The following is a 144,179-nucleotide window of genomic DNA, read 5'->3' on the forward strand; positions in this document are numbered from 1 at the left end:
TTTTGTCCTGCAGAGCATCAGCATCTGCAGTGGGTTTACAGGAGGTCTGCTTTATGTTGTAGCATATGGAATTGTCAGAAGAGTGGGGCAAATGGGGGAAAATGAGGTTTGGCTATAAAGCAGGATTGCTCCTTAAATGAGGAGCATCGGTGATGTATCAGTGAATGTACCAGGCTTTCAGGTAGACAAGATCTGGCGGTAGGCCTGTACATCCTCAATTGCATGTTAAAATTAAGGAGTCTCTGATAGCCTAAACTGCCAGTCTGCCTGCATGTATTCCTGTGAGCACTGGCTTGTGCCACGGGCTCGGGTGATGCTGTTTCTTGTTCAACACAACCATCAGCTTCTTGGAGCATCTGCCTTTTGCTCGCACCATGATTAAATTTTACAGGGAGAACATGTGTTTCTCAAATCTCCCTGCAGCCCTGTAGATATGACTGTGTTTTAAGTTTGACAAGGGGAGGTGAGGGTGTGCATGAAAGTGTGCAGTTCTTAGTTTGTTCTTTTTGGTGCTTTCATATTTCAGAGATCAATAATTTACTTCCTGTCAGGTGAAACCAGAAGATTAGTTGCATTAATTTTTGAATGCTTGCATAGTGTGTATAAATTGATCTTACCTTTCTGAAGTCCTGTTTGCAGCCCTGTCATGCTTTTGTGGCAGGGAAGCTACACTGAGCAGTGCTGGTTGAATGTATGGTTTATAAAGCATTATATGTGAATAAACATTGCTGTTAAAACAGTAGGCAGTGAAAAGGGGGAATCATTAACAAACTGGTGGTTTGGTGGGGCTGGGCACTGTTTTAGTTTAGGCTGCTTACAGGATTGGATTTTTCACCCAGGGTAATGTGGGGGTTTTTGTTGTCGTTTGTTTTCTTCTCAATACACCCTCTGCTCTTGGTTTAGCTCATCGTCTATACATACGGCACAGAGCTTTAGGGTGATTTCTAGTGCTCTCCAAAAGGCTGCTCAGCCCTTACCCAGCTTTGCACAATTGTCAGTACTTCCTGTAAATGACAGGGGTGCAGAAATGCCATGCTAATGTTCTGGTGAGGTATGTTTGCAGCTGAACCTGGTGCAGGTGTTGCTGCTTGTCTTGGGCACATTGGTGCAATGGCACCATGGTGGCTGAGGCACCCTGTGGCTCTGACCTGGCTGGTGCCCAGCGGGTCCCAGCCCCCTCCTGCTCCTGCCACACTGCCCATGTGTGGGAAATGGTCTCAAGTGTCTGCAACTCCTCTCAGCTGGCTGCCTGGCTTTCTACATGCAGGTTTGGGATCACCCAGCAGGCGCCTGGCACTGAGGACTGCTCAGAGTGGAAGGGAGTGATGCCTGCCCAGCATTGTCCTTAGGTGGTGCAGAGGTTCCTCAGACAGGTATTTTGCTCTGCTATCTCTTTGCAAATACTATGCCTGGTAGATATTATAGTACACGTAAAATGCTTACTTACATTATTCTGAAAAAATGCTGGTGATAATCGTCTACCAGCAGGCAGCGGTTCCCTCTGTGTTCAGAGGCATCAATTGCCTGCTGCAGCGCTGCTTTCCTCGACGGCTCAGGAACTGCCCTAGGCCCATGGCAGCACGCTCTGTACTACCATGAATAAATGTAATTCTCTGATCACATCTTTCATTTGTGCATTGATTTTGAACTAATGATGTGTTTGTGTGTGCATACCTAGGGAAAAAAAAAGTATTATGTGCTAGAATTTCTCCTCTGTTTTGGATGTTATAGCTCAGGGCTGTCATGGAGGTACAACATGTAGCACTGCTACTGCGTGGATTTTTATGAAGTCCTTGGAAAGATTTAATTAAAATTGTTTTCTAGATTTCATCTTCTGCAGGAACGGCCTTTTATAGGTTCTACCCATGGGGTATTGTTTATCCATTTTAAGGTATTTAAATGCAGAATATTATTCTGGTGTATTTATTCTGTGGAAATCTAGACTTAAATTTTTTCCCAAGCAGTTTGCTGTTATGTGGAGCAGATGCGTTCCCCATTCTGTGACTGCTATGAGAGATGAGATTGAAGTGAGTTTGACTCTCTTCTGTGTTTTGTCAAAAGCCTGCAGGTAACTTGGCCTCGCTGTGTCTGAACGTCATAAGTATTTCTTTTAGTTCTATTAAAACACTTCCATACATATTGCAGTCATTTATCTTATTCTCTATTTAGCCAAATACATTTTTCTCCTTGAGATTCTCTCCAATTCCGGTCACTGTACTTCTATTTCATTTGTCCATGAAAGCTATTCACTCAATCTTCATTGCTTGCTTGCAGGGTTTGCTCATGAATTGAATTATTGTGATGTTCCCAGGTGTTGCCATGAGGGCACATCCTTTGCACTGCCCTTGCATCAGCACTCAGATCCTCCATGCTTCTCAGTGTGGTAATCACAGCTGAAAATTCAGCCAAACCATGAAGTTACCTGTGCTGGCACTGTAACAAAAACACCCACCACTCTCCTGCACTGGAGATCCCCTTGTCAGACTTGGTCACCCACAGCTCTTTTCCCTATTCATCATCATAGTTTTGCAGCCTCCTCTGCTTCAGGGAGTCTCTCACCACAAACACAATTGACTTTTCTTACAGCAAATTGAGCCACAGAAGATTTCTTACATGGTCAATTCTGTTTACTCATAAGATATGACTGGCCATTTTCCTCAGACCCCAGTCGATGCCTTCTCCCTTTGACTCACTTCTACTGTTCCACCTTGCTCTTATTTATTTATGCAGCCAAATTCCCAGGTCATTCCTCACCATATTCAAAGAGATCAGGTTTGCACCTCTCCTGTGCAGGATGTCTTTAAAGTCAGAAGCATTTTCTTTGAATAAAATGAAATCCTCCTCTCTTTTCAGACCCTTCCCCATCCAGAAGTTCACCCCACTCAGACACTCTTGGTTTGGTCCAACCTGTTCCCATCTCCATCAAACTCTTTCTGCTCTTGCTAAACCCCAGCCCTTGGTGGGCTCTGTCATTCCTGAATTTCCTTTCAGCCTTCTCAGGCAGGTGGGCATGTCGTGGGGGGGACCCAGATGTGGGGCTGTGCCAGCTGCAGCATGGCTTCTTGCTTGGCTCTGCCCATCCTGCTGGGAAGTGACCAGAGCAACTCCTCATAGATATCTAATTCTGAACCTGTGTGATTTTGAGTTGCACTGTACAGAATCATACAATAACTCCTAATGCTTACTGTATAATTTCCCCCTGTTAGTTTACATTTTCTAGTATGGTGCTAGTTCAGTCTTGCTACTAATTTTATGTACTCTTTATCATATTTGTCAGTAAATCTCCAGCAGACACAAAACAGTGGGGTGTGTTTGCAGCAATACAGCTACAAAGTCTTGGCAAAATAGTAGTGTAAAAATCATTTACATTAGAGCTAATAAAGACAGCTGGAATGGACCCCAAAATATGTTCAATAAACCAATAAGAGTGACTGCTGATTATACTCCTACTTTAGTAAAAGTAACTGGTTTTCATTCAATGTTTAGAGTACTGTAATTGTGTAATGTAGTATTTCATCAGCAATTTAAATCCAATATAATGGTCAATGCCTGCCTTTAAATGCTGACAGTTTGCTAACAGTTTCCGGTCTCGTGCATTTTATTTCCTCCATATAAGTGTAGGGTGAATGTCTTACCATGTAGTTTGCTGCAACTCCTGGTAAGTGCTGATTCTTTTATTGTGACCATTATGACTATCACTTTGGGGAATAAAGGCGTGTTGGTTTGTTTGGGTTTTTTTTCACCTTAATTCCTGCATTCAAGGTTTTCCAGAAATATTCTGGAGGAGTAGAGCAATCATACTTAGGGAAAAAATTACACAAATTAAACAATTAATAGAATTATTTGAAAATCTAGATGCCAACGTGCTGCTGTAGATTCCTTCTCCAATTCTCCTTAGCAAGTTCAGCTTCTCTATCCCATGGAAATGATTTATTTAAAATAGAAGTGTCAGACCTGGAGACGGTAGTATCTTACCAAATCTGCATGTCTTCAAAATATATGCTTATTCTCAAAGAGGCATATACTGGCTTTCATAGAAGAGCATGCCTGTTTTTTCCCTTGTTTGATGCATGCCAGCAATTTTTATAAAGAGGATAACTGATAAACATTCTTAATAATAATGACAAATAAATAACATGTTTTTCCCACAATGCTTGAAAATGAAGGATTCTGTGCAGGATTATTATAGGCAAAAATAACAAGCAGAATTTGCCTGTACCCTGTGCCGTACATGAAACAACAAATCAGTCCATACTAAGTTCATTTAGCCATATTTTATATCTTCTAGAACTGGAATTGTGTAGCCTACAAAACAATTTATATTTTATCTGTACCATCTAATTAATTAAATGGCCCCAGAGTACCAGACTCACAAATCTCGTTAATAGCTGAATACTGAAATAAAGGCTGTTCACCCCTACTAGAATAATATTTGCATATCTCCACCTGCGATGGGTAATAAGTACCTGCCACAAATCAGAATTATGAATTTTGTACGCCTAACAAAACCGCAGGGGAAATTATACCTCAGACATTCCATAATAATTGCAGCTAAGCTGTTTAGTGCCATCCACTTATTCTGCCTGAAGTGTTTAAAGCAGCAACAGTTGTAAATGAATTCAGGCACACATTCAAAAGAAAATGTTTTAAAAAGTTTTTTCTGTCTTGCCATATGTAATTATCTTTATAGAAATGTTCAGCTACAAGTTATAACATGCTCACTTTTAAAATTGCAAATTAAAAAGTAAGTTCCTCCAATTAAAGAAGCTTCTATAAGACTGTTTTTTTGAGTTTACCACGATGATACAGGAAGCAGCTTGGGCCATGTTTATCCCATTGGTCTCCCAGAATCGGTGATCTGGTCTATAAACAACCGCAGTGAGGTGCCTGCTTTTGCTGTGCTTTTTCTGCCAATAACACGTGATTCCTGGGGGAGAGCTAACTGTTAAGGCTTGGACAGAAGTATGCTGCAATGTAGATAGTCTTTCATAGACCAGGGAATTGTGGCATCAAAGTAGGTAGCGTGAGTTGCCTCTGGTTTGTTTATTTTCATGACAGAAATGGAAACTGCATATGGAGCAGAGCTGGGAAGGAGAGCAGAGAGATGCTGGTGGAACTAGTTTCTGGATGGGAGTGTAAAGGAGTGATGCTGCCTGTGTTTACACTTCATATAGTGATTTGACTTCCAGAGAGCCCCAAGGCTCTTTGAAAGCATGGGTCCTGCTCAGTCACCTGTGTTAGGACAACTCTAGGAACTGAACCATCCTTTCCTTTAGGTACATAGGGTGGTCAAGGTGCTCCATGAGTGTGGTGTGAACCTAGCTTCTGTGTGAGTGTGTATCTGCTGCTTCTGGCACTATGTGACAGTTCCGTTTATCAACAGAAGCTAAGAAACCAGGGCACGGGCAGTGCTTTTGAAGCCACAACAGCACATGTTGGCATGTTCCACCTCTGTCTCCAGGGGAAGATATGGAGATGTGGGACAGCATCTGTCTCTGTGGCATCCTTGGTCCCAGCCTGACTCTCTGCAGGAGCTGGCAGGGGGACAGGTCTTTGTTACTGTAGACATGAGGCATTAGGCAGCAGACTGGTGACAGTCCTGCTGCCTCTTGTGATGGCAATGCATGGACCGTTATATTAGTTTTTAGAGAAGGCAACAGACCAACAAAAATAACTCCTCCTTCACCCTGGTTCTTACTGGACACTGTGTTTTATGGAGAGCTAGGCTTCCCCTCTCTGCAGCAAAGAACAGAGCCAGAACTGATATCTGAACGGTATTTGTGACCACTGAAATCAGCTCATCATTTTTAAAGCTAGTCTTCTGATTTTGGGGACTTTTCTTTCAGTAATGCACAGCATGGACAAGCCTGGGGACGCATGTTTAGGCTGGGTGCAGCAGTACACTGGAGGGAAGGGGTACACAGGGAACCCCATTTCCGTCGGACGAGAAGGGCAGAGGCAATCCAGAAGAGAGCGTGGGGTGGCAGGGGGACAGATAGGGGCGTCCCTGAGGAAACCGTGCCCTGGCGGGGGGCTGGCAGTTTGGCTAAGCATTCAAATGCACGTTTGTACAGACAACCAAACCCACCTCAGGACTATGTTTAAGCTAATATAGCACCCGCTGCTGTAGCCTTATGGCACAAGAATATAACCTTGCTATAATGCTTGCTGTCCCCCAGAAGAGGAGCAGGAGAAGCTGGGAGAAGATTGCTCCTGGAGAGGCAGTGGTACCCTCTGCTGAGCCCTGCTGCAACACGCAGCCCCCAGGGAAGGAGGCCCTGGGGCACTGTGGTTCCTGTGCCTATAAACGCCCACATCTGTATGCCATGAGGGTAGCAGCCATTTTGCTGGTGTTCTAGTAAAGGATTAAAAAATAATTAGGATTTATATATGTTCAAAAGGAAGGGGCACAGTGCAGCGAGTCACAAGGAGGTGATTAAGTCAGATTTTCTGGCTCTGCCTAGACTGACAGCAGTGAGTCTGAGGGTTTAGGAAAATAGCTGATAGCCTATTACCATGATGAAGTACAGCTTAGAACTACATTTTCTATTTTAGAGGACTAACAGACAAAGTCCCTATGGATTTTTTTTTCATATTACATAAAATGGCTATAGAAGCTGGACCATAATCTCTCACTAACTTACACATTAGCCCAGGGCAATAAAAATGTTTTTATTGGAGCCAGATTTCATGAAAAGTTGTTCAGTTTTATCTCTGAATATTGTGCTATGCTGAAGGCATTTAAGTATCCTGTTGGGACACTCTGTCCTGGAAAGCAGTTACTCTCAAAAGGACAGCGAGGTCATTGGAAAAGCTCCCCTTTCTGCTGGAGTGCCGCAGGATCCTGCCCTTTCCCCTCTGCTCATCTGCTGCTCTTTTGCCTTAGCTGCAAACAGAGGCCAAGCCGCACTTTCAGACTTCAATCCCTGCTTGCCTTTTGACGGATCTGGCACCAGCAGCTGAACATGACTGAAAGGGAGGCCTGGTCCTCCTGCCTGCTTCCTGAGGTCTTTCCAGGTCTTCCTTCCTTGCTCCCCACCAGTGGTGCAGGGTCCTGCATCTCTCCAGCAAGGTTGCAGGTCTGCTCTTCAGATCACACCTCTTACCTGGGCTATTCTGCAGAACAGCGGGCTGTTTCCCTGCTGTGAGTTGCCACTCTTCCTGTCTTGGCTGGAAGCAGTTAAAGCACTTGCCCCAACTCCCATCATCTTATCTTGATTTTTCTCAACATTCTTTTCTCTAATCTTGACAAAGGCAGCACTACTTACCGATACCCATCTAACCATCGGAGCGTTGTGGCAACCACCCCTTCCCTAACAGCTCACACTGGCCAGGCTGCCTCTCTGTATGCGTCCCTCCCTGCTAATTTCCTTGATTTTGCAGATAGTGTAACCCACTTGTCATCAGGCCTCTTCCACTCATCACTTGGTATCAGCCTGCGACTGTCTCTTGGCACTTGCTGTCATTACAGGATGGTTACGTTTTCTGTCAAGTCCTTCGTGCCTTTTCCTATTCCTCTGCTTTCTCTCCTTTCAGTTGGCAGTGGTGCCTCATAAATATCCATAAGCCTGGCTTCTAGCTGTGATTCAGCACTGTGTGTTTGTCTCTCTGGCTTGTACGTTTGGAGGGCTATTGGCAGCTCAGGGGTCCTCTCTGCCTCTTGGGTGGTCCCTGCTCCCTCACAGACGCTCCGTCTCTCACCTGGATTTTGCTGTTTCTCTCAGTTCTTATAGAAGCTCAAATATGTACAAAAGGTGGGAGAGTATCCTCTCTAAAGCCAAAGACTTCAGAGTCTAGACTACACCACTAGTGGCTAATAGCATCAGAAAATGCTCATAGTACTGCTGTGTAAATGCAGCAGTGTGCAGCCTGAGCAGCGGTGTTACTTGGGTTTAGTCCCTTTCCAGCTGTATTTGTATCAACTTGCCTCTGTCTGGAAGGCAGATCAGGAGTTGGCGTTAGTGGTTTCTTTCCATAAACTATTATGCAGAGGATAATCTCTGATTGATGAGGTCATGCCCCACTACCTTACAAAGAAACACATGTGTCTTTCCTAGAATTAAACCTAAGGCCATACTTGGCAATCAGTCAGCAGTTCCTCATTGATTATGACTGACAGGGATATTTATTATGCTTATTTTTCATTTTATTTCCTTCATTTATCTAAATCTACCAAATATTTCTGTTTAATCTTTTAATCTATAAAAAGTACAGATTTCATCTTATACGATGCTTTAGTATGTATGATAAAAAGATGGTTTTCGCTTTACCTTGCACTTTCCATTCATATTGTAATTTTTTCTTCAAGCTTAAGCAGTCCACATTTCATTAAAAAACCCCACACTATTCATATTTCTTTCATCCCTATAAGATGGTAAAAGCAATGTGGCTTTGATGAAATTTGGCAGGTAAGAGGATCTAGTTGAATCATCTCAAACCCCTGGAGTTTTGGGCCTCCAGCTATTATGGTAGAGCAGCTATGAGTATTCAAAAATTGGTCCTTTGTTTGCACTGAATTTCCAAGCCATCTGTAGCACACAAAAGCCAAAGCTCTCTTTATAGTTCAGAATGAATATTTAAAAGTTCAGTTTTAGATTTTATTTGTAGCACTTCAGATCTCTCTATCCCATCTGTCTTGTGTCTCAGAGCAGTTGCATTAAACTGTACTTGGCAAAGTCAGAACTTGGTCTTAGGATTGAAGGTAAACTCTGGTTCCTTTTCATTTTGTACCACAGAGTACGCCCATGCCTGATCAGGAACTGCACAGAAGACTAATAACATATGGTTTTTGTATTTACATGCTGTAAATTATTATTAGGATATTAACAAGCAGCTGCTGATATCAGGTCATCCAGCCTGAACCTTGCTGTATGCTCTTGCAGCGTGGCAGAGCAAAGCAAACATCTGCATGAGTGCTGCTGGCTCTGGGCGGGCGTAACGTGGCAGAGGAGTGCGGTGCCCTGGAGTGGCTGGCAGCACCCATCCCAGCCTGGGCTGCCCCTATGTTGGGAAGCCATCCTCGGACCTGTCAGCTGAGCCTCCCGCGGCTGGGAAGTGACAAGCACCCTTGGGGAAAGGGAAGGTGCGAGGCCGTGTTGCGGTGAGGGGGACTTGTGCCGGCTGGTGTGGAGGAGGCCATAGAGAAGGGGGGTGGAATTGCTCACTTCAGATGCTGTTGGCATATGAATTTATGTTCGTATATATGTGCCTGCCTATTTCTGTTTCATAGAAAATTGAGCAAAAAACAACAGAGCTTCTTTAAATTATAGGAAAGTAACTCCTTGTGATAATTTACCCTGTTAGAGTATCATCATCTGCTTGAATCATGTTCGGTGTTTTGTATCTAAACCTTAGCTGCATCTGTCAACAACATGCAGTTTTGTTGTTTTTTTCTTCTGTGTTCAACCAGATACCTGAAGTCACCTATTCTGAGTCAGCGGCATGAAAAGAGAAGCACCATATCTTCCATAAAAAGGGAGAACCATCTACCTCTCATTAAGGCATTCCTCAGTTCTGTTAAATCATTCACGTTTTGTTTTTGTTCTGTGCCCTGTCCTGAGTTCCAGTGAGATGTCTGTTAAGAGTCTTGAGGTGTAAATAAATCACTGCCCTTAATGGAGCTCTTTAATGTTTTTTTATATATATATGAGTATATATGTTTATACATATATATGTATTTCTGGATATATATGTGTATTGCCATCCCTGTCTGGAAAAAAATGTGCAAAATATGCATGTTAATGCATACTGCTATGAAAAACTTCTCTATCTCAACAAGATCTTAAATATAAAAAACATGTTGCCATTCACTATGTAAAATCTGTCCGAATAGCTGCGTTGTCTTCATATGAAATGAAATTAAATGAATGAAGACTGTGGTATCCTGAACTGAGTTCTCTGGATCAACTGAAAAAATAGAGCTTATAAAATCAACAGTTTATGTCCTTTAGAGTAAATTATATATTGTCATCTTATCAGTTAAACTTAGAAGGGGAAGGATTATTCAGTTTGTTTTACTGTTACTGTTTAACATAATGAAAAATAGTTATTTTCGAATACAAGCAATTTTTCAGTATTTAATAGTAATTTAATGTAGAGTCTCATGGTTATTTAGATAGAACTTTAAAGAAAGTTGTGTGTGAGTCTGATAGGCATGTGCTTTCATCATTTCTCACTCAGTTCTTCCATGAGGCCAGATTCTTGCTTTTCCAAAGATGAAAATTTTATAAAGTTATTTAAAAACTTTCACACTAATCTGTGCAGGTTTATATCACTTCAAAGAACAAATGGAGTAATGAAAAAAGTAACATATTTTTGCTGAAATGAATAAACCATGCAGAATTAACTGTTGCTTCTGGTAGCGCTGCCTCCAACATGGAGCTGTGAACATCACGAGTCATCGCAGAGCGCTTGATGGCTGCATTTACATGAAGAGAAAGGGTGTTTTTATGGTGGTGGGTTGTCTGTTTTCCTAATGAAAGGCAGCCTTACCTTCTGGTTTTGCATTTCCTTACAAGTTCCTGTATGAATTTTTTCAATTAGGCTTTAAAGTAATGAGCTTCTCTTTTCCACAGACCTCTGGCATCTACTGCTAGTGCTCCCTGGAGAATAGATGATCACAAAAGTGAACTGTGTTTCTGGGTGCATATGGCATCCAGCACTGGAGTCCATGTGCTGCCCACGCAGCCATTCCCATGACTTCGAACAAGCAACCCAGAATAAGTAAGTATATGAATTTGATTCCAAATGTTGTTACGGTTATTATTTTATATTTTATTATATATTATATATAATATATTATATATATATATCATATAAAATATATTAAAAGTTCCCCAAATAATAATTATTTGGGGAACTTTTGTCTGTTATCACTTAATGAGAGACTAAATGATAAGTAAAATCATATGATGTGCCTAATGCACTTTTTACTGAGATCAGCTCAGCTCACATGGCTGCAAGAGTGTCCCGTGGATGAGAAGAGCAGGTGCCACACACAGCTACTTTTCAGGACTGGGGAGGGGACTGTGCTAGAGGTGAGGCATTTATTGATGGCAAATTATTTCTTGTCAGTAGGCATCTGTCCTACAAAAGCTCCATCTCACTATACTTCCGTATGGAAATGGGGAGTAAGCTTTGGTCTTAAGATTGATTGTGCAATCTAAGCCACAAAGAATTTAGAGAAAAGGTGAAAAAAGAATAATTTAGCTGTTAGTTTCCCTTTCATTGGGAAATGAGTGGGGTGAAAGAAAGAATTTATAGAGGATGGGAAGGAAAGCTCTTCCAGCTCATAGTCTGAGTTAAGTTTGTTAAAGACAAATTTTGTGGAGTGTTGTTTGCCAACACAGGGTTAGCCACTGTTAACTGAACACCAGGTCAAGTCAGGGAAATAGTCAAAAGAAAGAAAAATATCACTAATTTCCCAGTAATGAAATCTCTAAGTGGAAAACCCAATGGAGCCTCAGATCAGGTTTTATGTAGGAAACATGCTCAAAAACAAAGGCAACAACAAAACAGTGTTTCTCTGGGGACCTCTGTACACTTTAGGCTCCAGCTGCCCTACCTGCCCCATTGGAAAGGCCTGAGCTCCCCAGTGAGCAGCGATGGCTCTGGCAGCATCTGGCAGCCTTTGGTCTGACTAATAATACTTTGAATTCTCTAGGGCTGCCTGCAATCCCAGGAAATATGTAATTTTTTTTTTCATTTATACTTTTATAAAACCTTTGTTCCTTCCACAGAGATGCGTGGCTGATCCATTGTAAATATTTTTCTGTATTGTATTTTTAATCCTTTTGCTTTGTGTGTATAAAAAGCTGCATATTTCCTATGCTTTGCCCATCTTTATCACCAGCAGTGAAGCTCCTTCCACAGCAGTCAGTCAGCGGGGTGGGATGGCCACTTCTGCCCAGCTGCAGCCTGTCTGTTTGTGCAGTGGTCTAGGCCTGTTTACCACCCTCTGCTCCATAGTACATTTAAATATCGAGATGGGTTTGGTTCTCATCCAAGATTTCTAAAAATGGGAACATGGAGTTAGGTACCTAAGTGCATCCAAAAGTACTGAATCCACCGAAGTTTTGACTGGCCTCAAAGAAGCTTACTCACAGTCTAAATTTTGCAAGATGGTTGTTTTTTAGGCATCTCAAACATCGATTTAGGAACCCAGTCTTAGACACCCAGTCTTTCAGATCTGGCCCTGGAGTCCTATAGGTACATGGTGGGACTCCAAGCTGTGGTTTGCCCAAGCAGAAGCATATTGGAATAGGGCTCTTCTCATCCAGATGTATGTGTGCTCCCCTCTCCTGCCTCACACACCAGGAACATGCAGACAATAACAGTGTTTTGCATCGAGTTCATGCTGGCTGATGGCATAATCCAGTTGCCTCAGTGTAAATCAAAAAAGGTTTTGAAAATGTGTAGGTATCAAGTGCTGACAGAACACGCATTTAAAAATATTGCACCTGTAAGATCCTAAGAACATCAAACCTGATTTTTTCAGTTAATCCTGCTTGTTTTGTCCTTTTCAAAAAGTGAGACTTTCAGCTTCTGCATGGCTGGGGTAAGAAAGCAGGCATGTTTCTCCAAGGGCTTTCTGAAATCATTACATGGTGTAATTATTCTTTTAACATAAAGTAGTGTAACCTAGGGACCAGTTTCTTTAAGGCAGCTAATTCTGAAATACTCAGCACATTTTTCGTTGTCAAATATGTTGCATTTAATACCAAGCAGTGCAACCGGTTAGGGCGAAAGGAGAAAGATGGCTATCTGTTACATCCCAAACCCTATGAGGTAGCTGCTTTTCATGCCCAGTCTTCAGCACCACGGTGCTTTGAGGAGAACAGCTGTGGAGAGTGAGGCAGAACGTATTCTGGCCATTTCAGCGGCCTGGGCTTTCTCCTGCAAAAGAGGGGGCATCCCTGCCCCCAGCTCGAGTAACCTGCTCCCGTGCAAGAGGATGGGCAGGAGTACAGGCGCAGCTGGACCACGGGTACAGAGCAAGGTTGAGCTCAAATGCTGTTTTTTTCAGTGTTTTGTCAGGCTGGCATGCATGCACTCTGAGTGTAATTGCACTCCCAGGCCTGGTGTGCTCTGTGCTAAGGGCTGGAAGTGAAAAAGCTAAAACAGCGAGCAAAGGCACAGATGAACCCCCTCACTCCAGGTTATTGATGTATTTTTTTTTTTTTAACCATTGTAATTTGTGAATGGGCAGGGCAGGGCAGAAACATCCTTCTGTGCAGAGCCACGCACAGTCTGAGTGACAGCCTGATTCCCAGCCCGCTTTGGCACTGCCAGCCTGCCTGCTATCCCTGTCCTCTGTTAGAAAGTCTTAAAGGCCATCTCAAAATGAAGAGGACAAGAAATACAGTGACAAAGAGGTACATTTGAAGTCACAGCATTAAGGTGCAAAGTAACTAGAGGATTTTTTGATTTTTATTTTTTACTAAATTTTCCCTTTTATAGCATGACCACTGTTTGGTGCCCTGTAGCTGCAGTTTAAATGAATATTCATGTAAATTTTGAAAATGAACAAATGACAGACCATGTGGGGTTGGTTGTTTGTGGTTGTGATTAACGCTGAAAACAAGAACTTGCACCTCAAACCACATGTGTGATTTTCATAGGCCAGTTAATGAAGTTCCAGAGAAGGAGTATATTCAAATATTTACTTGGGTTTGTAAATCCAAAGAGATTTTAAACCACATAATCACTGAACCACCAGAATTCCGTCAGGCTGCCTGTATGCACTTGTTAGTCCTTAAACTAGTAAGATGTCATTAAAACATTCATTGACACGGCCACCGTCTACTTTAGCTAGACCTTCAACATTACTAATTCAGGTGTTCCTGCATTTGCATGCAGCACCTCAGCTACATGGCTTTAATGCTGTTCTCTGTTTTGTTCTGCTGTCAGGTATTCAGCTCTAGTGTCTTCTTCACTGAAGAATTTCTATATTACAGCTCTGAATACAATCTGTTTTGTATGCTCATGAACTAGCTCTAGGACTTGAAAAAAACCCTGTTTTATATTCTACACTGGTTAATTTTTCATTTCTCTGGCACCTTGGTGAAAAGTAGTCAACACAGTTAACAATATACAGTGTGCAACAATAAATATTTTATTGGATATATAATCTGCACAATTTACAAGTTTGATTTTTCTCTGGGAGTCTGAATAGATCTATAATTTTAAATATTTGGTGAAAACTCATTTTTTTATGGTATATTACTCTATAATCACTATGAAATGTATGATCAGCTTTTTAATGTGAGCTATAGACATTAACTTCACTTTTTTCCTAACATTGCTAAACTCTAATAAAGCTATTTTATGGGGAGGGTAGTCTTGAGCAAGAAATATGGAGGTTTCATCCTGGGAACAGTATATAATTCATACGCTAGTAAATTATAGCGTATTCCTTACACAAGATAACTTTAAGGAGGTTTCTAAAAATTTTTGTGTCTAAATACTTATATATCTAGTTTGTATATCAATTTGATGTACACTTGTTGTGTTTTCTGCTTTATTCTCTTGGAATTAATAGATTTCATTATGTCTAGCTTGTGGTCCCTATCCTTGTCTTAAGCCCATTGTCTTAAAGGAAAAAATTCTGTTCTTTTCTACTCCAGCATTTCCACTCTACACCTACAAGTTTATATTTCTGTTCATGGTTTCATATACAGAAATGTAGGGCTGGAGATTGTTTGCTTTCTTTATATTTTAATAGATTAGGCTTTTACTGTTGCATACACCTAGAAACTGTACTTGATCCAGGAGACAAAAAGATAAATTACTCTGAATGCAGGGTATTGAAATCCTATCACTGTATTGTGATATATTAATTCTTCTTTAATGTATTTATCCTTACTGTGTGCCTGTGAGATAGGGAGGCTAAGTCATACTTATCTCAAAGATGGGGGATTAAGCCACAAAAAAACCCAAAGCAACTTGACTAAGGCTGCACAGGGTGTTTGTAGCAATATAGTGAATGATCGTAGCTCTGAGTAGCGATGTTAAGGGATTGCTCACCCTCTGTTCCAAGGCTTCAGCTCTTGCCTCAGAAGCTATGCTTTCACTTTGCTTACATAAAATTCCATTTGAAATAGATCAACAGTTGTAAATGCAAGTATTGTAGTCCGCAAGCCAACCAAGGGATTTGAAATTCCATGGTACTGGGTATATAATTCCCCATCATTTTCCCCTGATACTTTTGCTTTTTTGGAATTATTGACCAAGTCTCTTGACGGAGCACAGCAACATTAGTGCCTATTTGAATATCAACAAGATTATGAAAAGAAGATGTAGCAGCTGATGATTGTGGATGGGTTTCAAGCACGCAGAGAGAAAAATATTTTCATGTCATCTAAAGGATGAGCAAAAAAGGAGAATATGAACAATGTGTATCAGAGAAAAGTTACCCAGCATAGCTGGCTGCATTTAGGTTGATGAATACTTTCCAGTGAGGAGAAATGGAAACTCAGGTGCTCAAACAGTTTGAAATTAGACTGGTGAATGTGTTCAGAAAACAATTTGTGATTAAAACAGATCTATTCCAATTCTAATGTTTGTTTCTGTGAAAGAAGCTTGTATCTGGTCATGCGTTTGTTCCAAAACTGGTAACCTAAATATTGATGCATGTTTGCAAAATTGTGCTGTAGGTGCACAGATTGGCTCAAGGTTGAGAATTCCCTCAGGTAACAGGAACTCTCTGTTGTTTCTCCCAGATGAAGATAAATGTGTTTACTGTTGACAAAATAGTCTTTATTCTTAAAGTGGAGAACTTTAATACTGCTTCTTTTAAATGTCATCCGCCTTCCCAATATCTTTCTTTTTCCACCTTATCTGCTCTCAAAAACTCAAGATGAAGTAACCTTACTGAACACAAACAGTTCTTGAAGTTTCATTAACCTGCTCTTGCCTCTTTGTGTGCGCTTAGTGACTAGAAGATCTTTACATCCACTTTAAAAGTGATTATTGTTCTGACAGTATCATCCACGAGGCTTGCTGTCTTGCCATTGAACTGAATGGGCTGTGCACAGGACATTATCTTATGTTTTAGCTAGGAACAGTAAGCCACAGATAAAGTAATTCAATCATCTTGCTATGCTAAGTAATACAATTTCTTTGATTTTAGACTTACAGATCTTTGTGTAAAACTCCTTCTGCAATTTCTTCTTCCTTTACTATCACCTTTTTTTGTCTCCTATCGTCCTTTCCCAGCTCTTCCTTTCCCTTGTTTAAAGATATGGCTGTCACTGAGATGCCCCTTGCTTATCATCAGCAAACCCACCTTTCAGAAATACCTACCTTTTTGCCATGTCTGAAGTCAGTAAGAGTTAGCCTTGTCATCCTTTACGAGAGCCCCATCATTGACTATAACCCCATGGTTGACTGCTGTGTTATGCAGAATGAGGCACGCTGCAGGGATGTCAGATGCAGTATTGAGTCTGTGCTTTGACAATTGGAAAAGACACTGAGAATGAGATTTCACAATCCCAGAAGACCTTTGAGTGATCAATGAATTCTGAGTAAGTGAACTAGTAAGTGAACTTCTGCTAGTGTAAGGGCAAAATCAAATTAGATCCATCAGCTGTTTCTGTCCCGGATAGCCACTGTCACCTAGAAATTATACAATAAAAAAGTAACTAAATCTGATGTATGAGACAGGGGATCAATGATGTGTTAGAATAAATGCAATGTAGCAGTAAATCAACCACCTAAAATACAAACCATATTCTAAAAATCTTGCCAATAAAGAGACATTTTCTATTTACAAAATTCATGAAAATTAGGACTCCGCAGACTGGGGAATAAATCTTGTCCAAAGTTCGCTTAGTAAACTAGTAATGTTACGAGTCTGAGCTTTGATACACTAATACGATACAGGTTCATCGTACTCCAAGGCAGCATTCTGATATGAAAACGCTTGTCTCATTATTAATAATTGACAGAACACATGATGTTATTCACTACAGGAGCCTATTAACTGAGCGTCGGCAGCAGGAATACAGTTGCAGGGATTAGCCTGTCCTTAAACATAAAGCAAAAGGCATCAAGTAACCTGTGTAGTTTCCATTCAGCTCTTGGGACAATGTCCACCTGCCAAGATGGGAGCAGATTGCTGTGCTCAGTCTAGACAACACCGTCTCAAAGTCTCTACCAGATGTTGGGGCTTCTCCACTCTCCCAAATTTTGCATTTAAGGGGAAATTGCTGCCGTGAGGATGGAAGTGGAGCCACTGACTATAATTAGCATTTATAAACTTGTGTTAAGTATTGCAGAGAATGCCTACCAAGGACCAAAGCCGCTTGTGCTTGGCCATATGCTGATGTTCACTTAGGTTGCACTTTCTTCCCCCTCTGCCTGATGTGCTGATGACAGGGGTCGTGAAAGAGGCAGCTGAGTAGGATCTGTTGATAACTATGGTTTGAAAAGTTGAAGTCATAATTCATCACTCAGATCTGAATTATCAGCTTCACCCACACCTTAAGTTATTATGTAGAGAGGTAAGAACCAGAAAATTCTTTTTTTTTTTCCTCCTCCCGCAAGAGAAAGAAATTATATTCACAACTTATAGCTCTAAGGTCCTTAATTGGTTCACAATCTGCAATTGTTCTTGGTTCTTCAGGGACAAGAAAGCCTAAAATATTCTGGTTTATCATTAAAATTATCAGATTTATAGAACCAGTGTTTTGTAATCGGTATAGCCTGTTCTCCCAAGTGGCAGGCAATATTGATGACATGTCTGCAAAAGGGGGGTTAGATCACCAAACTGCTGAATAATAGCAAGGGTACTGGTATCGGTGAAACGAAGCATTCTCTGCTAGGAAGAAGCTTGGGAAGGGACGTGATCTTTTCACTTGGCAGGAGGGGAATGTTATTTTCCTCTTTCAGGTTAATCTTATTTATAAACTATTAACTTTATGTCAGTTAACTGGCAAGATGAAATTTTTTTCTAATAATAAAGCGGCAAGAGACTTGTAGACATACTGAGTTACAGTATCTATGGCATCTCATTATGATGTAGCAAATGGTCCCTAGATAGTATAGTATATCCAGACCAAACCTATTCTTCTTCACTTCTGTTCTTAATTAGCGACTAAAAGATAAATAATTTTGCTGTCATTGCAGCACAATAACAATCAGGGCAAGCTAATGCCCAGTGAGCCTTGCCCTAAATCCTGTAGCACTAAATGTTCAAACAAACAAATCTCCCCACCCCCATTCCTTACTTTGATTTATTAGCTTGAGATGAATGATTTGGCTGTCAAAGTCTGTCAGTGCCATGCAATGAAAATAAAATCAGTGGCAGTGCCCCGTGTGTGAAGCTACTCATGGTATCTAGCCTTAGACATTAGCACTGAAGCTCGAATCCTAGCCCGCTCCCCACCCCCATTCATTAGCTTTCTAAATCCTCCTGTCTTTATGGAATCACTGCAGCAAGTTGAAAATGATATATGTAATGAAAAACCCTGTCTGCTGAGTGCAGAGAGGGTGGAGAAAAAGACTGTGCTTAGCAGTCGCTGCTGTGCTGATTCCAGCAACGATTAGCTCAGACTTTGTTAGGGAGGCTCACCAAGAGCAGAATATTAAGGCACAAAAGGGAAACTCATTGTTTCTAAAGATTTGCGTCTGCCTGGCTGGTTTTGTTTCCTCTTTGAGTGTTATGACCAAATGCATTTAGAGACTTCAGTGGGAATGAAATGCAGACGTCTTTGAGGCTTTGTTGTAGTTTGGGGCTATTTTCAGTATTATGCTATAAATTCATCTTTATCTTTTCAGTATAGGTACCTGAAGAGCAAGAAAACATAAAGGTTCTGTTTCAAGTGCAGGCAGAGGCAGGGGGAATGGCACGGTGTCGTACTGTAATACAGTTCAACTTAGTAAATGATGGGTGTGGGAAAATACCAACAGATATATATTTCTGGGGGTTTGTCAACTATGCACACACAATGTGTTGGTTATTTAAAAATGTTTCATGGTCTTCTGCATAACACAAAAGATTTGATTGTTCAGAAGCACTGGATTTCACGATGCTAATCTAAGTCAATGACGGTGTGGGTGTTCAGCATCTCTGATGTCAAGCTATAATTGTACTTGATAAGCCAGGGTAAGGAACTTAGATGTTTAAAAATCTTGTGCATAATAGAGGACTCAAGCACATCTTGCTTCCTAATGAGAAACAAAATCTATCTCATAACTATACAACAGTGCCTATTTTCTTGGTGGGAATGTAAATTTGTTATAGTTCAGACGTAGCATAAACTAGCAGGCCAACAATGCAGCTTGAGGGCTTGAAGCTCTACGGCCATCACTTTGGTTTCAATGAGTATACATACAAGCTGTTGTAGTTTGGGCACAGAGGGTCTTAGGTATTTGCATTCATACATACACCACCACGCTCTACCTTCAGGTGTCTGGACAAAGTTTTGTCTGTTTCTGAAGCTTTTCTGTGTCACTGGACTGTAGAATATATCTTGGAGCCAGCTGCTATTCTTGACTGCTGGACGTAATAGTCAGATTGTGTTGTTAAAGGTGCTTTTTAATTGACTTGGTGTTTGTCCCAAATGCAGCATAGAGTCCAACTGTTATTTGTATCCTGGTATACCTTGAGTTGCCCATGGAGATAAAAGCATGTTTAATGCCCAACGTGCTGGAAATTTCTATTATGAAAAAGTCCTTGCCCTGAAGTGTTTTATATTTTCAGCTAATGTGATGTGAAAAACAAGAAAGGAAAATGGAAAGCATAGAGAAGTGAAATGAGTTGCCCAAGTTCTGGCAGCTGGTTTCCAGCTTGTAATCCAGTCCCTGAGCAATAAATCACACCGCTTACCAAAGGCCAATTTGTGAAGGAATGAGCTCCTACTGGGAAGCAACAGGCTAGTACATGCCTATTGAGCTCACTGCCAGATCTTCCCTGTCTTGGCTCTGTGCTGTGCTTTACCATTCAGTACAATGTCCAAAAAATGTTCATAGCATAGCTCAGAGGTAGCAACAGACTCAAAAAGAGCCACAGATGACCCTTTGTGTGTGTGTTCTGGATGTATGCATACAAACTCCTTGGGATGGCAGAATATTAGAAACAGCTACAACTACATTGGATTAACATCTTTCTCAAAATCCACTTTGAAAAACAGCCTCAGGTATTAACATGATAGATATGTAGTGCTAATCAAAATTACGTATATTTTTAGGATACAAGAACTCTGGGCTAACTGTGCTGAGTCTGGAAGTGCTTGCTTTTTCTCATACTCCAAGATACTCTTTTACTTCTGCAATATTAGCATCAGACTTCCTGAACACATTGGGCTCTCATTAGGGTTTATGGTCAGGTATTACTGAAGAACGATGTCTTCTCCTTTTAAACTGAGCAAATACGGAGATACTTCTACTTTCAAGTTCTGTGTCTCTTAAGCTATTGTGATGCTTAATAGAGATTCCTTTAAAAAGACTCATTCCTGTCAAAGTAATAAATGTAAGTGTAAGAATCCATTATCTATGCTGTTTGCCTTTCCCAATATGATTCCTTCATTGCATATATTAGATATTGACTTTTTTTTTTTTTTGAGTGAAAACATCAAAAATGTCTTTAAGCCAAATGCTCTCAAGTTCTGAATCCTATGTTCTGTGGACCGTAGGATGTGCTGCTCTGTTGTCTTTTACCTTTCTCCCCCTGACAATTTTATTTAAAAATAGCTAGAGAGAAACAGATGACAGCCTAACAAAAAATCCACACTTTACCATGTCCCCTCCTCCAGCCCTGAGCCTCTTGTTCTAGCAAAACTCCTTTGCTTTCCCCTTTGATTCACACAAATCTACCTTCAGAATTTTTCAAACATTGCAGTGCATTAAACACTACAGCAGATGGTGCTTTTCGACGATGCCTTTCTACATGAAGCAACATTTTGTAGTGTATGCTGCATTATCAAAAAATCAAACATGTAATTATGCAAATATGTATGCCTTTATAATAATCAAGTTTTATTGTAAATGGTTGATGCACATCAATTTGATCCTGTAGTGCTGCTTTAAGTGCAGTTTAAGTGGCTTTTCAGTGTACCCAGAGGCAACACAAATGCATCTCTGGAATATTAATAAAATCCTGAATCTTTGAGACACCAACTGGTACAGCATTGCTTATACTGATTGAAACTAAATGCTAATCCTTTCCTTTATTTAAAAAAAAAAAAATCCCCTTTGTTATTTAAAACACTGATATTAGTGCGATGTGAAGGGCCATTTTATTTTAAATTGTATTCTAATGTAGTTGTTAAAATAATGCCTAATCATACTATATTCAGATTCCACAATGTAAATTTGATGAGACAAGAATCCAATCATTTTACAGCCATGAATATAGAAATGTATGTTAATATGTCCAGTTTTTCTAAGTCTGTAGATTTATTAAGGGAATACCTGTTTTCAGGTTTCAGTCCTGAATGCTAGAGCTTCCAAGTAACCAATTCCTGAATGCTTTGCTTGTGAAATTCAATAAGATAAATACTCAGGAAAAAAAAAATCAGCAAGAATTTTGACACCCATAATGAAACGTAAACTTTATTACTGATCTGATCCTGACTTTTATATGTTGGTTAACTTCATTGGTCTAATGACAGCCATCTCTCTGAATGCACACATACACATCCTGCTGCGGTTCGAGTTAGCAGATGGGCTGTGGGTGCAGATAAACCAAGACTGTAAATTATGTTTTGCCTGTTTGTTCCTCCTGTTCCAAAAGGCAGCATACAAAAGGAGGAGATTGCATTGCTTGTGGAGAGAATGCAGTAGCTATGCCATATCCACCTTACCAGTGCCAGTAGGCTGGGTGTTTATTTTTTGGGGGTTGTTACAAACAGAGGCTCTGTTAGCTTGAACTCAGATTGAGAAGGTGAAGAAATGTGTGCGCTTCCATCCCTGCACTGACTGACTTTCCCCCCAAAACTAGTTTCCTGTAAACTTTGTGAAGCTTTAGAAGTTGGGCTTTCACTCTGTAAGATTTTGCTTTCATTTTGGATCCCTTTTTTCAATTTACCTTCCTCACCATCTCTCTGCCCTGCTATTTTTGTTTCATGCTGCTAGTTCCTGTCTGTCTGCCCTTTGTCCTTCCTCTGCTTCCTTTCACTGCTATTTTTTAGCTTCCTTTCTGTGTCTGTGTGTTACCACCCTCCGCTTTTCCCCCTCACAGATTTTGCTGCCTCTGCCAGTCTTCTGCTCCTTAGATTTTTTTCCAAATGTTTCTCTCAGTTTCCCCATTTGGCTCCTTAGTCCCTCCACACGTGTATTTCCTCATTCCCATTCTGCTTTCCATGTTTCCCCTCCAGGTTTTACTCTGTCTGATTTCTGTGTTTATCTTTTTTATTTTCTCCCTGTTTTTCTCAATTCAGATTAGTTAAAAATATTGCAGGAAAAGCTACACTTGTGAAATTTCACCCAGATTGCTCTCGGAGCAGCTGCTGTCCTGGTATTTCCAATACTGAGTCAGACCTGAGCCTAGGGCATAGGAGGTCCTTAAAGGATCAAAACCAAGCTTCAGAATACTACCCAAAATACTGGCATAAATATAAAATATGGCATAAAATACTGTGAATATGAAACCATAGCCGATAGTATCTAAAACCTCTTCGCACAGTTTTGACATGATCTAGTATTTTAAGGGTGGTGTTTGGTTAGGGCTTTTTTTCTTGAAGGAAGGGATTTTGCTCTCCTTATTTAGCATTCATGTGACACTGAAGCAGGGAAGAGACATCATGCACCTTGAGAAGGCACTAGGGCCCCTATAATGTGCAGTACAATTTTGCTTATTTTCTTAACATATAAAACTGCGTAAGTACTTTTGTTTTAAAAGCTATTGCAAGAAAAGTCTGGGTCAATAAGCTGCCTTCTCTGACTGGACAGCAGGTCACTTACAGTAATTGGAGATGCTGAAAAACAACTGAGAGATTTTTCTGAATGGAAAAAAGCTCTCCAGGAACTTCAAATTAACAGAAGCTTTTTCATAAATTTGTAAAAATGAAATATACGAAGAAACAAATTTGTAAAAGTAGATTACTACTGCCTTCAGTTGTTGCAACTTTATTCTCATGTATGCAAACCTGAAAGTAACTACGAATAGCAACAAACCCGAAACTTGCTGACTTTCTGTTTTTATCAGCTGTGAACTTGGTTTATATTTTACACTATGTTTTGTCTCATTATCTTAAATGACATTTATGTTAAAGTTACATGTTTTTTAAAAAGTATGCCTTCTAATCAATAGTTGCCCTTTAGATATAAATCCTGTATATTTATAGTGCTGAACCAAAAAAACTGCCTGAGTTAACTTATTTGATTATTCACGGAAGAAACCATCCAGATTTTTGAAGCTCAATGAGCAAATGGTTTTTATCAGTGCCATAAATCTGTTTGTATATGAGAAATCTATAAGTACTATTTCCTTTTGATTGCATTTAATATTCAGAAACCAAACAATACTCTGCTCTGCTTCTGATTTTTATTTCAGTTGCATGGCATTTCAAGCTTAATTTAAACATAATAATAACTAAATCTACATCCAATGTCTTGATTTGATTGGCAAAGCCACCTAGACAACCACACACTTTAGGAGGATTTTTCTTCAAGTTTCCGTGTCTGGGAACACTTCAGACAAGCTTTGCTTGAGTCTTCTGTGGGGCAAAGCCTTAACTGGAAGATCATAGTTTTAATGTGACTTTGCACTGTTTAAAAAAAGAAACAGCGATCAAACTATAATTTCATAAATGGCAGTTTAAAATATATTACTGAAGATCTGTAGACTCGTAAGAAAAACAAAAGAAATCTGCATAAATATTCTTAATGGGTAAGGTTTGATATATGTATCTTTAAAGAAAAGACTAAGACTCGTGGTCAGTTCATAGAGCATTTCACAAGATGTTTGACTTTCCAGGCTGTATTGGTCACGTAACAGTGAATAAACCATGAAGAAAATAAAGCTCAGTAATTGCCTGGTGTTTTGTTCTGTATGTGTAAACATCTGATTACTGGTGTGGCTAGCAATTTGATAGAAATTCTCATGCAAGCAAAGAAGCTTGGTTCTGGGACAGGTGATTTTATTTCTAGCTTATATCCAATGGTGTATAGGCTGTGTCTGTATCTCATGGTTTACTTTCAAATGTCTTTCCAGACATTTCAGAATCCTCTGTTCTGCCTACGCTGGTAGTCTGTATTAGACTTCAATCACATCTCAGTTACGCATCTTGGAAAGGGTGTGAACAAGGTTTTAATGTGATTAGAGATTGCGGAGCCAAAACCCTTAAAATCCCTAAGAGCCACCATCCCCGCCTTGGCTTGGTGCAAAGTCAGCTCTTAACTTGACAGTGAGGGTATCTGGTACCTCCTCAGCAAACACTCCTCAATACGGCAGCTGCTGAATTCCTCACAAGATCTTCAAATGAACATCCATTCTCATAATCATTTCTTCTGGTGGGCTGAAATGCTTTAGCTCTGACTGCTTATGAATATATTTACTCTTTTGGGGGTAACTTACTCGAATTCAAAGCCTAAGCTTTGTCAGTGCAGGTGTTTTTACGTGAAGATGGCAGGCTTAATGACTGCATTGAAAATAAATCTATTATTATAATACTCTTTAGAGGAAAAAAGGTAAAGGCAGACACTGTTTATGTTTGGGTTTTTTTCTTAATGAATCCTACTAACTCCCACCCTTTGCTATTTCCCTTTTCCTTTGAATTTCTCCACAGAGAAATTTAAGTGTTAAATTTATCAGAGATTAAAATTAAGAGAAATATCAATTTTTTTCCATGAAGAAATTTAACTGCAGGAATACATTGTTTTGTACTGATCAGTTTTATTCTAATTTTTTATACATTGTTTACAGGTGCAGTGTAAAAAGTATTTTGTCATTAAAATGCTCTCTATGAAAACATGAATAAACCATTTTTTCCACAAGCAGCTTTCCAGTAAAGACATCTACCAGTGGAGGCCCAGGTGCCATCCTCTGTTGTGTGTTTGTCCAACTTGCAGCACAAGGTAAAAATCTGGAGCCCTGGTCTAAGTCCCAGTTGAGAAAGCTGTCCTTGCAAGGCAGACCAAGGCTCAGCACGCTCCTCTCTCTGATCCCGGAGGCTGCAGCTTGGCTCCGCCAAGTGTGTGGAGAAGGACTTCTCCTTCTCCTGGGCTTCAGAAATCAGTCAGCACCCCTTCAGGTGGTATGATGAGGACTATCGCACTCTCTGGGTTAGTAAAAAGGCATGAAAGAAAGCTTTTGTGAACAGTTTAACTATGCCATTGGATTTTTCTCCCCTTATTTAATCTTTTGGGTTTTTCCTCCTCTCCTCTTGGGGAGGTAGTAAAGTACTGTATCTTATGATTTATGGGAGCAGTTGCCACCACTACCTCAACTAATAAGAAAATGAGTAAACCAGATTTATAGGAACTGGTTAAATAGTCCTGAAACAACTTCTGCTCCAGGCTGTGTTCAGGAATAAGCGTGCTTGGTTAGTAGGATATTAATCCTGCAATTTCCTCGTAAGAGTGAACTTCTGAGTTCTGTGAAGTCCTGCTGAGAGCCATGGAACTTGCCATGACATTCTGCCCTCATGGAGAAAACTGGAGCATCTGGTTTTCTTTAATTGCGATTAGAGCGATGTTTCTTGAGAATTGTTCAATGAAATAGTTTTTCAAAAGAAAATCATTGAAACCAAACTTCCTCCCACACATATCCCAGAAGACCCAGCTGCCTGGTGGCTGGTGTATTGGCAAACAGTGTAATCCAGACACGGTTACTCCAATCACAGATGGATGGCTCTGCGGTAGGGTTCCTGGCTACTGAGGGATAGGTCTGTCTTGGTTTTGGTGTAAAGCTTCAAAAAGCTGACTCTTCTCGACATATCTCTGAAAGTATTGAAGTATCTTGTGGAACAGGATTCCTGTTTTCAGAATAGTCCTATGTTTTAAGCCGGGATTTTCTTCCGACCCTGAAATTCTGATGAAATTTCTAAATGTATTTGTTGCTATGTTCTTAAAAAGTGTAGGCTGAATTTCAGGGACATTTCCACTGCTACTTTGTTCAAGAAGGATTCATGCTTCTGGGAATTAGTCCTGTAACAATTCTTTGGCAGACTGTCACTTTGCATCTTTGGGTTTTAGCTTTGAATTTGGCAGGAGATTTTTTGTCCTGTTTCCAAGCGAAATGAGACCTGTTTGGCTGAGCCGCTTTTCTTTGCTCCTCTTTTCCAGTGCCTTCCCTGAAATAACTGCCGAGCCACTTGACCAATTTCAATCAAATTTGATGGTAAGAGACATGAAATTTAGGAAGAAAATAGGTGCTTGAATATATCCAAGGGACCCAAATTACTGCTTTTACCAGGGAAAAGTGATCCAAAAGCCACCAGTGAGCCCCTAGACTTTGCACCAGCCTCAGTGGAGGCTGTTACTTGCCCCAGTGGAGTGGTCAGGGAAGGACGCTTTGGGACCTGGCACCTCGAGAACATGGGAGGCACCAGGGGACAATAGCACAGTGAAGTGCTTGTCAGGGGATTTACACTTAGGTACCACTCGAGCAACTTGTTAGCTTGTGCTTGGGTCTTTGCAGTGTGACGGCAGCCATGTAATATACTTTACAAAAGGACCAAAGAACGCACTTACCTTGGGGTGGCTAAGTTAGCCAGAACTGACAATCAAATGTTAAATAATTACATTGTTTTAGCTATTAATTGTAAGTGAATGTTGTTTTTAATTGCACCTTAATAATGCCGTGCCCTTTATAACCAAAATTAATGTTTTCTGTCTCTCTGTTTTTGAAGTACATGTCAGTTTAATTAAACTATTAATGGTAGACAGATTTTTAAGCACTTTATATTCTTCATTAAATTGTATCTGTTCAACAAGCATAAACAGGAAAATAGACTCAGTTAGAAGCAGATTCACGTTCTGCCTGATAAATCATTCATCATCAGATAAGATGATGAGGCATGCTTGTTTTTCAGTAGGCTCACAATGATAAACAAATCCACTTTTATATTATAATATTTATTGAGTTCATAGAAAAATAAACAAGACTGTTCACTTTTTATATTAACAGGTGTGAAACTGTTGCCTGCATTTATGACTGGTCAATGAATGGAAAGCAATATCTTGATGGTCTGAGGGTCAATGTTAGCTCATTTTGTCTGAGGTGCCTGTTAGCAGAATATTTCTCTTGTCTAAGATCTAGTTCTTTCAGGGCCATTCAGCTGCAGCAATGATGAGTATTTCTACTGTTCCTGCTGTGTTACCTAATTGTGTCTGGAAAGAATTAAAATATCTTTTGATTTGGCAGAAAAGATATATTTATAAAGCAAATGTTGAGTAGGTCTCAGTCCTTGTAGGATCCGTTGCAGGAAGGCTGATGAAAACAATTTTTTGAAGATTGTACAAGACAGAATTATGGCAAGGACATTTCTTCTCTGGTGGTAGAGTCTGCAAATTCTAATGGGCTGTTAATGGGCTAACAGGCAGAAATTAGGAAACACTGCATCATGATACATTCCTGTGCATATTATACAGGCAGACAAAGATGTAACTGGTTATAATAGAGACAACAATGTCCTTCCTTTGTGTGGCAGATCAATCAATAGCCAGGCATGTGATCTTGTTCGCTATTATGTTAGTAATGAAACCTTCTTGTGATGTGACAACTGTGGAATAACATTTGGTCACAAAGCTGGTGTTAACAAGCACAACTGGCACTCCGGTAATTAGACTGATTTCTGGTCTACTTTCACAGATTGTCGATAAATGCAGTAAACAACAGGCTGCTTTCTTTCAGAACAAGTTATATGAAGTCGTCATCCATTTGGCGGTATGTACTGTACTTGCCTTCATTTTTTTATCAGACTGTGGCAAGGTGGGGATGTGCATATATTTCTTTATAAAATCATGTTTCACAATAGAAACTTTGCATGCATTTTTTCAATGATCTCCTAATTAACCTCAGCCTTTTTTCTCTTGGGAAGAACGCTAATTTCTCAATTACAGGTAGGCAGTTGGATAGAGATGTTCTTCCTCAAATTTCCAGTGTTCTCCCCTCTGAAAAAGCTGTGTCTGCTGTGGATAGCCATTAATATTGTTTAAGAATAAACTGAAATCCTAAAAGCCATAGATTATCCTTGGTTTTAAAGGGCAAGAATATAGATCATATACAATTGTGGGATAATTTGTTAAACAAAATAACTAAATTCAGCCATAAATGTGCTAGCCAGTTTTTCCATGACCAGTTTAGGAGTTATGTCAAATCTCATTTGCTGTGCTTTGCTCTTCCCATAGACCCACAATAGTGGAAAGCTGAACTGTAGTTTGGACTTTTCACCTGCATGGTAGAGTTAAGGAGCGAGAGAGTTCCTTCCCTACGTCCTGTACCACCTCCAAGCCCATAGCCTAGCTTTGCACATAGGGAAATGTGTGAGTGCTGTGGTTCCGTCTCTTCCTCTTCTAAAGCAGATTGAGTCAGCTGAGATATGTCTAGGGAAACTGCTCAGTTTATTTTGCACTGGCTATATGGCAAAGCTTAAGATGGAGGCACTGTAATGTGGACACTATAAACCAGCATGAGTTTCTATGCTCGTCCTTTCGCAAGGTGTGGTCAGAAACTGGAAATAGTGGGCAAGGGACAGCGAGTCATGGCAGTGTCATGGTGTGTCTGGGCACTGGTGCTACCTGGCACTTTGCTCAGATTTGCTGAAGTCCAGCTCTTTGCTGATCTCAAGGTTCCTTACTGGTACAATTTGACTGGGAAGGGTTTCCTTCTCATGCTGAGCCATGTTTTGACCACTTGCTATAACTAAGTTCACAGTATAAGATCAAGAGAGCAGTGAGTGTCTCTTCATGGCTGTTATTGATGGTCACCAGATCCTAATTCCCTGTGCAATCAATGAAAAGCAGTAGGGAGGAGTGTTTTACAGTAGGTACCTAATTTTATGAAGGATTAAGGCAGGAAGATGCCTCATTAGCAGTCAGTGAACATAAAAACTAAATCCACGCTCATAAACCAGGGAGAGGTTTTGGACAAGTTCACTCAGCCATAGGTATCAAGAAGTCACAGGGTATAAAGAGCAGTGAACACAGAATACTGATCTGAACAGTTGGAAATGAAGATCAGAGGTGGCTGTTGCTGTTCCCTTCAGCGCACCCTCTGTTCTGACAAACCACTGAGAAAGACCAACGAGGCTCTGCAAGGCCTGTAGGTTTGTACTGCTGAAAAGCCTATAGGGTCCTAGGAAAGGAGAACTGTGAAAAGTAAGATAGAAGTATATGGAGGTTTGTCTGATAGGGCAGAACAATGTGTAGGAAGAGATTATCAAGAGGTCCTTGTGTGTACCAAAGCGAGTAGTGAAGGGGCAGGGTAAGAGTCTCTTCTGGCTGAAGATGGTGGTAAAATTTTGAGTGACACCTCATGTCACACAGTCCCAGCTTGTTTGGGAAGGGACTGCAGGAGGGCTTAGGTCTAACCTCCTGCTGAAAGCAGGGTCAGCCATGAAGCCAGACCAGGTTGCTCAAGAGTTTTGTCTGGCCTGCTTTTGTGAACCTCCAAGGATGGAGATGATGCAGCTGCCTTGGGACCCTGCTCCACTGCTGTTCCCCTGCACAGAAATCACACTTAAAGTATAAATGTGTCTTTTCACTGATTTCTTCAGTTCCAACATGATTCTGTTTGGAGCCAATGTTTCTCAGAGCTACACATAGATTTCCATGGCTAAACCTATTGATAAAAGACTCAAATCTGCTGATGATGCAGCACTGAGACTGCATTCACCTGTCAATGGGAGTCCATAAGCAATGAATCTTTTTGCTGCATGATGTCAGAAAGTAAAAGTCTTAGCTGCTGGAAGAGACTGGGTTTAAGCACCACTAGCTGCAGTGGACAACAAGAACAATCATCTCATTTAAAAAAAGAAGGGGATTGGTGTACAGCATGTGTGAAAACATCACATTTTTAGAGAAACAGCCTATGCGCCAGGAAGGTAGCTAAAGAAGCAGACAAGGAGATGTTTTGCCATTCATATAATTTAGGCTCTGCTCTTTTGGAGAGGTTTTACCACACAAATGACTTTGTCAAAGGATGACAGTGTAGAGTGTTTCCAGCTATGTGGCTGGAAAATCTTAGCCATAGCTGCATGGATTTAGACCTTCCTAGTGCACTGTCTGTAGAAAAGGTTTATGTCAGGAAAGAACACAGTGTTCTCCCTTCTTAAGGGTGTATATCACATTCTAAATCAATTTCTTTGGTAAGATTGAATAAATTCTAGTTCACTAGCTTTGATTTTTTTAAAGAAATGGAAGGAATAGAGCACAGCTAGTGACAGGGAAGTTGCCTTGGCATTTTGCGTTTATTTGCCATCAGTTACTTCCATATTAAATTGTTCCATTTACAAGCTAGTATAATTTTTTTTCTAAGTGCCTGCTGCTCTGTCTAGTTGTGGAAAATGAAGCTCAGTTGTTTATGACCTGCACTGTACTTCATCACTAACCTTCAGCAAGTGTACAAGTTCTGGAATGAGAATAAAGCTTCACTGGTGGTGGCACAGCATGAGGCAAAGTATAATGCATATTACTGTTGCACACCTGTGCTGGCTTTCCCTTGCTTATTGTGATAAGTTTGCTTTGTTAGCAGGAAAAATAGGTATAGCTTAAGGAGCCAGTCTTCTCTGATTGGTGTACCTGGTTCTCATTAACATCAATGAGTAAAATAGACATATATTGACAAGAGAGCAGACACTTGAGGAAGCAGGTAAGTGCAGGAACAAGATGACATTTTTACAGTCTCTTTTATGACCATAAACAGTCATATAATTGAACTTTTAGACTCTAAATATAAAGATTGCATAGCGTGTTTGTATTACTTAACAACTGGCAAAAATCTACTGAGCAAGGCCAGGTTTGGTCGTGACCTTCAAGAAAACAGGGTGCCAACTTCTCTCCAACCCATGCTTGGGCTTGTCCTCAGTGAAACACTTCTTAACACCCTTCCCACACTCTTAACAGTTGTCTTTCAGTTTTCATCTTGCCTGTGGAAATGATTAGTTAAAAAGTCATTAAGAAGGAAGCTTTGTCACTATCTAGAGACCTCAAAATTTTTTTGCACCTTTTCAGTCTGGTTTTGAAGGCTGTAGACACATGAAAGAAGGTGAGAGGAGAAGGGTGGTGATGACTGTTTTTCTTCTGGCAACGAACAGAGGTGTTGTGACTCTTTGGGATCTCCAGCAGCCTTTTGTGTTGCAGCCCATACAGTCCACACCTATTGTCAAGGGAGGTGGGCTGTGATGGCTGGGGCAAAGGGCTCAGCTCTCGCTGAAATGGCAAAGGTGGCAAGCATTTCCCCAGTGGGCAGTTTAGGTAAAAAACACTTAGTTCTCTGCATTTCTTCTTTCAGACATGCAATATATCTGTCTTTCCAATTTCTCACTGAGAGTTAGATCCTGAATTTCTAACATGGCTGGATAAAGCAACTAGCCAGAAGAAATAAAAGATGATCCAAGGAGGTTTCTAAACTAGGTTTACTGGGGACCCTCAAGCTCCTTCTGGCTTTTCAGGCTGCAGCAGTAGCCAAGAACATTTATTCTCATTTCCATTTGGCAAAGAATATTAATTTTTTTCCTTCTCTTTTTTTTTTTTTTCTTTTCTTTTTCCTTTCAGATATGGGCTTTATTGCAGTTACTTATTTTCTGTCTTTCCCAAATTCAATTACTGAAAAGCTACTCCTTGGATGCCTTTAGCTAATGCACTGAGTGTACATTTGAAACAGCTAGACACAGATATAACATATCACAGATTTTTGGTCCAGTGGTAAAACTAAACCCAACCCAGCTAAACCTGAATCAGACAGTTTAATAAGTTTTTCACAAAGTTAACAAAAAGTAAAAAAAAGAAAGGTATTTTCATTCTACATCCAAAGCTAAAAGTTTAAATATTTGATTGGGTTTTCTCCTCTTTTTTTTAGTAAGTATTCTTTGAAATCATAACATGTTTTCATTTCATAGTGGTAAAATTAGTTTTAGGGGAAAAAAAAAAAACCAACCCACCTTGGAAACTTATAAAATGCTAAAAAATGTTTCAACACTATAAAATAAAATAATCCCTTCCTCTTTTTCAGCCAAAGATATGTCCTGTACTGAGCCAAATAACAGGAATTGTCTCCATTTCCCTGTAACTTAGTTTGTCAGCAAAGGCAGCTCTGTGGGGTGCGGGCAGTATTGTGGATCCCCGCCTGAAGATGGTGGTCAGTGCCAGACACTGCCATAAGCACCATCAGCAGTCTGCTCTGTCCTACACGTGTTACCGCTGTGCTCCACAGACTCGCCAAACTGATTTCAGTCATTTTCTAGGCTCACCTCAATGTGCGGCATTTGTGTCTATGAAGCACCTGTGATTATGGTCTAGGCAGGGCAAGATTAAAGAAGAGGTACTCATGTCCACAGCTCTTCCAGTGATTTTATCAGACTCTAACCTCTTTATTTTAAAACATATCTGTAAAGAGAACCTTTGGTAAGCATACCTAACACCAGTGGTGTCTGCATAACTATGTAGCCAGCCTGAATCAGAGTGCCAGGGAGGGCTGATGGCCCCACGTGTGTCTGCGGCGGTTGAAGCCAAGGCTGTGCTGATGGGAGGACTGCAAGCTGACAGGCAGGGAGGACCACCACTACCACTGCTGCCCTTCAGGGAGGACTGCTGCTGCTCCATGGTGCTGAGCATGGGGCCACATCCTGACGCTCACCAAAGCCATGGGAGGGGGCCCTCCTCTGCAGCCCGTGTGTGACCAGGACTCTTGCCTAGAGACGTTGCAGCCTATCTTCCTGCTGCCCAGCTGAGTTTCGTGAACTTCTGGGTAAATTCAGTCTAGTTACTTTCTCAGTGTTTCTGCTGGGGAGACGGCTTCCTGACACATTTGAGATCTTTTGTCATTTGGAAACATCGAGCCAATTTAGTTAACATTTTAATTTTTGTTGGGTTTATAATTGTTGTCATGTGTCAAGGGTCAGTTTAGACAGCTTGGTAAGCCGGAAAAGCTAGCAGCAAATCCAATCAAGTGAATATCCCTTTGTTTCAATGGCTTTTCCTCTCCTTGTTTCAAGCCCAGAAGGAGGCCTTAAAGTTGATGAGAAGATAAATTCAATTATACTTAAAGCTGACTTTGGCTCTTAGCTCTCATACTACCTTTCCCCATCTTTGCCATCCATCCTATTGCAATCGTTTAAATTTGCCCCAATAGTAGTTTGCCTATTAGCTTTGCTAATGAATTTACTAGTGCAAAAGACCACTTGCAGGGCTGTCCTAAACATAATGAATGTAATTATTTAGCACAAAACCAGGGCAGCATCTTTTTCTCTCTTGACAAGAATAATTCTTTATTCTCTCATTAGCTATGTGCCTTGGTCTCAGTAAACTAGTTATTGACCTGCTCATTTAAGGAGCTTCACTCTAAATGCTTCTTCCCTTATTTAACTCAGACAAGTTCCTATAATTTCCCCTCACCATGCAGTGCTAGCCAGTAAAATGTAACCATTGTTCATTTGTTGTGAAGAGAGCTGGAAGACAGGAAGCTATTCTTAGATGGATGCTCAGCCTCCTGAGCCCTGCTTGCTTGTCCCTGGTTATAATGGATACAAAACTGTATGGGGCTTAGTAGACATCATGTAAACTCTATAGGAAACCTGAGCCAATGAATCATGGAGACAGACCCCTACTGAGCATTGTGTGTTTGAATAGACTGCAAATAGATAGAAAAGCAGCTTAAGCAAGTGGCTTTCATATGACAAGAATGCATAAATTAGAAATGAATTTAGAGTATCTGTTGTTTGAAGGCAGTTGGATTTTTACTTTCTGTACCATTTCCCTGTTGTAAGAAACCACTAATTACTCAGACTTTGCTGAAGACTGATGCAGGGTTTTTGCATGTGCATAGTTTTAGTTGCTCTTTAAGCATTCTCCACTGGATTGCACTGGCTCAGCCCAGTGATGCCATTCCATACTGCTTCCCCAGCAGCTATACAGCTACCCTGTCCTGTTTGGCAGTGTCTGCTGGGGCATCCTTGGATACTTCCACCTGGAGCATGACACAGAAACCTGGAGAAAGCAGGACTCCAACGGTGTCAGGGCTTCATATGCTCACCTTCCAGCAAGGGCACACAGGTCCCCAGCCCCAGCCAGGACCACAGCACCAGTTGGACTGGGATTATCCCATGGTAGAATTGGCAGCCTCACTTCCCACCCTTGCAGTACTCGGCACCGGGATGCAGTCAGTTGCTCCCTGCTGTCCTTGGGACATTCAGTACACAGGACTCCTGACCATCAGCGAATGGAAGGGAGCATGGCATTTCCGGGCAGCCTTCTCCTGGAGTCAGCCATGGGCTGACCAAAGTGGGCATCCTAAGATGGCAAGGAGCAGCACCTGCTTGGTCTGGATCTGAGCTGTCCTAAGTCAGAGGGCTGTCTGTGGGTTGAAAGGCTCAGCTCCAAGATGACGACCATGCAGTGGAGGCAAGGATGAGGAGAGGGTAAAATCCCAAACCCTAGCCTTTCACCAGCCTCATCCCGGAAGGGACATTTTTGCTTAGGGATTCAGCAGGTGCCTCTGAGAGGGATGCTCTTTTGCTGCATCCATGGTCTGCAGGTGGGGAACAGGCAGCACTGACAAACCACATCTCCTGCTGATCACACTTTATCACCCTCTTTATCACAGCAAGCCAACCACCCAAGAAGCAGCTACCGTCTCCCCGGCTCTCTCGGCAGCACTGTCCCAGATCAAAGGCCAGGAGTGGTAAGTATTTGTCCTCTCCCCCTGCCTTTCCAGCTGAGGTCCAGTGCACTGCCTGCGTTGTTCCTCTGGAACACTGTCTCCTGTTGCAGCCCTGTGTGACCCCTGCGGGGTGCAGCTGGCCAGGGGTGCAGAGGGGACCCTCTGCCAGCAGCAGCGTCAGCATGGCACAGGGCAGTGGAGGATGGTGGTGGAGCGGGCAGAGATAGGGCCGCCTGAGGAAAAGCTGGCAGTTCTGGTGCAAGCTCAGCTGCCGGCTGTGAAAGGGACGTTTCCCTTCGAGGCAGTTCCATGTTGACTAGAACTGCCCTCAAGCCTCCTGCACAGTGAGCTGCTTGCACGGGCAGGGCGATGGTGCTCTCAGGCTTCGGAGACTGTGGTCACGTGCTTGCATTTGCAGGAGAAGGGCTGAAGCTGGCACCTGCTGTGGCCTTAGCAGCAGCAGAAAGCATCTGCTCTGGGGCAGCTGATGTGGAGGTAATGGGTCTGGGAACAAAGCACTGCTGCTTTCAAGGGCTGGCAAATGGGGCTCCGTGCAATGGCTGATGTAGTTTTGTTGCTTGGTTTTTGATTGTTTTTTGCCTCTTTTCAGTGCCTTTTTTGTTAACTTTGCTATTTTCTAAGATGAAATATCCTGTCTATAATTGTTCACAGATTGTGATAATAGACTGCGGGCAGATGGCCCGTAGTCTGTGGTCCAGCAATCATATGAAAGAGACAGACAGCAGCTCTTGGTTGTGTTTATAAATACTGGTGCCGCAGAGTTGCGGTTTCTTGTGGCCCAGTATGGGCCACATCTCCTGCTGTTATGATCTAGGTTTTTCACTGAGTCGTTTATGCCAGAAGCTCACACAAGATCCCTGGATATATATAATCTGTATGGCCACTGATGAGCCTCCAGATGGGCCTTGGGAACAGCATTTCTTTGCCTTTGTCTGGGGAGGCAAAGGGTGTCTGTGTCTTTTTAGGTGGCAAGAAGGTGACACCTGAATGACTCGCCTAAGAACAGAGGAGAGGGGAACAGCCAGGAGTGCTGAGAGACCCTGTTTGGGGGGGGTGAAGCCCTGCAGTAAGGGCAGGCTGGGAAACAAAGGGACCGTGGCTGTGGGCAACCTTTAGGTGAGGTGTCTGGCAGCTCTGCTGATGGTATTGCAGAAGCCTGTGCCGTGCATCTGAATTGCACTATTGCCCCATCTGAAACACAGCTCAGCTTCATGTGAAGCACTTGGCAGGTGCCGCAGTTCCCAGCCCCTGCGGTCTGGGGAGCTGCTCCAGGGTGGCAGTCAGGAGCCTGAACCACCCCATGTACACCTGTCGGCTGGCTGTGGTGTGTCTGGGTTGTGCAAGCAGCAATAAATCTATGGAAATGTGACTTGCGTGGCATAACGTAAAAAAACCATCAGATTTTGATTGAGAAGTGAATATAAATTCCAAACTTTCCCACTGCAGAAAGTCAGTGCTAGGTATTCATATTTAAGAAAGGAAAATAAGGCACTGTATTTTAGCTGCCTGGTTTTCTCAAAATTATTCTTAAAAATCTAATGTTTTTAATAGAAAAGCTTTTAGGGTAAGCATTTGATATAAGGCAGCTTACTTTCAGGGTGTTTTTCCATTTCTTCTAGGTAGATTCAGAAAAATAAATGCTTTTTCTTTAAGCTAGCATTTGTCTGTTTGAATGTAATTGTGCTGCAAAAACTTAGCAATAAACACCTTCACCTTAGGGAAAGCTGGTTAACATTTTCATTGCATTTTTATGTTTGAATAATGATGCTTTAATATATCTTTTTCTTGACTGTAATTCCCACTCTCCTTATAAGAGTAACTTGGCTTGACAGTGCATGAATTCTAAGATAAAAATGAGACAAATTAGGAAGAAGTCTATTGCCGGTGGAGAAAGGGCAGCAGGGCAAGGTGGTATGACTAAAAAGTATTGTTCAGAACAGTCTTCAGCCTGAGATTTAGAAGGTTGTATGCCTTAATTCTATTCAAAACTCTTTAATAACAGGTTCTGTGGAGCCTGTTGGTGTGTGTGACTGCAGGACCAGGTCTCAGTTCCCTAGTCATGACTCACGGAGCTGCCACCGTTGTGTGGCTCTACAGGAGACAGGGAATGTACAAAGGGTGTGCCATGAACCAGAGTGGTCCCTGATGCTTGCCAGGATCTGAAAAAAGTTTTGTTCACATCTTGCTGAGGACATTGAGGGGAGTTCCCACTGCTTCTTAACTTGCTGTACCCTGAAAGGCAGAATTAGTTTTGGATGACAGCATTTTTCTAATGGCCCCAAGTTTCATTTGTAATGGCAACAACTGATACAAAGGTAGCACATATGTAATACAGACCCTTCCCAGTCCCCAGCAGAGTGAGTGTGGTCCTGCGGCATCATGTTTTTCCAGTTGGTTGGTATGTTTCTGTCTCTGATAGCTGCTATTTGCAAATCCTCATTAGTTATTCCATGTGAAACATGAGTAAGGAAAGAAAACAGGGTGATTGCAGTCACTTATTTCTACTTACAGATCTTTCTGTTTCTTAACAGTCACTGGTTTTCCATGAAAAATGGTTTGGCACTGAAATATTAGAGTGTAAATTGCAAAAGGAAGATTAATATGTCTCCCATCTTGGCACATTTTCCCATTATATCATTAGTACTGAGACCTTAAGTTTTGCTTGTTTTTAGAGGTCTGATATAACTCAAAGAAATCTGAGGTTAGTTTGATTTGATGCACAGAGTCATATTGGCTCTTTTCTTCTACTATTAGACTGGTCTTTAGTGCAGGTTTAGTTAGATTTATTTACCTATTTTTTAACAGAATCAGCTGTGTCTCAAGCGATTATTTATAATTTACTTACAACACTCCCACAATTAAGTAATTGCTAAAATGAGGAGCAGGGCAAAACATGATGTGTGTGTGTTAGGAAACAGCACTGAATTACGAGTTCTGCCTGTGCAAGACAGAAACGTGATAAAGGTAAGGGGAAAATGTATTCCCCAAGATTTATATTTGAAAATGTGAACACAAAAGATGAAGGGTCTAGGATCATTTTTACTTTTAGAGGAAATGTCCTTTTGAGGGTTAAGGTGCAAGCTGTTTCTTCATCTCTAGCAGTGGGCTTTGCCTCCCACCCACTAAGAGAAGAAAGTGCCCTGCGACACTGTGTGGACCTTTGGTGAAGTTACCTTTTTGAGTTGCTCTTCAGGAAGCCTTTTCTTGTTCCAGCTTGTGAGACTCTCAGGTAGTCTCGTCAGAGCTGTTATTTCCAGCCTCATTGTCCACTTGTGGTACAGTACCTGAGCTGGGACCCTCCTGTACAGCAGAGAGCACAGGGACACGTGTCCCCCGTCACAGACATCTTACGATTTAGCAGAGCGTGGAAGGGGAGACAAAAAGCCCTGTAATCAAAGGCTTGTGCTGTATGATAACCTTGAATCTGTGATTTATTTTTCTTCTCTGCAGATACATATTTGTATCTAAACCCATCCTTTCAAGCTCTTCTCCTAAGACTGATCATTTCTTGGCATCCGAAGAGAAGGGGGTCACTGGTGTTTGGAGGAGGAGCTGAAGTAGCAGCATTATACAAAGAGTAAACACTTTAAGAGTCAGTAAATGAAAGCAATGTACTTTGCTCCAATACTCATCAAACAGAAAGAAGAATCTGTCTCAGCATGCTATAGGATGATCATTAATTTTTAATAGTGTTAATGTTTATTAGTGACAGATGATTGACTTTAAGTGCCTTATGAATAATAAATAAATGATGTGGATTTTGGGCATCTGCCTTAGATTTGTATGCAAAGCCAGTGGGACTAACCTTCTCAGTTTCAGAGGAGTGTAGCTTCTATTCCTCAACATATGCCACAATGCAGGCTTTAAGACTTCTCAGGTTTTAGCTCCGATAAACCTGAAAGGCCTTTCTGGCCCCTTTTTTAGGGCACATCGGGTGCTTGGAGGCTCAGGGTGAGAGGGGAGCTCACTACAGCTCTTTTGGCTAGGGCAGGACTGCTGGAAGGTGCATTATTCACTTTGAGGCTCCGCTGGATTTCATAACACTTAAACACCTGTGTCCATCAAACAGAACACACAGGATCGCAGCTAGAGCTGCTCTTGACTTTGTAATTTCATTGACTGACAGTTTAATATCTATTTATTTTCACATCTGACTCCAGTAGAGACAGGCTGGCATCCTGAATGTCAGGATATTATGCTGACAACTGTGTTTTTTCATTACTATAGGGGGAAAAAAAAAGGATTCTTCATAAGTAAAGAGCTTCTTTTCAAGCATAGTAACTGTAATAAAGACCAAATTACACTTCATATAAATTTGGTAGTAACCAGTGATAGGTTATGTGTACATATTTATATAGGAACTAGGGCATACAGTTTTCAACTTTCTAGTAATCTGTCTCTTCTATACTGTGAGATGCATGCAATTATATTGTTTAAATAGCTAGAACAATTGCCTTTACCATGGACTCCCATAAGCAGCACTATCTTTGCTTAAATTAAAGGTTTAAAATTGGCCTCTTATTCTGATCCAATTTTATTTGCTTTCTAAACAGAAACAAGAGGCTTATCCCATCTAAATTCTACAATATTGAAACTACTTAAGAGAACGTTTCAAGAAGAGAGAAGAGAAATATGTGTCTTTCAGTGAGGCTGTGCTGATGTTTAAAGAGGGTAAAACTGCTTCCATATTGGGCACCGGCCAAATGGCTGATGACTCTGTAATAATGTTCTCCAGATGTTAGGCAGTTAAACCAGACCAAAATGGCTGTAGCTAACTTACTGTCGTTCAGTGCTTACTTTACAAACAGAAAATTTGTATTTAATTCCACTTTAGTTCAATGGATTGTGATTAATATTGTAATTACCCTGATGCAGAGAACTTTTTAGACCAGGCTCTTCTGGGTTTTCTCAAAGTGTAGCACTATGCATCAGCCTGATTACACGGTGTATCCAACCGGGAACTGCCCTGTAATCACACGCTCTAGTGTTCCCCAAACTACTGCATGTTACGGCAGCGAGAGAGGCACACACTGCACCCAGTAAAACATTTCAAGATACTGAAACAAAATTCCATCTTATCCAGGGGGGAAAAAAAAAAAAAAGAAAAAAAATTATCTTGCTCTCAAAATTTACATCTTTTAATTGGTCATCAGGTGACAGGAAATCACCCAAACTTGTTTGATTTCTCAGCAGTCACAGTGTTAATTACTGTCGTTAATGCAAGGCCTTGCTTATAATTTTTGAAGTATTTCTGTCATGCTTAACATATAAGTGCCTTATCTCAGTTTTAGGGTGCAATCAGAGCATCACAGTGTTGCATGCATGGGGCCAGGGGGCGCATCCCAGTCCCCTTCCAGGCACGCAGATGCTACCGCAGCAGTGCCCCGTACGGTGCTGTGTCTGGCTCCCCTCACCCAGCTCCGGCTTGATCCCTGCACCCATCCTCAACCTGGCTGGCTGCTCCTGAGCTCTCAGTCAGAGGGCTGTGGGCTGCCTTTACAAGGGAAATCCAGGCTCCTTAGGTCACTGGGGAGGCACTTTGGTGCCCACGGTCGGTTTCTGCATTGTACATTCAGAAATAATTGCACAACCTGTCCCTAGGAGAGCCTTGGGTGTCACGTATCCCTTCAGGAACCTGCCTGAGAGTGACAGCACGCCTTGCCTCTCCCCAGTAGGCACCTGGGATTAGCCACCTCACTGCCGTTAGCCACCTAAATACCTTCAAAAACCAGTCCTCTGGTGGATGTTGGGTGATTTGCTATCATCATGCTATACAAATACAGATGCACGGAGACCCATCTGGGTGGTTGAAGGTAAAGAGAAACACGGTGCTTGTACTTTTTTGAGCATATAACCAGCAGGGTGAGATTTTGCGTGCTGAAAGCAAAAAAGAAGTCTGTGCAGCTAATCGTAGGGGCAATATTTTAAGCCCTGGTAAGGGCTTGGTGCTCTGCTTGCGTTTACAGCAGTGTCAAGAGTATAGCAAGGACAAATGGGAATCTTGCATGATCATAATGTTCCTATTTATATACACATAAAATAGAACAGGGTTTTAAAAGCTAATGCAATTTTCTATTATGACGATACCCTTAATAACGATATGGTTTCACTGCAGAGATAGAAACAAATATAATAGAAAATGGGATAATGCCATAAAATAGATGCATTATTTTTGGAATTTGAAGGACACTTGCCAGAAAACATTTACCAACTTATGCAATCCACAGCAAATGAAATACAAGCTTACCTTCTGCTGTTGCCTGGATATAACGTATTTACTGTGCGGTTTTCTTATCACTGTGGATTTCTGACATAATTAGTTGTTTCTGTTGTCAAGTGTGTAATATCTGACCTAGAATTTACCAGAACTCACTAAGCAAATGTTGAAATCTGAAAAGAGAGAATACTTTTTTTAATTCACTGAAAGATGCAAAGCTGATAAATAGCGTGTGTGTTTCCACAGTAGAGCTATGCACCAGCTAGATATGCTATGATTATCTCAAGCATTTTATTGAAGTCTTCTGTTTAGATTTTGCATATACTTTGCTGCTAGCTTGATTGAAAAGAACTGTAATATCCAATTAAAAATTAGGTTTGTCCGCTTTAGATTACTAATGTTAAAAATATTGTGGATGAAATAAGAGCCGACCTGAACCAAAACACATCCTATGAGCGCATTGTAACTAGCAGCTGTTTTTTGAAAATATTACAGATTGTATTTATGAAATTAGCCTTCTTATTACTTAATTTGTCCCTTTATCTCTGCTGCTTTAGTTTTTGCTGAAACAACAGAATACTAAAATTCTTACAAGAGATTGGTTTTATTTTTTTGCTTCCTCCTCCGTTCTTTGTTGATTGTGTGCATGTTTCTTTTAATCATTTAACAGTGTTTTGTCATGTAAATGACCATTCCTTTCTCTTTCATTATGAAAGACCGTAACCAGGAGTGCCGAAGTGGACTGCTGCATGGTGTTTATTATTGTGCGTTACTTTACCATGTCTTCAGTTATCCACGTTCTTGGCACGCTGGCAACCTGGGCTCATTTTCCCTCCTCTTGGAGCTGAAGGATGCCTGAGGAAAGACACCCTTCTCCCACTGAATGATGAAGTAGCTGGGCTATAACGTGCATTAACCAGGGGCAGGCAGGCCCCCAGGGTGGAAAGTGGTGCTGCAGAATAAGAAAAGGGAATTTAAAAAATGAAGGATGGCTTCTGCCTTCGCTGCCGCTGTGCGACTTCTCCTGCTTTCTGCCCAGTTTAAGGGCATCGGAACTTGAACCTCTCCTCCGTCTTACTGAGGACAGAAGTGAGAAGAAATGGGAAATGTTTGTTTTCTCGAGCATGGTTTGTGATGCCCAACACATCTGGAGGTGGGCTTCGACCATTTGGCAGGAGAGGGAGGACCTGGAGGCTGGAGCTGCCTCAGCAGTGTAGGAAAATCAGGAGTGTGGCTCTGCAAGGGGCTGGAGGGGGGTACAGGCTATGTGGCCATGGAGGGGAGGAGTGCTGGGCTGCTGTGTCTGCTGCGGTGGGGGGGCGGAGAGGGAAGCGGGGTGTCCAGAGTGCAATGCTGCACACAGCCCTCAAGGCAGCATCTGGGGCTCTAGCACGCTAACACACGTTGCTGCCCACCTCAGTCCACTGCCCTAAGCAGTGGCCTGTTTGTCCACAGCCATGTCTAAAATGAGCCCTGGCAGATGATTGCAATAGAGGCAGAATTAGTATGCCTACCTTTACTTGAGTCCTGCTGCCTTTACCCCCTAACGCAACGGATCTTTTTTTTCCGCTGATGCTCCCAGTTGTCTTCATTTCACAGATTATCAAGGCAATATACCACAGATGCTCTGCTTATTATAAAAAATGCAGTTAGGTATGCAAAATGTCAGTCTGAATGCTTCCTTTGCCTGTGCGATATAGGTTTAAATCTTGAGCAGGGCATGTGATTTCAGCTTGCCTTGAGCGTAATAAGGAAGTAATTACTCAGCTGTTGAGAAAGGCCCTAATATCATTACAGATAACCTGAATGTCCAGGCAATATCTGTCTATCATTTGAAATGGTTTCAAAATAAATTTTTAAAAAAATAATAATCTCACATTCAAATCACATGGAAATAATAGGAGTTATCATAAAAAAGTGTTATGACATAATTCTAAATGTCAGTTTAGCATATTTTAGCCTATTGGATCTTTAAGCAGAGTTGAATAACATCTTTCATGAAGCAAACGTCTTTTTGGTAAACTGAAAGGGACAATAATATTTAAAGGTCAGTTAACATGGAGAGTTGGTTCTAGTTATTATTATTAAAGATCCAGCTGTATTTCCTTTACACAACATTACCCCACAAATCCTCATTAAAACTGCAGGAACAAACCACGTCTTTCCCTCTCTTCCTCCCTCCCTCCCTTCCAGCCATGATCCTGAGATCTTTGATTCTGCCTTCTCTTTTTTATGTGTAACAATTCCTCTAGTGAATAGCACTGGATGATCCTCACCCTGCTTCTGCCACGCTGCATCCGAGAGAGTCATACATTATAGTTGCTGTCAATGCTGCCAACTAGAGAAACCTCTCATTTCTACATTACCTTTCAGCCTCCCACATATGACATGAGCTACCCTGCAAACAGTTGTTTAATAGTTTTGAGCTGATTAGGAAATGGTAGTTGATTTCAATTTTTCGTTTAAAGAAGAAGTTGCATTAGTGTGTTGTACAACTGCTACTGCGTTTAATTGAAAACAGGCAGGCTGTCTGTCTGCCCATCTAACTGCCCACCCATCCATGACCAATTGGTATTAATAGTCTGTGCAATGCAATGATCCACTTACGCACGAGCACCCTCCATCCCCTGAAAACTCGCCTAGGAAGGATGCTTTAGCAGGGGTGTGCCTCCTCTGGGGTCCGAAGGGGGGTTGCCGAGGTGTGTGGCAGGCAAGGTGAGGGGTCTGCGCCCCGTGCTGTTCCCCTCTGCACTGCGTGGTGACAGCTGGGAGGGGCACGGCAGCCCCCTCGGCAGCTAGCTCTTGCCTGGCCCAGTGCTCGAATGGTGCTCTGCTTGGGTAGGTTTGCCCCTTGCCTCTTAGCCACCTACTCACAGATGTTAACACATGAAAACGAATAGCAATTAAAAAGCAGCGAGCCACAATCTGCTTTTGAAGCCTGCAGGAGCCAGTGCGAGCGGTAAGGGAGGTCTGGTGCATGGGATGGAAGAGTTTGCTCTGCATTCATGTCTGTGTCTGGATGCTGCTCTGTGCTGTGCTCACAGCCCTTTCATTACCAAGCCAGCCTTGAACAAAGCCGTGATTAGTTGGTTTTGCTGAGGATCCCTGATGGGAATTTGCTGCCAGGGATTGGCACTGAGGAGGAGGGTGTTGGCATGAGTGGGGTGGGTGGCTGGGGAGTGAGTGGGGCTGCAGGCTGGGGGCTGTGGTGGGAGGGGAACAGGGACTACGTACCCCATCTATCGCTTCTGGGATAGGATCCAGGTCCTATTTGCTCTTACCCTAGGAATGGAGGCGGAAAAGCAATGACCAAAAATAAGGAGATGGGGTGATGCTTTGCTTTCTTCACAGTGCTGGGTGTGGAGAAACCAAAGTGATTTGGGAGCCCTTTCCCTCAACGTGGATATACAGCAGGGCTGGAGCAGGCTGTTACCCTGCTCCCGGGCACCCAGATGCTGAGCAGGGACAGTGTGTACCAGGCACTGTTCCTGATGGGCAATTCGGATGTAACCGCGCAGTTTTAACATACAGAGAGACTGTAGGTGATGTGAACTGTGCTGTGTCTGATGGTGCCAGTGGAGGGGCAGCCTGGGGGCCCTTTTCTTTGGTAGTGGAGATGCAGCCTGTGTGCCCAGGGATGATGAAGGAAAATTTCCTGGTGTTCAGTGTAGTCAGTGCTTCTCTATGCTGAATGAGTCTACTAAATGCAATGTGCAATTGGTAAAATGGCTTCCGTGGACAGACTGCAAAGGCTGACTGGCAGATTTTTTATCCTAAGAAACCTCAAAAAGAAACTCATACTTTCTATTTTCACATAAGCAGAAATGTAATGTTATACAAACAGAATGTTTTTCTGCATGCTGTGGCTATGATGGGACATACCAGTGCCAGTGTCTAGTTTCTTGTTACTGCTAACACGGACACAAGGATTTGGTGGGTAGCGCTCCCACAACCATAGACTCCAGGAAGAGGTTTTGGTCAAAGCAGAATAGCACTTTGCCTGTAAACTGTGTTTGTCCGGAATCAGGCTGGATCCTTGGCTGCAAGTTAATTACCCAAATTAGCTGATGGTGCCTGTCAGGAAAAATGACCCACTTGAAGAAGGGCCATGCAGACCCTAGCATGGTTGCTTCCATGCAGTGTCATCTGGCAGCTGGCCCTGGCTTTGGAAGAGGGAGGAGGACTGGGATCTTCCAGACATCACCTCTGCTTCAGCAGTTGCTTTGGTCCCCAGGGAGCTGCATTCACATCTCAGAGCAGTCTGAAGGATTTGGTCTCCCATGTGTCATAGCTTTTGAGTATTAGATGAGCCTGGACAGAGCTGAGCCACAGACAAGGATCTGGGCCACACAAGGAGGTCAGTGCTCGGGTAGCTAACGCACCATGCTGTCCCTCCAGCCGGCGCTCTGTCTCTCTGCGCTGCTTAGCAGCTGGTTCTCCTGGCCCCAGCACGTGCTGCTGTTAAGGCAGTCAGGTTAACAACAGATCTGCAGGTGAAGGCAGTGCAGGCAGCTGGAAGGTGTGGAGGCCAGCTGTGTTGGAAAGTTGCTTGCCCTTGGTTATTTTTGCAGCCCATGAAGGTTGAGGTTGAAGAGATCCAGAACTGGCACTGATGGGACACTGCAGAAACCTCCCCTTCCCACTGATGTATGAAACCCCAGAGTGCCGAGCCCGGTGAGGCTGCTCTAGTAAATAGCAAAACCACACAGAAGCGTGTTCAGCCTTCTGTTTTTCAGTGCTGTGGGTTTCTTCACAAGCTCTATATCTTTGGTTACACCCTGTCAGAAAATGTGCCTTCCTGTTTGCGTTTTTCAGAGCTGTTTGCAAAGCATCCTAATTTCCTTCCTTTCTTGGTTTAATTTCTGTATGAAATTAAACCATGCGAGATTTTTTATTTCCCTGCTTCTGGTGTCTTTGGCTCCCTCAAAGTGAAAGGTTTTAGAAGTGCCACTTTCCCAGCTCAGTGTTCTTTCCCCTCTTGCGTGGCCCAATGATGACCTCACTGGCCTAAATATAGGCTCACTCCTCCAGGCACAGGAGAGCAGGACCGCACTGCAGCTGTGGAGGTGATGCGACTGTTGCCTTTCCTTTTAGCAGCTCTGTTGGCTTCCATGATGGAAGCTGCATCTTCTGCGATGTTGCTGCAGCCTGGTGCCTAGGCAATGTGGGGCTGCTGCTCACCGAGAGCCCCGGGGCTGCTCAGGGGCCACTTACCTTCAGTCTTCAGCAGTGCCCTTGCCCAGCCTTGTTGCCCTTAGGCAGGGTCTGCAGGAGGCATGGGTTTGGAGCTGGCTGTGATGGATGGATAGGCAGGGAGGGCTGGGCAGAGGGCTGGGACACCTCCACCTGCTGGGGAGGGAGGCTGGCCACTGCAAGGCTCCTCCGGGAGGTGGGGATGGCATCTCGGGGGCCATGGAGAGCTCCTCTCGCTGGGGAAACGCTGAATGCTGAATGATGCTCCACCTGCCCTTTACCCCTCCTAAAGATATTCTGCCCTGTGCCCTCTAGATGTGAGGAAACAAATATGATTAAAGAGTTGAAACGCTTTTATTTGTGAAATATTAACTTTGTGTAATATATATTCAAAAGCAGATACTCATTTAAAGGTTATATTTAATATAGCTCTGCTCCAGTTTTTCTTTTTTATTATTATTTTCTTATACATCTTTCCACTTTCTAAGGCAATGCTCCAGTGACTACTGCAATATAATAGCTGCTTTCTCTCTCAGTACACAATTTGACAGCATTTATTCTTTCCTTCAGTGAACATAATTACTTCACATATGGAACCTGTGATAGCCTACAGGCATCTGAGAGAAACCAGAATCATACAATCTGTCCCCTTTGTGAGCTTAATTTACATTCACAAGTGTCATTTTAATAGTGCTGGCAACATGTAGGATAAAAATTACAGGTCAGCTGTAGCATGTCACAGGGAACTGTGCTTAAGTCAATAACATGGTATTATTACATTCTGGATAATTTTACAAGGTAGATCTCACAGGAGGAATTTGACCCCTATTTCTTTAGTTTTCTGCCTTTTGGTTTCCTCCATAAGGTAATTCATTTAGAAATGGATATTGCAAAGCTGAAAACGCATTGACAAAGAGGTTAGGCTGTAGTAGGCATTTCCAAATCTGAAAGCAACACCTTTCCCTTGCTGTAACTTGGAACAGCACTTACAATTACCATGCATCTGGCATATTTAAAAATTTGCACTGTTAATTCTTGAAATTTTTTTCCTCGTGATCTATGTAATCAAAATACTGAGGGGCATAGCATTCTGCCTTCTAATTTCATAGAGTTGACAGGAATTTCAGCTTTCTGCAACTGATTAGTTTTTAGCCAGCTAAAGTAGTCTCAGGCTGGGCATTTTACAGACATTTTGTGCAAGAAAAATAGTGAGTGTCACAGACATGTTGCGTACAGAGCTATATATAATACCCGATTTAATTTATGTATTTGTAACACCTAAAAATAATAGCTAATTTCTCATCCTGGCCTCTGTAATATAAAGAGAAGTGCAATAAATAATCTAATAAAACAACAGGTGATTGGTTTTAGTAAAAATTTGGTTTTGGGTAGAGTGCTGAATCCAAATATAAAATCAATCTCAGTTACCATTGCTGATTATTTTCTGTTTTTACAAATCCCATAATTTACTGCAGTTTAAGTTTTCAGAGCTTGTTTAGGGAAATACTTAAGGGCTTGTATAGTTTGTCCATAGTACTCTGATATTCAGAAGGTCCATATATGCACAGACAAGGCAACCACATCCCCAGGTGCCTCCCCCTGCACATGCATACCCACACATAGCCATTTTCTGAATCATACATTCATTTACTTCCCCTGAAATTTGCATCCCTCTCTTGCTGTAAGCACTTTTACTCATTTGAGCAGCACAAGGGGAAAAATATCTTTTATCTAATGATTCATTTTCATATCACTGACAGTGTTGGAGTTTGAGCGGGTTTTTTAATTAAAAAAAACCCCAACCCTACAACCAAACAAAAACCATCTTGTTCCTCTGAGGAGGCTAGACAGAACACACTTAAATCTTTAATAACAAGTGTGACAAACTAACAACAAGGAATTGGAATGACCTCCCTGTATTTTCTTGGTGAGCCTTCTGCTGGACTATTCTGTTTTGTACAAGGATCGTGAAAAATTAAAGTAGGGTCAAAAGAATTGAAGGAATGATCTGAGGTCTGGGAAATGTGGGGTTTTTTTTGCAATGAGAACAGGTCAGTTAATGAATATGTCAAATGCTTGGCTACATAAGTACCTAGGTATAGTGAAGATCCCTGCTACCTGAAGACTTGTAACATGTCCAAGGATGTGACAAAAATACATATAAAAATTCAAAATAATTGAGAGTAAAGCCAGAAAAATTAAAACTTAAGTTGCACGTTTTTGAGAGTGGAGGTATTTAGGCACTGGAAAGGATTCCTGCTGAGACTGGTGGATCACCTGTCAAAACTCCATGGCTTTCCAAAGTACGCATCCCACTCAGCCGAGGCTGATGCTGGAGGTCAGTCGGTTCTGTTTCATTGTCCGTGTCTAAGTCCGTTCAGGCCTTAAATCTTCTGAAACCGCACAGCCAACCTCTGAAGCCTTTGGCCAGCCTTCACTTGGGAGAACGTTCATTTGGAGCACTGGGAGGTTTTTCCATGTAAGGAAAGTGTCTGTTAGCCGTGTTTGTCAAGAGTCTGGCACAGGAAAGTGATTGCATTTCAGATACTCTTTACCTTAGTGGGAGACTCTGGTTTTGTTTTCAGCTCTTGGTTGCTGCAAGGGTGTAGGCTGGGAAACAAGAGCTGTGAAAGGCAGGCTGGAGGTACTCATTCCGCCTCTGGAGCTCCCCCACACACCCATCTTAGCATAAAAACTTCTGTCACTGATGTACACAACAGCATGTATGCAAATATTAATATTTTATGTGCCTGATGATCTATTGGCTAAACTGCTTTACCAATGAAATATTTGAAACATAACAGTTCTCAGTCTTTGTTATGATCCTGTATGATCTACAGTTCAGTTGCAGAACTAGTATCATCTGTTCCCCAGGGGATGTGCTGGAGTGTCTTGTCCACCTCTCCTTGGCTTCTGTCTTCCCTCTTGGCTGACGTTAAGTTTATTACTCGATTGATTAATGGTTGCCATATCTGGTTTTCCTATTCTGGAGAGGAAAAAAGGAAAAGAAGAAAAAAAAGTTTTACAGGAGAGACTGCAGACAGGAGTAAGCCAGGTACAAGGCCCTGCCTATGACGGGGTGTTCTCCTTTTGAAAAGGTAAGGGACATGGTCCATTTTTTGGCATGACATCCTCTTACAGGTAACATACAATTATGCTGACAACTTTTGTGGAAAGAGGCTGAATACGGAGTAGGTGAATTATGTTCTTGGGGCGAGGACTTGAGGCTTTCAGCTCTCTCTTTTTGTCAGCTTTTGATATCAGGCTTTCTAGAGGTCCTTTCACTGTCACGGCCTGTTGAGAAGATGTTTATTGGTAGAAAAACTTATTTTAAGAGCGACTAAGAGGGTTTGATCAACCTAGTTTTGAAGAAAGGTTTGGTGATTCATCAGCACTAGTTTTGAAAAGAAGCAGTCTTTACTGGCTGGTTTCAGAGGAGCCACCAGGCAGCTGGAAGGTCACGATGGCTTGTAGTCACACCTGATGACCTGTGGACACAGTTGGGTTTGCTTTAACAAAATGAAATAAGGGAGTACTATGCTGAGATTGCCCCAGGTGGAGTTTTTCCTGTATCAGGGAGTTGTATGGTTGGCTGGGATTGTGGTGCTTGGCTGTGCTTGTCTGGTGGCTCCTGGGGCTACCTCCGTGCCCTGCAGGCAGCACACCGTGCCCATCACGGCCCCTCTCCACCGGTGTGCAGTGTTACGATGGAGGCAAGAGCCCGGATTGGTACAGGCAGTCTGTCATATCGTATTTTCTGGGTGATGGATAAAGAAAAAAATCTACAGATTGCATGTGTGCATTTTAATTTATCACTCAGAGGATGAAGCTGAACAGAGTCTGTGGTTAATACAAATTTTAAAAAGATGATGAAATGTTTTTTTCTCCCAAGCTGACATACAGTCTTATTTCCCTTATTCCTCCTCCTCCTCAAAAAACCCCCACCAAGCTCTTGTCTCTGATTTGTTCATAAATACAATATCAAACACCTCCTCTGTGCCTCTGATGTACGTTTGAGTCCGCGTGCCACTGTGCTGATTCATCTGGAGGATGCCCTGCATGTGAGTGGTTTGGCACAGTATGGTACAGGAGAGGAATCCGATAGTGAGAAAGGCAGAGCCAACGGCATAATTATGAAGGATTTTTTTCCCCCTCATACTACTTCTTGTTATTTATTCTTCTCTCCATGTTTCCCTTGGTTATTTCTTTTCCTGAAATGAAAATAACCTGGCAAGAAAACAATGTTTCCACTCCCATCATTTTTTAGGCAAGGAACACCAGGCATGGTTTTTTTTAACGTGCTAACTGACAGATGATTATTCACCAATATTTTTTGTTGAAGCAAGCAGGCTTGTTAACTGTGGTGACATTTTTAGTGATGCTATGATATCCCCATATCATTGTTGCTTGATTTATCAGTGTCTAAAGGATTATTTTGTTGAAAAACTTACTATGGATCTTGTGTTTAAGGCTGACTTTATATGCATATGAGTGTGTGTGTGTGAATTTGTATGAAAATAAGGGACAGAACTGTTAAGATGCTGCTTCTGTTTTGGGCTTTTGACTCTGCGTTAGAAAATACAAACTGTAGCCTTGAATTTCCGTTCTTTAAAATGGCATACTTTAAAAGAGAAATTTTGTAATTGAGAGCAGCTCAGCCACAGCCATCCTACAGTTTGCATCTATTTACTCCCTCTCTTCTCCAAATTCCTGACTCACCTTCTCTCATCCTTATACTTCTACAGGACTGTTACTTTTGCAACCCTCCACCTCCCCACCCACCCTCCTGCTGCAGACACGTGCCACGCTCTCCCTCCCTGACCCGTTCCCCACCACATGCAATGCACCCCAGCCGGCAGCCTACTAACCGGGCACCCTGTGCCTCTGCATGCACGTTTTCACCCTGTGCTGGGCTTCTGTCTTTTGTGTATGGCTTTCATGGGTCTCTGAAGTGTTAAAGCCAGTGTGGTTGCAGGAGCAGGATGGTAGTGATGCTGGGGAGTCTGTTGGGTCACCCTGGCGCTGAGGGGATGAGGACAAGGGAGGAACCTGTTAGAAATGGGAAATGCTCTGGAGAAAAACATTGCTGAAGGGTCAGGTGTGAGGAGCTCAGGAGCACCGACATGCTCCAATTGACCCTTGTGCAGCAATGTGAGGGGTGGTTGCGGGTGCAACAATGTGCAACTCAGGCAGCCAGGAGACTGAAGCAGTAGATATGGTAATGTGAGTGATGGGTAGCTACTTGGAGATTCAGCAACCACACACAGAGAGTTTGCCAAAAAAAAAAAAAAAAAAAAAAGAAAAAGAAAAAGAAAGTATTCAAAATTGAAAAGACGTGTGACCTTGATTCTTTTTTAAACTCAGTGGAAGTGAATGTGCTTAAATTTCCTGGGAATGACGCTATTGGAAATTCTGTGCAAGTGTAAATGCATGAAAGCCAAAGGAGGTAAAGCTTTCTTTTAATTAGGATGATTTTAGAAAAAAAGCAGCCTGGAAATCAGATGCCAGCCACAGCACCATGACTCCTTTGTTATGGCAGAGGTGGATTTACTAATGGGGTGATGTGTCCCGTCTCCTTTCTCTCCTCCAGCACCCAGAGTGCCCTGCCCAGGTGAAACACCTGAATTCCAGTCTGCACAATCCAGCTCGGGCTCTACAGCCCTCCACACAGGGCATTGCTGGTCCAGCCAGTGTGGTCTGGGTTGTTTTTTTTTACCTTGATTTTAATTTGACAAAGACGTGTGGTGCTACAGCTCACCCATCATCGCCAGCTCTGGGAAATTCAGGTGGTTGCCAGCTCTCTGAATCAGGTCCACAGGGACTGGTTTGTTGTATTAAATCCAGACCACAAGGTTAAAGTTACATAGACAGAAGGGACAAAGCGTCTTGTTCGGGTAGGCCCTCAAAATCAGATCGACTGACAAAAAATTGTTCTGTCTTGAGGAGAGAGGTGGGGGAAGGGGGAGGCAGAGCGCATTTTAGGGCCACTCGGGAGCCCTTTATGTGGGTTGTGGCCATTTAGTCTTCAATAAAACATGAATGCTTGCCATAGCAACCACGGCAACCACCTCTGAGATAGCCATCGCTTTAATAAAGACGGACGTTTGCTGAAGAAAGTCTAACAAACACATGTAGACCTTTTACGGCGCTGTACAAGAAAACAATCTCGCTTGAAGAAGCCGTTGTGTTTTCCCAGGAAGGGTATAAGAGTCAATGCAATACGCTGCCAGCCTGCGCTGCCTCTGCTGCGCGCTTGCTCCTGGAAATTGCTGTTCCTTGAGTGGTGTGAGCCGGGGCGGTGGCAGCGGGTGGGCAGCCAGCATGGCCATGCTTCCTGTGCTGCTGGGGGAGCTCGCTGCCTGCGGCCAGGACAGGATATTTTGAATCCTTTCCCATTAAAGCTTGTCCCAAACTCCCCACATGCACATTGAGTCACTTTTCCTGAAATCTTATGCTTGGCAGACATTTTCTTAAAATGCACCCTTTTGCTTTAATCCCTGCTTAATCTTGCAGAAAGATGCAAACAATTTTGTGATGTCTCTTTGCCTTGGAAAGTCTCAAGGGTGTTCAACAAAATCTTCTGTGGCTTTTTATTCACTTACCCTGAGGGCACGTTGGGGTCCCCCCCCAGTAAGTAGGTTTGGATATGAAACGCTACTAGATCAACCTCCTGGAAAGAGGATGCTCCAGTTTGTAAAATTTGCAACAAAACGTTTGTTGAGGAAGTATTAGATTAGTCACAGATTAATTACAATTGTCAGCTATTATTCATCTGTAATAAGAGTGAATTCTTCATTCAAGATTCATAGCAAAATAACATTATTTTTCAAATAGAAGTAATTTAAATTGAAGTAAGACCTTCTAATACCACCATCTGTACAAGTAAATTACATTCAGAGTAATTAAATATGCATATCTGGGCTGTGTACTGTACTGATGAACCAAGTTTTATGGATGCAATATGCTTATAAATCCCTTGAGTATTAAAGATGAAAAATCCATGGCATTTTACATTCATATAACCATGAATAAGAAAAAAAATAAATCCTGTTGTACAATTTTGGGGAATATATTTTTATTAACTTTTCCTGGCTAATTAATATTTTTGCCAAATAGCAAATATGATCACCATATTTATTAGTCTGACATTTCACAAGGACTTAAAGCTCTGTAAGAAATTTCAGCATTGTGTGCGTCTGAATTTATGATTGTGACACAGTCACTCGTCTTCTGCAGGTTCCCAGGAAGCAGAGCGGTGCAGTGAAACTGAAATCATTATGTTGACTGAATTCGTTACTGCCGGACTCGCCCCGCCATGAAATAGCACTGCTCAGCCAGTCGGGATTCATGGTCACAGCCCTTCATGGGATCATCAGGGTTTATAGTCCATAACAAATACAAATACAGAAAGGAACAATAACAGTGTGATACACCTGACGTATTACCCCACCTTGCGAGACTTTGTCACGAGTGCCAGAATAGTGACTGGCTGCATGTTTTCTGTCGTGCAGACAGTTGGGACAGTCACGTAGGAAAGAGAGGCCATGCCTCAAAACACAGCACTGTTGGTGTGGTCTTTGGTGACTAAAGGCCATCTTTATGCTTGTAACACATTGTTCATGATTTCTGTAAAACATGTGTGTAGGGGAGCTTAGCAGGTTTGCTGGGAGCTGCAGAAATATTTGGTTAAAGAAACACCTGAAGTCAGTTCTGCAGAGCACTTCAGAAGAAGCCTGAAATCCCAGCAGGTCACCCCTTTCAAAGCACCGAACATGGCCGTATAGACAGCACCAAAATGCAAGAGCGAACTCAAGCATAAAGACACACGGTCGGCACAACCTCTGTTTGCAGGCCAGCCGCTCTGTGTTGCACAAGGTGACTGGTCCATAGGTATTTTACACCCATGTAGGATTTATGAAACACAGGGTTTCCCTGCCAAGAGATTTAGTCTACCTACAACACTTTCATGGTTATCTGTTCAGATTAATCACAGGAGGCTGGCAGTGGACGTAGGACAATAGATCAATTCCTTCTGTACCCCAAAGGTAAAATAAGAAATGGTGACCTGAAATGCAGATAAGGAGGAAACAATGAGGGCTTCATTTCTCTGCTCCAAGCCCTGTGCTAACATGTGTGAACCAGCAGATTGTGTCACCCCTTTGAGACCTGCTTATGTGTATTTTAGATCATAGTTTGTGATAGATGGAGGTAGGTGTTCATGTAGCCAAGAGGAAAGCTAGGAAAAATGTGCACCAATTGACGATCCAGAAGGTATTGAAGTTTTTATTTTTATAATTTCTGACCTAGTATAAGGTAGTAGTTTGTGAAAGATCCAGTTGTACCCAGTCTGATCATGCATGTGTATTATGCTGGAGGTAGCCACTTTCTGCATGTGCTTTCTTAATCTCTTCTTCGTGTGTCTCTTCTGTCCCTGAACCCCAGTTCACACCCAGCCTGCAGACCCCAGCATCTCCACAGGCTCTACTGCCAGCAGTTCATTTTCTGGAGCTATCACTGGAAGACTAAACAGTTTTTTCTTAGCAGATTTTCTAGCAGGGTTGAGAGAAAAAAAGCCGGAATTTGGGTGTGGGTGTGCTGGGTGAATCCTTGAGAAATGGGCTTTGGCGGTACGCTGTGTGGGATTGCTCCTAGGAGGGCTGTATATAAAAGGCTTTTATAGTACTCCTGAGCAGGGCTGATTTTGAGGTCAAAGTTTGACCCCCTAATAGACAATGTACACAATAATACTTACTGTTTTCAGGCAGCAGAGTGCAGGCTGGAACTTAAGAGAGCCCTATAGCAACAGCCCTAGGACAGGAAAATATGCAAAAGAAACTCTACATATTCAAAAAGAGAAAACTGAAGCGTGAGTCTCTATCCAGCTTCTGAATGTTTGCGTGTTTGTGACCATTTTTCCATGTTTAAGTCCAGGTTTATGCTAAAACGTTCTCAGATCAACATTATTAATGCAATGTAACACAATTCCCAGTAATTTGGAAATGGATTTTCCTGTGTGTTTGGAAATGCCATGGTAGGACAAGGACATTAAAAATCTTTTCTTCCTGTGTCATGGTGTCTTGTGTTCAGGATGTCTCCAGTTCTCACAGAGGCTGGAGCATTATTTTCCATACCCTTTTCCCCCCATTTAGCTTCTAGGTACTTAGACAAAATTGAGTAAAGAAGCCTTTACCTGAGAACCTTTTTACTGGTTGCTGTGCTTTTAAAGCTTTAAAAGCTTTTGCTGAAAAGGTACCTATTTTCTTATCACTTTTTTTTTTTTTTTTCCTTCTCTTCAGAAAAAGGGCATCATTTGAAGTTCTTTTTTGGCAGCTGTATTTCATCGTGATACATTATGTCAGGGCACATCAGTCACATGAAGATTTTATGGAAAAAAACATACCTTTTTTAGATATCCCTCTCTGCAGCCCCCTTCAAAACATGGTGTTTTTTTCAAGAAACTCTACAACTATCAACAGCGTTATGATACTTGAAACATTATGGGTGTAATGATTTTATCTTAATCAATTATATAAATGCTACTTAAAGAAGGAATATAGAATTTAATGTGGTGAACTTAGTCATTCTAAAAAAAATTGACCATTTTCACCTTTTACTGATGTTTACTTCCCACTGTTGGGCAGGGGCTCCTTTTCTTTGTAACCAAGCTAATCCTGTGCTGTTCCTTATTTTACCATGAGATACATTCTGAATTCAGATGAAAATGAGGTACCTTGATGAAAGTGGGCTTCAGGTGTCGCACACTACGCATTGTACATTTCTATTTGCTCTGATCCTCCAGCACACGTAAGATTTCACCTCTTCACCTTTGAACAAGATTGCACTAACTTTGATCTTTTCAGTTTTGTTCAACTCCAGGGAAGGAGCAGCTGCTTGAAACATGTTATCATTTAGACGTTCAGAGGTTCTTATAAAAAAAAAAGGGGGGGTGGGGGTTGGGGGGGGTGGTAAGAGGAGAAAAAAATTGAAAGCGTGAACTAAAAGCTGCAGATTTTTAACTTGAGCATCAGCTTTTGTAGCTAGTGTGTTATGCTTTAACATCAAAAGCTGCCTCTGTATGTAAAACTGAACAAAATGTAGATTTTAAAAGCACACAGAATTATTAAACACAAATTCCATTTTATGTAAGCATTTTTCCACAGTAGGGACGCAGCTATCATTTCCCAGGTCAAAAGCATAAGCTTTGTGTTCTTGCTTCTTTGCCTGTTATTTGAGCCTCTGTACTTCTGTGGTATTAATTCATGATACTGACAGTTAATCTATTTTTATAACTGTTATTATCTGAGCAAAATAACAAACTAGGTTGTTCATTTTCTTTTCAAGACTAAGAACCTGTAACAGTGGGAGCAAAGTTAAAAGGATGATATTTTCAAGATCTTACATGGTTTAGCAGCATTCTTATACTTATTATCACCATTTACCAATATGGTAGTTTTTTGGTGATTATATTTTGGATATTTTTTTCCTATTACAAGACATATTTTCACCCAAATACCTAATCATTTCGAATCACAGAGTCCTGTTTCAAACTGCCCTTCACCTTGTAAAGAACAATGCGGCTGTAAGGTCCTAGGAAGTTTCATCAAATTTTTATTTTAACCATTGCTGAACGTTCACATTTTTGTCCATTGGTTCCCTTTTTGCCTAGTTTACTGTGTTCTCTGCTGAGACTGCAGTTGTTCAGGGATGCTCATGGTAAGTAGCTTTTTGTGTCCATTCTCTTGCTTTATTTTGAGGTTTGCTTTGCACAACAGTGCAAAGGGGGACAGTTTACCCCCTTCTAGGACGTGCTGCTTGTTGAATTCACTTCCATTAACAAGCTGTTGGAAGCAAGTTAATGCCACATTAATTTACTTTAACATCTGATTCTTCCTGCCTATTCTAAGGGTTGCTTAGACAACAGATCATATCCTAAATGATATCTCATAAAAGGCCTGAAGTCCCCTCCCTCAGAAAAGTGTAATTATGGTTATTAATTCAGAAGAGTAATTTATGTAACACTAAAATATCGGCAACAAAAGAAATACAGTAAAATATGTTGTTGGTACACTATATATGGTTAAAATTATTGACAGAACTAATCTGTACAGAGATCCTTGAGGTTGTTACTTACAGGGACCAAGTAATATATTATTATCCATCAGCTACTTATCCACTCTCCTTTTTCTTCACAGTTTTATAGGTGTCAGTCCTGGAATTGGGGACCTCAAGTTACATTTCATCCTCTACTGTCCCTGAAAATATTTATTTGCACGTTGAAGTTTACTGGAGGTATGTTCTGACAAAGGTACTTGCCTATACACTCCTCAGGATCCTTTGATCTCTTGTAGACCGGAGCTTCATTGAAACTTTGATTTGCTACTTCTCGTAACTCCTTTGGGCTAATTTTTGTAGGTTACTGAAATAAGTTATTTTGAAAAGTACTTGATTTTCTAACCTCACCATCACATACACCTTTTGCAGGTGAGCTCCACTTCTAAGCAACTTCTACAGTGGCCAGCCATCTCACGGTCACCAGTAGACTGGCACCTACTCATCACCTTGAGAGGGCTGTGATGAAGCCCATGCTCTTTGGTTATAAAGGACATTGGCAGCTGTAGCAGAAAACGTCAGGTTCTCTAGCAACCAACAAGAACAGAGTAGAGGCAGTGTAAAATCAAAGTAAGTGGAAATGGCCTAAACCAGAAATAATCCTGAAACAGCTATTACTCACTGTCAACTTCGGGGAGAAAATATGACACGCTGTAAGAGCAGACCCTCTTTGTGTATCCCAGGGAGCTGGTACTGTGGCATGTGGCCAAAAGTTGTCTGTGAGTGAGACACAGGCTACCATTCGCAGACTTTAGTGCCAAGAAAATCCTCTTGTATCTCAAAGTCTACTGGGTGTAGTTCAGGGCTCTATCAGTGTGTATAGGAGCAATCTGTCTGTAGTCTCCTCCAGGATGTTTGCTGCTGGGAAGCACCCCCAGGAATCACTGGCATTCCCAAGGCACTCAAGCAATGAGCACTGGTGACAAACTTGTAGTTTTGTGGGGGTTGAGGTAGATGTCTCCATCCGGATTTAATGACATCATGCTACTCCACTTAAATGCTATTCATCTTTCTGTTTTCCTAATTTTTCCAGGTACAAAGCCAAATTTTCAGTCTGCAAGACAAAGATTACTCATTGCAGCACAGCACAGAATGTTTGAAGTAATACCTTATAATTTAAATTTTTCTGAGTATATACAAAACAGTGTAGTACAGTATATAGGACAGTGTCTATCTTAAAGGAACTATTATCTAGATATATTTTTTTGTGGAGTAGTTGGTAGTTAAAAGCTGTCCTTATTGCACTGAGGAAGTAAAATCCACACTTGTTAGGCTCTTATTTCATCCTCTTTCCTATAGTCTCACCTTTCTGGCCCTGCTAACTTTCATGTCCATAATGAACTCCATTTAGCTTCCCTGCAGTAGGACCTTGTCTTTGTTAATCACTGACCCAGCGGCATGAAGCTGCATAGGAGAGCAGGTTATTTTTTTTTTTTCTGGATTTTCTCTACTTCCTTCAGCAGTTGTAACTTCTAAGAAACTGCAGAACAAACAAGTATAAAAGATCAGGAAGATGGCCTGAAAAAATAATGTTTAAAAGATGTCTCATTGTATGCAGTTTTACACTATCTGCCAACTGCAGACTGATGGCTGAAATCTCAGAAGGAGTTAATGGGATTAGGTCTTTGGCAACTGATTGCTCGATGCTGTCTCCTCATTCAGTGGTGTCAGTCTTTTTTTTTTCCTTTTTCCTCTTTTCAGTAACCATATATATACCTCTTACGGAGATCAGCTGGGACCTTGTGGCAGAAACCTCATTTAAAACAACTGGAAATTATTTCACCTTGGCCCAAGTCACAGTGTAAAAGCCACCTCCTCCTCCTCCAGCCCTGCTGTGAGGCAAAGGCATTTTCTGGGCTGTTACTTTCCTGTGCTGAATGATCTCAAGCCTCTTCCTGTTGCCCCTTCTTTGCTTGGCTCAGCACGTGCGTCTCTCACTCTGCAAACACACCTGCACGCTCGCCTTAGCAGTGTTCCCTTTTCTCAACAGCTGGAGGTACTGGTCCCTTCCCAGCACTGAGACTCACATGTTTTAGTTCATAGACGCCTACAGTAAATTTCTGTGCTCTTGATTGTGGGGATTTTTTCTACGTTATTAAGAAAAAAAGGTTGATCTGTCAGATGTGTAGTACTCGGGTGCTGGTGTATTTCTCAGAACTAATTCCTTTCTGCCTGTGCTTGCAGACCAAGGGCAAATCAGGTGAAAAAGTAGAGTAGTAACATTTCATACTTGCTTTGCTGGGGCAGAAATGACTGCCAGATTTGTGAAGTGAGGGAGAATCAGCCCACCGTGACTCACAGCACAAACACAATGCAGTCGGAAGAGCCCATCTTGTGTGGTGTGTTTCCTTACTAACTGGGAAAGCTGAAATGCTAATAGACCTTGCAATCTGCTTCAGGTCAGGTAAAGGTCATCAGACCATGGGAAACTGTTAGCCCTTTCTGCAGAAGCATTGTGAGATTACCTGGGATCCAGCAGAGACAACCTGTGTGTTTAGTTACATGGAGAGTCTCAGTGAGCTGGTGGAGTGATGGAGAGTGCTGTGGGGATTGCATGGGGATGGGAGATTGGTGTCAGAGGGGTAGTAAGGCACTGGGATACCTTCTAGGGCAGAGTCATCACCCTTTGCTTTTCCTTTGTCACGTTAAACACCCTGGAAATACTCCTGCAAAAGAAAACTGATTCCTTTTTGCTACCGATCGTCTCCCCGATGCATCAGCCTTCCTCAGCGCTGAGCACTAGGTTAGGTTTGAGCACAAGCTGAAAATAACAGGGTGTAAGACAGGGAGGACACAACACTGAGCGCTGTGCAATTTCCAGCTGATGCGGTGAACCCAGTTCATATGTTCAGCAAGGTGGTCTAGATTGCACATAACTTAAAACCACGTCCTGTTAAAATACAGCGGGCTGTTTGTATATATAAATACACGTGCATGCTGAAGTGCTCTGCTGGGTCGAGGCCAGGACGTTCAGCAGTGTGTGGGCTGAGCCCTTCCATATGTCTCCAAAGATAAAATGAAAAGAAAGCGACAGTCAGTCCCGGTTATGTGCAACACAATCCAGCTTTTAAAAGGCTACTTTTGATAATTAGGTATTTTGTGTACTGTGGCAAGATGTGAATTATAAAACCACTAGTAATAATGTAGTTCAGTCAGGGTAGCCTTGAAATTAGACCCCTAGCAGAGAGGTTGCACTGTACGGTGATTGTACAGTACCATTTGTTTCAACACATTCAGCACTTCAGAATGGGATTTTTTTGTTAAACACCAGATGTTCTAGTGACCCGAGTGCTGACTTTAAAAAAAGACACAATAGAATAGTGTGTAAAGGTCAACAGCACAAATTAATCTGTATCATCGTGCTGTCATATTGTACCGTATGCCCCATATGAGCAAGATCTATGGCTAGTGCTTTCCTTACATGCAACTGTATGGAGTGTTTCAGTACAGAGATTTTGAACTTCCCAAACCCTCAAATCCCCCTGAAAGAAATCTGATTCTTGCTCTGATAGTTTAAATTGTAAATGTAACATCCTTACAGAGGGTGAGGGATGTGTGGGAATGTGACTGTAATCTCACAGAACCAGACACACAGAAGCCCAACGTATGTTTGTTAATTCTAAATTCTGCTTTTAAGGACCTACAAAAAATTATGTGGGTAGCCTGGTTGTCTGCCTTTTTCTCTTGACTTAACAACGTTATAGGCCACAAATAAATAATCATTTACAAACATCTGAAGTAATAGTTTACCTGAAATAGATGCTCTCGTCTCTGTGAGCCCCCTGTATCCCTCCTCTTCCCTGCCCTGTGACTTCTAAGCTATTGCTGCAAGATGGCAGGATGTCAATGCCCCCAAAATTGAACCTGTGATTTGTTTTTCTTTGATTTATGGGCTTGTAGTCAATAAACTTTATAAAGGAAAGTATCAGACTGAGCAATCAATCAAAGATAAGCAGATTCTTGTCCTTTAAAAGCATTTCACCCCAGTAAGCAAGGGCCTCATTCATCTTTTACAACCACTCTTGCAGCTTTCAGCTGAGAAAGGACGCACTGCTGACTACAGCCCCTTCTGCTGAAAAGTCCCCTATTCTTGCATCTGAGCTGAGATTTTTAAAATTCATTGCAGCAGTATGCTTGCCTTCCATATTATTTGCTATCTCTGAAAGGGCAGATTGTTTGCATGTTGTTACCCAAGGTAAATCTCCTTGCTGTGTAGAGGAAAAAGCTTACGATTTAAACCGTCAGAGGCACAGACTGTTGTTTTGCAGAAACAGTATTCATTTTCTTTGTTATTTTACAAAACAAAACATAAAAAAGGGTTCCTATTTGTTCTTTTAGTAGTATCTGAATTTCCCTTTGAGTAAGGCAAATGTTATCCTGCATGTTTTGCTTCTCTGAAGCACAGATGGTGTGCATATGCAGATTGGTGATTTTCTAATCAATACAGTGACACTTGGGAATATATGTAAGTATTGTAATAATGCATTAGTCAGGAGTGATGTTGTAACACACTGAGATCATACACATAAATCTAAGACACCATGTCTAGACACCCCAGGGAAGATGGCATGCCATGGGTTAGAGCAAGCATTAAGGAAGTGCAATATTTCAAATATGATGGGAAAATAATGCAATTTGCAGACTTTAATAAAACCATTGGGGAATTAATTTCACTAAGGGTACACTCTCTCCCAAAACATCCATGTTCCTACGTTTGCTTCATGGATAATCAGAAGGAGAGACACTTTACCTGCTATCTCAGGCATAAACACAGTTCAGTATCTACAAATTGTGCTGTATCTTTAATGTGCTGAATATGAAAATAATCCCTTTATAGGTAGTGCTCTAGTAGTATAAAACTGCATTATGCAAACAATGCACAGACAGCATAAAACTTGGAGTTTCAGAATTTGAAGAGCTTATAAATTAATCTCATAAGTGTTGATTTGAGCATGCTCAGGGAGTGTGCTCGGCTGTAACACTTGACCAACCTAACCTTCCCAGTTTTAATTATTAGCATTTTTATGATCAAATATTAAATGAAGATGTGCAATTTATGACTCTTTTGCATGTCTACGTTTCCTTTCTCTGAAAAGATTTTGTTGGGGTTTTTTTTAAGAATCTTTGCTGCCTTTGGCTGCTTTTGGTTATTTTGTTGTCTCTGTATAGCTCTTGGCATATAATTTTAATCAGCCAACCTCCTTTCAAATTTTTGCCAGCTGATAACTACTCACAAGCAAGTAACTTGCAGTACCATGCCAGGAATGTTATGATAAAAATGTCAGTTTAAACCTGGCCAAGGATGACAATCGTAACTATTTTCAAGTGAGAAACTTGTACGGAATACATAACGCAGTAGTATTTTTTGCTTTCTGCCAGTGAAATATGTGCTGGAACTAGAGAGGTTCCTGTAACGATAACCCTCACAGTCAAAATGCCACTTAAAAGTTGGCTGCATTGGTAGCTCCATCAGCCTCATCATCTCTTGTCATCTCAAAGGCTGACAGTAGAAAATCTTTACTACATCTGAACATGTTCAATTAAAATATAATCAAGTAAAATGCTAGTGTAATCAATCCTATTAATTCTGCAGCTATTAGTGAATGAGGGAGGAGCTCAGGTTATGCAAATGGTGACGATGCTTTAATATCCTAACTGAACTCTGTTTCAGAAAGTAAGAGGTGCCTATGTCACCATAGAGTAAACCCAAATATTTCAGTATTTTCTTCTCTCCTCATCACTCTGTTCCTCTTTGCGCTATAAATACACTGGTCCAGAATCCTGTGTTTGGTCAATAACCTAACGTGAAGATACTTCAAAGCCAAAACCTGAAATGTGATGTGTTGAGACCTAAGTCATATTTTAGAATGGACAGGAGCTTCCTGGGAAAAGTGGATTGTCAGAGCTGGGACCATGGCGTGGTAGCAGCGCTGCAAAGCCACAGTTAGACCTATAGATAACCCACCTCCTCCTTCAGAAGGTGGTACAACACCGCTTACGCGTAAGCTCTTCCCACTTCAAATTTGGCTTTCATTTTCTAGGACCTTCTGAAATCTGAATGGGCCTCAGGGCTTGTGTAGGGGTAGAAATATCTCTGCAAAATAATAATTAGGATCAGCTTTCATGAATCTCCATGGAGATTTCCTCCCTTTGAGCATCTTCCAAGGCCTTTGCCACAGTCAGGGCAGAATGTCTCTGTTATTAGACCGATCTTCCTATTGTCCTCTGCCTCCTCCCATCTAGCTGCTGCTACCCAACTATTATTCTTTATTATATATTCATTTGCACATTCCTCATTATAACTGTGGAGTGTCAGTAGCACATTAATGACCATCCTTTAACCTTGTTTTTGCCCTCAGTAAATGTTTTCTAGTCTCTTCCTCTTTCCTTCACTTTCCCTTACTCTGGCACTTGATCTTTGTTGAATTTCTGCTGTGTTTCTACCGGCACTTCATTCATGTTGATTACTGTCATCTTTCATATTACGGTATCCAAAGTCCACCCACTTTAATCAGTAGCACATAAAAATGCAGTGATGTTTTAATTTGGAGATGGTTTTGCTAATATCAGTTCTTGTGAAGGAAATGCATCACAGCCAGGTTCAATAAATATAATGCCCTCTCCATTTGCTAGAATAGGAACTAAGTCCTGGATTCTTCTCTTGTGTGGAAGCTACTGTAGTTTGATTTTAGCGGTTTTTCCCTGTTAGAGGGGTCTTTTCTGTTATCTCTTGGTATGTATGGAGAGCTTCCAGGTAGCAGCTCTGGGTCATATGCATTCTGGTTTATAACTGCTGGCTGCATCCCACCACGTCCACCCTTCAGCAGCATGCTTGCACGCCTCCTCCTCATGGAGAACTGCAGCAGAGGGGAAGGGGTGAGGAAGCTGGGCTTACTTTCTCTTGTAGTTACATATCCATGCCTGTTTTGGATCAAAACATCCTACAGATCCAGTTCTCTTGCAATGGTGGGGTGTAAATGGTGGCACTGTCATTACACCGGGCTCAGCAGACCGTCAGCTTGGGTCCCTGCTTGGGGACGGGGCGTGATGGAGGCGGGAGGCTCTCGGTGCCTCCCTGCTGCAGCACCTCTGCCAGGGGGGACGCAGCCTTCGCTGGACTGTTGGAGACTGTTCATTAAAGCTGGTCATAAAGAATAACTTGTCATCCTGCAGGAATATCAGATGCTAGACAGAGCACTTTAACCTTGCTTGACCTTTCACTGTGCTCTTCAACTAATTAGATGAATGGGAGTTTTATTGGTGTTGCTCGACCTAGATCTTTGACATGACAGTTCTGTGTAGCTGAGCAGCCTAATGCCTTACATTTTGTAAATCAATATAGCTTTATCTACTTTTAAAAACCTAGAAATGTTTTCTTAGGCCTAATATCACATCCTATAAATAGTATTGATTTTGTTTAGCCTGAAAAACTATTTAATTCTGAATTGGCTCACCTTGTTAGTCAAATACAGTTCGTGGGTAAGTCCAGGCGTGATTCTCATGCATCACACTACTTTTGTCCCCTGTGGTATATGCAAACCTGATGTCAATAAGTTGAGAATGGGATCTTCTGCGCATAAACCACATCTAAATTTTCATTTTATGGAGGTTCTTCAGACTCTGGCATTTAACTAACAAACACGAGAAAATAATTATAGCAGATTGCATAGCCTCATGTTACCTCAGATAATGCAGATGTTATGGGCCAGTGATGAGAATGTGCAACATTAAGCAAGCCTTAAATAGTGTTATATGAATTGCACTGGCTAGGCTAAAAAGAAAAAAATAAAAATTGATTTTATGTTTACGGCTTGAATATACACTTTTCCTGGTCATTATTTTCTTTCCATCTTTCCATTGCTGGACGTACAAATACTCTGATTGCCATTTATGATGTTCTGAAATGAAGATTTTAAGACAAGATAACAAAATATTAATATTCAAGGTTAGGATCATTGCTCCATCTGTTGTCTGCTGTGTTTGACACAACTAGTATTATGCTGCATGTACAACTAGAAAGGACCAGCACAGTGATGTTCCTTGCAGACACTTCTAAAGGCAGTTTTGAACATAACTTCTGCAACCTGTTGACATTTCCTTACCATGTTTCAGACTTCTGTACCAGTATTTTCTCAGTTTCCTTCTGAACACATGCATGCTGTAAGTAATCCAATTGTCAAAACCAAGTCCAATGAGACAGTATTTTAAAATATATTTCTCTTTAGCCAACTCTACGATAAGATTCTTATACAAGCCTTTGGGTTGTATGATAAATACCCATTTAATCTGTTTACATATAAGACACAAAATCCTGATTTGATTATCCTCTTGTAGCAAATGTTTGACACTTTAAGGTACCAAACAGATTATCTGAAGAGTGACTCTGTGTAAGCACAGAATTGATTCATATACAAATTCAGGTGTGATAGTGAATTTCACGGCTCATTTTTTATGTTAGCCTTATACAAATGTAACTGAAAAAGTGATTGTTATGTTTGTCTGTTGAACTTCTGGGATGTTAGTTTGCATATTATTATTTACAACTAGCTTTTTAATTTTTACTGTTATTTGTCTTTCTTAGTGAAGGCAACATATCAGATTGCTCAGTTACATTTTATGTGGGAAGAAAATAGGAATTACAGGAAGATCAGTCTGTGAATTTTTCAGGAAACAACACAGAGAAGCCAAACAACTTTAACTCTTAGTTCCAGAAATTAATATATAATATTGGTTTTGCTAAAATGCAGCATCATCTCATGGCTTTAAAAATGACTGTGTGGAAAGCACATAAGCCTATTTTGTATAGAAACTAAAGAGAAAGTATTCATTTCTTCATTTCTTCTTGTCAAGGGGATGCCCATAAGAATTTGTGATAGGCGTCTAAATGCGGAGGTAAGTAATAAGCAGGTATTGACTTCTATTGAGATCAGAATCGAGATTTGTTGACCCAAAGAGGTTACAATTGACTGAAGAGTGAGGCAGTAAATCTTTTATTGAACAAAAAGCAAAAGTCAATATATGTATTATTATAAACATTTTTCTTTTGGAAGAGATAATAAGGGTGGAGTGGTTTAAGACTTTAGATTTATACGGCCATGATAGCATACGACTTCTATTATTTAGTCAAAGGACAGAGAATGCTTGTGTTTTTTTGGTTTTGTTTTTTTTAAATCTATTTATTTTAATACAGCTTCACCAATCATGCCAAAGCAGTAAAGCCTGCATCAACTTTCACATCATAAACCCTTATTCTCATTGTTTTATAACTAAGCTATAAAGATTATTTTCAGATTGAAATTTGGCCTGCAAGCTCTTTGCCTAAGAATAATTTTTTTCCCCAGAAGGGTGAAAGGAATAAAGAAGATCTATTGAACTATTTATTGAATTTTAGAGGAGCACAAAAAAGATGTGTTGTGATTTTTATATAATTCAAGATTTAGATTGTATTCTTTATTGAATATTATTTTCTGCATAAGGCAAGGATTTACTTGATCATAAAGGTGGAGACTGCAAATGTTCTGTCAGTGCTTTCAAACACTTGCTAATATTAATCCACTCCTTGTATTGTAAACAAGTATTTTTACGATTCTTATATTTTACTCCATTCCAGTACACTCTGGCCAGTGCATTATATTTTAGGTTATTGCTTGGAAAAATAAAGAGCATACATTAGAAGACACAAGCTGAAGATATTAAGCTAATTAGTTAGAGACATACATCCCATCATGAGTATGACTGTGAAGGAATAACTGTTGAATTACCATTTTATAAGATTTACCTAGTTTCTTGTCTGCTAGTAGAAACAATCCCTCAGTACCTTCAAAATGCTCTAACAAAAATAATTTGTTGTTTTCCATTGCAGAAACCATCTGCCTCCTGCCTTCCTTCACACGACTCTCTTGCGTTTCTTTAGGATTCAGGAACTTGTACTAATTTAGGAGACTCACTGAATCTCTTTAGCAGCACAGGCTACAATAAATGCATCAGACATGTTCTCTGCTCTTTGCACTGGCTTGCCAGGAAATCTAAAACCAAGCGCCAGCCTGCAGTCCTTACGATGGAGACGCTTGGTGGCCTGGTCTCAGTGCAGGGGAAGGCTGCTCAGAGGTGGGCGGCGGAGGCCGGGCTGTGGCACGTGGCCTGTGACAGGGGGTCCCGCCGTGGTCCCACTGGCAGCATGGTGCTGTTCGGGGCAGGGGTGAAGCTTCCTTCTGCAGGGGCGGAGAGGAATAATCACTGCGCCCAAGACCCGGGTCCGAGCGCCGCTCTGCTCCCTGGCGAGGTGCTCTCAGGTGGTGGCACTTTGATTCAGTTGCCTCCCGCGCTTCCACACTGGTGGCACTGCTTGCAATGGCATTCAAAGCGGTGAATTATTCCGCTGTGGCCTACGGCCAGGACCCTTTCCCTGCCTTGCTTCTCATCATCTCTCCTGCAGCACCAGGGAATGGCATAGGACTAATTTGGAGTTTCTTCTTCATTCTCCTGGTGGGTGATGGACTTTGCCTTTCTTAGAGAAGTTATCTTCCTGACTGCATAACCGCAAAAGCACTATCATTGTGGAAATTATCAACTCTTTTGTCAGGCCTCAGCATCTTGAAGCAAACCTTCGGAACTGTCTCCCACAAGAGCAGTATTTCAAAATTCACTGCAGAAAAAAAGGCTTATTCTGAATTGAAAACTATTTCCTCTATGCATGTCCTGTTCTGGAAACACACAGGAGGGAAGGGCAATTGTCTCACTCCCAGTTTTGCCCCATAGGAAGCATGCATGCACATAAACAATTTTTCACTGGTGAAATTGATGTGAGATGGAGGCCTCAGCTATCCACAAGGCTGGCTGGTGTTTAAGGTCCTTTGACTTTTGTCCTTGAAATAAGAAAGGGTGAAAATGCAGAAAAAACTTCTTACGATCATGAAAAATGTTGTAGCTACTTTTTTCCCTGTCATATAGAGTGATCATTGGTACTTACAGCATCTGGCTGGGGATGCTGGCGTTGGCAGACACTGTAGTGGCCTTCCTTCTAAACATAAATGAGAAGCCCAGCTTGTACTTTTATCCAATATGGACAAGCAGACTAGGACATACTTCCTTATTTCATAGTAAATATACACATTACTGTATTTGAGTTTGGCCAGAGAAGGTTGCTGTGAAGAAGTTTGGCTTAGAGTAAGTATCTTGGCCTCCGACTGTTGTCAACCAAATTAATGGAATCCCCCAATATGTCTGATTCTCCCTATTCCCTTCAAGATAATGTACTTCAAGATTGTCTGCTAAAATATGCGGAGGAATAATTTCTTTTCAAAAGTAAGCATCTCCCTGGAAGCATGCAAAGTTTTCAGAAACCACAGGATCCAACTGTGTTTTGCCCACCTTATTGCAGTTTCTGTCTGTATATTCTGGTGAGTTTAAATTTGTTGCCGTTTCCAAGCTGCTATAAAGGCTGTTGATGAAAATCTTCTATAGTTACGATGTGCCCAAAGATTTATTCAAACCTACTGGAACTTCATTAATTTCTGTTCACAAGACATTTTCCAGCCTTCCTCTCTGGATATGCATGCTGTTTAATGGCACATGAATTAGCATGTCTACTTGTTGGTACCAATGTGGTAACAGTGGCAGTTGCTGGTACAGGTCGTTAGGTGGAAATAAAGGATCTCAACTAAGTTAATAATGAAAAACATCTGGATTTAGTAGGAGCAGGTCTGAGGATATCAAATGAGCCTTTACTGTATCGAGCTTCAGCACTGTCAGGTTCTGGGTTGTGGCTTCTTGGTAGGGGGACACTTTTTAAATCTGGTTTTATGTTTATTTCTTTTTTTTAGAAAATCACCTGCTTTTTGGTGTATGAGCTGTCTAAACAACTTTATGTCTGCTGGTCTCCATTTAAAATGTGCTTGTAGCAAGTGCATTGTAAGCTGGATTTGTGAAGTAAAAGGGAAAAATCTACTTATGATGACATCCTTTTTGTGAAGCTCAGGCAGGGCAGCTCCACTCCTTCTGAATGAGTTATACCTTTTTGAATAATACAGAGTTTAAGCACAGTATTAATAGATAACACAAAAATATGTACTGATCTGCTAAACACTGGGCTGAACGTCCCATCTGAAAATAACAGCTTCTTTCCTGGTTTGAAAATAGTGTTTCCACACTCCTTTTCCCATGAGTACAACATCACCTACTTGGGTCATAATGAACTTTTTTTTATTTACAATGCAAGGCAATAATGGCATCAGGGTAGTGCCATGCAGATACATAACATGGCTTTTAGAAGAAATATGCTAGGACGGTTTATATGGGGTTTATTAGTGATCACAGACAGCCAGGTCATGACTGTTTTGATCACAGTCTGCTCTTCCTGATTTTCCACTGCTCAAAAATTACTATGCTTAAGATAGAGATGTGCTGCTCTCACCACTGTTTGCCAGAGTGGGATTAACAGGATAATTTCAAGCCAGCCAAACTTAAATTGGTAAAGTAACTAACTTTTTTAAAAAGAGATGGGCATAGTCAGTTCTGTGGGTGAAAATCTTTCCAGCACCACAAGCCTTGTAAGCCCAAAGGATGTTTTTATTATAGTCAGTGGGGGATGTTTGAAAGATGAGAAGTTGAAGATCAAAAAAAGTGATTCTAGTTTATTCTTGATCTTGCTGGGGGGGAGGCTGTGCTTTGACATTTTTTTCAGGGAAGCACAGTGCACACCTGTGGTATTATATAAAACATTACATAGTTATGAGACTAACACCCTGGATTTCCTCCCGCTAGCTCTGGCCCACCCACCTCTAATGAAGCAGCAAGTGTGTGGTGACTTTCATTCAGATCTGCCTTTGTGGTTTGGCTTACAAGTGTGCAAATCTATACTTGTTGCCTTTGGCATATACTTTCTGGTGTCGCTCGGTTATTTTGGGGAGAAAGACTAATAATGTTCCATTAAAACAAGTTCACTGGTCAGGCCAGATTGTTGTCTTTTCTTTCCTCCCACACTTGCAGCCTTATTGTATTTAATAGCACAGCTCAGGGCTTTCCTCTCTCTGCTCCTTGTCACTCGGAGGTATTTAGAAGAGGATTTAAAATGGCTATTTTCTGTGCTTCCTCCTTGATCCCTTCTGCCCACCACCCAAGCTTGCCCATTCACTGGAAATAGCAACCTAAGTCCACATTCTACAGCTCTGGTTTATAGTAATTTTGTCTTATGCCTTTGGAGTATAAATAGTTATTCAATTCCGACATTCAAAATTAAAGTGAAGTTGCCAGTGGAAACGAGTGACTCATTATACAATGAGTGAGGACAAATAAAAAGATGCCTGTGTATAATAATCAGAAGATATTGACTTTTGTTGAGGTCAGGATCACAATTTATTAACCCAAGAGGTAAATATTGACTGAAACTTTGGGCAGCTTTTTTTTTCTCCTTTCCTTATAGCCCAGAGAAGGCTGTTGGAGGATTTACTAAATAACTCCATCTGCCTGCACAGCAAGATGGAGACTTTTGCATTTTGCCTGCAGTTTTATGCTCATCTTTTGTTCTGGCTCTCCCGAGGGCAAAACGATTTATAGCGTGTTTTAGAGGAATATTTAAAATCATACTGATTGCTGATTCTTTGTCATTGATTCTGCTCTTGACAAGCCAGAACCCTTCTCCTGAAAAAGGTTCTGCTTCTGAGGGCTTCTTCAGATGATCCCAGCCCCAGCCTGGCTGTCTGCACTTTGTCTCCTGCTCTGGCCATCTCCCTCCCTGACGCCTCAGAGCCCATTTTTGGAGTCTAAAATCACCAGGGTGTCACAGCAGCCCTCAGAAGGATGCCCTTGGGAACGGTGAGTCCTGGTGCTGCTGACATCCTGTTTGCTCTCCAGGATAGGCTTTTCAATGGAATTATTTGCTAGCTGCAGAGCCTCATTTGCCTAAAATGAGCACCCCAAACCCACTATTCAGCTATCCTCCTTGGAAAATCAGGCTTTGCCAGGTTTCCTCCATCTTTGCTCCATCCTTCCAAGGACTTGCAATGTAGTCTTCATCCTCAGATGCTGGTAAATGTGCAGTTGACGCAGGGTGACAAGTTCCTGTAGTGCAACTTCCCTATAGTCTTCTAAGACAGTTTGTGGTAAAAGGCAATGTTTTGGATTCCTGAGGCATTTATGACCTTTTTGTGAGCAGGGCACTTGTCGGCTTTAAATGCAGCCATATATTTTGTTTGTGTTTACCTGTTGGTTTTGTTGTTGCTAGTAATTTCTGGGATGACAGTAACTTGGTTGGTGTTTTGCAGGAGGGACCGTCCCTGCCCCAGGAGCCATACGGCAGCAGGTCTCCGGCAGAGCTGGCTGGCGACCAGGGGGTGCCACCTCACAGCCACCACATCCCTGCCACCACACCTGTGCAAGGCACGTAGCCCAGGACCCTGCTGTCTTCCAGGCCAAAGGAGATGGTGCAGTGAGATTCAGCATGGCTTTCTGCTCTTACAGGCTGATTTCTTGATTTGCTTCTTTTCTGTCCTCACTTTCCTCCCTCTCCTTCCCTTTCCTCAGTCTTGTATTTTGTCTGATCATCTGCTGCTTCTTTCCCAGTGTCCTCATTGCCCACTGGCTTGGTTTTTTGCCTCTGCATCCTCCTTAGGGGAAGGTTTTTTTGTTGTTCAGAGTTTGATTTCTGTGAGGCAGTGCCAGACAGGATTTGGGTTCCATACATTTTTAAATGTTGCAAAGTAACTCCAGTGAGCTTTTAACAGGTGAGGGCTGCTTAGCCAGAGCTGAAGACATACCTTGCAGGCAATTTCTGAACTTGAAAAAAATCCATCTTTGAATAAGGAACTGCAAAGTGTTAGTATCAATAGTTGTTATATATGAGAGCAAAGTCTTAATCAAACTTCTTTACCTGTGGATTTCTAAGAAAGCTTTTGGTGGCCCCCTTTATAACAAACATAAACCTACTGAAAACAAGCTTTTCCTCATTACAGCTGCAGAGCCTTCAGAGCAAATCCACAGATGCCTGAGCATCCACGAAGCCCAGACTGGAAACCCATCAAGCAGTCTGATGTTCTGTGAGGTCTGGGAGGATCTTTCTTGCTGAAGCCCAAATTATGGCTTTGTGCAGCCAAGGAACCTGCGCTGAATGGTGACATAGGCTGATTTAAATGTTTTTTTAATCATTCTGTAGGGTTAGAGACTGAAGTGCAGCTGTGCATCTTGGAGACTCCGAGCCTGTTCTGCACATTTCGAAGTGACTGACTAGTGTCTGGCGTAATGCAGCCTGCGTGACCTGATCCAGAGACACGCATTACCTCTACAGATGAGGCGCATAAAACACTTTTAGGCTCAGACCAAAGTAAAAGGGCCAGAGGAAATGAGTTTAAAAGCCTGAGCACATCTCCCAATGGACATAACAGTCCACATCACAAAATTTATATACATAATTTGAAATAATTGGCAACTTTAGGAAGCAAAGCAAAGAGCAAAGTGGAGCTACTTTAGCCGATTATTTACAACCACCTCTTGTCTCAGATGCTTCTGTAAGGAAAATCTTGCCCGTTTAGTAGCTCAAATCATTAATGCCAAAGCTAAAATACTCTCTTCTCTGCTCTAAATGAGAACCAGATATTCACTGTCTATTTAACAAGCACATTTGCTGAATTTTTAAATTTAAATGATTTGTCTCCCTTTATTTCCCAATGCTCTGGTGAAGACTCTTTCCCTCCCCAGTCTCTGCTACCTCTCAGTTGCCCTCTAAACATTTCATATGAAAGGTCATGGTCTCACAATACTGACTCTTTGCAGAGTTCAGCCGGCTCTCTTTTGCAGGATAAAGCCATTCCCCATCTCCGCAGCAGGGGAGGTCCCCTGGCAGCAAAACAAATGTGGTTAGTTATGTGTGGCATGAACCTCAGCTGCATTGGGAGCTGAGCTTCGGATAACGTGTAATGGTAATGTATCTAGAATTACAAGGCTAACCCATCAGCCCCTCTCAAGAAATTTAACTATGAAATGTTTTGTTTTGTCTTGGGAAAGTCTATTTGGGTCTATCATCTAGTTTCCACCAAGGTCTGGCACTCCGCCTCCCCTGTTCCTTGGTAGGATGAATGGCATGTAAAGAGGTCAAAGAGACCGCCAGTGTCATGCCATAAATCAGTGGTTCAGCTCAGATGAGAGCCCAAAAGGCTCCTGCTCATCTGGTGTAAACTGGCTCACTCTGCTGCAGTCAACAGAGATCTGACAGTAGCAGATTTTCCCCAAGAGCTTCTGAATTCCCACTTTAGATTTATCTAACTGGTATTTCGGATATACCACTTTCTCTGCTGTCAATGGGGGAGATTTTATTAATATCCTCCTAATAAATATTTTTCAACTACAGCTTCATGGGATATCCATGCTTCCCCCCCCGCCCACAAATAATATATTACATATATGTGATTATAAAAATACCATGAGCCAATTTAGTTTAATTTAAATTTAGATTTTGCCCTAAACAAGTACCGATGTGCCCTGTATATTTTTGCTGCCAGATCATGATTTACTAACTCCATTTTGGGGGTTAAAGAGAGCATGACCTTGCCCCATATTAATATTTAAAGATTACCTTGCACATGAAATCAGATGCTGACACAAGTCTCAAAGGGCTAAGAGGTTTTTAATCTTTTGAAGAAGCAGTGCCACACTGAAATATGTATTACTACATTCAAAACAGAGCTTGTAACAAATGTCCCACTAGCAGGCATCAGAGACTGCAAATTTCATTCAGTGCAATGTGGTCCACAAATACCAACTTTTTTCTAGAAGGGAAATTGCAATGCCACAAAGGCCAATGCATGACAGCACAGCACAGTTCAGCAGCCGTACCTCGGACATTGCAGTAAGAAAAGTTTGCCATCCCGTCCTAAATGCAGGAGCCGTTTAGTGCCGTTGTCAAAGCAATATGTAGGTTCTACTCTTTCAAAAAGGTGAAAGTGTACTTACATTTATGTACAAATGCAATTTAGAACAGTTTAGGAACCATGTAATTTTTATTTTTACAACTGCACAAGCCTAAAATATGAAAATCTCCTGATTTTCTTTTAATACACTTAGTTAAAAAGAAAAGCAGGGCTCTTTTAATAGGAAACAGAAATAGCTGATGTTTAACATAAATTACTAATTTAAAAACATTTTTAGAGCACAGTTGTTTTCTTCAAAAAAATAAAAATATCCAGATTAGCCTATCATCATTTTAAATGAATTTATTTCCACTACACCTAAGCTTCAAACAAAAAATATGAGCTGGCAAGCTGTAGAAGAGACTAATTAATTTCTTATCGCATTTTGGATGTACTCAGTTTGTACGAAATTGCCGTAGATGAGGTCTCTGATTACATTAGTTCCTGTGTTTTGATAGCATCATGGAGCTTTTACAGCATTTGCAAACGATGACAGAATGACTCTTCCCAGTTGCCTTTGGGGCAGGGGACAGAGCTGGCAGCCTGCTGCTCCTGGCCTTTTGTGTCATATTTCTGATAGGTAATTGTAGAGGTTCCCCAGCTGACTGGTGCCTCTGGGAGCTTGTTATAACGCCACCAGGAAGCACCAGTGTAATTTGGAGGTAGCCAAGACATTAGATTGTTTTGGAAGAGTTTGGATATTAGAGGATTCCAGCCCAGAAGAATTTGGAGACTGTGAAGGTGCATGTTCATTTCCAAATCATCATCTGAGAGTCACCACTATATTTGCCCATCAGTTTGTATCTAATTGCAGTAGTCATTAAAAGGAAAGAGAGCTAGACCTGTTGTTTGGGATTTACAGAGGCAGTGCTGGAGTATTTGGTGCGAGGAGAGTAAGAGCATCCCTTCTTGGCGATGCAGCTCTGCTTGCCATGGGGTGCTGAAGGCTCCCAGCTGACCATCCTCTTGGTGTTGGCTGTACTGTCAAAGACAGTATCCTCATAACCTATCATCACCTGGCCATTTCACAAGCAGGGTACATCTTCATTGTTCCCTTTAAAACCATTAAGGTCTTCTGATCTTCCTTTTGCCTTAGCACATCTTCTCCAGACTCCTCTTTCTCCCGTCTGTCCCCTCCCCCAGCAAGATAATGAGGATGCCAGAGAAATGCGTGCACCTTCTAATTGAGCTAGGACGTAAAAGGGCAGTAAAAACTGCATGGAGACTTTTGCTTTCGGTGCCTTCCAAACATTCGGTCTTAGTTCAGCACATTTGCCAGTCAGCTAATCTATTTTGCTCTAAATCTGTTTATCTTCTCAGATTTTTACGGACACAACATTTATTAGAAGTTTTTTGGTCACTGTAAACACAATTTGATCTATTTTATCCCAAATGAGTGTTTTTCTCAGCATGACTTACTTAGAACATCATACTGCTAAGTCTCAAAAAAAGATTTTCAGTGAGTCACAAGTGCGTTAGGATGGCATGATGCCCTTCACAGAAATAACAACTACAGATGCATAAAAAAATTAGAGAGAATCTGAGAATCTTAAGTCCTTTGCAAAATCTGCAACACTTTTATTATCAGCATTGCTGATAGTACAAATGGGACTGAACCAACTGATAAGTGTTCTGGTCCAAAGAATTCACTTACTGTTTATGATCCATCCAGTCATATTTTTAACTGTTCTGGCATTCCCATTAAACCTCCCTAAGTATTTTCCTTGCTGGTTCAGTGCTTTCGCCCAGGAAGCTTGTGAGTTCGTGAGGATTTGTACTTGATCATGAATGATTCATGAAATGAGCTTAGAAAACTAAGTTTAACATCTTATTCAACACTGAGGAAAAAAAGAGCATCTTCTGCCATACTTGTAACAACTTGGCTAAAAGGGAAGAGTCTCAATGTCTCATTTTAGACACTGAGATTCAGAGCATCTGTTGCCTTTCCAGCTAAACCTCATATCGACTGAGAAGCAAGAGGAAGCATTTTAATTTACTACCATAGTCAGGCTAAACCCGAAAGTTTTGTTCTTCATTTTGCTAACGCATTTTACCATGTACCTAGCGGCACGCCGTACCCAGGCTATCAGGGAGCAGCTGACAGCTGGGAACTGCCTGTATTGCCATTTCCCACTCACATTTCAGCACGTGTTCTGTTTTCCTCTAAAAGCTATGTCTGAAATTGGTTGGTCTTGTTTTCAGTTGTTTATGGTCGGGTCTGATTCTTTCTTAGGACAACAGAAAGTGTACAACCCGGGGTGTTAGGGACAACAGAAAGTGTACAACCCAGGGTGTTAGGGGCTGGTGCCTCTTCCTCATCCTCCTCTCTCCTGACCTCTCTGTGCACAGCAGACAGAAATGCCCCCTTTTTTACTACCTCATTTCTGATGTATACGTATCGCATTCATAGCCTGGGAACTTACGACGTTGTTTCCCTGCTGTGCATATTCCATACAGATGATGTTTGAGTCTTGGTTTTCACACCAGCGAAATGGGGATAATTGTGTCGCTTTGATGTACTGATAAAAGTGCTTTGTGAGAGCTAAATTTTTCTTTGTGGAACATGCCATAGCATGTTTGGAAGCTCTGTATAGCAAGGGGTAGGAGGAAGACAGAGACATGGATCTGATGCAAAAAAAATCAGGATAAAACAGAGAAGGAGGTCCATGGTTGTTCCCTTGCCGTTCTTTGTCTCCTATACTAGCTCTGCAAGAGGATGAGGATTTTTCCTCTTCCTTTGCTGAATGAAAAGATGACAAGACAGCATATATCTAGGGACACCTGCTGAGAGAATAAAACACAATAAACATGCTCATGCTATGGTGAAAGAGATGTTTTGCTTGCAGAATAGACATTTTGATCCAGAGTTATAAAAAGTTTACACATAGCCTGTAAATTAAAATACATTCAAATGCTTTTATTATTCAACCTCAGGGGTTTTTTGGTTGTGCTTTGGGTTTTTTTAAGCTGGAAAAATTTTGATCTTGTGGTTAAGAGAATTATGACAAAAAGAAATAGAAGTACTTCTAAACAAGGTCTTCTAAAGTGTCCCCCAGGACTACGATTTTAAACTGGTCTTACATTAATTGCAGTTTCTCTGGCTGTTTGCTAGGCCATTGCCATGCTGCGTTAAGGTCTCAATGCTTTTATCTAGCCCTCCCTTATTCTGTGTTTGTTCTTCAGCAAGGATGAGAGAAACCCTTACAGTATGCAAATACATAATGCTTTCTATGCTTCTTTCTTTAGAGACATAAAAGGATTTTTTTTAGAAAAGGCAAGTTGAATATATGGCAATAAAGACATAAATCTTCAGAAGCAGGCAAGCTACACTCCCTCTGCACTTCACAAATGAAGCGTGGTTTTTGCAAAGAAAGAGTTTGTTAGGAGAACCACAGAAAGCAGGATTTCCATAATGATTTGCAAGAAAAAATTCTGTAACACATGGCACCGTATTTCCTTCAGAACTGCAGTCCCCTTGGGACCAAATTCTTTACTACTTAATCACTGCAGTAATTAGAGATGATGTTGGCAAGTGTTCATTGAACGTTGTGTCATTTTACATCTTAAAACATTTTGGCGTTACTTTCCATTTCCTTTATTTGGTGTGTTCTGGTCCATCCCCTGGATGATTAGACACAGCTGGCCTTTTCTTTGGGACCAGGTCAGTTTTGCAATTAAAAGCTGTGTTGGTCTGCACTGATAAAAACAAGGATTAAATAATTCTATTTATGGTTTATACATTAATTTTCCACCAAACATTTTTTTATAATGACTTGTACACAAGTGACATGATGTGAAACAAATCTCTGAGTGAAACAGAGGATTCCAGCCACAAAAAATGGCCTTGTCTTGCAGTGAGCCTCCAAATCCAGAGAACTGTGGTACTGAAGTATGAATAAACATCAGTCTGGATGAAGCAGTGTTCTGTAGATGGAGAATAATATTGCAGCATCAGACCCGTGTGTGGGAGAGGGCCTGGGTTATGAGAAGTGCCTTGGGGAGCGCAGGCGGTGAGTGGGGTCTCAGCCCTGCTGTGCCCAGGGACCCACAAGCAGCATCCTCATAAAGCTGCTCCTTCCCCTCGCCGCTGCTCGGCACAGACCTGCCAGAGTGGTGTCAGATGAGGAAGGGAAAAATGAAAGGGCTCTTCAACCCCCAAATCTGTCATTTGAAACATCTGTTGGTAAAGTGTGTGTGGGGGCGTGTTTTTGTGTTTTTCATAATAACTCTGTAAACAGGGTAGCCTGGTTTCTCCGCATTTGAGGTCTGTGCCTGTAGCTGCTACTTTAGGCAAGTAGGAAATAATCTTCTTACAAGAGATCATAACAGCCGAAAACTACATGAGTACCATTCGATTTCCTAAAATCCAAGTATCATGAACTGTGTTAACTGAGTTATCAAGGCAGCAGTGCGCAATGGAAGATTCCTGCTCTACTCTTGTAGGCTTGGTCTGTCCTTTTACACTCTAGTTCTTAATCTTTCTTTTTCAAAATGTTTGTGTGTGTGCATGTTACTTTTTTAAAGAGCCTTTGATGAGACCCTGGAGCCTTTCAAAGGTTAGATGTGGAGGGTGCAGCAATGGCGTGGCTGTGGTGCACACTTCTCCCTGACCCCATGTGTTTGAACATCCGTCCAGCTGGGCAGGCGTTGTGGTGTCCCTCACTATTTGCTCTGGTCTTGCCCGATGTTCTAATCTCCACTTCAGTCTCATTTCTTACAGGTTGAAACATAAAATCCTTAGAATTTAAAGTTCAAATTAAATGACAATTTGTGTGACTAATGAACTTTTATAAAACAAGGTGGTAGATTATAATGTCTTTCAAAATGCTTTCAGAGGAGAAAAACACACAGTAAAAATTATATGACAAATATAAAAAGGGAAAAGAAAACAAACTTGGTAACATACGCAAGCACTAACAGCTATTATGCTTTTAAATTATCTCTCCACAGCCTACAAATCTTTGCTTTGACTCACGCATGCCATACATCTAGCAAAGAGCGAAATAATATTTTTTTTACCACTCAATTATAACTGATATACTATCGTATCATTTTAAAATGTGCAAAAGCTAAAAGTACACCAAAAAATAATAAACAGGGTGGGCAAGGAACAGCATATAAAATGTGATAGAACTTTCTATGCTACTTTTATGTACATTCCCTTCCCCTCTCATATGTGTCCCTATGGAGAATCCAACTGTTCTATCAAGGGCTAGAGAGCCATTGTATACATATAGTTAGACATGTGTAGATGTAATTATGGTATAGTACACATACTCTGCAAGGCACTGAAGCTTGTACATCTTAATAGCAGTCAGATGTGTTTGAGAGTTTCTACACAAGTGTATATCTAAGGCTACTGACTGTACCATGTGTGGCCAAGAAGAGCCAAAATTACCCAGACTGACACTGCAGGTGGGTAAGATGCAATGATAGCGCTGTGGTGGTACTCATCAGCATGTGTCAAGGCACACAAAAGGAAAAAGGTTTCAACAAATGTATCTGAGAACTGTAAAACACAAATCCCTTTTTATATAGGTAACACGAATTCTGATATTAACCTAGCACTGTGTTCTAGGGACAGACAAGAGGTCCTAATGAAAATTGGTATTGCATAATAGCTGAAAACCGATTAAAGAAAATCACCTCTCCTTCTAATTGTGCTTACAAGCCTTTTTTGCAGTATTGATTGCTTTTCAGAGGTAAGTGATAGTATCTATCCTTTCTGCAATTAATCTATATGCTCAGTTTGCATGGTGTTTTTAGAAGTCCACTGAGGTCCAGAATTAGCAGGATACTGATATCTCTAGAAGAAAGCTAGTTCTGTGAAAGTTTCTGAGAAAAAAATCTAGCCTAAGGGTGATCTCTCTGTTGCTATGATAAAGGCATCTGTTAGTGTATTACTGGCCTGAAATACTACAGTACAGGTTCTGAAATAATTTGAAACTAGAATTCAGATTGAACCTGGCTGATTGCTTCCTTTCTCCAGCAGCAGCACTTAAAATTCCAGAGCTGTGGCTAATCAGCAAATGTGTGTGACAAAACCACTCTTTATGATATTGTTTGCTACCCTAAAATATTTTTTCTTTTTTTCTTTCATTTCAGAGTCTGTCACATATATAAATCTTTCAAGAGACGATGCTAGTTTTGTGCTGAAAGTCATATCTCTCAGTCTCTGTTACATTTATAACATATACTATACTGATACCAAAAAGAAGTATATTTTGAAGGATTTTTTCATAGCCAACTCAAAATGCAGATGCATCATGCCGGATTTCTTTGTAACTGGTCTGATCACTGTCTCCTAGATTCCCATCCAATACATATGTCTAAAACAAACAAACAAGCAAACAAAAGAAGGTGTAGTTTGCACCTTTAAATTTTAAGCAGTACTTCCTTTTCTATTTTTCCAATGCAAGTGCTCCTAAATGGCCACAGGACAGTAGGTATTATGGGATGCACCTTAAACAGAGCACTGAACACAGACTGAGTGGCTGCAAGGCCAGATACCTTGATAGTGTGAACGGCGGCACAAGAACACTAGAAGTTGCCAAATCTAGTGGCAATGGTATAATATAGACAAGCTTCTGTATCTTGCATTCCCTTGGCTTCCATTCCTTTTAATGTTTCTGCATCCATTTACTGGGATAATAACAACAGGACGTGCCTATCCCTGCTGTTCACCTTCTCCAAGATGACCGGCTCTCCCTTTGTTTAAAAAAAGACTTTGGAAAGCATAAGCGTGAATGCTTACAGCTTGGCTCTGCCCTCCATCCCCTGTCGCTGGATAAACAGGCAGGCTTTTGCTCAAGCCCCAGTTGGACACCGTAGGCACAGGCCTTGATGGAGGCTTTATCCCGCAGGATGCTGGTGAGAGCCGATGTCCAGCCGAATTCAGCAGCAGCGCGGGCAGCCCCCGGGACCTGGGGACAGCCCGGTGCTTCCCTCCAGGGAGAAGGGCAGACTCGCACCTTCTTCAGCGCTCTGCCATGGTGTGTGCTGGGGTTTTTGGGCTAGCAATAAGAGCCTCCTTGTAATATTTGAAGGTTGCGTCAAAAATCAGCCGGGAAAGGCAAATGCCACAAACACAGCATGGGGATTCATTTACTTCTGACCTCACTTCAGATTTCTGCTTTTAAGCTCCTGATGCAGTTTGTTACTGGCTGTGGGAAAACAAAACAAGCCGGAATGCATCCTTTTCTCATTGAAATACATGACCTATTTTCTCTCTTGAGGCTCACAGTAACCCTACTTCAGTCTCCAAAAGAAAAGAATTTGGGTTCTGTAACAAAAGGAAAGACAATTATAAACTAGCCTCTGCTTTTGGTCACTTTAAATCCACATGGTATTTTGTGCACTATTCTTTATACTGTCAGACATACAGGAATTCTACTGTGTTGCAAAAAACTTATGTGCTGTAAAAATGAGCTTTACTTTTTAAGTCATGTCACAGTAAATTGCCTTTGAGTGTCTTATAAAAATTGCCATACTTCCTGTGGGAAAAGTGCTAGAGAGGTAAGTTTCCTATACTATTTTTTTAATTTCTATCTATTGTTTCAGAAGAAAGAAAATCTGCAAAACTTTAAATAATGTTTATCTGTAAAAGCAGTAGTTCAGAAATTTTCTCTTTATTTTAAATGTATTTTTCATGAAGTTATACGTTACAATAGTGGCACAATTTCAGATGTGTTTCATATAAACACAGATTAAGGTAAGTGTAACGGGTTGAGTTAAAATTACCAGCCAAAATCCCAGTGCTTTGGATTACTCAGTTTCTGAATAACAGCTTAAGTGAGATATGCTTTTAAGAGTTATATCCTGAAATAAGGGATGCATATGCCTTCAAATCAGGAGGCCAAGCACAACATGGGTGAAAATCAGCAATAATTGTGCAGTGGGTTATGTCTATGTAAGAGTTAGTTATACCCCATGTGTACTGTCACGAGGAGTGCCCCCCTGGCTGAGAGCCTTAGCAGAGAGGTGAAGGGCTCTAGGTGAAGGCAGACTGGGTGTTCTTCTCAGGCTTTCATGGACTTTACCACATCGGTCTCTGTTACCATTATTTCCATTTTGTTCTCTAGAAAAGAAAGCAAGCCTCTTAGTGTGTAGTTCACAGAGACCTTGATCAGTCAGTTGGCATAGGGTCCCTGCCTGTAGTGATGTCTAAGAGAATGAGAAGTAACTATGCAGACCTGTTGTGTGTAGGTAAAAATCAGTCTTTTTTTTTGGTCTTTTTTATTTATTTTTTTGTTTGTTTGTTTGCTTGCATAGAAGCTTTGTGCGATACATTTGAGTCACCAACTAGATAAAGGATATCTTCAGTGCACTTTCGTAAGAAGTATTGTCTAATTACTGCATATTCTGGAATCTCAGCTCCTGTGCCCTTTAGTGGGCTTGCTGACCTCAGCCCATTTTGGCTAGGGACACTTTTATTGCATGTACTATTCACATCGCTTTTTTTTCACCACTGTTCCCTTAACTTTCTTGGGCTTCCTGCACTTGCAAGTCCACTCTAAAATTTAAAAGCAGCAAGGACAGTATCTTTACTGAAGCACTAAGAAGTTATAAAAGCATTGGCTGCAGTTAAACACTAATAATAGCTCTTTCACAGAAACAGTAATTGCCTTCAGATATCCTCTCCCTCCCTAAAATCACTGTTCCTTCACAATCACAGCACAGGAAAGGCTATGAGAAGGCCAGGGACAAGCCTTTACTGCCCATCACTTTCCCTATTTTACTGTCAGTGGCAATTTCATATCACTTTATTCCCATGCCAGCATCATTCCCCCTTCTTTCTTCATCTCTGGGCAGTGGCCAGGTCTTTGGAGTTAATGCAAGTATTGTTGTGCAGAAGTAGTATTCTCTGTCACTGTTCCTTTTACCTTAATAAATAGATACTATCTGCAAGAGAAGAAAGGCAGTATGTGTTTTCTTTTAATTTATTTTGCAGGCACTGTTAAAAGGTAGGGAACTCATTATGTTCCAGCCAGACAAGAAGTTTTATTTACAATTTCTTACCTCAGTGCAGCCATGGCAAATTATATCAGCCCTTCAATCCGTGCATTATCATTACTTACTTACTTTCATACCCTTTCCAGAATTACACTACCACTGACCTGATGAACCCATTTTCTTTTAAAATCACTCCTATTTTATGTTTAGAGATTGCTTGGGAAAACTCAAAGACAGCAGTTAAAAGAGCAAGCAAGTTGGCCGTATATAATCAAAAGGTCAGAGTCTATTTTCAGGTGCTTCTTTGGGGCCACTGCTGAAGAGGGCAGGGAGCCACCTGTGCCCATACGAGTGTCAAAAGTTTGCTCTCATGCACACCGTGTAGGGCAAAGCCAGGGAAAACAGCCATCAACTCCCCTGATGCCTCCTGTTTGATCATGGATGCTGGAGCGGGCCTGAGAAGATGCTCATGCCGGGACACAGCTGATTCACCTCACACCTGCCCAGCGGCAGTGATTCCATAGCTGTGCCATTGCTCTGAGGGAAGGGGACTCTCATCCTTTCACAGACACTGACAGCTAGACTGATAGATGGAGCTCAAGTAGACAGGTGACGGTATGATAGGGATCAACGACTCTTTGAGGCTTACTTATTTTTCTGCAGAGATCAAAACTTTAGGTATGAACTGCCAACACACAGCTGCTTACATTTTAGCCTTCTGTTCAACTATCCCTATCAACTACATCAGTGTGGAGCAGAAGCCATCATCCTGCAGGGACTGCAACCGCAACCCTCAGTTCTGTGTCTGTGGGCTGCATCTATTGCCCTGAGCTCCAGCATCACAGGATCATTTCCCTTTTCTTGAGGCTTCTTTGCCTGCTTGTCTCTACCTGGAAAACAAGCCTCAGCACTGTAAATGCTCAGCCCCCAATTCTCCAGATGAGCAAGGCAGCGTAGGAGGGCTAAAAGCTTTGTCTTGTCCTCAGTTTTCAATAGATTTCCCCTTCCAGCCTGAGCCCCTCTCTGCTTCCCCACATCTGTATCTCCATCATCCCTTTTGTGCTCCTGTTCCCTCTCACATCTCTTCCCTTACTTCTGCTTCTCCACAGTTTCTTGGCCACCCCTTCTGCAGCACCACACGACAGCACCCCAAAGATGGCTCTAATTACCCACTCAGCTGCCTTGTGCACGGGACCAAGAACCGTCACTGCTGGCACAACTTTACAGGTCAGTTTAGCACTCATCCCTATTACCTGGATTAACAGGGTGGCGCTAAAAGCTATCTCATACCTGTCTTTTTCCCCTAGAAGAATGACTAAGAGCTTGATTAGTTAATCTTAATTATCTACACTAACTAAGCATGCTGCCAATAAGGAAATAGGCTGCTATTATACAGCAACTAATATGCTAAATTATTAGAGACTATAACTGAAGAAATGTACTCTTTTATTGAGTACACTCTGAAATGCTGCTGCTCAATTTGCTATCAGTTGTGAATTTGCTCTGAGTTATTTTTACCATTTGAGAATTGCCAGGCTTTATACCATGTTTTGCACAAGAACTCAGCTGCCCTTTCACTGTTGTGTTTGTAGTTCACTTCCAAAGAAGCTGCCTGCTGTTCCCGGGTTTCTCTTTCTCTCTCTCTCTCTCTCTCAGTATCTCCTTTAGCTACGAGAAATGCAAATAACTGATCTAAATTCTGTATTTTTCAGGGAAACTTCCTGCTGGGGCTTGACTCAGGCCAACTGATGTCTTCTCCCTGCCTGGAGAAAACCTTTGTCCTCCAGCCCGATGGCAAGCGCTTAAAAGAAAACCTGCTTGGTCTGCCCCTATTAGCTAGCAGTGCTGAGGGAGAAAATTGCCCTTTCTGTGTGTTCATCACTCATACAGGATTGGGACTTTTTATTTGTATTGCTTTCTTCTTTGTTATAATCCAATGGGACAGGCTGAGCCATCAGTTGCTTCTTATTTCTCTTCCATGTGAAGGTTTCATTTCCCTTGGATTGCCATAAATCCCAAGCAATGGTACTGGGTTTTTTCCTTACAGCAGCCCCCATGTTTACATTGCACCTCCTGGATAGGCAGTCAGAGAAACTATTTTCATGGGCACTGAACTCCTGCTCTGCTTGGGACGATGGTGGAAGGCATCAGCATGAGCTGCCATTTGGCTCCACCTGGGAGATCTTATGTTACTTACTCACTCTGCTGCCCTTCTCACAGCAGGGCCAGCCTTTGGTGCAGATAAGGATGTATTAAGTGACTGGTAGATGTGCAATTGTCCCCAAAAAGGTGTCAGTTCAGTGTTAATGTAGATGAGAGACAGCTGTTCTTATTTACGTCCTTATCCTGGAATAATTTTCATTAGGGTTGCTGATGGTCCTTCTTTGCTGAATGGGACCTCAGCATAATGCTAAAGGGAATATTCCGTTTCATATTCTGTTTCCCAACCCTTTGTCTTTCCTTCACCTACAGTAACTGCCAGCACATTTGTGAGTTTTTCATTTGAATAAAAATTCTCGTTAGATGTGGAAAGAAAATAGAAAAAATCAATAGCTATTAGGATATGTGATACTGCAGGATATGGGATCCTACTAGTAGAAAAAGCAGAGACCATTTATTTATTCACATTCCCGAGTGCCAGCATTTGTTACTTGACCTCACTGCCCACATCCTGCTCTTCCCCCAGGTTTTCAGTGGTTTTTCTGTTGCCAGAAGCCAAGCAGAGGACATTTTGCCCATTGCAGTCTCTGTGTTCTGTGCTGGTTCCTTGTGAAAGTACCTTCAGGTGCTTTCCCAGGGCTCACATTTTTTTGTTCAAGAACGAGTTGAGAAAAAAGAGTTACTGGAGGTTTTAAAACCCATTTTCTTTTTATCTAGTGTTCTGTTAAAGCTTTCCTCCTAAGCAGCTTACAATAATATAAACAACCTGCAGAAAAAAACTCCCCGTCAATCTGCTGCTATAAATTCCTACAGGTCCAGGGGCTTCAGGAGCTGGATATTGCACCAACAGGCCTTGGAGTCACAGATAACTATCAGATAATTCACTCTAAAAAATACTCCCTTATATCCGGGGAGTGGAGAGCAGGAAAGGGAAAGAGAAGAGTGGAGGAGGTGTGCTGAGAGCAGAGGCAGGAGCGGGGTACCAGCGCCTGGGATGCGGATGGAAACCTGTGGTACTCCCAAGCCCTGCAGCCGAGTGAGTGCTCGCCTCTCCCCAGCACCCCCATGGCTGTGTGCTTTACTGAACCCCTCGGCTGCACCTCTCCATCCTGGGTATAAAACACACATCTCCTTCCTTCAGCTTGTGAGGGTGCAGACCACCACCCCTGCCCCTGGGGCTGCTTCAGCAGAGAAAGCAGCCATGTCAGCAGCACGCTGTGCCTCTCCAGCTTTCAGAGGTGCTCGGGAATAACGAGCAAAATCTAATTAAGAAAAGTGAAATACAGTAGGTTAAGTCAGCTGCATCAGAGTGTGAAATGGAGCCATTACAAAACAAAACAAAACGCTATACAGCAGCGTCTCGGGAGCTCCGCAGCCTTACAGCGATGCTGCCAGACTTCGCTGGCACCAGAGGGGGGACGTACCATAAAGGCTTATTAATGTGTTCGACTGTCACTGACCGTGGCAGGGCTCTGCTGCTTGGCACAGGTCTTGCTCGAAACGGGGACAGGAGAGGTGAAGCACGGCACAGGTATGGTGGCAGCACAGTGGCCTGGCCGTGGTGGGAGAGGAGGAACAGGCAAGGGGGCGATGAGGAAGCATTAGTGCAATAGAAAGAGGAGGCAAGGGAAAAAATTCTGGGCAGTGAGGGGGTGAGTGTGAGGGGCAGGTGTGAAGCAAGGCTGAGCCTTTCTCCCCGATGATGAAAAGCTCTGCAGCTATCGGAGCTCGTCTATCATCTGAAGAGCTGATCTTGGCCTCGTGCACAGGTAATGGCTGTAAGAAAGCTGCCCTGCTTGGGTGCCATGCTGAGATCTCTGATGCCACGCGCATCAGAGACACAACTTTTTTAAAGCTGCAACCTCCTGAGATCAACAAATAAAACTTTAAAAAAAGGAAATTGTATTTGTTCTTCATGGTATTACTATTTGTGAAATGGTAGAATTAATTCTACTGTGTGAATTGTACTTTTAAGAAAAACTCAAAAAACCCTGATTTGCTGAAAAAACATCTTTTGAAACACACAGGAATGGTTGCAAGCCCATTAAAATATTTTTAGGGGTTTTACTGTTTGCAGTTCCCTCTCTCTGAAAGTTGGAGAAAGGGCATCTTGACTGTGTGACAGTAAGTCAATTACAAGTGAGGCTAGTTTCAAATATGCTGGAAAGGATATCCACAGTAACAGGATTAGTACAAAAAGAACATGTCGTCTTTGTGTCTAAAACCCTCAGGCTAATTTGTCTTGGTTCCACCCCTCTAAAAACTGTACAAAAACGAATTACTTTTGTCAGGAATACTTAATGATGTTTCACTGTTAAAATGCTCGCAAGAAATATCTAACACCTGCTGGGAAAATTATCTGTAAAGGTTATCACAGTAAGGCTTGGATGTAAAATGGCAAAGGACAGCTCCATCTCTTTGCCCTGCTTCACCCTTGCACCCCAGCTACAGGCAGGAAAACTGGGGGAGCTTCTGCAAAGCCGTCAGGCAGACAGGAGTCTCCATCCTTCCAGCCACTCTCCATTCCCAAGGGAGCCTTGGGATGCGTTTTATTTAAGCTAACAGGTGATCTGAAGGTAGAAAACTGAAGGCAGAGAAAATTAATAATTCACTAAAACTTTGCCGGAGAACAGTCTGACAGAACGCCTGCCATTGTTGCCTGGAAGACAACTTAACAGTGTGGCCAAGAGGCACCTCCTGCTCAGAGCTGCGCAGTGCCCGTGCCGATGGAGCGCCCACCAGGGATCCTGCTGCTGCAGGGTCACGGACACACAGAGGAATTACCTCTGGCTTCAGGATAACACCACATTGGCTGCAGTCCCCTTTACTTCTATTTTCAGCACTATGCCATTCCCCTACCTTATCAAAAACATGGCTAAACACCTCACCCTGTGACCCCTACAAAACCCCACGTATTCAATGCACCAACTTTAGTCTTAGTGGTACCTAGGAGGCTTTCTGGTGCTGCCCCCCCAAGCCCAGACACTGCAGAGTGACTTCAAACTTCACATTCAAGTGATGATTTTTTTGTTACACCGAAGCCTTTTCATTGGAACAGATGCAACACACTTAGATGTTAAAAATTTTTGTTTGATAACTGCAGATAGTTGTAAATGCGGCTGTTCATGTAGGAGGGAGACCTACACATGAGATCAAAGTTGCTCACAGAAGAGTCTTTGCAGAATTGGGTCTATGCCATATCCCACCTCTCCCCAAAGTAGCAAGGAAGAAAGTCTCTTTGTGCTTCTGAGATCAGCATTCATTCTCCAAATTAGTCCAGGTGTTTGTTATTAACATATCCATCTGTAATCTGCTTGCAGGATGGAGAAGCAGCAGCAGACATTATGATCACCTGGCTGCAGTCTTTGGCCTTGATTTCTCTTCTGGTCATGTCAGATCTCTACGAAGCCAGCAGTCCAAAGCTTGGCATATTCTATTCTTAGCACTGGTCTTGTTGACCTGTGCAAGCTCTCCCCCCTGCACCCTGGGTGAGGAACCCCAGAAAGCCGAGGGCACCCTTTGTGATTCCTACTCAGCAGCCTCGCACAGCGGCAGAGTCCCTTCATGTGGCTGATGGTTCTGACACCTCTCTGTGAGTGCTACCGAGGGCTCACAGCTATCCATGCATCTGTGTAGTGCAAACTGGTTAAAATGGGAACATACTAGAACCCAGTTCAGAGAAACTGGGAGTGTAATGAAGGGGTGGGTTTTGTGACAGTAGGGATTTTTCATTGGTAAATGCAGCACATGGTGGGGAGACACACACCAGTCACGGACAGAACTTTATCCTTTGTATCTTCTTGTTTCCTGGTGTTTCTCAGACAGATGAATCTGGCATTGGCTTTTCTGTTATTTGAGTTTCTCTTATTTCTTTACTTCGTCTCATGTAGCCAGTGAACAGCCACATGTGTCTGATTACCAGAGGTTTGATCGCATTCATGGATAAGTGCTACAGCCAATGCTCTCTGTTCCTCCTCTTGAGTATGCATTGATGAAATGGGATAAAATACCTCTTGTGTATCTACCAGAATCAGGCCAAGGTGGTTTTTCCCAACACGATCTCTCTGTCAGTACCATATTTTCCATCTTGATGGCTTTGTGACAAGATTTTTTTCCTATGCAGTGTCTTGATAATGAGTTTTAATGGCTTTACCCAACAGAGGCATTCTGCACCTATAGTACAGAATTTTGGAGGAAGTCTGTCTTTACAAACCCCAAAAGCTGTGAAAGCTGTCCAGGTAATGTTTGATGTGTGCCACGTGTACGCATGTTCTCGTTCATTGTGGTTTTAAATAACTGCTCACGGCTGGTAACAAAAACATAGAAATATCATGGGAGTAAGAAGTGACTATTTCTGTTCCTGAAGCTTTGATAATATGGTGACATCCTTAGTGAAACTACAGAAAGGGTCAACATCCTTTGCTGTCTTTTCCAGTGGCATGTTTTGGAGTATTTCTCTTTTTACTCATATGCCCTCTCTGTTTTCAGGTGAATGCCACTGTAGCTGCTCTCTTATGGACAGCTTTTTTCTGTTTTGTGCTGTGTCATACAGGTACAGATTTCTGACAGCTGCAAAACATAACCTCAGATAATTCACTGAATGCTGGTGGCGTGACGAGCAAAACCGTCGAAAATCCCCACCGTTTCTGAAACTGCATAACAGGAACCTTCTGATGTGGGGTTCATACACGATGGCTTTGCAGGACTATGAGAAAATCCTCACTGCTGTTTTGGTGGTCTTAAGGTAAACAAACCTCTGCTATTACCTTTGTAACAAACAAAATTTGCATCTCTTTTTAAGTTTATGACTTTGACAACATAAATGCATGTAAAACTTCATCAGTGAGATGATATCTTGTCACGTTTTTTTCTTAAGCAGTCATTTCCTTCTGCAGATATCCTTGTCCCTTATGCCACTCTGCCCACTTCTTTTTTGCAATAAGTGAAACTATTGGCTATTGGCTCCAGCTGTTCTGTTGTTTGGGAAGACCTCAACACAGCTGTTAATTATCAGGGGAAATGTTGCCTGATGGGCACAAAAGGACCTGAGGGCTGCTAGCAGCTCCTTGGTCAGAGGGCAGTGCTGCTGTTGGCCCCTAAGGAGAGGCCATGTCCCTGGGTCTACCTTGGAGTATAGCAGCACCAGTCTGCTGCCTTCTCCCAGCTCTGAAACACGAGCTATTCCCAGTCTCAGTAAGTCACTTTTCTGTTTGGTTTTTCCCCGCATGCAGGAGCGGGGTGAGGTAGATCTGTTCATGCGGTGTGGTCGGTGCCCAGCAGCCCGCTGAATGGGCTGGGTACAAAACCTACTGAGAAAGGCAGTTTGTTATGTTTGATCCTCTTTCAGAGAGTTGAGAAGAGAAAGTAAGGTGTAAACACAGCCTTTCTTCTGAGCTGGGGTCACGGTGAGCACTGTTGTGGTAGTTTTTGACCTGGCACGTTGTTTCCCTTTTCTGGATTAATCTCAAAAGTAGAAAAAGAGTAACAAGGCTGGTTATGTTATCAGATATTTTTGTGACTATAGGCGTGTGAGCTGTTGTATGCACACCTCTACCTCCCAAATGACTCTATTGCAAAGGAAGTTTCTAATTTTATTCTCAAGTAACAGATCTTTTACAGCCATTCCCATGTTGTTAATGTTCGTTAGAGAATGATACTAGCTAGATGGGGAGTCAATTACAAAATCCACAGAAGGATTATATATGTGGTCACACGAAGCCAAACAGTTGTCTCTTGGAGTTGGAGAGATGTGTATGTCTCATAGATGTCTCCTGAATTTGTGCCCCAAGGCCATCCCAGAAAGGTGGGGGTGTTAATGGTGGTTCTTGTGCACCACCTGACCTCAAGCACGGACTCTGTTGCTCACCCACAGCTTTCGGGTGGTGTTACTTTTCCTGCTCTTGATCCACATGTGTTTAGACCGACTGACTTGTGGAGGAAGGGCTTGTGTGCGGATGTGGCTGGCCAAGGAGTCAGCCTGTGGCACGCTCTGACAATGCAAGCTACTCTCTCTGAATGTTTTCTGCAAGAGTAACTGAGATAACCAAGCCTTAAAAGCAAACAGAGGGGAAACCCCCCCAACTCTTACACCAAATTTCACAATGCTAGCCAGGGCTATTTCCAACCTCCGGCAGCAATGTTTAGGTGAGCTGGGAGTTCTCTGACAGCAGAAGTCACAGGTGAAAAAACTTCAGGAGAAAAAAAAAAAAAAGAAAAGCATATGCACAGCAGGCCTCTGAAACAGCAGTGCTAGAAGACAATTTTTAAAGGTCAGAATTATTATAGGACGTTAATTAGCAATCAGATAATGCTCAAATTGCCTTAGCAAATTTAGACACTGTGTAAGGCCACACGATGCAGAGGGTGCAGCCACCTGAAAAGAATTTGGACACTTTTAACAGAAAATATGCCTTTCTCAGAACAGAGCTGGAGGAACATAATGAGAAAACAATATGACTTCCCTAAAGTAATTAGGAGGTGGTAGCAAGAGTAAATAAGCTTTTGCAGAACAAAGTATTAGTGAACCAAACAAGAGCAAATAAACCAGGAGTCAGATTTTCTGCAAATGCAGGAAAGAGCAGGCAGATAATCCTGGTTTTAACAGTGGTACCTTAGATGTTAGCAAAAAAGCAAGAGTGTCTGTGCAAAGAGGGGAAGTTACAGAACAGATTGAATATATCTAACAATTTGCATCAAAACCATCACAACTCTTTCCACTGGCACCAGTGAGGTCTTCATTTGGCCCCTAGAGAGCTCAGGTATGTTACATAGATTTCAGGGACAGTAGATGATAGGCATTTCTAAGAGGAGTGAGTGAAAAACAATTCTGAAACATTCTATTTATTTTTTTATTGCTCTTAAGTTCAAAGTAGATCAAGGCTGGACATGTATCTCTTACAAGTGACAAGTTGTTTTATAAGGTTTTTTTGGTAATGTGGCATTCAGTGAAGAAATATTTTTGTTACTGATTTGAGGGAGTAATCTGCTTATCTGGTAATTCTGTTATTTTAACAAGATATTTTAATATAAAATATTCTGCATATTTTAACAAGATATTGTTGGAGGAGAGTGATAATCAAGATCTAAGTTTTCTTCCTTTTTATGGGAGGCTGAACTGCAGAATTGAAACTGAACTTTGAAGATGTTTATATTTAGGGAGTTGGCTTCATTTATTGTAGACAGAGTATTTCTGAAACTTGGAGTAGCGTTTGGCTTCCATTTCTAGCCTTTCAGCTTGCAAAAGTGCATAATGCAGTGTAGGTATGGATGTGTCTGTACTGAACCTATATATAAACATATAGGGTTTATATATAATACATACACAGGTAAAGACATACATATGTATTTCCTTAGTAGTATTTGCCAAGAGATGCTTCTTGTACTGCAACACCATCTTAAGCTACCTGTTACAGGTAGATGTAAAAACCATAGCTATTTTTTTTTCTTCTCAACTGTGAGAAGAAAATTCTAGTTAACGCTTTACCATGAACACTGTGATAAAGACTATAAAAAGAGTTGGAAAGGATACATCTTCAGAGGATACATCTTCTAAAACATGGAACAGGGAGTTTGAAGTTAACTGTGTCTAATATTTTTCCATTACGAATTTTCACTGAATTGGCTCAACAGCCTGAGATAAAAAGAGCTCAAGTTTTCTAATTTTTTTTTTCTTTTTGATGGGGACATGTAGATTGAGGTGAGAACTCTCCAAAGATTATCCGCCAAGCGCCAGCCTTTAATGAATCCCATTTGTTTTCTTGATTAAGTCTGCTATTACCCCTGTTTAGTCTTGTCACGAGCCCATTAGCTGGAATTTTCATATCATGGTTTAGAAGAGAAATTAGTGTAGAAGAGCAGCACTCATCATCAGTCAATTTTCAGTGTATTTAAAATAGTTGACAATTTATGAATTCAGGAACCTGTAGCCTCCTCCACATACACATGTAAAAAAGCCAGACTGTCCTTTGTGGTGACATTCATAGACCAGTGAGGGTTGCAGGCAAATATCAGTTTGCGGCAATAACGTTATATAGCGCTAATGTACTTACAGCTACAAGATTTCTTCAGTGAACTTCCATCTGACAGACTATTGCAGGTCTACGATTTGTAAGGCAGAAGCTTCTTTAGGAAGAAAAGATTCTCAAAAGGTTTGACCTCTTGTTTTCAAAAGATAAGCATCCAGGCTGCTTATCAGGCCTTGTGGTCACAAAGTACTCGGGAGTTTTGGAAGTGCTTGAAAGCCATGTGATGGGTACAGTGTAAAATGTACAGGGGTGTGGCAGGGTTTTCAAATTCATGACTTTCTTGAAAATGCTGTGAGAATAGCCCTTTTGAGATTTAAGTGTCTCCATCCCTTTTCAGGTTCTCTAAATGAAAAGAGAGGAGTAGGGCGAAATGTACTTTTTAAATGGCATTTTGCAGATTCCAGGAGATGCCAATTCAGGCTCTTCCGCAAGTGAAGACTTGGACAGTGGAATCTGCAGAGCTGCCACAGAAGTATTTCATCAGTGAAAAGAGCCAGAGAGGACAGCAGCTGAATCACGGGGTCATGCCCTGGCATTATTCTGTAATGGGAAACATGATTTTGCCAGGTACTTGGAAGCAAATACTGCAAATAGTTAGACATTATGCCATTACTTAACATTACCCATTCAACACTTTTTCTCTTTTCATGTTTTCTTTATGCCACATAAAAAGACTAGGCTGGCTGCTGGCATTTCCCTTTTCCCCTCTGCTTTTGCTCTTTTCTACAAGTCCTGAAGCAGAGCAGGATCTTGATCACTCTGTTCTCTTCACTCAGAGATCCGACATCATTTTCTATTTGATGAACAGTGTGAGAAACATCCTGTAATCAAACCAAAAACAACTCCAATCATATCGCTATTCCGCAGGAGCTCCCAAAGATGCCTGGAAGAATTTGCTGCATTTCTGGGCCCAGAGGCTGTCATGGAGAACACTAGTTGGTAATTGCAGCTTTTTTTAAGATAGCTGAATTACTGAAGGAAAATACTTTCCCATATCCTTACCAGGGCTGGATTGAAGCACAAGGACCCATTTCATAACTAACCAAGTCTAAAAATTCAGTTCCCTCTTTTATTTCTTGGCTGGCTTGGATGGAAAATAAACATCTTTATAAAACTGGTAAATGACCATGACTACTTCCCCAAAGAATTCTCTAAGAATAATTCAGATGCTGTGAGAGAAACGTACCTCTCACAAAAAGCTGCTTTTCCAAATGCCTGTATTTCCCTGCACAATATTCTTTCCAGCTACAAGACTCCTTTTCTTTAGGGAATGTATTATAAGCTGTGGTGGTTTAACCCCTGCCAGCAGCTAAGCACCATGCAGCCGCTCGCTCACCCACCACCCTCAGCAGGATGGGGGAGAGAATCAGAAGAGTAAAAGTGAGAAAACTGGCGGCTTGTGATAAAGGCAGTTTAATGGGACAGAAAAGGAGGAAAGCTCTAATGATACTAATAGTAATAGTAATAATACTAATAACAAAAGAATTGGAATATACAAAAGTAAGTGATGTATAATGCAATTGCTCACTACTTGCTGACCGATGCTCAGCCACTTCCCAAGCAGTGGCCACTGCCCAGCTTTCCCCCCCGTCTGCATACTGAGCATGATGTTCTATGGTACATCATATGGTATGGAATGTCCCTTTGGCCAGCTCTGCTCAGCTGTCCTGGCTGTGTCCCCTCCCAGCTTCTTGTGCCCGTCCAGCCCTCTCGCCGGCAGAACCTGAAGGAACTGGAAAGTCCTTGACTTAGTATAAACACTACTTAACACACTGATGTTTTCAGTTGTTGCTATCAATATTATTCTCATACTAATCCAAACACAGCATTGTACCAGCTACTGAGAAGAAAATTAACTGTCCCAGCTGAAACCAGGACATAACCCTTTCATTCTGTTCTGCTTTACATACTCGATGCCATGAATCTCTAACAAGGTTAGGAGCGAGTAACAATTTAAATCTACTTTCAAATACAGCTGAAAAAGCTATTATAGATGCAACCTTGAACTTTAATTGTATAAAGACAGCTACCTTCTTAGCATTCACACAAGTGACAGAGTTTCTTGCCTCTAAGTCTGCCTGGACTTTTTGGCTGTGTTGGCAACTCTTTATTCTGCCTCTAGACTTTGAAAACAGAAATGTGTAAGTTTATACACTATAACATTACAACATCTATTTAAATTTGTAATGATGAAGGTCGTTAACATATTTGAGTTGGAAACATCAATCTGGTTAATTATATGTTATTCCTCCTGCTATTTTACTAGGCTACACAAGAGGTTGCTGAAATGCAGCATTTGTTTTTCAGATATACATTCATGCTTTTTAAGAAAATGATTGTAAAAAGCCAGAGAACACTTTGAAATATGTTCATCAAAGATTTTCCAGCATTAGCTCAAACTAAGGAAATAAAGGAAAGCTCAAAGGATCCATGAAAGGTAAACAGGGTCTCTCTTTAAGGCTGGTTTGTAGTAGATAATGGAAAAATCTGAAAGTATTTTTGTGGCCTCATAGTTTCAAGCCTTTCTGGTATTTCTGATCAAAAAACCAAACAGGGCCACCAAAAAAAAAAAAAAACAAACCCCAAAACAAACAAACAAACAAACAAACCTCCCAAAACCAAACCATGCCCAAACAAAAAGCCAAAACAAAGAAAAAACCACCCAAAAAACCACTGATTTGGGGGTTTTGGGTATCTAGCTTGAACATCCAGGGTCTGAAAACTTCCTTCACAGGAATGATACCTCTCCCTTGGCCATAGGCATGTCTTGATGGGAAGGATCTGTTCCAGAGCTGAAGTTTGTGCCTCACACCTAAGAAGTTTCCCTTAAACTTTACAAACAGGATAGCTGCAGCAAAGGTGTTAACCTCCTTATGGAGGTAGAAATGAGGCAGCTGTTAACTCAATGCAAACAACTTAAAAGCAAATCTCAACCACTGGTAGCAACTATGGATCTGCTCAGTCCTGCAGTAGCTGTGTAAAAGACCAAATGAGACTTTCTTTGTTGTTTTGTTTTGTTTTTACCATCACTGAGCCATGTTATCTCAGGCCTGTTAAGCATAGATATAAAAATTTTGCCTTGAAAATATTTGACCAAATAATTCATCTATCGGTTAGATAAGAATATATTTATCAAGCTCACTCATTTTCATTAAATCAAGGATAATATTGTATCAGTGGGTCTGCCCCTCACCAGTCCTTCGGCTCCCAGAGTGCTACAAGATGGAAAGGAGAGCCCTGTAATCTTTCTGGCACTGCCTGGAATATCACTTGAGCCTCAGAGACACAAAGTGATGCTCTGAGCTACTGATCCATCTGTGGAAGCATGTTTGCTCTCCATCAGTTGAAATTTTTTAAGAAATTTGTAGGTTTTACATTTGATACTGTCATTTTTGGTGTTGGTATCCTAATTCAAACTTATTAGAACACACAGACTAGCACTTGGAAAAAGAAAGTCAGATTCAGAGCTACGCTGAAAGTTTGTGGTCCCTAGGCAGAGATTTGAGATCTCTGTATTTCCTCTTCATTCAGAAAACAAGACACAATTTTAAAAAATGAGATGCGTTTTGGAAGATTAAGATCTAATTTGATAATTCAGCTAATAAAATGCAGCTAAGTGAATATAGCACTTGATATTAATTAGCAGTAAGATGTATGTCCTCTTTACGATACTTACCAACAACAGTGGTAAAGACGTGTTGGCAGGAGCCTGTGGTGTTAGCATTGGCAATATCGCATAATGTTGCATGCACCAATCCTGAATAATAGTGACTTACACTAACTCCTAAATCAGCTCATCCCCTTTCTCTTACCCAAAACCTTCCCATCTGGAAAAGAGATTCATTTCTAGGGGAAATGTAATGAGACAGTCCTCATGGTACAGGCTTTTGAGTGATTAAACCGTCATATGCCAAGTCCCTTTATGGTGCCACAAAAGGAAGAAAAATTAGTAAGTAAATTACAATTAATATACTACATTGACTAATAAATAGTGGAGCTGTTCAGCTGTACTAGCAAGCTACTAGAAACTTCTGAAAATGCAAAGAAATGTTTTACTTCCTTAAATGTTGGTTTTTTTGAGCTGTATTGAGCAATTACGCCTCTTCAGAGGTGGTTAATTTTGCGAGCAGAATATTAATAATTTATAAGTGTGTTAAAGGTATTGATCATACAAGGGGAGAAGCATTATGCTTGAGTTCCTTCTATAATCCATTAAAAAGGAAGTAAATTGTTTCAGTTTCATATTAAAATATGAGGCTAGCAGACTGTAGTTTAAAACTTCTAAGGTTGTTTTCCTGTTCAAACTGCAGTCATCCATCGTTGATCTGGTGGTGAGACACAGGGATTTGCTGGGACTCAGCTGCAGGAATTCAGACCAGAGACTCTTCCTCCTCCTCCCAGTGCCCCCCCATCCTTGCTGCCTGCACCACTGGTCTGTGTGCCCACTCCCCCCTCCAGGCAAGGCTCTGCTGAGATCTTCTGGGAACCTTTAGGGGCTGATTTCAGTAGCTGTGGCAGTAGGTCTCTGTTTGTGATCCTGTTTCTGGGCTTGGGACGTTACACTTGGAGGTCAACAGGCTCTATGTAAATTCTCCGGGGGAAATGGTGGGGATGTCTGCTGTGGGACCAGAGCTATAGCTTGTCTCTGGTTTTTTTTTTCCAGCCGTGATGATTCTCTTGTGTTTGAGCGCAAATTCTATAAACGTTGTATTTATGCAAGGTGACTACTTGCAGCAAAGTCTGTAAGGCTTGTGCAGATCTAGGAATCTACCTGCATGTGACTTTTTGCTGCATCAGGGACTTAGTGTTTTCCTGACTTTGAATTGGTTCCCCGTTTTATCATGGTTGCATGAATAAAGCTTTAATCCTCAGGCTCAGGACTGTAGGATGCTTGTGACAGGAAGGGATGTTGGCATTGAAACCAATCAGTGCAATCCTTATTCTTCTATTCTTGTTCTAAGGTAGAAGGAAGCATGATATAAACCAGAGGAAATAAATAATTGGTGAATAATTTTATTAATCAGATTCCTTCTGGACCACCAATCTCATTATTTGTTTATCAACCGGGTTTCTACTAAATCTATTCACAATTAAAAAAAAAATTACCAAGTGAACAGTATTGAACTGATCCTTAATTAGGGCAGCTGAGGTGTCTTGTATAATTAACTGGTCTTTGTTCATAATTATTTCCTGATAGTTGGAATTGTTTTCCACAAGTAACGGAGCAATAGTAATGGTAGCACTAAGAAATCTTTGATTTTTTGGGGTAAAATAATGGCCAGGCTTACTGTGCTTAAGTTGTCTAAGACCTATTTGTTCCCACTGACAGCTAGAAGTAATCACATCAATTTGGCTGGACCACACAGCAAAGTTTTGCAAAATCAGTTCTTTTAGTGTAGAAATAAGTATGCACCCAAATCTTTAAAATGTGACTTTTCTAATTTGCACTTTGTGATGGCCTGCCTGAGGCGCAGCCACATGTGAGTCCTGGCACATCAGTAAGAGGGTTTTTTCACCAGAGACCAAGAGCTTAAAGCTAAGTGCCCACTCACGGCCACAATGGGTCTCGTCCAGTGAAACAACTGAAATCAGCTATTGCTGATACAACGGGGCAAAAAAGCCGCAACTGGACAAAGACCTTCTTGGACCTCCCAACGGCTGCGCTCCACCTGGTGCTTGCTGGGCTGCCGGGGATGAGGCTCTCCAGGAGCCGTGCCCCATGTCCGTGGCTGTGCCATGCGTGGCAGCTAGCACTGCAGCACTCTGCTCGCAGTCACAGTAGGGAGCATATGTTGGTTGGTAGCTCTAGAAACCTGCCTCGGTTTCTTAATTTTAGCAAGAGCTCGCTGATGTAAGTGATTCTTGGAGAGAAGCTGGGAGAGATGTGGACAGCAATGATAGAAACAGCATAAATGGGGGGTTTTTTTGCAGGTTATCACTACTCCTTTCTTCCTCCCTTTTGACGCTGGCTTAGGGCACAGCTTCTGAAAGCTGGAAGGAGGCTGCAGGAGTGACATGTGTGGTTATTTCTTACTCCGGAGTACACCAGCCCTCCACAGGGAAGTTGCAGCAGACTCCAATGTGTGGGCCCCTTGGAAAGAGGTGTTTGCTAGACAATTGCCTCTGATTTTGAGAGAACCAATATCTGCTCTAATCTAGGAAAATAGTAGTCGTGTTACAACCCAAGGTTGTTTGAGATTCACTATGAAGCCGCATGAAAAAGCACATGGGTTAAACAGGTTCACTGCTAATTAATACCTTTACTCCTAACAAAGTAGCTCCTTGCTCCTGGGGTTAGGCAGAGTGTGAGAAGAAAAACAAGCAGGGAGCTGTCTGCAGGCTCTTTCAGGACTGAAGCAGCAGATGAGTCTATGTAAAGTATCGGGAGCTGAGCACCAGCGCCAGGTGTAACTCACCACCGCCTGGCAGCAGAGCAGTTCCCCACTCTCGACAGCACCAAGGCAGCAGGGCCGAGGTTTCACAATCAAAATCATACTTCGTTTCTAAAACTCCAAAGTTCTGAAAACCCAATAGGGGGTTTGGGTTTTTTTTGGGGTATAATTTTCAGTGAGATTTGTTCAATGTATCCCCAGAGAGGTCTTGGACTGCACTGTGCTGTGTTCAGGCTAGAAAGTGCACGATGATAGTTATGAGAATTATTCAGCTGCCCCTGCTTTCTGCCTGGCAAAGACTCCTCTAATCTCCTCATTTATAAGGAAACTGGTGATTTTGGCTCATAGCTTTTCGATCACACTGTTGCCAACAGTGAAGCCAAAGTCCATAAGGAGTAGAAAACTTTCAAGGTCTCTGGATGATGTGAGCCATGGGACTCCTTACTCATGGAGAGTAGAAAGCGTGGTCTGCTGGGGTGCCCTGAGAATCATTCCCATATTTTGTCCTCTTTGTGAATCAACTGACCCATTACCTATGCATTTTATGTTATTAACTAATGTCTAATTATTTTTTTCACTGTTGAATTCCTTGCAGCTCTCTTTAAAGTTTAGTCAGTAAGAAGATTAAAACATAAATGCCATTAAATATGCTTTAAATATCAGACCTATTGAAATATTTCCAGGTTCTGTATCCTCTTAAAAAATAATCCCCATTCAAAACAGAGAGGAAATGTCATCTGCATGAGTGTCTTCAGAGTTTAAGATTGGATTACACAGGGAATTATGTAGAGTAGCTTTGGAAATCTGATAATTAAAAAAAAACTTTGGACTCTTTTATTTATGACATTTTAAACCCCTGTAACATTTGGGGAAGTTTTCAGTGTTGTACATGTGCTGCTAACCTCACGTGTAAAATTTTCTGGAGTAACTTCATGTGAATTAAAGGTCATAAAGCCTGAGTACAGATTCAGTCAAGCTGCATTTGCTGGGATTTGAAGGTGATTCCTGGATCTGTGTGAGGTTAAAATAGGGGTGCAGGCAGATCAGGATGTTGCTCTTGGCCACCTTCTAGGATGTTTTCCTACTCCATAGGGAAGTCAGGGAGAGAGCAGCCAGAGGTTAATGTTAGCTGTTATGAATGTCCTCCTGCATCATCCTGTATGGGAATCCCACCACATCCCCAAATAGATAACCTCAATATTTTAGTGCCCTGTTTATTAAAGAGCACAGTGAGTCCTGGGAGTCCCTGTGAAAAGGGCCAAAAAAAAAGTCCCATTACAGCCATTCTAGTTTGCACATTTAAGTGTAGTAGGAAAACGCTTGTGGAGGGTCAGGACAGGCTGCCTTGGCTGCCCCAAGCTGGGCAGCTCGTGTCCAGCATGGGATGCCAAAGCATCTGTAGGATGCTTTCCACAGGTTTGCCACCCAAGCAGGGAAACGAAGGTGTCCTCACATCAGTCTGATGTGCCAGGGAACAGGGCTCATTTCCAGGAAGAGCAGACAGGATTTCTCTCAAGGCTGATGGATATTCTCCTTTGTGGGGCGGAGAGGAAAAACCTCACGCCAGTGTGGCTTTTTGCATCACTGTGTGCACCACCCAGGCTTTAGCCAAATGTCACAACTCACAACACTGGGAGGAAAGTACAGCAGTTGACCCTGAAGCTGGGGTGTGGGCTTGCCATCTAGCTCTTCCCAGCACGTCCCAGGCCAGAAAAGCCATGGTATCCCTGTGTCTGCGGTCACCCCCACAGCTGGCGTTTGCCGGGGCTGCTAGCGTGTGACTCCCCGTGCCTTTCCCCACAGCAGCAGCTGAACTGGAAGACATGTCCATTTATGTAGAAGAGCTCCTGATAAATATTGACCAGGGAATTTATCATAAATATGCAATGAATCTATGAGCCAGCAGGAAATGTTAAAGCAAATGTGTTTAGGACAGAGGCCTTCAAAACAGGCCATGAAAATTTTTATTCCAGCAAGAGGTGACACAAGCCTATTCTTTCTTCAGCTGGCTAAGCAACAGCGGGAGTGTTTCCTACTAAACAGCCTCATTAGCATAAGAATAACTACAGGGTAAATTTTCAAGCTCATTCCAAGTGAATTCAAGGGGAGGGTGGGAAATATTCTTTTAATATGCGCAACTCATGCAAACAATGATATGAAACTAATTCATTTCATCATATTATCACCATATCATATTAACTTAAAAGAAATAATAATGCAACATGGAAATGTTTGCATATTAGAGAGAACTCTCATTGTACCCTATTAGCACCATATCGTATTAGTATTGCATTAGGCTATTATGCTCCAGTGCTAAAATGATGAAATCCCACTGTGAAAACTGATATTGAATTCTTGTAATGTTTCAGAACCATTTTTAGCACTGCATATAAATAATTCATGGGAGCAGATCTAATGAATTGATGAAACCCCCCCCATCCCTTGACATTGTGAGAGTATTTATGAATGTAAAGTCATGAACAGGATTTTTTTTCTCACTCTTTTTTTTTTTTTTTTTTTTTTTTTTTTTTAAATGGAGATGGGCTGGGACTGAAATATCTGGCTTATCACCAGAGCCAGCTTGCCCGTGTCACACAGAGCATTGGGTTGGGTGGCCACATTCCTCTGTTAACATGGCAAAGGCATGTCTAAAAAGCAGCCTGTGCCAGTGTCAGGGGTGCAAAGCTCAGTTTTACAAACTTGCTGACTTGGGGAAGCCTTCCACAACGTACTGAGAGACTTGAGTGGGGAGACCCTGTCCAGCACAGGGTCACTGCACTAGCGCCGCTCTGGTCAGTCTGCACCCTTTCTGACCTGTTAAGATCTGAGACTAATGGCAAATTGTTAATGAGAAAATATGTATCTAACTCAGAGGGTTTTATGGAAACAGCATTTCACTTAGCATTTGGGCACTACAGTGTGCTTGTAACGCTGCTTTTGGGCTGCGCTGATCTTCATTTTATACAGATGTATTGCCAGCAAACCGGCTCCCAGTGGCTGTTTGGGAAAGCAGAAGGCTGTATGGTGAGCTAGTGAGAATTAATTCAGCCCGTAAGGGCCCGTGAGGAACAGCTGAAGCAGAGGGCATCACCCCAGCCCTGTGCCTGGGAAAAGAGGGAGCGGCTGGGCTGGCAGAGGGAGCAGATGACCTGCGTGTTGCCTGAGGTATAGTCACTGGTTCTGTCTTGAGTTACTGTCACCTTGTTCCTTTCTTGCTGCTCTCTGGCATCTCTTGGCTTATGCTTCAGCTCTCTCTTGTGTCTCCTCTGGCAGCCTGCTTTCATGTCCAATCCTGCCCAGGACTGGGGACTCTCGATCCAAAGCATACTGCTGCACAAACTATGGGAGAAATGGTAACACAGGACCCCTTCACAAATTGTCAGCTTCCTCTTCACCAAGGTATAAAATCAGAGCACGAGAGGCATGGAGAGCAAAGCTGAATCACCCTTTCCTTGCCTTGCCAAAAGGAGGTGAGAATGCTGGCGTTCTGTGTACCCTGCTACCAGGCTCAGGGAGAGGAGCCCTTCTGAGCCCATGGATGCCATGTCTTGAAGGTTTATTGTGCTCTTCAGGTTTGTCTTTTCTTCGGTAGTCTGGGATGCATCTGCTGCGCTTGCAGTGGGAAACGTAAATCAGGCAGCAGGAATGAGACACTGTTTTCAGTGCAAGAGGCAGCGATATGGGGGAAGTTTCTTTAAAGGTCAGCAGGAGTCATGCACTCTCAATACTTCCCCCTAGTCTGGGGATTTCAAGGGAAAAAATTCAGCAGTGAGCTACAGGGTGTTTCTGGTTTTGCAGGATACAAGGTCAGTGCATTATGACCTTGTTCGGAGCTGATGTGGTGAGATCCCAGGGAGAGCAAGAGTAGGTGAAGAAATACGAAATGTAGGGTATCTTATGACTCTTTGCAGACATGCTATACACATGGCTGTTTTCTTTAAGACTGGATTGAGAAACAGATCCATTCAAGAGAAGGTTGATAGCAGGGTAGTGGGGGAGTGTTTTTCTCTCTGCTTATTTTTTCTTCCCCACGCAGTTTTGGTTTTCCATCCTTTCCTCGAGAAATACCGCTGTAATCATCGCAGAGATGCTGGAAAAGCTCTGCTTAGCTCCCATTTTTTGTGTCCAAAACTTGAAAAATTAGCAGTGCTTGGAGTTTACCCGAGCCGGTTCAGCTAATTCTAGTTTTCACTGGTGATATTAAATTACATATATGTTGCTAGTGAAAATAATTTCAGTTCTTCCTATAGTTAGTACATGAAGTGTATAAATAATGTTAGAGAGCTTTTTTGTGTGTGTGCACTGCATTTTTCAGCTAAGTTGAATACCAGACTTCATATTTATTTGTAAGGTAGGTAGAGGCAAGTTTTTCTCTGTGAGTTGCAGAGATGGTTGAATGTTCACCTAAATGTTCATACTAAAAGTGATGGGTTTTTTCCATGTTGGTGTATGAGCCACATGCCCTCTCCACACCAGAAAATACAAACATGTTTATTTCAGAAGAATATTTATATATATATATACTTATAGAAAATGGACCCTGAGTTAACTAACCAGTTAGTAAACTATCTTTGTGCTGTGCTGCCAAAGTATTATTTAAAATAGATTCCAGCAGCTTGTTGTGGTTTACTGAATTTGTTTATGTGGGTCAGTATGGCCTAATTTTTCCTGTGGAAGCTCTTCTCCAATTATAACTGTGAATCATTTTAGGTGAATGTGACAATTTGTGAATTGTTCCATAGCTATAAATGTCAAACATTTAGAAAATACACTTTAACCTCCAAATATTTACTGCTATAATTACCACCCAGTATTCTGATAAGATGGGAACAACTGTTGCTACTGAAGAATGCTATATTTTATTGGACAGGTAAGAACATGGCTAAGGTGCTCACTGTGCCCGGGGAGGACTTGGGCAGAAACAAGACCAAGAAATGGAAAGCTGTGCTCCTGCACAAGCAGGAGTGGGGACAAGGTTATGCTCAGTGCTGGTGGGTCCTTGGCTTGGGCCACAAACTGATGCCCAGGGACACAGCCCAGCGGGTGGTTTGTGGCAAGCTGCCTCCTATGAGCTGTTTCCCAGTCAACAGGTATGGTATATCCTAACATCCAGAAATGGCTTTTACCTTATAAACTAAAAATTTCTATATGCTTTATTAAAATTCTGGCAGTTTAAGTGAGCTAACTAATAGGAAATACTATTGCAGATTGAACTGTTTCAGTGCTGGAATTATTTTTGACATTCACGAACAGCTCTTCCAATGGCATATTGGACCTCCCACAGAGATCAATATTCAAACAGCTTACTGTTTTCTGGGCACAATTATTCGTGTCGATTTGCCACTTTAAAAACATTGTTTAATCATGAGTTTGGAGCTTAGATTTTGGTCCTGTTCCCCGTGAATGAGTATGACTGGTGCGATTCTGCTTTTGCACTTCCTTGGATTTGGCTGCCGCAGTGATGGCAATGGCTGTAGTGCAAGTTAGCAGCTCCAAAACGTGTTTTTGTTATTTTAGCATCTCCATGGCTCTGTGCTTTCTATCATCCCACATAACTGAGGGGAACCTCCTCCCTACCACTGCATGTTTTGATCCCACTGCAGGTGAGGGGTACATGTCTGCATGGCTCATGGCAGTAGGGTACCGGGAACAGCCTTGTGGGCGCTGTGAAAGAGCCAGCAAGGCTACATTTCCAGATTTCCCTTCTTTTTGGGTAGCCTCAATCTCCATACACTGCACTGAGGTGCAGACATGCTCCAGCCATAACAGTGCTGTATCACTCTAAGAAAACTTCTTCTTGTCTCTGCTGTATTTCTTCATCTTGCTGGGAACCACTGGAATGCTGGGGCAGAAGCCAGGGGCCCAGACTGTTCCCCTGGATATCTGCCCAACCCTTTTTCTTCCTTAGCTCAGATACATCTCCTAAAGCCTTTTTTCCCTGCTCATTCGTGTTTCTGATGCCAGAAATCTAAAGCTGGACACCCAGTAGCTTTGACCTCCTTGTGCCTGTCTGTTTTTAAATAGCAGTGGGGAGAATTTTGATCAGAATCAGAAAGTACGCAGGTTGAAGATGTCCGTGGCCCTGTTTGAGCTGGACTGCAAACAGCTCATCTCCTTAAAAATTCAGTTGGGTTAATACAGCAAACTCTTCTTGTTTTCCAGAGCCTCTCTCAAACATGTGTGCACTCAGCCATGAGGACAGGCCTGAACCTGAGCCCACAAGCTGGCACTGTGAGCTGAGTTCCCCAGGAGCCGGAGGAGCCTGGATCCAGTGTGGCGTTGGTGCTTCTGTGCATCTGTCCAAAGCACAGCGACGAGGAGGGGAGCCCACCTCTCTTCCCAGCGGCGGGCAGGACCACGGCAGTGAGCCCTGCCCTGTGCGCAGACAAAAGTAGCACAGTAAAAGTACCGCCGAGTAAAAACAGGGTAAGTCTGCAGAATCTGCTTTTTTTTTAAAAAAAAAAAAAACCACCCCAAACAAACAACAAAAGCCAATATGTTAAGAGGCTCCAGGAATCTGAGAAGTTCCTCTAGGCATTTGGTTTAGATGAGAAGTCGTCAGCATCGTCTGGTTTTTGTGTTAAATATTACAAGTGTTCATCTGATGAAATTCTAAGTGAGCTATGCCACATCATTGCTGGAAAGATTTCACTACATGGAAGCAGTGCTGGGTCCTCATTTACTGTACACAAAAATGCCAAATTTGTCAGAACAGTGACTCTCTTCAGTGGCTTTAATATTTGAAAGGAACACGAAGATTTGTATTGTGACGGGGGACAAGCATAAATTTGTGAGCTGGTGGTGAATGGAAAGACTATCCTGGGGAAAGGGAAGGAAAAGGGTATGAGAAGGTAGGAGGTGATGCCACAATGGCAATGAATTGGGTACAAGAGATGCTTTGCAAATCATGAAATAGGAAGACAGGAGAGCACCTCAAGGTCTGCAGGCTGTCTGAGAAGTGCTTTTTCGGGGGGAAGCTGAAATGCCATTCATCTGATGTGGTGGCACTGTGGGTACCTGTTCCTTCAGGGGAACGACAGTCATGGGTGTGATTGTGAGGGGACAAAATCATGGATGTGAAGTGGATCATTAGGCAGATGTTGAGACAGTTCTGAAAACTGAGTCAATAGGCTGCAAGGTTAGACTTCTAGAGGGATGGTAAGATTGTGCTGGTGTCCATATCATAAAGGGAATAAAGCAAGGAGGCAGCTGCACCCAGCGATGGTGTGTGTATGGGTGGGCTTGGTGATATTGCTGGAGCTACATTCAGTCGTGCCTGAACTGAATTTTCTGGCACTGTGGAAGGTGTCTGATATGTGGAAAGAAAGCAACGCATGGGGAAAGCAGACCAAAAAATTGTCATTGGGAAAATAGGTCAAATGATTGTCTGTCTCCGCTTTGGAGCTCCCAGGGGGAGCTTGTGCTCACCTGGGAGCACGTTTAACCCCAGATCCTGGGACAGAACACACCTGCCAATGCACAGGGACAGCCCAAGCCATCGCAGGATCCTGGCAAGCAGGAGATGCTCTGCACCTTCTCCAGTGCAAAGCTCTGCCAAGTGATACAGTAAAGCCCAATGGTAGCACGCCTATGGATTTCATGCAGTTTTAACAGGCTTCTACACAGAGAAAACATCCTGCATTTGGCAGGGTAATAGCTGAATTGCTCAAAGTCCAATTACAATCAAATCTTGCTCATTTGTGCCCATAACTGGAGATTCAGTGAGAATGACAAAACTTCAGCAAGTTATGGAGTAAGTGGCACACAATTTAAGAAGTGTGGCTAATGCATTACAGAATTCATTATCACCTTACAAACTTCTTCACACTCTGGAAAAGGATGAATGCTCTTAATTCATTTGTTTTGACAAGGTTTGTTTCTTAAACATCTTTTGTTATAGCTGATAAGTTTGTACTGTTAAAAAAAAAAAAAGTAATGAATTGTAATTAAGGAGACATTATAATAGCCCCTTCTTAGCAAGTCTGTGCCATTTTTGGGGGTACAGACTGTGGCAGGCATGGATAGAAGTGAATGTGTGGCACTTCATTCTGCTCACAAAAGCTGCTGACGTAGCCGGTGCCTGGCAAGTCCTTTCTGCAGAACAGCAATACCAGTGACTCCATTTGTCTTTCTGTTGAGGAACTGTTTGGTTTTTTAAAACAAAAAAACAAACAAACTAGCTCTCATTTGGCATAATATATTCAGAAAAAAAAACTCAGCTGAAAAGGAATTTTTTCTATCATGAGGAGGGTATCTTTGCCACTCTGAGAACATGCTGCATGGAAGAAGTTTAACTGAATGTTTATTACTATTCTTAAAATCTTACCAGTTTGTTCAGTGCTAACGTGTTTTATGTATCTCAATGAATAAGAAATACGGTTTGGAGGAAAATAGATCAGATTTGCAGGTCAGAGGCTCTGCCAAAATGGGATTTCAACCGAAGTGCAGCAACCTTGAGGCAAGGCTGCCCTTCCTTGAATGCCAGATGTGCAATGAGGGTAATTACCATCACCTCTGCAGGCGCTCAGATTCGGACAGCGAGCGAGGCAAGGGTCAATTCATGGCAGGAATCTTCATGCTGATACCTGGGCTGCAGGCAGGCATTTTTCCTTCTTGCCAGTAGCGCAGTGGTTGCAGATACCTGTATCTGCCTGTGTGCCACTTGTAAATCTATAATTAATTACCATAGGTTAAACAGACTGAGGAAATAACTGGAGTCTTTTTGAGGAAATGTAATTGTCAATATAGCAAGACCCCTGAATTATGGATTCGGCAATGATTGCTATTACAGAGATGGCGTTAGATGAGTATCATTTTGTCAATTAACCTTTTACAATTCATAGTTTATTATAGCCTAGAACAATCCATTTTTAAAGAGTTGGGTGGGTTTTTTTAAACACAACTCTTGCTGCTTTAAACACTTACTACCTGCTCTTTAGCCTTTGAACATAGACTGTTGTACTTGCTTAGCATAATGTATAACCCTAGGTCACAAAGCTAAAGCAAACCGTTTTAATTTATGGAGGATTTCATTTTAGCTGAATATTTTGAAAAATTTCATAACTTTCTGATGTCACATCAGGCTGACCAGGGATACAAATGTATCTGTGTTCCTGGGTCCAACCACTTTACCCTACTATAATTTAAGCTTTAATTTCATAACCTACAGTGCCCTGGTTACTTAGGAAAAGAAAAAAAGCATTCTTAGTCAAGACTGTGTAATAAAGAATTCTTCTGCTACAGCAGATAAAATGACAATGATGAAGTAATTATCATAAAAATTATTATTTTCTAGAAATACTCTTCTTAAAAAAAATCTACTGTAGAAAAGGGAACAGACAGTAGTTCTGATGAAAAACACTTGGAAAATGGTGATATGGTTTCTTTTCTATACAAATACAATTATTTTTCCCGCTAGAAATAGTATTGCTGTAGCTGCTATGGTAGAAGGGTAAGAGAGAGGCACGGTTTGCAGGGCAAGGTAATATTTTTTATTAGAACAATTGATGTGGTTGAAAAAAACACAAATGCTTTCAGGGGGCCTGTGTTTCTGAAAGCTTTTCCTCCCTCACCCCCCGCTCCCAAGTATATCAGCTTCTCTAATAAAAGATATTCCCTCTGCCTGCAAACCTTGCTATTTTTGTATATAGCTGTTTCTGTGCATACGATTTGTCCACTAAGAGGACAAATAATTCTACAGTTCTTAAAACTGGTATAATTTGGTAAAAATTTAGTCTGAAATACTGAAAAATTTAAAATGCTTCCTTAAAATGCTGAGAACTTGGGGTTGGCTTAGTGTTTTAAAGAGAATAATTGCAGCTCTTGAAGGAGCTACACATACAATAAAATGTGGTCAACTCTTCCTTTCAGTAGCTTTGAAGCAGCAGTAATCTAACAAAGCACCTTGCTCTGGCTATGCTGACAATGAGTCCAGTGTACAAAAAAGAAATTAAACAAAAAAAGACATTTTAATTTCAAGGTTCACTGGAAAAAACATGAAGAAAAAGAATCAATGTTTGCCAAAGAGAAAGATAAACTCTGAAGGGAAATGAAAAAAAATGTATTTACAAGATTCAAAGAGAACTTTGGAAATAATGGGGCAGTAAAAAAAGGAAATAAAATATTTGTCCCTCTTAACTCTAAATATGCAAGTAATATTCCCAATAAATCTACCACATGAAATGACTATAAGGAATCATCCTGTTTTATTGTTATCAAGAAATTTTTAAGCAAAGCAAAAAAATCCTTAAATCAGAAAAAACAGCTATGGCAGTATTAATGACTGAGGCTGGATGCGGCATTGCCCTTCGCCTCATGCCTCTCATTGTCTCCTGCTCTCGGTGGCCCTGAGGCTGTGGCCTCTCCTGCTCTCTTCCCTAGAAACAGCCTGCCTGCTCCTCCATCACCACCAGTGTGTGCCGGGAGCTCCTGGAGGAGTGTTTGGAGCAGTTGCTTCTCCACTGCAGGGCTGCATCACCCCAGAGGTCAGAGGAGGCTAAAAAACTGCCCTGGGTTGCCAGTGGGACATGCAGAGCTCCTGTGCGTCTCTGTGGCCCTGGACCCATGGAGCGTGCCTACACATGTGCTCATGGCTTCGGGGCATGCTCCAGCCCCTCAGCTTGGAGATCACCAGCACTCACGCCGCACCGCTGGCCACATCTCAGCCCAGCAGTGCCTCCAGCACAGTGGTGGGCTGCAGCCGCGCCGCTGCGGCAAGGACGAGGTCCTCCATGGCAGGCAGCCCCAGCCATGCTCCCCCACCTCCCCCCAGCATGGCCGCCTGCCCCGAGGCCTGGCGAGTGCCAGCGCGCCCCAAGCCGGGCAGAGCCATGGCGGGTGGCCGCCAGGGCAGGCTCTGCGGTTCTGCCAGCCTGGCTGCCACTGTGCAGCTGCTGTGCGTGAGGCCTGTAGAGAGAGCTACAGCTTCAGCTATGTGCCAGGCACAGCCCGCTGTTACTCTGCTTTGGTAGAACTCAACAGCTTTTGGATTTAATGTTTTATCTAAATTAACGCCCCCATTCCCATCCGCATGTTCCTGGGGCTGGGGTTTGAGCCGTGGGGGGACTGCGGGAGGTGAAGGCGAGCAGAGGGAGGGCAGCAGGGGCTATGGCTGTGCATCCCCTCGCTGCTGTGGAGAGAGGTGTGCCGGGCTGGCTGCGGGGTTCGGGCGTCCTCAGGGCCATCCTGCACCCCAATGGCGCCTGCCAGCGCGGGCCAGGCCTGCATGCTGCGCGGGACCAGCTCATTCACCGCAAACGGATTTCAATCAGATCTTGGTGACACGGAGTCTCCTTGCATGGGTGACGTAGGGATGAACAGGAGCGGCCCAGGGAGCGCGGTGAGGGGCGCTGGGGTAGCACCTTCCCTGCCTGCACCTCCCTGCTGGGGCTGCTCTCCTCTGGGATTAAATTGATTTTCCACAGGCACTAGTATCCAGGATCAGACCCGGTCCCTCTGCCACGGCTGTAATGCCTTTCTCCCCATTAGTTTTCTGATACTCCTCTATCGGAGCTTTCTGTAAGGCTGTTTAGGTTTTATATATACTCTGTCTGAAATCTAAAACACTTTATAAACTTTATCCGTTTAATTCTCCTACACTGTGCAGTGCGCTGCAGTGGCATTATCTTCACTTTACTGATAAAAAGATTTACATTCACACAAAGCCAGGCTGGAATTGGGGTAAGGACGGGGCTCAGAGCTCCAGATGTGATGATAACCAGCTGCCTGCTCGCGACAGGAGCTTGTGCAGCTCTGTGCCTCCCCAGCGTGACACGGCAGGTCAGGCCATAGCTTTCCTTCTCACAGGCACCTTTTTGTTTCAGATTGTGCTAAACCTCGTGGAATGTGCAGGGTTGTGTGGGCCCTAACTAAGGGCTACCCTTTATTTCGGGCAGTAGAGCAGGTGAGCTGCTTTAGGAAACCCAAGTGGCTCCAAACAGAAAAGGAGGCTGTGTACCACCACCTGTGACCGCTGTGTGTGTAAAATCATGCAGAATGTGAACTAGGGGGTTTGCTAGGTGCCTGTGCACCATCATGTGTCTATATGTGGGAGAGGGAAAGAGAAGAGGAAGCACAACAGTTCAGGGAAGGAACAATGCAAAGTGCCATCCCCTAAATATTCCCTTGACTATGGCCCTGAGGAAAGTGGCAGGACAGGATTTTTTGGCTAATGGCTGACCTGTGGTAAAGGACTCTAAGACAGACCCCATCTCTAGTGTTTAAGTAGGTAAATGGGAATGCATCGCAAACGAAAAAATACTTCATTTGAACTTCCTAACTAGAATAACCCAACTTCTTTGGGTTTCCTTTTTTTTTGATATTTTTTTTTTTGAGGGGGTGGGGTGGCTAATTGCATGCATCAGGAGCAATCACACTATTTAATTTACAGCCATTATGTTGGACTGCCTGATCAGCATCAGACACATTTACAAACTGTGGGTTCACCTAAGCACATCAACTATGCTGTGCTAGCTTCAACCCTCCAGAGCACGCACTGGTGCTCTTGGGTTTGGAAATGGTGTTGGCCCTGCTTGGCTATTTTGCATCTAACTCCAAGAAGGTTTTAAAGAACCAGCTCCCAAGATAGAAATTTAATGAATTAAGTGAAGTAATGCCTTGTCAGCTGCGGAGCTGGTTCAGGGTCTGTAAATCTGATCAAACACACTGAATACGGTTAAAGCTGGATTCATAACTCTGGGAGGAGAAATCAGCTCTTACTGGACAAGAGGATTTTATACCAAATAATTAGGCTAAATGAAGCTGTTACACAGAATGGTGGCAAAAAGCCATGTTTTTCTGGCATGCTATAACATCACATAATACATGAATGTGGTGTATGCAGTAGGCGCTGCTTTCGCCTTCCAAAATTTTTATTACAGCCCTAACCACTGACACTTTGTTCTCTGCCAATTCCTCTGCTCCCTTCTCTCATGCTGGCAAAAATATAGCAGGAGACCTAAAGCTGTAGGCCTTGGCAGGATCATGTGAATATGCTGAACACATACATGCCGATTAATTCATTGCCTTAGCAACTGAAAAGTCTCAGATTATTCTCCCTTGTTTATTGGCCCTTTCAGAGCTAATGTGAGCAGTAAAGATCATCCACAGGCAAAATACAGCATCCACTGACTGCTTGCACCTGCAGGGGCCAAAAATCTCCTTTGATCCCAACAGATTCCCTGTTCCACACACATCAGTAAGTGCCCTTTGAAACACCAGCCCAACAGCCATACCTACACATACCAGCCATACCTCCTGCCCAACTACAGTGTCCACGGTGCCACCAGTGGCAATGGACAACAGTTTCCCTTTGCTTTGTGGGCGTGCAGATGATGGCTCAATGTGCAAAAGAGGAGGGAATCTTGCTTTTGGAAAAGAGTGTGCAGACAGAGCCCTCAATGGTGCAATGTCACCTTGGTTTCTTCTCAGAAAGCTCATAGATCTGTAAAGAAAGAGATGTCCAGGGTGTTACTGTAAGCAGAATATTCGGGTGCTGGGGGAAGGCGGTGCTGAGCTGCTCTGTGCTCGCGTGGAAGTGGCTAATGAGGGAAATACAGATGGGCTCGCTGGGTATTGGGCAAACAGCGCAAAAGGAGCTGGCTCATTAGAGGGGGATGTCTCAGTTCAAGAGCAAACATTATGTTCATGTTTCATTTTTTGTATTTATCTTTCATAGTACTTAGTAAAAAAACCTTGTTGACTGAATCCTTGCTACCCAATGAGTGTGCTGCTTGATGCAAAGTCCAAGGATGACAATACCTCCAGCTCTGCGGTAATGGACCGTGGCAGCTATAGACCACTTTTTGTATTCTTTCGGACTTTCTGCCTGGTTTTCTGGCTAGAGCTACCCACGTTCCTCATTCTGGTGGGTTTGTTACTGAGGGCATCCAAGAGAAGCCACCAGACTGCCTGCTTTTCCTGGCTGTCCTTCCTGTAGGTCCAAAGGTCATCACATATGCAGCTCCACATGCATGAGTCCTAAGAAAAGCCCTGTCCATTTCTTCTGGAGTGCTTTCCAGAGGGTGTCCTTTTCTCTGATGATCTGTTGTTGTAGGCTCCCAGTGCATCTGCCCCCTGTCCCCATACATATTGCATAGTGCCTTAAGACCCTGAAAATGCCCAGGGAAAAAAGCATTCCCAGTTTTTTGCCCTGGCATCTTTTGAAGCTCGCCAGCTCTGTGGTAGGTTCTGCAGCCTTTTTTGGGGAGCCCACACCAGCAAAAGGTCCCGTCTCTCCCAGAAAGGATGGGAAGGTCCCAGTGCTTATGCTGCTTTCTCTATGGGACCTATAACAATTTCTCCACTTCTAAATTAGCTGCTTCTCTGTTTTTCAATCTCTGTGCAAACACAGGCTGCCCATTGGTAAACTCTGAACTTAGAAACATGTAAGTGCTGTCAGGAGGAATCTACATTTGCTTCAAGGAAGTTGGGTGACTCATCCCTGTGACTCTTCTGTGGGTACATGGAGTGAAGTCAAATCCCCTCGTGGCTGGGACGAAGCCAACTCCTGGCCATCCTTCTATGAATAAGCCCAATACAAATGCCTATAGATGTTTCGCAGACTGAACTCAGAAACGCGCTCCTTGACACAGAGCCACCATATTAAAGGTGTTGAAGTACAGGTTATGTGAGCCTGAGGGAATGTACAGAATTAATGAAAGGAATGCTTCATACTCTGAGCTTTGTAGACCACAACATGAAATAATATCTGGATTTCCTCACACACATTTTTTTTCATGCCTATGAAACCCCTGATTCCATATATCCTAAATAATAACTAAGAAACAGACCTCTGACCCTGGCAAGAAAATTCTATACTAGGAGATTTTCTCTAAATTTGCAGCTGTTGGCTATTAGAAATGGTTTGAGGGTATTGGTTTTGAAAACAGGCATTTTTTCCAACATACCACTTCCACTGTCCTTCTTGAAAGATGTACCAATTGATGTGAGTTTTTGCAAAAAAAAAAAAAAAAAAAAAAAAAAAAAAGAATATTTGAGGTTTGGGCTATGGCTTTTTATGAAAGGAATGTAATACATACTGAAGCTCAGAGACCACTGGGGTTGTATTAATTGATATCCAGAGATGAGCTAGTATTCTATTTTAAACGAGCCTTCCTTCTGCAATAAGCATGGAATAATACGAGGGGCTGTCGGCAGAGTACCAGGTAAATGTTGCCATGGGCCCAAGGGCTCTCCCTTTCCCTAGAGTTCTTTTTGGAAACAAGCAAATGACTGTCAAATAAAAGGATATTTGCTTGATGCAAACAGCAGCAAAAAGACTGATGTTTGCAAATGCCTCCTCCTGTTTCCAGACACAGTACAAACAACAAATTACTGCCTCTGATAGACTGGTTTCTACCAAATAGGTTTTAACCTTTTCTCACCGATTTGCGTATGGGGTGAGGGAAAAAACAATGCTTTAGAAGCTCTCCTCAGCTAGAAAAAGGTGAAGAATTAACGCTGTTTCAAGTCAATGCTCTTTACACAGAACTCCGAGAGCAGGAGTTGGTTCATCATTTTGTCTCCACCTGTTGGTGGGAGATCACATTGGTTTTGTCTTTGGCCTGGTTCGCTCGAACAGCACCGAAAACCGAGCACCAATGCTTATTTTGGTCAAGCCGCGCTTCAGGAAATTACCGATGTTGCCTTTGAAAGCCCTGCCTATTTTACGGGGGGGGGGGGAATACTTAAAACTCAATTATATGAAACTAACTAGATGTATTTCAAATATTGATTACATATATCTTCTGAAATAGGGTAATGGGATATTCCTGGATGCTCTATGCATGTTTATACATCTCTGAAATGTTTGATTAATGTGCACCTAATCTTTCTTTCTGCTAATAGACCATCATATTTCTTACTAAGAAATGAATTATTCGACCACTGGTACAAGTGGCTGAGAGAAGACCATTTATAACGCTGCATCTTCAGCTAGTGTTTCTTCAGCAAGTAAACCTTGACCTGGAAAGCTGTTTCACTGAAAATGACTAATTTTGCCAATTTTATTTTTTGCTTTGAATATGTTTTTCTGGTGGCAGTCTAATCTATCCTAAAAGACTTAGTTTATACTTTACAATATTGGTAAAACATAGATAGAAATCAGACAAAGGAAAACCTCCATGAAGCAAAACTTCAGTTTGAATTGTGGAGATGCTATCCCAGAACTTTGAATTTGGAAGTGCAAAATGAGGTATTGGCAAGCAGAAAGGAAAAAAGAAAAAAAAGAAATCCAACCCAGAATTGACTAAGACATGCTCTTCTTTGTTCATAAAATTTATTGTCATTCTACCCTGGTTTTGATTTTGCTTTCCATTTTTATTTTAAGATTATCTCATATTTGACTATTTGCATCATTTTCTATACCACTTGTTTTGAGCAACACTACTTTTCATATGTTTTAAAATTGCGTAGTTAAGAGATTCAACAAATCACAGGTAGTGCTAACAGTTGCTCTCTGCCAGCCTTGTCTGTATCAGCCTGAATCTTGCCATTTATACACTATGCACTTCTCCATGCAATCATTTTCAAAATTACAGTGCTAAACATTAGGAAATGGGGATGTTCACCACTTTTGCACACTTGGTTGTAAACTCAGCTGAGAACACTGAGCATTACACAGGCAGACAAACCATGACAGCATACAGCTGTGGGACTGGGTGAATTTTGTAGAATAGCTGCTGAGGGTAAGTTTGATCCTTGGCAACTTCTATAAGAGAAACTGAGCATTTGCATGCATATTTTCAAGAGCTCAATAAAGATCAATAGACAATTTAATCCTGCATCACTGATGTAAAAGTCTGAGTGCTCTGAGTTTGGGTCATGGCTCTGAAGACAAGTCTTAGTGTCCAAATTCTCCCTCCAAGCAGCAACTAAAAAGTGGTAACTTGGAATTTCCATCCACTTTAATGAATTGCACAGATTTCAGCCTGCCCCACATCTGCCATTCAGAGCCCTTCAGGGAATATCCAGCTGTCACTCAAAAACAGGAGCATTTTAAAATGTAGCCTTTTTTTCTTTCTTTTTTTTTTTTTTTTTTTTTTTTTTTAATAGGAAACACCCACTGAATCCACCTATCAGTAAGATCCAGCCTTGAATTTTAGCATGACTTCAGCTTTGGTCTGGGGGTGCCTGAGCCTTTTCTGAACTAGACTTTTTCACAGAATGACATTCTTAAGAAGTAGCAGTAGTTTATGTGGTATCTGTTGGCTTTGACATGGAGCTTTTTTGATTCAATTTATGGATTAAAGTTCTTCCTACTGTGTCAACGCTGATTTTTGTAAAGCAGAGAAGGGGAACTTTAAATGAGACTCTCCTCCTACCCATCCCCAGCTCTCTTACTTTAGATCCCCCAAGAGCTTTCAGGAGGGGAAAGGGAAATAAAGTTTACCATGACTGGAGAAGGCAATGGGCGTGATCAGTCTCTCAATAAGAGTGGAGGGGAGAAAATTTCCAGAAACCAGCTGTGTAGGAAAAGCAAAGGATTATGCAGAGCTGGAGCAGGTGAGCAAATGATCCTCCTGCCCCACCCCACCCTTCCCCTTCCCCTTCCCCTTCCCCTGCTATTACCTGGGAAAGTGAGAAAGCACCTCTGGTGGTGAGAAAGGTCCAGAAAAGCATTTGGGTTACTTTTTTGAAAACATGACTTTGTAATTCAACAAGCAATTTCTGAACTGGGAAGGTCAGGGAGGAGCAGCTGTATCTGCCCATGGAGTGAGTAAGTACCTATGTTGGGGCTAATATTGACACTTTAGCTGTGCAAGTACTGCAGTTAGCTATGTGTGCTTACCAAATGAAAGGTAAAACAATCTTTTATTTGGGTGAATACATTTATGGTGGTTTGGGGTTTTTTTTTAAAGCTTTTGTTGAAACAGAAAAGTATCTTTTTGATAAGTGACAAATGTCTGCTTTCTTTCCCATTAAAAATCATTGCCATCTAAGCCTGTCTGAGAGCCTGGGCTAAATCTCTGCTCTGTATTTTGAGGTATCTTGTTCGCTGCTGGGAAGAATGCATAAGGAGCTAGAGAAGGCCTGGGTACCTCCAGTGAAGCTGATTCTGCACTGGTAAGCTATGGTCCTGCTGGTGTTTGCAAAGGAATGAGAGACAAGCTTTGCTTACTGAGGGTGATATAATGAATGGTTTCTATAGATTTCTTACTTACTTTATTTTGAAAGAGGCCTATACTTTTTACCAAAGAAAAAAACCCAGTTTTATTATTGTTATTATTTAAGAGAGATACTTCATAGTGAGCTCCTCAGCATTTTTATCAAGCTCAATACTAGAAGAAAGGGAAAAGAAGCACTGAGCATTGCAAGTGAATAGGCCAGGAAGCTTTGAAAAAACTGGGTATTACAGGAAATGTTATTGTACAGTGCATATCTCTTAAAAACAAAACCAAGCAAAAATAATCTCTTATCCTGTTTTGCTACATTATTGCTAAGTTCTAGTTTGTCTGGGAGGAGCAACTTTGGTGGTGATGTTAAAGCCCGCTGGCAGTGGGACTGTGGGGTGGTGGGTAGGTCCCTACTGAGCACATCTTGGCCTCAGCTGGGTACTTGGGTCCTGATGATCAAAGTGAATGGATGCTGCCAAGCAGAAGCCTTGTCCCAAAAGCCCTGGCTCCTCCAGGCTTGTTAGATGTGTTCCTCGCCCCTCCGGGCTGACGCTGGGCTCTGAGTGGGACCCTCCTGTGTGGCAGTGACCACCCTCCTCGGCAGGGTATGACGTAGTGTCAGCATGTGCTTCAGGATGGCACGATGAGCTGCTAATTATCAGGAGGTGAAGGCAGACACTGAGGAAGTGCCTGATTAATCCTCATTGGAGCAAAAGAGGATGTGTGGAGCCTCCATAAATTCTACACAGCTTTAGGAAAGTGTGGCACTCCCCAGGCTTGCTTGTGAGACAACAGCTCCTGATATCCAGCAAAAGTGACGGAAAATCTGGAAAAGCAATACTAAGCTTTTGAGTGAAAAGGTCAGACACAAGACGCAGAGAAATGTAAATACTTCCAGTTTTCCTTCTTGCTTAATTGCTTGCAAGTTTGGGGTGCTTTCCAAGATGTGATTCATATGTTCATATGCCCTGTAAGAGAGTGAGCCCTGGTACCACAGCTGGGCTTTGGCTCTGGGCAGGAGCAAGTGCTGGTCCAGCTGAGCTGCCCTTATGTACCCAAGGGCTTGTGGGGGGACAGTAGGCAGAGATTTATAGAATGTTTTGCATTGGAAGGACCTTAAAGATTGTCTAATTCCACACATGCCCCGCCATGGGCAGGGACACCTTCCCCTAGACCAGGTTGCTCAAACCCATCCAGCCTGGCCTTGAGCACTGCCAGGGATGGGGCATCACAGCTTCTCTGGGCAGCCTGTGCCAGTGCCTCGCCACCCTCGTAGTGAAGAATTTCTTCCTTACATCTAATCTAAATCTGCCTCTTTTAGTTTAAAACCATTCCGACCTTGTCCTATTGCTACAGACCCTAATAAAAAGTCTGCCCCCACCTTTCTTATAAGCCTGTTAGGTACTGGGGGGCAGCTGCAAGGTCTCCCCAGAGCCTTTTCTTCTCCAGGCTGACCCACCCCAGCTCTCTCAGCCTTGTCCTCACAGCATTGGTGCTCCAGCCCCCTGATCACCTTTGTGGCCACATCTGTACTTGCTCTGTGTCCTCCTTATGTCAGGGGCTGCAGAGCTGAATGCAGTATTGCAGGTGGTGTCATGAGAGTGGAGCAGAGGGGAAGAATCACCTCCTTTGACCTGGTCCCAACCAGTGCCCCTGGTCCAGGGAAATGTGATGGCATGGGAGCAGCAGGTAAATCTGCAGGATGGAGCACACCACCTGCCACCAGTGCAGAGTAATAGGCACTTTCCCACGGGGACAAGTTTTCGTTCCATGGAAATAACAGATTGCCACCATTTTTCACTTCTATAGATTCTTTTTCTCTTGTGCCTGTATTGATCTGTTCCACTTGGTTTGGTTTTAGAAATAACATTTTTATGCATGCAGCTTATCACCCTTGGGTCCCTGCTTGTCACTCCTCGGCAGCCAATGAAGAGTGGGCCAGGGCAGTGTCCCAGCAGTGACATGGGCACCTGCCCTCCTGGTAGTTATACAGGCACGTCTCAGACTGATGCTGTTGGAAATGCTCCACAGAAAGCAAACAGATAAAGCCTGTAAGGGGATAGTTACGCTGAGAATAATGAATATCAGCTATTCCAGAGGGAAAACTTAGCTGGGTCCTTAGGTGTCTGATGGTTAAATGATCTTTATTTCCTTTTATTAAATTCTAATACCTCTCCTTGCTCTCCAGTGTGGCTACTAGCAGAAAGGAGATAGGGGACCCTGTAAGGTACCTTACAGAATGCTACCTGTAGGGCTTTCACACATCACAAATCAAGTTTTCTGTCCCCTGCCCCCTCAGGTAGAAGCTGTTTCAAATGACAGTGAAACATTGGAAGTAGGGAAAGATAGCTTCCCCCCACCCCCACCCTCCTTCCTTACTGCTTTCTGGAAAACATGGTTTATAAGCTGTCAATCACTTCCAATGATCTCAGTCCAGTGTTTATTCAAAAATCATGTTTGGTGTAGCTGGAAGTGTTGTTACTAACTGATGTGCAAGTCTGAATGCTGAGAATGAGAAATGATTGACATTCTTTAAGGTAAAGAGGGAGACTTCATCCAGCAGAAGCTGCCACTGCAACAGATGCTGTTATAGCTTCTGACACTGATCGTGATGAGTGGTGTGTAATGTCAGTAAAAGATGAGAGGCTACAACAACAAAGTGAAAAGGAAGCCTCTGAACACAAATCCCATGGCACCCTGGTAGCAGTTAATAGCCATGACTTTCCTGGCTGGAAATATGACTTAAAAAGGTCAGGCATATATTGGTTAACTTATCACCTATTCAGTAAATAAGCACAAGAGCTTGCTAATTAGTGACCTATTATTACTTGACTCTGGGTTAATTTTTATATTTTAAAATTTTTGCTTCTTTTTTTCCCATGGCTTTTGGCAAATAAGTTGCCTGGTTCCTTCTTTTATTTCAGGTTTTCCTTTTGGTAAAATACAGTAGATATTTACAGAGAATAATTCATAGCAGAGCTACACATGGTCCTGAACGCTGTGATGTACTCAGGGGTAATACTGCATTTTGGGCATCTTGCTAGCAATATCAAACAACAAGTTTCCATGTGTGGTTATAAACTTCCTCCCTAAGCAGGAACAGTTTTAGGTTTAATACCTCCTCCCTCATTTTGCTGCAGAAAATCCCTTGCCAGGTGTACTGGAGCAGCATGAGCCTGGTGTAAGGCTACCAGGGAACAGTTCAGGAGCTGTGCACAGTCAGGCTGCAACTCCCAGCCTCAAAGAAACCTCCCTTGAGCATGGATACCATGGATAGGGGTCCTTTTGGTGAGCAGCCTTTCATTGAACCCCCAAATTGTTGATAGAGTTCACTGCAGATGACAAAGTGTGGACTTTTTTTCTCTCTTTCTGGAGGGATGATCCATGGGACTAAGCCATGATCTTAGTCTTGCAAGTGGGATTAAAGTCTTGAAATTGTTCTGTGAGTTGTATAAATATTTCTACTGCTGCGATATGTAAATCAGTCTCTTGTATACATTAGTAGCAAAAGTTGGTCTGGTTACATTTGCATACCCTCTTGACATGTGTGCGTGCGGTAAGTAGAGATCTAGGGCTGAAAAGTGGAACACAGCCCCTTGTCAGCTTGCAGCCACACGTCCATCCCCAGCTGGGGATGTGGCCCTGGCCTCTGTGATGGGGACATGTTGCTCTGTTTTACCGCCTCTGGTGAACTGGGGATAACCCACCTGCCACTCCCATGGGTCCAACCAGTCACCAGCTGGAACCAGGTGGCACAGCCTACAAGGTCGCATCCTGCTCATCTCACTGGGGCAGAGACCACTGCCTTCCCTGGGGTTTGCCTGGTGGCCCAGCAGCCTGCGGTGCTGCTCTGGAGCAAACTCTAGCACTTACCTCCGCTCCCAGCAGGGAAATGCCACAAGGCAGAGCAGGGTCACCTCCACTTGTGCCCTTTGTTTCTCATCCTCCTTCTCATGTTCATTTGTGCTTCAACTTCTTTAATTGCTGAGCTTGCTGTTGGACTGTGGGATAGCTATAATTCTGTTTTCTTTAAATGCGAGATCTCTACATGTTTTCAGCTCGGGGATAGTCTGTTCAGCAATGCAATGTTTCTCCATAAAAGTGCTTTTTCTCACATGGAGAATTTCACATGTGTTTCTCCAGGAGCTACAGCAAATCCAGTTTGAGGCTATGTGTTTGCATATGTTCAGAGTTTAAAAAAACCATTATCTTCTTCCTTATTTTCCTCTTTCTCTGCTTGGCTTCCTTTGGGTCTCTGTGGGATATGTGCCTGTATCTACCTGCACCCAGGGCGTGCTGGGGATCCAGACATGTTGTGAAGGGCTGGATTACTGCTTCTCGCTCTCTTCTGCTGTTATACTGTCCCATGAAAACAGCCGTGGAGTTGGTTGCAAGGATCTGGGTATGTTTGAAGTGGTAACTCCCGTGTTAGTCATGCTTACTATCTGTAATCAACAACACAATTTTTTTTTCTTCCAATAGTGTAGAGGGTTTGTTGCACTGGGCATGTTTCTGAGAGGCTGTGTAGGCACAGACTCCCCAGATGCCCACAAGTGAGCCAGGCAACCCGATTTATATTCTTCCCATTTCGGGGTGTTTTCTCAGCATCCTGCACCCCAAGGACCATGCTGTGATTTGTAAAGCATCTTCACCTGTATGGTAGGAATTGCTGTAAGGAGGCTTTCACAAAGTTACCAGTTTGCTAGTGGATGTGTTGGCCAGCCTCATGTTTTGCATGCCATTAACATTAACAAAAACAAATTTTGAAAGCTGCCTGCTGCATAGTGCCTGGAGGTTACAGTTACTTTAGCCCACAAATTCCAGATTCCTTCCACACTGAGGCTGACATTGCACCTTCTCCTCCTCCAGGAGAGAATGGTAGTATCTTTTTGTTATTAGTTTGTGAAACGCAGACAAATCTAACTTTTCAGAAGGCTTCTTGCAGAAGCCTGGCAAGGCATCATTGCTCTCCTGCAAGATGTGACCACCTCCAGGTGCTGTATGTTCTGGAGTTTCTGTTGCTTTCTGCACACAAACAAGGCTTCCCCTTAGGAAGCATCCCTAGTTCAAAGATCACTCTGTAGGACCATGGGCATTCAAAGGAGACCCTTCCTTTGTACAGCAGCTTTGATACAAATGAACCTCAGAGGTTTAACTGCCAGATAAAAGTAGAGTGCATTAACCCCCACAATTGCTCTAATAAAGTCAGGGTGAAGTTGTGAAGTCTGGGTCACAACTAATGGATGAGCCATTAACACCTCTCAGGCATAACAGCACTTAAAAATATCAAACAGAAAATGCATTTAGTGCCTTTCAGGTGCAGAGCTGGTCATGGTGTTTTGAGAGCAAGCAGTCATGAAAAGGCTGTGATTTCACTGCCTCTCCCTGACTCTGCGTCCTGCAGTCCACATGTTTACGTTTAAGGTCAGCTCTACTCTGGAAGATTTTTGCCATCATGAAGCTGCTAGATGGCAGGTAACTTTTTTGTTGAACTGCTTAAGGCTCCAGGAACTTCTGTTGTTCTGAAACTTTATTTCAAAACTCCAGTTCTGATCAGCCGTTCTGTACTGGCAGGTGTTTCTGCTGGCATACTCACTGAATTTTTATCAGAAAGGTTTGAGGTCCTACTCTCCATCAAAAAGGATTTCCCAGTGGATACGATAATTCTTTTTCCATGGAGACCAAGGGACTGGATTACAACTGGTTGTTTTCCACAGTGAAGCTGAGCACTGTGGGTGAGCAAGCAGGGGCAGCTTGTCCCAGCAGAGAGTAAGATTTGTAGCTGTTCTGCTGGAAAAGTTCTTGCTCCCTGTCAGTTGACTTGCAGAGGCACATGAGCTTGTTTAAATAACTGAGATGATGTTGAAGGATGGATGATAGCAGGCTCTTACTGGCAGAGGTTTACCTTCTTGGACTGGGATGCAAACTCCAAATATGGCTTTGTGGAGGTGAAGACCTGAAAAAAAAAACAAAAAACAACAAACCAAACCTCTCCAAAATTTCTTGAGGGTGTTTCTCACAGGATCCTTTAGAGAAGGACTGGTCATGCTGCATGAGTTGTCCTGGGCTTTTGGCACTGACTGCAGATGGGATTATGTTCTCCATAAAACAAAGTTGTTGCATGCTTTTTTTTTGTTTGTTTTTTTCTGGGGGGGGGGGGGGGGGGGGGGGGGGGGAACGGGCCACAGCTAGCCTGTAGGCTAACCCTCCTGGGTTCCCATGGCTGAGTGTTTGCAGTGCTTGCACACTCCACGTGGGGAAAGGCCTGGCTACACGTGCTTGGGATCTCTGGTGGCCTCCTGAGCAGCTGCTGGCACTGCTGATCTGATCCTCCCTGTGATCCTATGTTTAGCCCTTACAGCCACTCTTCTTTTGCTAGCCTCTGCGATGCTTTCATCCCAGGCACCCCAGAAGGATGTTTTTATTGCACTTGGCAAACACTGCCAAGCTGTGGCTGAGCATATGCCTTGCATCTACGGCCCGTTGCAGCTCTGAGTTAATTGCACCTGCCCGGGAGAGGATGTGGTTCATCAGGGAAGGCTGGTGGCCGAGGTGGGAGGGGAGGGCAGTGCAGAAAGCTGGGATGGGAGAAGGCTGTGAAATTGCAAATGTCCATGCAGATGCATCAGACCCTGCCCCAAGAGTGTGCATTCAGTTTGGATGACTGTATAAAGCTGTAAATAGGGAATTCTGCTCAAACTTAGCTCTGCAGTGTCACGACAAACTGTATCACAGGCGTGTTTAAGCTTCCACCTGCATGTGAGGAGCCTCCCTCTCCAGCTGTGACCAGCCTGTCGCAGATAGTCTTAGGTGAAGCCCCTGTGAGACCTGGCTTTGCTGCACTAGTGTCTCCTGGCACTGCAGGTGGAAGAAATATTTGCACAAAATGCTCTCTGCCGCTCCCTCAGCCTACTGGAGTGTACAGGTGGGATTACGGAGTCATAAAGGAAAGATGTATGTTTTAATTTCCTGCCAGCAGTTTGTTAGTCTATAAAATTGAAATACTGAATTGTTATTTAAGCCTTCTTTGTATTATTGTTTTCAGACTGAGCAAACACTGCATACTAAAGTGGGGCAAGAGCAGAGTCACTAGCGTTCCTGTTAAAACCCTGCATGGTGAGAAGGTGTATCTCATGTCTAATTCTCCGCTTGTGTGTCAAATTTGTACCACTATCCACATTCAGAAGAAGGAACTGCTGCTGTGAAACTACAAAGCCTTTAGGCTTTCTGATGAATCCTCAGGGTATAATTTAAGGAAACAGGGTCATGTGTTGGACACTGTGTCTTGCACGATGGTGTCATTATCTCTTATGTATTAGCAGGCTACTAATGCTGACATCTAATTAGCACCAAGAAACTGATTAACTCTCAATAGGCTCAAGAGAAAGAAGAAAAATAGATCTCAGGCAAGCAATTAGGTCATTTATTTAATAAATTAAAATACTTGTGATTATAAGCTCACTCCAGCGATTTTTTTCTGTACTGCACAGTTGACGGCAAAAACAATGATAAAATTCAAATAGTAAATGTAACCCCATGGTAATGGTAGCATAATCAAAACAGATATAACACAAAAAAAACCACCTGAGCTTTCTCTAATGGATGGGTTATCATTCAAACCAGATGCGTTTATTAGGGGAAAAGTTGCATTTAAATACTAGTAAAATAAGTGGAGTCTGCTCAGATTTCTTATTCTGGTGATTGGGTTGTTCCACATTATGGAACCCAAGTACATAAAAGATGCTTCAACACACACTTGTTACATGGCAGATGTTTATGTTTATTGTGTACCTTTTGCAAACTAATCTGAAGGCTCAGAAATAGCAAGTCGGATAAATACCGAGCAGGCAGTGGTCACCATCTTTTTGTCACCCTTGCAATTTTTTAATTTTTTTTTAATAAGGCAAAAGATGGTCATTTTTCTTTCTGTTACAATGAAACGTAGAATGCACCTACCTGTGCTACCGGGTAGTGCGTTCAACCTGCAGAACCTTATGTTTACTGCTCTCACCGTAGTGCCCCAAAAGGGTTTGGCTTTTTATGCAGTAGCACTCCAGAGCTTTCTAATAGACAAGTCACCCATACTCCCTTCCTGCATGCTCAGTTAAAAACATTTCTTAATTGGGTTCATTTAAATGCTAATTTTATTGAATGCAGAATGCTCTAAATCACTGAGGTGAGTTCTTGCCAGACTCCTTCAGTAATAATAATATTTCAAAAGGTTTGAAGTTCAGATTAGGTTTGAACAAGCACTGGAAGGTCTGTTTGCATGTCCAGCACTGACTGCAAACCATGAGGCTTCTCACAGCTTGCTTTCTTCTGGCTTCCTGTGCAAGCTCTCCTCTTGCCTGCTGCAGGTTCACCTTCTTTGTCTACTCCTTTGAAAATGCTGGCATTTAAAGACAACCTCTTTTAAAAGAGATTATAAACATCACCTGCTGTGTATATACTACAAGGAAACCCCCAAATTCTTGTTAACTGAGAACTATGCAGCCCGTTTTTACAGTTTACAAACAAAACCTTTTGGCATGAGAACTGCATTTTAATGCACAGCTGATAGCACCATGTAGTTACCCGGTGCGTGTCACAAGGGCTCCATAGCAGGAGCCAGCGGTATTTAGTATGCTTGTGCAGGTATCTGTGGAGGCTTTAGGCTGTGCTGGAGACTTACGAAAGTGTAGGTTTCTGTTCAGCTCTGAAGGTAAAGCCTGTGATGCCTGCCGTAGGAAGGTCTGCTGGAAGGAGCAGCTGATGGCATGCTTTCTCCCCTCACTTTTCCTTCCTGAGCTTTAGCCATGTGAAGTGTGGGTTCTGCTCTTGCTCAAAACCAAAGAGCTCCCCCAGCTTTTTTTCAAAGATACCTTTAGAAGGGGAAAAGAATAGTCAGACCTTTTCCAAGGTTCCAGATTCGTTTGGAGCTAGCAGTGACAGGCTTGGAGGGAGCTGGCTGCTTCTTCCCAACTTGTTCCAGTTGTCGTGAGGACAGTGGCTGGGGAAGGTTCTGGTGGGTCCTGCTCTTGCTGCCATGAGCAACCTCCAGCAAATGTCCTCTTCTTGCTGCTGCCCTTGAACGCTCCTGCCCCAGCTGCCAGTGCCGCTGCACGCACGGGGGGTGTCCTCACTGTTGGTCAAAGGATCTCTGGCAGCAGGGGAGATGCCTGGGGTGAGTGAGGCTGAGCCACTGCACTCCTGGGAGTGCTGGCTCTCCGAGAAACGGTCTGGTCAGTCCCCGGGAACAGCAGCACGCTCTGACTGCCTCTGGCAGGTCCAGATTTAATTCAGGGCTAAAGTAACTGCCTCTAAAGGTAACAACCAATGCAACAAGGGTTGTTTAAAAGAATAGGAAAATAACCTCTCAAAATGTGGGGGTTTCCTCTCAGTATTTTCCCCTTTTTATTAAAACAAATCTATTGAGGATGAAGTAGAGTATGTAGCATCAAGTAGTACAAAATTCATCGTTGGTACCTAGTCTTAAACAGTTGTGTTCTTTTTTGAGTGTGTCTTGAAAAAGTTGTCACAAACACCAACAAATGCAAAGCAGCTTTCAAGATGACTTTTTGTTATAGGCATATTCCTGAACTATTCATCTGTGTTAAATGCATTTTGCCTTGAATCATATGTCATGTTGCCAGAAAAGAGTTGTTTCCATGCCAACTCATTTGCAACATGGGGGAAAAAAAATCAAAGCTACTAACATCTGCAAGATGTCAGTACTGATATAAGCCACTTGCAATGAAAAACACAGAACTGCAGGAGGGTTTGCCAAATAGGCACTATATATAGGGTAGAATGTCATAAACTAATCACCGAACAGTGCATTTCCATTCCTTTTTTGGCTGTATTCTTCATCTAATCTCTTTGCCAGAAAAGGCTTGCAGCAAAAGGAGCATCAGTGTCTTCCACGTGCATTTCTTTTGCAAAGCAGGAATTACTTGGAATTTTTTTTTGACTCAAGCCTCCACAAAAGCCACTTAATTTAAAACACATAAGAACTTGTACAAGAAACTGCTGCTTCACTTTCCATACTATTTCCTTTCAATTCTCTCGGCTGCGGGGTCTCCTTTTATAAAGATCCTATTCATCAGCAAGATTAATGAGACCTGGTGTCTGAAACTGTGGATTCCATTTCACAGCTACTATTTTCTCTGCATTCTTCCCCCTCCACCCCCCGCTTTATTTTTTTGATAAAAGAAGATTGTTCGTTTATTACCTAAGTATTATGAAATGCCAGAGGCTGAGGCTCTGAAGCCTGAGCAGTTCAAATATCAAGGTATATTTAATTTTGAGATGATCCAGGCATTGCTGTGTTGGGAGAGACATTGGAAGCAGCGCTACCTTTTTTTTTTTTTTTTTTTTTTCCACTGGATGTATTAAAACAGTTCTAATTTTCAAAACTTTTCTTTAATACCATGATGCAAATCCATTCTTTTTATATCTGGAGGGTATAACAGGTGCTTAAGTCACCTATTGCATGCATTACCATGTCCATTGTCTTCTTGCCTCTTGTAACACTGTGCCTCAGCATTTGGTTGCTGCAATACACATGTTTTGGTTTGCAGGGTTCTGTGTGTCAGGACAGGACTGAATGCAGCTTGCACCAGCAGATGGACCTCCACAAACAAGTGCCCCGGGGAGCACTTATAGTTAGGTTGCCCCATAGGTACCTGCACCAGGTCCCTGCAGCTGTTCCACGCCCACCTTCCCTGCTAGTCTTGAGTGCGAGCAGATGAGAAGATCGTTTCTTTACTGGAAAGGCTGCCAGCCAGCACCCTCCATGTGCAGTGGGGCTGGTTTCCAGGCTGGTGTGGGGTGGCACGTTGCTTCCAAGCAGCTCTTTGCAAAGCCCGTCCCTGTGGCGCGGTGCTGGCGATCATGCGATGCAAGCCTTCCAGTTATGTGTAATTGCTAAATTTCACAAAGGAATATTCATGCTTTCTGAGTATTGCTTACCCTATGAAAGCAATTACTGGAGTTGTCACGGCGGCAGTGAACAGAAAGGAGTTAATTTCATGGGAGTCGTCTTTGCATAAGAGAGATTTGAAATATCAAATTGAAACATTTATGGCAAAACCTTTTGTAAAGGGAAGGTCCTGACTAGCTGTACTTGCTGGTAAGGTAGAGGACAGGGGGAAATAACTGATCTACTGTATTTCAGATACTTCCATAATTTCACTTCTACTATTTTTAGAATGATAAAATTCTCTTTCAGATCATTTTTTATACTTCATAAAGATCTCAATCCAAACTCACATAACTTTGCTTTATTAAATGGTTCTGCTGAGGCTTTTTAATAGAAGGTTATCACAGGCAAGTAGAATTGAGAGCAAATGTTGGAATTGATTCCTACAGCACATTATTTCACTGAGGTTTGGAAGTTAAACCACAAATAAGACCACTTAAGGATATGAAAAATTACCTGGGTTTTTTTTGTTTTTTTTTTAAGGAAAATGAAATGCTCTGAGCTTTGCTATTACCAAGCCGAAACTCAGGTTATAGCACCAAGGCCATATAGCACACACCTCATAATGTTGTTTTTCTGTGCAACCTTAGTGTGTGTGTATATATTTATATGTATATGCATATCTTGCACATATATTAATATATGTAATAGGCTGGGTAAACAAGGTGAAATTGGCTTCTGTCTGAAATATACTGTAGTTAAATCTTTGAGACAACTGTAATTGAAAGAGATTAGAGGGTATTTACTTTGTGTTTCTTAAAATGTATGTGCTTTGTACAGTGACAATAACATCCTTACAGCTAAACAGTTTCTTTTTTTTTTCCTGTGTGCGTACTACCTCAGCAGAGCAGGGAAACATCTTTAGAAGAGGAAACTATGACTGTAAAATGATTTTTAAGAGTTCATTTGAAGTCAGTCAGGCACAACACCTAGAAATGCTTTAAATTGGATTTTATATTTTTTTTTAAATCAGATTTCAGGTTGACAGTGTACTCTACTGTTATGCTTAGAATTATAACCTAGGATTCTGTTGCACTTTGCCTATCACCACTCTCATACAAGTGCTGCATCTCTCTCCCTTCACACAACTGTTAATGTAACAAGAGTAGCTCAGTTTGAGAATGCTGAGCCTTGAAGAAGACTGACTATATTTTAAACAGGGTTTCAGCTTCAAGAAATTACATGACGAGATAATCTTTACAAGGAAGGGCTGAGCAGTGTGTTGGTTCAAAAGGACAACCAGCTCAGCGGGTAAGTCGGGGACAGCCCGTGAACCCCTGCCTTGCTCATTGCTCCCCGGGTGGGACGACACCAGCCCTTCATCTTCTCACCTTTTTGCCCCCACTAATGATGGTGAGGGCAAGGCGAGATCATGGTGTGACAAGAACAGTGCTGGCCTTCCCACAGCAGGGCTCAAAACGCTTCTTGTGAGATAATGGATACAATTCTGTAATTACGGACACTTAGCGTGAAGCTGGATGTGCTCTTGACCAAAGGGTTTGATCAAGCCATGCTTCTCACTCAAAATAAATATTCAGTACTGTTTAGCTATACTTCTGAGAAAAAAATGGCTGGCACTAGAAACCCAAAGACACAAGTTTCCAGATGAGTATCCTGCCTGGGTGCAAAATGTAGAAATAAGTCAGTGAAATGCATATTGGTAAAAATGCATGGTCCTGAGACACTCCAGCCTGTGCCATAGCTTATGACATTTGCTACTACTCCTGCAGCATCCTCCATTGTCATTCTAGATCAGGCTGCAAATGAGGTTGACCCAAAATATAAGTTACAGCATTAGGGCACAGTTGCGCCCTGACAGACTATTCTGGTAGCCAGGATTTCTTAAGGACCAAATCTTTCTCTTAATTATTTTTCGGAGAGATGAATAGTGGCAGACAAAGTCAATCTGCTGCTGTCTTTAGCCTCTTGCTTCATCTGAACTCCTGTGGCTTCCCCTCTCTGAATGCCGGGCAGTGCCGTCGCTCAGGTCCTGCTCTATCTCTGTGTTGAGCCTTTACCCTCCGTATGATTCATCACAGTGATTTTTTTTGTCTGAATTTGAGATGTGAGCTGCTGGCACTACTGCTGTGTCATGGCAGTCACTAATTTGGCGTGACTTGCATTGCAGTAGGTTGTTCAGTCTCTATTTTTCGCTTTTAAGAGTTTTGAACCTATGTCTGTCTGCCAGGTAGGACATTGTCCTCGCTTAACAGAAGCACTTTACTGATTTTGCCGTGTTGTGATCACAGGGTTAGTTTTAAAATAACATTTGTGTCTCTACTGTCTGTGTTTCCTAAGGCAGTGGCCGCCTGATGAAATCAAGGATTGCTGCTAGGCTCTTTTACTGGAAGTACCTTCCTCACGCTTGGCTGTAGCAGGGAGAATCTAAATGGGCTCTCTTTACTTAAAAAAAAAATAATCCAGATTAGTTTGGGTTTTATCAAGGTATGGGTTTTGTTTCCATAAATTAGTTGCTGTTCTCTTACTGATGGATTAAAGATCTTCAGAACTGTGATTTTGGCATCTGCTGCGTGAGGAGAGCATGACAGTGCAGTCGGCGGGTGATGGATGTTGGTGCTCTTTTCCTCAAAGACCGTGGGCCTGTGATACTGGCTCGGTTTTCAGGACAGGTCGAATACACAGTTGCCCCATCAGGTTCTATGGTGTAGCCCTGAAGTATTTCTTTTCTTAACACATTACCACGGTTAAATTAGTGCTGGTTGCTGCGATCTTTTATGGCTCCTCTTTATAACAGAAAATTTTACCTGATAATTCAATATTTTTGATCTATTTCAGAAATCACCTTCTAACTTGGTACAGACTTCAAGAAAACACTTTTTAGAGGGTTTCAAGCCAATCATTCAATTAATATCTTTAAAAAATTAAGTCACCCCTTCTTTGAAACTGGAATGGCTTTCACATGAGACCAACCACTTCAGCATAACCGAGCCAGGGCGAGCATGCTGCAACTGTCCGCTTTAGCCTCCCACTTGATCTCATGCTGTTGTCTTTGTGAGCTTATACATCTCTGTGGCTTATTTTTTTTCCTAGTGCTTTAAGTGAAGGAGTTGCTCCTTTTCATTTAGAGAAAACATGCATATTCCTCAAGTTTTCTTGTCATGTTTTTCAGTCTCTTTGCTAAATATACCAGCTACTACTATCAGTACTGAATCTGAACTTCTTTACTATGTAAGGGCCCAAGAGGTCATTACTCTTACTGTCAGTTTTTTTGGCTAGAATTCTTTCTGAGTAATTATTAAAAAAAAAAAAAAAAAAGGCATTCCTGTCTCCAGAAATTATATTCAAATCTTGGCCTTTGCTTCATTCCAAGTAAATCCTGTTTGCTTAAGTCTTGATTTGATCCTGGTGAGCTTCAGTGGGAGAAGATTCCTGCTGTAGACCTCAGAGAGTTGCACAAGGTTCTCGCTTAGGAAGCCATCAAGACCTCTCTCATTTTGATGTCCTAGCACTGATGTTTGTGTTAAAAAAAAAAAAAAAAAATGCCAGTAAATCAGGTTTTCATTGGCAATAGACTGTTTTCAAATTGAAAGCAGTGAGGTTTCTGTACCTGTAACTTTTCAATTAAAACTTATTTTAAAAATAAAATAATCAAGGAACATGTTCCTCTCACAGCTCTTTCTTGCCATCCTGGTAGTTTTGAAGGAGCTCGCCTACTGTTTTGTTTTGGGGTTTACAGTTGTTTGGTTTGGGTTTTTTTTCCATCATCTTGTGCTATAAGAGCTTTGCACCTGTGTCTTGGATCAGCTTTTTTCAAGTGCTCAGGCACAGTTAAGCTAGATGAGGTTTGTGAGGAGGTATACTTACGTAATTTCAAAGAGAAAGCAAGCTTTGGGGCATTTATTGTGTGAAGAAAGATTTGTATGCCTGAACTGCTTTTCTCCCTATGATCCCATGTCTAGTGTAAGGTATTACTTCACCTTACAAAACTCATTTTGCTTGATCTTGAGATTGCTATAGTTATAATGAGTCTCATTGCTACAAATACATTGGGGTACTTAAAATTTATTTCAGTTCTAGTAGTGCCCACAACATGTGCTAAGTCTTTCCAAACATTTAAATGCTGTTCTGAGGAGTTTATAAACATCTGTTTGCAGGAATCAGCATCTGATGCTTGTTTAAATGTCTCACTGAGGAAAATATCTGTGTTGGAGAGCCACACAAACTCTAAGGGTACCTGTCTTCCCTGCATCTCTAGTAGATCTCTGCAAGGAGTATCTCTTGCATGTCTGCTTAGATGGGTTTGCTTTACATGAAAAACCAGTTTCCTCAAACATAGTCTCTTTAGGTTGTAGTCAGGTTCAGATACTACCTGATTAAACAGCAAAGTACAGCACCTACAGCTCAAACCTTATTTTTGCACAGAGTGCCCCCCTGCCCCAGATGTTTCTGAGACACTGAGCCTCCAAACACTTTGAGTTGAATGAGTATTTGTTTGTGCCTTGATGAAACCAGACTCTCGCTTCCTGGTGGAACTCTTCATCATGATGTAAATAGCATTGATCTGCAGAGATGCTAAAGGCACAGCTTTGCTTCCTTCACGTAAAACCAGTGTTGCTCTACCAGGCTATCTACTGCATGTAGGGGAGCTCCATCAACGATAAATGTTATGCCGCTCTCTGCTTGCAAATGGAAATGTATCTGCTTTGATTCCCCTGTGTAAATGCTTTGTTCTGTATCATTTCAGCACTTTTCAACCTTCTTACCCTGTCTTAGCAGTTTAAATTTTCAGATTGGAGCACAGGTATTACAGAGGAGGGCCAGAATTAATTCTGCTCTAAAAGAGCTGTTCTAAACAGAAATACTGCTGATGCTCTTTCCCTTTTCACCTTACAGGGGGAGATTATATATGCATCACCTTGGTTTTACTGTAGTCTGTGGAAATATCACTCTCGCAACAACTTGAGGCTATGTATGCTATCTTTTAACACTACAAATATGCAGTTGTTATGAGCGCACTTTACTGACGTGAAATGCTTTGATCAAATGTACGCTAGATATTGTGACTGAGCAGCACAGGAACGCACAAAACATTAGTTGATATTGCTAGCGAAAAACAAAACTAAACAAAGCCAACATTATGTAGTACAGTCTACTCTGGAGATAGCATTCCTATTAAGACTGTGGCTATTAAGTTTAAAAAGACCAAATACATATACTTCTTTTTAAAGTTTAATCTGGTCCTTGAGAACCTTTTGTGAGGCCATTAACACTAAGAAGAAATCTACTGTCAAGAAATTGCAGTAAGGGACTAAATTGAAAGCAGAATGGCAAAGTCTTATTGCTCCACTGCGCCAATTATATTGCCACTTTTGTTTCTTCACTGCAAGACTGATAGGGATCTACAAATGCTTAGATCCCAAGGGATTCGAGCATGTCTGGTGAAAATTGGAAATCAATAGGAGTCTATAATCGCAAGCAAACCGCATCATTTTCACTGGGGTGAATGATGGCAGCCATCCGCAGAGATGCCATGGACGTAGGTCCGTCAAGCATATTTGTTGGAGCCTTCTCTTCAACATGAGAAGTACAAGGACCCAGTTTCTTGGCAAATTAAGCATATTACTTGTCTTTTAATCAGCAAGGGAAGAGGAAAATGTTCGCTGACCCTTCCATTCAGATGTATATTTTGTAGTTTAAAAGGAAAGAGGAGGATTCATTTTCTGGATGTGGATTTTAAATATACTGGCAGTCCTGCTGAGGAGGCAAACGTTGTTTAGTTTCCAGTCCTGTCAAATTCATCTCGGGTCTGGCTTGAAGCAAGCTTCATCTCCAAAGCTGAGAGGTAATTTAGTTTTCAGGGTTATTCTGTCTTGCCTTTTGCTTAAGCAAAGGCTACCAATTCCATGTGACAATGAGAATTACTATCCACTAGGGGCCAAACTATGCCCACCAAATGCTTGATTTCCTTTCTGAAGCACTTTCTTCCCCAGTAGTTGAAATTGCATGCTTTTTTTCCTTGATTCTTTTTCTTTTTTTTTCTCTCTCTTTTTTTTTTTTTTTTTTTTTTTTTTTTTTTTTTTTGAGCCCACTACTTGATGTATTCAATTCCAGACTGTCCTTGAGCTCTCCAAGTCTCAGGCTAAAGCCACAAGATATGGTTCACTTGTTCTAGAGAAATGTGCAGCAATTATGAATATTATGACTGTATTTGTCTATAGGGCAGGCAGGCAAGATAGAAAAGTCAGTCTATTGATGATGAGCATAAAAGAGATGTCAGTTTTCAGAGATGGGGGAAATTATGTCTATTGAAGGCTCAAAACCAATTTTTCCAATATATGTAACAGCTGAAATGATCCTGCTCATTGTGTCGACGAAAGGATTGTGAAAGATCTCAACAGGAGATGGCTCGGTAAAGGTCTGATTCAAAGCTCAATGAAGTCAGTGGGCAGCCCTTCAAGGTAGATGTGCTCCTAGACCGTGTCCCCCGTTTATGTCTCTCCGTTTCCTTCAGCATTTGAGAAAGCTAATGAATGGAGGGAAACACTACAGAGGTGCACCAAAGCATACACCTGTTTAAATGTAGATGCTCTTTGTGGTCATTGGCAAATAAAATCCAGTGCTGTAAGCTTTTAACAGGAATTTGGCATAACCAGCATCCTGTATCTCTCCAGACTACAAAAACAAGAATTTTGAGGTTGTTCTTGAGCTTTTGCTTCTCCCACAAGGTACTAACAAATGAGCTATTGGATTAGTTACAGCTTTCATTAAAATGTAATTAAAAGATGTCATACTTTTATAGTCGGACTCAGCTGTAGCCAAACATATGGGCATAGTAAAACATTTCACAGAGCTGAAAGATTTTGTGGTCCTGCTGAGAAAATGATAGCCTTACAGCTTCTCACCTAATTATTCTAAAATTAATAATAACAATTGTTAAAAGTTCCCCTCATTCTAACAGAGTAGCTTTTAATATTCCTGGCGGAAATGCTCAGCAGTGAAGGTAGTTACTCTGCTGTGGATGTGGAGAGATCCCAGAGCAGCTTGGGTTCTTCAATCCTGGTCAGTATTGACAAAAGATGCCTTGCTGCTCTGAACACGTGCATGAGCCATGACATGCATTCAGGGGAAGGGACCTGAGCCTCTGCTGCTCCCGTCTGGAGAGGACGTCCTGCCTGCCAGGTCTGTTGTGCTTTGCTGCATTCTCTGCTGCTGGAAAATTACTCTGAGATGTGGACAGGCTGGGATGCTGCATATTTAGGTCATTTCTCTGGAATGGGAAAGTATGTCTGGGGCTTTATTCCAGTGATTTGAAGCTAGTTGTACAAAGTCAAGTAGCTGCAAAACAGGGGGAAACCTATAATAATAACCCAGTCCCTGTGCAGTCAGGACACAGGATCTTCAGTTCAAGTTGTTGCTCAAGAGCAGAGATCTGAGCAGGGGCTCCCCCATGCCACAGCAGTGCCTGCGAGGCTGTAGGTTTATACAGTTTTCAATGCTGCCTTTGTGCCTTGGCTGTGGATGTATAAACACCAGTGCGGGGATGGTGAGGAGGGTGTTTCTGTGCTGGTGAGCCTTGCTCTGGGCTGCTCGTTCGCTGCAGCTCGGCATGGCGCTGGGGTCCAGCCCTGCCCAGCAGCAGTCCTGCGGGTACCTCTCGAGGCAGGTGGCGGCTCGGTGACTGTTCTGAGGACAGCAGGGCCCACACAGGTATACAGAAGTGGATAAGTGCTGCTGCTCATCCAGCCTGCTCCTCCTCACGGAGCAGGCTTTAGGCATAAACAAATGGTGGAAAATTGCTAGGGGAAACCAAGTGGCAGTGAGACACAGGCCTCAGTGGTGACGAGAAACTTGCCTCCCCCAGCCAGGGCAGCCAGAGATGGGGAGCCAGGCTGCCAGTGCTGTGGGATGGGGAGGGGGTGATGCCTGCAGCAGGGGGTGTCGCAGCTGCACCCGCCTTGGGGTGCAAGGACACCCAACATGGGTCCCCGCAGCACCCCTGCTCTAACCTCTCCTCTGCACCACCCTAAATGCCAGCCAGGGAGAGGTGCCTTGGGGACACAGGCTTTGTTCCCTTTGGTTTTTGGAAGGCAATAATGTTTTGGCTCCTCTGAAAATCTTACATGTATGCAATGTCCTCAGTAACCCATTCTGAGATCCAGCTAACGTATTTTGAATTATAAATGCAGAGAGAGTTCATTCTCTGAAAGTATTAGGGGGATGCTCATTTAATCTAAAAGCTTCACAAATTTTAACATGGATCCAAAAATTTAATATAAATATGCATTACTTATTGTTATTCACTTTTTCCACTTGCTTGTAAAACTTGTTCAGAAATAAGAAATCACATCATGTACCCTTAGCAGGTGGGAAAAAAAAAAAAGATATAATAAACAACCTTACTGAAATCTATTTGCATGGATTACCTGAACATTTATAAGCAACTAATCTGTTCAGAGGAACCGGAATCAGCCTGCATACATGAAAAATGCAGAAGTTGCAAAATACAATTTGAGATAGAATTAACGACTCTCCAGTAGCATCAAATATTCTAATCCCAGGGAAGAAAGACTTTTGTCACCTTGTGTGTAATACTGGGGATATGGAAAGCACTTGCTCAGCGTGGACACTGCAGTTGGTATGCATGCAGCACAACCAGCCCTGCTCTTATTGCTGTGGCTATTAATTACTTGGCCTTAATAGCTGGGTCACAAAGAAATGACAACAAGGTAGAGGGGGCTTCTCAGTGCCAGTAGCTCCAGCACACGTGCTTGTGCCCGTGCCAAAGTCCCAGGAACCAGGTCCTCGTGCTGGCCAGGAGCGGGCAGCCCTGCCTTCCCCACCCGCGTGCAGTTGCATCGCACAGGAGTGAGACTCTCGCTGCTTGGGGCCAGGACGAAGGTTTCAGTGGGAGAGTAAGATCAGAAGCATTGGCAGGATTTGAAATAGTAGGAGAAAGAAGTATGGTTCTGCACTCTTGTGACTGGTACGTGGAAAATGTTTCCACTTCACAAGAGCTGCTTTCCCAGAGAAAGTTATCAAAGTATTACTTTAAACAAACTGTCTCATTCAAAGGACTGTACCAAACGTATTTCATCATGAGTGTGTGGTTTCCAAAGGGCCTGCCCGGGAGCCTGAGCCCTCCAAATGCTGCAAATCAGGGAAGGCTAGAATGTAAAAATGGCTAAAATATGCACGTTAAAAATTAAACAAGTTGTAGTGAAGTCAGTTTTATTTGGGGTACAAATTCCAAATAAATGATACAGTGTGGGACTGACTGTTCAGATATCGTGGACATCTGTCTGGAGATTATTCCCTAACAAAAGAGTCTTAGAAATCATTCATATAGTTTGTATTCATGTCAGGTTTTGGTCACAGACAAATTCACACATTCAGCAATGTAGTTAATCTCCTAGATACCCACCACAGAAGAATAGGGATTAATACATTTATCTTGTAAAACAATGCAGTCCTCCTCTGAATTACAACCAGACATTAGACTGTAGTTATCAAATATGCTCAGTGAGGTTATGAATCAAGTCACCACATTGTTAAAATTCCCATCTCTTATCACCTCCCGTTTTGAAGGCTGCAGCCGCCGGAGTGTCAGCTGCCAACTGGATTTGCTGGAGGCAGGGAAGTGCCTTCTCCAGCAGAGAATTTCTGCACGAGGGCAGAGAGAGGGCTTTGCCTTGCAAATGTCATCCAGAAGTCCAGAAAAGATATCGGGAGACGCCCCTGGACGCAGTGATCCATAAAACCTTCATGAAAGTCAATGACTGTTCCGGCAGGGATTGAAGCTATCGTTTACCTGGCATGCCAATGGTGATAAATCTGTCCCGCAGCCACGCGCAGGACGGGTGGGTGTCAGGCTGCATGCCTGCTGAAGTCTCTGTTAAGCTCAGAAAAACTTATACTAATCTCAGGCTAAAAAACCCCAACCCAAAATAGAAATCCAAAAGCCACTGCTAGCCATAAGGGAAGAAAACCTAGCTTGTAGCTTTTGAGAGGGGAGAGAGGAAGGGCTCTTTCATTTCCTATTCCTTCTAAATGTATGTGGCACATATATTTATAGGTTAATGGTACCTTTGAGGAAATGCAATTCTTGCAGTGATTAACAGAATAGTTATTTTCTACAAGCAGTGTTATAAAATCCACATAGTTCCTGCCTCCTAAATGATAATTAATCTGCTGGTGTGCGTTGCCCATCTCAAGACTTCCGCAGTGCAACACTGGCGTTTCTCATTAAAATGAATCCTGGAGGCACTTTGTTATTGTTTAGACTGTGAAAACCACTGGCTTTTTTTTCTTTTTTTTTTTTTTTCTTCTCCTCTGTATGTTTTGTAAGTGCTAAACGCAGGAGGAATTTATCATGTTCTTTAAAGGACTGTGCATTAATAATACATTCTCAACCACAAAAAGAAAGTCAAATTGCTGAATGGTAGTTGTCTAAGTCAACAGCATTGAAGGAAAAGGCACTCTCCCTTTAATCTTTGCTACAAAAAGATGCCCTCATAGCTGAGACAGTGTCATTTAGAAGTCGACCGATGCTTGCTCAATGCACTGCTCTTGTTCCTTTCAACCATGCTTTAGGGGGTTATTTCAACAGCATTGTAGATGACAAGGTGTGAACTAGTGAAACTTTTTGATTCCACCTTTGTTGGTTTTGGGTTCTTTTTGTTGTGTGGTTTTTTTTTTTTTTTTTTTTTTTTTTTTTTATAAGGCTGCCTGCTATATAAGAGTACTTGTATGGCTTTTTTATGCATCTTTTTCTCTTGCCATATGTAATTATTTATTAATGTAAACCCTGCAAGAAAGATTGACTGTGTCAAGAAGAGAGCAAGGAAATAATAATCTAATAAAATTCTACCCTAATGCCCTTGTCTGATCCAGATATGAGAGTCAATACTTCTGGTTTTTTACCACATAGCATCAGCTAATTCCCAAATTCAAAAGCAGTTTTGTTCAGTAGCACTAAGACTATACCAAAGCATGCCCGCTATTAGGATCCTCTTTCTGTTAATTGATCAGAGTTGATAACATTAGTGCTGTTCTGCATATAAGCCTGTGGCAATGCTGCAGTATTTACACAATACGGAGGATTAGGGCTAGTGGAGCTGCTGGTAGTTGTCTGAAATCAGCTGTCACATGAATAAAATGAACAGGGGAATACATGCTAGGGAAGTAGGTTTACTTTGGGTTTAGGTTTTGTTTTCACTCCTAACCCCATCAGTGCTGTGTGCTTCCCTCACAAGTCTCTTTGATTTCAACATTTTCTACTTTGTGCTCAGACTGACGCTGCTGCCACTCCTGCGTGCTGGGGCTCCAGGCCGTGCATGTAGATGTATAAGCAACACCTTGATATAGTAAACCTTGAGGCTCAAAGGAGGAGGCTGGAAAGCTCATCATTCCATTCTGCAGTTTGGTTATATTTCTGGTTATCTGTACTCTGTGAGTTACGATCTTCTATCTAGGCTCTGATATAGCAGTTTATGGACATTGCTGTCTATGAATTGGTTTGAACCTTTCTTGCATCCGCTGATACGGTCCTTCTCCAGGCTACTGAGGCAGCAGCTTCCAGAAGTCTGCTGCTCGCTGCATAAGGAAGTGCTTTCTTTCACCTCTTGTAAATGAATCTTCGTGTTCCACCAGTGCCTCCTCATTTTTACACTGCAGGGATAATTTCTGAATAAAATCAGGCTGCTGCTTTGCGCTTGTTCCACCTTCAAGCGTTGGCAGGCTTTATTAAAAACCACATTTATGTCTTATAGCTCTGTGGAGAGTGAAGGTATGGCAAGGTTTGTGCAGACTCCTGAAAGATGGGTAGGTTTTGAGCTGCCAGGAAGTTTTGCAAAAGCTCTCACATTACATTTTTCAGTTTCAAATGACTCTGTATATAGCTTAACTGGTCATTTAGGAAGGGTCGCTCAGATCACACAAAGCATCAACTTCCGAATTTTACTTTGTCTTGAAGTAGCTGGCAAGTCAGTTGTCCTCTCAGTCATGCTGTATGGCAGAGGGACAGTGTGATTTCATCAGATAAAGTTTTCCTTACAAGTGAAAGCTTTGGGTTAGTTACAAAGCAAAACATCATGAATTCCTTCTTAGATTTTTGATTGTTTCTTTTTATTTTTTTCCCCCGATGGCAAAATACTCAGTGCAAAGCAAATCCTTCAATTCAGTTTCCAAAAAAAAAAGAAACTTTCCTGTATGTCTGAAATATTAATTAAAAAGAAGCAAAAAAAGAAAGATTTGGACAGATCCCAAACCAGCTACTCAAATATAAATGTCTGTGACTGTCATATGAACTTCTCAGTAAATAAGACTATAATCCTTCCTTCGTAAAGTGGAAATACTACTTGATTAGCCCAATTAAGAGCGGATTTCTGACAATATTACTTTAGGGTGTAGTTTCCTAAAGGATGAAAAGGTGCCAATTTAGAAACAACTGTATGTTACTCGTGTTATTAAAAAATAGAAACAAGGAAAGACATAGTAAATTAACCACTGGAATTACACATTGGCTTGAGTTTCCCTTCAAAGCAACATTAAAGATGTAGAGCAATTAGGCTATTTTTACACAGAGTGAAATGGTAAATCAATATCTTCCATCAAGCTTTTAATTTGCACAAGTGGAGCATGATCACTGAGGCGTTTTGGTTTGGTGGGTGGGGGGGCTGGTTGTTTTTTGACCAATCCCATGTAAGACTTTCTCTTTTTTTCTTTTCTGCTTAAAGAGTGGGTGGAGCAGTGACCCTTTCCCTGGATTAAGGTGCATCCTTCCCCAGCAGGTTCTGGCATTCAGAGACACCTTTTCCTCCTTGAACAACGGAAAATGCCAACATGGCACATAACAGTTCAAAGCCCTTCCACCATGCAAGGATTATGCAGTTTCTAATATTATGGGGTCAGGCCAAGGGGAAACAGTTCACTTGAACAAAACCCCTCATTTGTCTCTGGTAACCTCTAGTTTTTACATATTAATTTGGTTTTGCTGCCATAGTGGTCCATAATTGTTTTAAGAGGTCTGTGTGTGTTTGATTTTGGTGAATGTTCATGCGAGCATCTCTGAGCTGTCTACTTACCGGGTTACCTGCATATGAAAGACCCGGGACCGTTTCTGATCCAAGCTGCTTCTGTTTCGGGTTGTTTACTTTAAATAACTCTGCTTCCTCATCACGAAGTTAGCCTGAGGTGTCCTTGCGAGTGCTCTTGAACTGCCCCCGTGACACAGAGAAAAGCGCCAGGGAAGCCATGCCCGTTTGAAAGCCGGCATGCCAGCCGCGGGCAGTGCTGCGGGGCTGCCAGGGCTCCCTCCGGGGCGCAGCCAGAGGATGCTGCCAGGTGCTGCCAGCAGCCTCGGGAAGTGCCAGGCAGCTGCCGGGTGAGCAGCGGCGGGAGGCACCCTGCTCTTGCCCCGGGCACGGCAAAACTCCCATTGGCATCTGCAATGCGGGGAGTCGATTTCAAAACCTTTCTTGTTTTGTGCAATGTAGTGTAAATATTTTACAGGGTTGCTTAAAGTTCTCCGTGTTTGTTTAACTTCGTCAAGGCCAGGAACATTAATTTTCTGGGAAGATTTCTGCTCTGCGTGAGCCACAGAATTTCATATTGAAAGATTGTCTATCCGCGCAGCCACGCTTATTTTCCAGTTGCCCAAATTAAGACAATCTATAAAGAAATGTTCATTTATTAGCAACTGGTGTTTGACAGTTTATTTCATGTAAGCCTCCAGCTTTCCTTGGCAAGCTTATTTGCATAATGTGTTATTATGTCTAAATGGAAAACTAAATGCCTCCATGTGGTCTTTAAATGACAAGTGCTTGTCAGCTTCATGCAATATTCAGAAGTAATAGATCCAAATCACAACAGCACTCACTATGATGTACAAGGAGAAAAAGAAACAAAGCCCAAAAAACTTGTTGCGTATCCTTCCCTGACACATTTACACTTTGGTACAGAATTGTCAATTAGAGTTTTCATGTGTTAAACAGTTGAGTTCAACTGTGAAAGAATTTACTGGAGCTTTATTCCGCACTGCTTTTGAGTAATTAACAATACACACTGCTTTTTTTCCTGCCGTCCCCCACCCCCTCAACAATGCAGTTCGGGGAATAATCTTCAGAGGACCTTGGCAATGTATACCCAAGAATTTCTGCCTTAATTACTTGTGAAAACATGAATGCTCCCTGACAATGGTTATAATAGCTTTGGAAGATCTGTTATGAAGTTCACATTTGAAATAGTCCTTGGGTCTGAAATCTTCAGAGTTACATATTGAATTAATGCTTTCTTAAAATAGAAAACTGGTGTGTTTGTGCTTTGTTCCACGTTACTAGAGGGTTCAGGAATGAAAGGTCTCTGAGTCAGTGCTCATGTAAGCACCCTCTTTATGCACTTTCCTTACATATGGACACTGTGCTGCTCAGACAGTGCCCCCTTCCACCCCAACCGCACCTGAAATGTTGATGCAGCTTCCAGAAAAGAAGGAAAAATCTAAACTCTGCTTTACACCAGGGGAGTGTGACGTGCTGGTACAATGAAGGGCTAGGGCTCAGCCCAGGAAAAAATCATGATAACAATTAGTGGTACAACATGGTGCAGTCAAGGGCAATTCTGTGCTTTATCATTGCTGCATCTCCTTTTTAATAAATGCTATTATTTTGATCTCCTGTTAAAGGCTAGAAAAAGTACACAGTATTTTACATGTCAGATTAATTTTTAACTTTTAAAATAAACGGATAACTTGTTTCCTATTCATTGAGCTGCACAGAATATTCTCAGTTGAGTCTGACATTAGCAAATGCTTTTCAGGATAAGAGCAACTGATTGAAATAATTTGGAGTGGGAGTTTTGGTTGCACAAGTTCTGTCTTATTTTTTTTCTTTTCATACAACAAAAATCCAGAATGAAGATAGGGAGGAAACAGAAAAATATTTGAAGGAATTTGCTGTCTCTGAGATAAATCCGGGGGGTGGGGGGTGAGAAAAAAGACCAGATACTGCACACAATTTTAGCACCAGTTTAAGACCCAGAAAAGATGCGCTAGTGTTGGAGTGTTGAGTCTGTTGCTTCTGCTGCCCCTTCTGGTTGCTCAGCGTTGCAGGGCAAGGAGATAAGGAGTTGGGGCTAAATAGGACAGAAGAAGAGAGAAGACGTAAGTTGATAGAAGGAAAATGTCACATGAGAGGCAGGGCAAGTAGCAAGGACTCATGTCACAAGTCCCAGGCTGACTTTGGGGTCAGCCCACTTACAGTTACCATCAGTCACCACCATCTGGTCATTTTGCCTTTTAGAAGCTGAACAATGAAGGCTCAAAAAAATGCCTGATGGTGCATTTTTTAGGTTTTGGGAAACCAAGGAGGTAGTAGACAGGCAAGTGAAAAATAACATCTGTGCTTCCCATGTGTCATCGCTTCT

At 42.1% G+C, this 144,179-nt stretch overlaps 1 long non-coding RNA gene across 1 annotated transcript; it reads left to right on the top strand.

The window, feature by feature from the left end:
- The first annotated feature begins 10,800 nt into the window (after positions 1-10,800).
- LOC308071697 lies at positions 10,801-95,964 on the top strand. Its single transcript, XR_013931273.1, has 3 exons — positions 10,801-35,257; positions 56,860-56,906; positions 57,386-95,964. It is a non-coding gene; the product is annotated as an uncharacterized lncRNA (long non-coding RNA).
- The last annotated feature ends 48,215 nt before the right edge of the window (positions 95,965-144,179 follow it).

The sequence above is a fragment of the Falco punctatus genome (assembly GCF_963210335.1).
Source record: "Falco punctatus genome assembly, chromosome: 11".
Taxonomy (NCBI): domain Eukaryota; kingdom Metazoa; phylum Chordata; class Aves; order Falconiformes; family Falconidae; genus Falco; species Falco punctatus.